The following is a 141,545-nucleotide window of genomic DNA, read 5'->3' as shown; positions in this document are numbered from 1 at the left end:
TCTGAGGCATGGAAGCGCTTGCACGGCTAGGCTGTCCCAGAAAGAATCCTTCCTCCCTCCTCCGTGCCCTTCAGACAAGATTTACTGAAGTCAAGTGAACCTTGGTTCAACCTTGTTCGCAGGTTCTAAGTGGTCGTTTCATTTCAGACATTTAACTAAAAGCCCTTTCCATGGAACCAACTCCTGCAGGCGTGCTGCCAGCAATTAATGAAAGATGATAAAATAATAAAAGAAGTAATACATTAACTATATTATCCTTGCACATTTGGACCGTCCTTTTCATTATATCCTCCTTATGGACATTTTCCAGCCACATTTGAAGAGCTCCTTTATTGCTGTTCTGTGACTGTTTAGCTTTCCAGACATTAACGGGCCACTTAAATGCCTCTGCTCTGTCCTCGCTGGTGGGCTTGGCTGGGACGGCACATCCATACTTCTCCCCTCTTTGCTGGAGAGTGAGCGGAAAGGGAGCTCGCAATGACAGCTTTCATTTGTGGACTCTCAGCCTCTGAAAGAGATTGGTTTGCTAATTAAGAGAAATGATGCAATTGGCCTCCATCTCGAATTTGCTTAAAGAACAATTTGGTCTAGAAGCTAAGCGTCCCCGTGGAGACATAATTTCCAGGTCACAGTCCGTGGTGGGTCTGAGATCTTTCATACCCTGAGCAAAAGCCCTGTGGGGCGACACACTGCATGCTGTGTCCTAATTGTCCCCTACCTCTCACCCAAGGTTTTACCAGACTCATTTTTTTCTTTTCTTTTCAGGGCCGAACCTGATACAGAGGTTCCCAGCCTAGGGGTTGCATCAGAGCTGCAGCTGGCGGCCTACGCCACAGCCACAGCCACGCCAGATCTGAACCGCGTCTGTAACCTACACCACAGCTCACAGCAACCCTGGAGCCCTAACCCACGGAGCGGGGCCAGGGATTGAACCCGCATCCTCATGGATACTAGTCCACAATGGGAACTTCCTTCCCAGCCTCTTTATTACCCATCAGATACTTTCACTTAAGGCCTGGGTCCTTCCTTAAAAAAGAACTGGTTTTGGAGGAGAGGAAATGTGTCCAACTAAAACATACACTCTCAAAACCCTCTCTTGGAGCTACAGTGGCCATGTGACAGTTCTGACCAATGGGATGCAAGTAGAAGAATGGAGGCGACTCCTGGAAAAGTGTGTGTGACCATGTGACAGTTTTGACCAATGGGATGTGAGTATGAGTATGGAGGAGACTCCTGGGAAAGTGTGTGTGACCACGTGACATTGTTCTGACCAATGAGACGCAAGGAGAAGTATGGGCATGATTTCTGGGCAAGTTCAGCCACCCTGACAAAGGAAGCCCTCCTTCGTCCCTTTCCTTCCCTCCCCGTCCCTTCTTCCTGCCTGGCAGGAGAGCAGATGCACTCTGGACAGGCGGCCTGTACTTTGAAACCTCTGGGTGGTATGTCTGAGCCTGGAAGTTCCCATGCTAGACAGGGTGGAGCAGAGAGGCAGAAAGAGTCTGTGTTTCTGGCAGCGTCTTTGAGCTGCTGTCCCTGTGAGCAGGAGGACTACCTCAGGACTTGCTACAATGTGAGATGGGTTCCCCAGGCCTGGGAGCCACTCCTGGGCTGGTTTCCTCACTTGCAGCTGGTTGCCTTCCTGGCTTATGTAAGTGGTCCTCAGGATGAGTTGGGCTGGGTGAGCAGTGCCCACCTCATATGCTTGGATACAGCTGAGTATTAGCCCGGGGCCACTCTGGCCAGCTCCATCCTCCTCTCTGCTATAAACTTGACTCTCACAGCTTCCATTTCTCCTGTCTTGGTTGCCCTTGTTCCCAAACTTGCCTGGCACTCTTTGACCTCTTTTTGGCCACACCCTGCAGGGTGTGGCCGTTCCGGGACCAGGGATCGAACCCAGGTCACAGCAGCAACCAGAGCCGCAGCAGTGACCATGCTAGATCCTAACCTGCTGAGCCACCAAGGAGCTCCAATTACTGACCTCTCGAGTCCCTGACGATGACATCCGGTGGGCCTCCCTCCTCCCCAGCATCTCGTGTCCCCAACCTGAGCCTCAGCTTCCAGTCCTGCCCGTCTTATTAAGGGAGGCGCAACCCTCACCCCCTTCTCAGAGGCTGAAGGGCTGGAGGCCATGGGTGGGATCAGGCAGACAGTGAGAGAGAGAGACCCCAGTGCATTGCCATGGGTGTCCTTATGTCCAAGCTGTGCCCCCTGAATGGGGCAGGGAGGGGTTCCCAGAACAGGTCAAGGTCAAAAACCCAAGAGGTCTGTCCGTCAGTCCTTGCCAGGCAAGCTCGGGAGCAAGATTGGAAAGAGAGCAAGGTCCTTCCAAGCCCCAAGCATGTTCCCTCTGTTCCTCACGTGCCCTTCTGTGATGCCCTCTGTCTGTCTGCTCACAAGCAGGGTGTCGGCTGGGCCCCCCGGCATTCAGAGCCCTGAGCCCTCGCCGGGGCCTCGCTGACTCCCTGGCCAGCCACCAGCCAGGCTGCACTCCACCCCAGAGGGAGCAGCGTGGTGATGGGGTCATCCTGACCTTGGATCTGGCCCGGACTGCAGTGGTCACTGGGTGAAAGTTCAAGGGGTGATCTAAACAGACACAGAGCCCCTGGACAAGTCCTTGTTTGGGGCCGGATGTTGTGGCTTTGACTGCCATTGCGCAGCTGCGAGCTCAGCTCGCAGGCGAGAGGGCTTCCTGCAAAAGCGTGAGAAGGAAAGGGGGCAAACACTTCCAAGTCGCCCATAGAAAAGGTTCTCATTTTCCTAACGTTTAAGCCCAATTCAGCGACAGCAGTTTGCTCGCTGGCCAAACAATGGCATATATGTCTTATGTGAAGCTTTTGTGGATGGTTATTCATCTGCATCCTTTTTCGTTCTTCTGCATTTTGGTCTTAGAAGAATCCTCATAACCTTTCCACTTAAAGATTTCGTATTATTCACTATGGAAATCAAAAAGCGCTGCCAGGTTGGAACTGAAATGTCAATTAATTGTCAATTCGTCACAGAGAGTAATTGATTAATTGGCACACTGTTAATCTCTAAATCAGCGGTAATAAATTACTCGGTTTTTAATCTTGACCTTCAGAGCGCTAAAACTCTTCAAATTACCACTGTTCCTGCAGGAAAATGACGGATGAAGCTCCGTTCCTCCCATAATTTCTGTTGCTCCTAAAATTTCTACCTAATTGAGAATCACAGGAGTGCCTGGAAGCCAGCTTGGATGGAGCCGCCCAGCCTTGCCCAGACATCAGGTGGAACCAGATGGAAACTGGGCCACGGTGCTGGCTGGAGCAGGGAGCACATCTCAGCTGAGGATTTTTTTTTGCAAACCTAATCACTTTAATATCGCACAGAATTAATTTAATAGGTGCCCTATTTACCACAAAATTTATAGCTAAACCCCTGGAAAAGTGTCCTTTCCTACTTTTTTTTTCATGTACGGGGCAAAACACGGTCAGCAGTGACCAGTTCCTGCTTTTTTTTTTAAATCCAGTCTGCCAGTGTTTGGGTTTCACATTCACAAATCCTATATTCTCCTTGAGCAAAAGCAATATGCCTTTATTTATTTATTTTTTATTTATTTTTGTCTTTTCTAGGGCTGCTCCCGAGGCATATGGAGGGTCCCAGGCTAGGGGTTGAATCGGAGCTGTAGCCGCCGGCCTACGCCAGAGCCACAGCAATGCGGCATCCGAGCCACATCTGCAACCTACACCACAGCTCATGGCCACGCTGGATCCTTAACCCACTGAGTAAGGCCAGGGATCGAACCTGCCACCTCATGGTTCCTAGTCAGATTCATTAACCACTGTGCCACAATGGGAACGCTGCAATACGCCTTTAAATAAATGCATTCAGCCTGACCCCAGATGGCTTGTAAAGAAAGGTTAATCTTTTTGTAATCCGGAAGCCTGGGGATGAGTGGCTTCGAATTTTCTTTCTGAATCTGGACTTGGCTATTTGTCCAGAAGCAGGGGTGACGCTCCCAGCCGTGGTCGCATTTCAGCCCCTCTTCCTCCCTCTTACCTGGGAAGACGCAAGGACAACGCAGGTGTGGACCTGCCACCTCTCAGGGCTCCTGGAGCGTTAACGATTCTCCTCAACACCCCAGTGTGGTTCCCTCGACGCCCTGGGCCCCACGGGCAGCCTGGCCCCGGGACGCGGCCTTCTTCTTGGGCCCCTGGGGGCCTCTGCACAGACTGTCTTGGGACGGGAAGCCACTCTGCTCTGAGGGACCATCAGCCCAGTCAGGCCAAGGTCCCATCCAGAAAGTGCATTCCCTTCTGTGCCTGGTGGTCACCGAGGTTGGCCTGGGAAAGCTGCCTGATGGCCACGTGTCTTGGTTCTCACTGGGAGGCCACTTGCATGAGTCAAATGAGATGAACGTGGCCTGCCCCACGGGGCAGCTTTGAAGCTACATAGCATGTGGGGGACATTTAGGAGATGGGTCTTGTGTCTATAAAGGAGGCGGTGCTGATACTTGTCTGCCATTTCTGGGAGTTCGGGCAGAATTCATGGCTTTCTTGGAGTTCCCGTCGTGGCTCAGTGGTTATTGAATCCGACTAGGAACCATGAGGTGGCGGGTTCGATCCCTGCCCTTGCTCAGTGGGTTAAGGATCCGGCGTTGCCGTGAGCTGTGGTGTAGGTTGCAGATGTGGCTCGGATCCTGCGTTGCTATGGCTGTGGTGTAGGCTGGCGTCTACCCCTAGCCTGGGAACCTCCATATGCTGCGGGTGCGGCCCTAGAAAAGGCAAAGAGACAAAAAAAAAAAAAAAAAAAAAAAAAAAAGAATTCATGGCTTTCCTGAGAAGCCCACACCACAGGGCCATCAGGCCTGGGGGCTAGACGCTAGACTTGAGGGTCCCTTGGTCCCCAGAGGGATCATCAGAGGTGGGGACCTGGCTGGGCCCCACCTGTGACGGGATGAACCCTGAGGCTGCTTGCGTGTCCCTTTGCAGGCGGGCCCCCGGTGATATTGATGCAGCCCTCCCCGCCCTGGAAGCAAACATTCCTCTCACACCCGCTCCCCTCTCAAAAGCACACAGCACCAAACACTCCTCAGTGTAGACACCTCCCGTGTCCCCTGCTTCCCTGAGACCCTGGCCCGCATCCCCAGGAGGAAGGAACCGCACTTGCTGCAGCGGGGGGCAACCCCCTGGCTTCTGCCTGCGACTCTGTCCTGAAAAGCCCAGAGGGGGCCCTTCAGGGACCAACCGAGTGGCATCTACATGCCCTGTGTGAACCTTGAGGGCATCAGAGCTTTGACAGCTCAGCCCCGAAAGGTGTTTGAGGGGACGGCTGGCGAAATCTGAACCTTAAGTGAAGTGACGCACCTGTCTATTGCCTGTGGTGTGACAATGACGGTGTGGTGTGTAAGTTACTTTTGGAGATGGAGTATTATTATTATTATTATTATTATTATTAGTCTTTTTGCCTTTTCTAGGGCCACACCCGTGGCATATGGAGGTTCCCAGGCTAAGGGTCAAATTGGAGCTGTAGCCACCAGCCTACGCCAGAGCCACAGCAACGCGGGATCCGAGCTGCATCTGCGACCCACACCACAGTTCACGGCAACGCCGGATCCTTAACCCACTGAGTGAGGCCAGGGATGGAACCTGCAACCTCATGGCTCCTAGTTGGATTTGTTAACCACTGCGCCACGACAGGAACTCCGGAGCTGGAGTATCATTTATTTATCTACTTTCATTTTAGAAAAATCGTATTGACATGTAGTTGATTGACCATGTTAATGTCCTCTGTACAGCAAAGTGCTTCAGTTGCACATCCAGTCTTTTTCAGATTCTTTTCCCAAATAGGTGACCGCGGAATATTGAGTAGTTCCCTGTGCTGTACAACAGGTCCCCGTGGACCCCCCAGAGATGGAACCTTTAGGAGGGAAAAGTCACGTTTGCAATTCATTTTCATGTTTCACCTAGAAGTGTGTCTACACACACCCACGCACACACATACCCACATCTGCACGTGTGGGCACAGCTTGTTTCATCATGCTTTGCTTTCTTGTGCCTTACAGATACGGAGCTTCGTACAAACCGAAGGTCTGGGGCAACCCTGTGTCAAGCAAGTCTGTTGTCATCATTTTGCCATCATTTATTCCATTGGCACGTGTCTCTGTCCGATGTTGGTAATTCTCACAGTATTTGGAAATTTTATTATTAAGTATGTTTGCTATGGTGATCTGGAATCAGTGATCTTTGCTTTCTCTCTTTTTTTTCGGCTGCACCCACGGCATGTGGAAGTTCCCAGGCCAGCGATCAGAGCCAAGCTACAGCTGCAGCAGTGCTGGGTCCTTAACCTGCTGCACCACAGCAGGAACTCCCTGTAATCAGTGATCTTTGATGTAATTTTTGGGGGCCCAGGACCTGCGCCCGTATAAGAGGGCAAACTTACCTATCTATATTATTCGTGTCCTGTCTGCTCCACTAACTGGCTGCTCCCCCCAACTTTCTCCCTCTTTGTGTCTCCTGTCCCCTGAGACACAACAATATTGCCACGAAGCCACCTAAGAGCCCTCCAGTGGCCTCTCAGAGTTCAAATGAAAGGAAGAGTGATAAAACTGTGTCCAGGTCAAAGAAAACCCATTTGTGGGCTGGATTTAACCTACCACCCCCATCTATGACAGGGAATTTTGGAACTAGGAGTTCCTCTAATTTATATTCAAGTTTTCTTGCTTCTTTTAAGCTGCTGTGGCTTAAACACATGCGTCTTTGAGAATAGGTAGAAAAACAATACAAATTACTCTAGTTTCTTCCTTCCTTTTTCAGATTCCAGAAGGACGTCAAATTCCAGGGAGAAGGGACTGGCTGAGCACCTAAGACACTTTCTAAAGTCATGGCATCGAATCGACTGGAAGCCTGAGATCTGAGACCGGAGGTAAGAGCATCCTTCTGGATCCTCATACTGGATCCGAGGCCTGTAGCTTCTCAAGGACAGGATTTGTTCTGCATTCTGCTGGCCTGTTTCATCGACCATGAGGGATTCGTCCCTGGGTCTCGTGACAAAAGGGCAAGCAGGGCTCTTTCTCCCATCACTCCCAGGGGTTGGATGCTGGCTGATGTCAGGGACAGACGGGCAGGGTGTTTGGATCCTAACTTTCATGGGGTTAAGTACTCCCCAGGGCTTTCACCTTTCAAGAGATAGGGTCTGTGTCCAGGATGATGCAAGCCCGAAGAATGTTCCAGAACATGCTAGAACATTCTAGTGTGAGTCTTCCCTTGCTATCTGGGAGGCTCCCCACCATTAGTCACTTCGCATCTTCTGTCTGAGGGATACAAACAATTCCTTTATAATATCAATATTTTCTTTTTTTAGGGCTGCAACCGGGGCATAAGGAAGTTCCCAGGCTAGGGGTGCATTGGACCTGCAGCTGCCGGCCTACACCACAGCCACAGCCACAGCAACACGGGATCCGAGCCACCACTGCGACCTACACCATAGCTCACTGCCGTGCAGGATCCTTGACCCACTGAGCGAGGCCAGGGAGCGAAGCCGAAACCTCATGGTTCCTAGTCGGATTCATTTCCGCTGCGCCACGACGGGAACTCCTGTACCACAGCTTCTAATCACAGGGAGGAACGCCCACCCTGTTTGATATCCTGGTGACCTGGGACCCCCTTCGCTTGTGAGAGGCAGCGTCTTCCTGTGGCAGAGGTCCTAGCATGGATTCCCTCCACCAGAACAGCCATGCTGGTTTCATTTATTTTTTATTTTTTGTATTTTTGCCATTTCTTGGGCCACTCCCTGTGGCATATGGAGGTTCCCAGGCTAGGGGGCCAATCGGAGCTATAGCCACCAGCCTACACCAGAGCCACAACAACGTGGGATCCAAGCCGTGTCTGCAATCTACACCACAGCTCACGGCAACGCTGGATCCTTAACCCACGGAGCAAGGACAGGGATTGAACCCGCAACCTCATGGTTCCTAGTCGGATTCGTTAACCACTGCACCACGATGGGAACTCCCAACTGTGCTGGTTTTCGTTAAAAACCAGGATTGTGATTACACCCTCGTTTGCCAAACCCAACCTTGATCGTGGGGAGCAGATGGCTCTCCAGGCCTCCAGTGTGAGAAATGACCCCACAGATGGATGCATTTGCTTCCACGGACGCCAGATAAGTGGGTAACACCCAGCTCTGCTGCAGGGCAGACGGCGGAGTGGGGGAACTGTCAGACGGAAAGGCAATGCTCCTTTACAGCACGAGGGCTTTGCATTCCGGGCTCTGCTCTGCCCCTGGCTGGGAAATTGATTCACGCCCCCGGAGTCCACTTCTGGACAGAAACCATTGTCCTTGGCTTTGGAGGGGGGTGTTGCAGGGGCCCTTGAAAAGGAGCACAGGAAGACAAATGGCCCATTTGTTTGAAAGGGAAGGGACCACAAATCAATAAGGGGGGGGGAAGGGGGAGCAAAGGTCGGGGTAGGAACGAGGGGGAGACCGGGGAGACCACAGCTGCAGGAATAGGACAGGAAGCATTGAAATCTAAATCCCACGTTTTACACCTCAAAATGTAAAGCTGTCAATTTTCATTAAGGACGAAGCAAATGAAATCTAGACGGTGCCAAATAATGAAGGACGTTTAATAACCCTAATAAATTCGGATTTCATCAAAACCATGTTGCCTATCACGGAGGATCACCCGCAAGGATGGGGGGCTTTGGGGGGGCTAACACCTGTGTGAGAGCGGGCCCTGCTGACATCTTTCCCAGGTACATCAATTACAATTAAAGAGTCGTAAGAATGCCGAAATGGACTCCTTTAGCACTTTGCTGCGGAGGCCTTCGCGTGGAAAATTAAAGCCATTCATTGTAAGTACTGTGCTGTGTGATCCCGGCGGCGGCAAGGCCCAAACTAATTCACTGCTGTGGCAGTCCCGCCCGTCCTGGGTAATTGCGGTCCTGATTTATTCCTGACAGGGAGGGCTGCACGCGTGTGCCCCCAATCGCACTGATAACGGGTCCCTCCATCACTGTGTTCCAGACCGTCTAGGAACGGGTCATGGAAGATGCCTCCAGAACCTGGACCAGGATGGTCTGGAAGCGGATCTGGGTGGGGGGGCACTCAACCCTGTTTCCCCCCCACCGCCCGCCCCTGGTCTGGAGGCCACAAGGATGGAGGGTGCTTTCTCGTATCTGCACAGCGAGATTCTCTTTTAAAATCTCTTTTTAAAAGAAAAAAATTTAAACTTTCTTTAAAATTTTTTTTTTTTTTTTTTTTGCCCTTTCTTGGACCGTTCCCGCAGCAGTTGGAGGTTCCCAGGCTAGGGGTCCAATCGGAGCTATAGCCACCGGCCTACACCACAGCTCATGGCAACGCCGGATCCTTAACCCACTGAGCAAGGACAGGAATCGAACCCGCAACCTCATGGTTCCTAGTCAGATTTGTGAACCACTGTGCCACGACGGGAACTCCCCTAAAGTAGAAGTTTCTTAATGGGGCTGGGCATCTTTTTCTGCCTGTTCCAGGTGGCAGCCTTTTGGATTCATGGGTCTTGACGTTGGCCCAGGGGACGCAGGTGCGCCTCCTCCTCCGGGTGCTGGGATCAGCATCTGGCCCCTCGTGCTGACCCTCTCTCTGGGGAAGCCACATGGCGGGAGCAGCTGGGCCCAGGGCTGACAAGCCCCCCAGCCTAATGAGTACCAGGCACCAGCTCGGGCAGGTGACGAGGGCAGAGGCACCCCGGCACTGATGGCTTTGGCCAAGATGGTGACACAGAGGTGCTGACCTGGGCTCTGCCAAACCTGTTTGGGAAAGTCCTGCGAAGAGGGGGCAGCGAGAACAGCCTGGGAGTGGCCGCGGAGCTGGGGCTGGCACAGCAGCTGGTGGCGAGTGGATGGCTGGGATGTGACAGAGACAGGACTGCTGGGTGGCGGTGGCCGATCAGGGGACAGGAAGAGGAGAGACAAGGAGAGGGGAGTCCAGGGGAGCCGGCCCCTGGCTGGGGGCCCCACAGACAGAGTCAAGAGGGACTCTAGGGCAGGAGAGGGCTTGAGAAGCCAAAGGCACGCATCTTGAGATCTGCAGCCCTGGGCAGGCTGGTGGCAGCTGTGTCCAGAGGTCAGCCAGGAAAGGGGTGGATGACACCCCAGGGCCATGATGGGCGGGGTCGGGGGACCGGAAGCCTGTCTCCCAGTTCTTCCTCCTGGTGCTCCTGCTCACAGCCCCCCTCAGCCCCAGTGCAATCCTTCCCCACCACACCTCCAGGCTGATGGGGCTTCTCTTTCCCCTTGTCCATGGGCCATGTGTCTTGAACAAGACCGTGAGTTTCTTCAGGACGGGCTGCCCCTCGGGTGGAGCACACAGTAGGTGCTCAAAACATGCTCTGCTCAGGGAATCGGGCTGGGTGGCACTGGTCCTGGTCTTGGAGACCCTTCCAGTTCCGCCAGCAAACACTGCTATGAAAGCCAGCTGCGGGGATTCCTGGCCGGGGTCACCACTGGTACTGGCTGTGGTCATGGTGTGTCCTCACGTGTCACCAGGAAGCCCCTGCTCTGCCCCCTGGGTCCTCAAAAAACCACCATCTTCTTCAAGATGACTGTCTCCCAAAGAGTTTGTTGTTTTTTGTTTTTTTTTTTCTTTGTCTTTTTGCCTTTTCTAGGGCCGCTTCCCACAGCATATGGAGGTTCCCAGGCTAGGGGTCGAATCGGAGCTGTAGCCACCGGCCTACGCCAGAGCCACAGCAACGCGGGATCCGAGCTGCGTCTGAAGCCTACACTACAGCTCATGGCAACGCTGGATCCTCAACCCTCAATCCCTGAGCAAGGCCAGGGATCAAACCTGCAAGCTCATGGTTCCTAGTCCGATTCGTTAACCACTGCGCCATGATGGGAACTCCCTGGTTTTGTTTTTTTTTTTTTTTGGCCACCATGTACCATGACATATGGATTTCCCTGGCCAGGGATCAGAGTGAAGCCATAGTTGTGACCTATGCCACAGCCATGGCAACACCACATCCTTAACCCACTGTGCCAGGCCGGGGATTGAACCTGCATCCCAGAGCTCCAGAGACACTGCCAATCCCATTGGGCCAGAACGGGAACTCTCTTTACTTAAGAAACACACTCATGGGCGTTCCCGTGGTGGCTCAGTGGTTAATGAACCCAACTAGTATCCATGAGGACTCAGGTTCAATCCCTGGCCTTGCTCAGTGGGTTAAGGATCTGGTGTTGCTGTGAGCTGTGGTGTAGGTTGAAGACGAGGCTTGGATCTACCATTGCCATGGCTGTGTAGGCGGGTGGCTATAGCTCCTATTTGACCCCTAGCCTGGGAATTTCCATATGCTGCTGGTGCAGCCCTAAAAAAAAGAAAAGAAAGGAAAAGAAAAGAAATTCACTCACGTTTGGTGGCGGAATGGCCCCCAAAGGTGTCCACGTTACAGTCCCCAGCAGCTGTGAGTGTGCCACCTTGCTGGGCAAAGGGAACTTTGGCCAAGGTGATTATGTTAAAAAGAGATTGACACGGGGGGTGCTCCTGGATTGTCTGGGTGGGTCCCAGGGTCGGGGGCGGCAGCAGGGTGCACCAGGAAGGGCCGGGATGGGGACGCAGAGGGCCGATGGACGGGCCAGGCAGAAGGAGCAGCAGCCTCCGGAAGCCAGAAAAGGGAGAGGGCAGAGTCTCCCCTAAGGCTCTCAAGGAGCCGGCCTTGCTGAAAACTGATTTTAGCCCGGAGACCCAGGTTGGATGTCTGAGCTTCAGACCTGAAACCCAACACAAGGCTGTTTTAGGCAACTCAATGGGTGATCACCCCTGACAGCCACGGGGAAAAAACCAGCCCAACACCGCTGTCCTCGACCCCGCCTCCAATTGAAAACAAACGCAGGCAAAGTTAATAGAATCCGGCCAGAATCTCTGGGAAGTGATGTCCTCGCCGCTCAGGAAACAGAGCTCTCAGTTGGGCCCCGTGGCACCTGCAGATACAGGCACCCGACCCTTTGCTCGGGTGTGTTCAGCCTCTTGCCACAGCACCAGTGTTCTGATCCTTAACCCAACTGGCCACTGTGGTTTATTCAGTCATTACCCCAGGACCGTCTGAAGCAACAAGCAGGCCCGTCTGAGGCTGTCTAGTGGTTCATAGCTGACCGCTTCCTCAAAATAATCGAGCCATTTTGGTAGCATAGATGGGATGTTGTCTGCTTTGGGATACTGACATGCTACACCCCTTATTTTCATTTCTTTTTTTTTCTTTTTTTTTTTTTTTTGTCTTTTTGCTATTTCTTTGGGCCGCTCCCGCGGCATATGGAGGTTCCCAGGCTAGGGGTCAAATCGGAGCTGTAGCCACTGGCCTACGCCACAGCCACAGCAACATGGGATCCGAGCCGAGTCTGCAACCTACACCACAGCTCACGGCAACGCCGGATCGTTAACCCACTGAGCAAGGGCAGGGACCGAACCCTCAACCTCATGGTTCCTAGTCGGATTCGTTGACCACTGTGCCACAACGGGAACTCCCTTATTTTCATTTCAAAACACACACTTTACATAATCTGATGTTCAGGAGAGCTAAAAATTGATTTTATTTTATTTTATTTATTTAATTTTTTTTGTCTTTTTGCCATTTCTGAGGCCACTCCAGCGGTATATGGAGGTTCCCAGGCAAGGGGTCGACTCAGAGCTGTAGCCCCCGGCCTATACCACAGCCACAGCAACGCTGGATCCAAGCCACGTCTGCAACCTACACCACAGCTCACGGAAATGCCGGATCCTTAACCCACTGAGCGAGGCCAGGGATCGAACCCTCAACCTCCTGGTTCCTAGTCGGATTCATTAACCACTGAGCCATGACAGGAACTCCTAAAAACTGATTTTAATCCTGAGAATTTCTCCAGCTTTTATTGTAAGACTCAGAATTCCTTGGGAAGATTCCAGGGTTTTGCAAGCTCAGGCTCAGGTGGCCGGACACCTCAGGTACCACCGGTGTATGGCCATCCTACAGCGTGCCTGTCACCGCACGCCTGGTTTATTGGCTGGCCCATGCGGCCACTTCTGGCCTCGAGAGCAGCACCCATACGTGGCTGCGCTCCTTCTGCTCAAGATAATCTGGGGAGGAGTTCCCGTCGTGGCTCAGCAGAAACAAATCCGACTAGGAACCATGAGGTTGTAGGTTCAATCCCTGGCCTCGCTCAGTGGGTTAAGGATCCGGCATTGCCATGAGCTGTGGTGTAGGTCCCAGATGTAGCTCGGATTCTGCATTGCTGTGGCTCTGGCGTAGGCCTGCAGCTGTAGCTCTGATTGGACCCCTCGCCTGGGAACCTCCATATGCTGCGGGTGCAGCTCTAAAAAGACAAAAGACAAAAAAAAAAAAAAAAAAGAGAGAGAGAGAGATAATCTGGGGAAATTTCACACATGTGCTGCTTCCGTGACCAAAACCTCTCCCAGTTGATCTAAGGCGGGTCTGAACAAATTCCTGGCAGCCTTGAAAAGAAGAGACAAACCTTGCCTCAGCCGTGAAATACGTTCTACACCCCAGAGAGCAGAGACGTGTCAAAATGTGCCAGGGATGGCAATTTCTAGAACAAAAGCACCCAAGAGCTTGTTAGTTTGGTTTATGCATCGCTTGCCCAGGGGCAGAGCATTCTGGCCGCGGCCCTCTGCCTCGGCCTGGGCACAGAACTCGTAACAGTAACGCCTGGCTTTGTCTTGATTTCATTTCATTGCATAGGCTGAGTATATTTTATGGGTTTTTGTGAAAGGCGTGATTTATGCTTTGAGACTCCTGGAAAAGCTCGCAGCTTTTAAAAATAATTTCTGAAAATGAATTCCTTTTTAGGGTCAGTGACTTCAGCACGTCGCTCAGGGAGATGTGGGCCTTGCCAGCAACCGCGATTGAGATGTTTTTTCTTCCTTCAAAATGCATTTATTCTTTTGAAATCTTTAGAAATGTGTCAGCTATGTAAAACACGCATCTCTTCTCTTCCTTTATGGGTTTATGCTCCCGTCCCCAGCGTTTATCTCAGCGCCTTGGGGGTGGCAGGCCACCCGCCATGGACACTGGTTGAGTGCATTTCAGGGAGCCTGCACCTGTTTCTGCAGGTGGAAACAGCAAGCCAAGCTGTGGACCCAGGACCCGGGCCTCACAGGTGCTGTGATAAATGTACATGTAGTGAGAAGAGGGATATATCCACCCCGCACAGAGTGACTATTTAGTGGTTAAAAATAGTGATAATGAAGGAGTTCCCTGGTGGCGAAGCAGGTTAAGGAGCCAGCGTTGTCATGGCTGTGGCTCCGGTGTGATCCCTGGCCCAGGAACTTGTGCATGCCTCAGAGGCACTCTCCCCAACCCTGCAAAAAAATTAAAGAGTGAGAAGATTTGATGAACGATCTACTCGCTTGGAAAATGTCCAGTCTACACTAGAGCATCGTTAACCAGTCACATCGCTGTACACGAGGTCTCCAGAACATGCTCTCCTTGCGCAACTGACCAGCCTCGCTCCATTTCCCACCCACCCCCAGCCCCCCGCAACCACCTGCCACTCTCTGTTGCACCCCTGCGATTCCACATCTCGGAGTTCCCGGCATGGTGCAGCAGAAATGAATCTGACTTGCATCTTTGAGAAGGTAGGTTTGATCCCTGGCCTCGCTCAGTGGGTTAAGGATCTGGCATTGCTGTGAGCTGTGGTGTAGGTCACAGGCAAGGCTTGGGTCTGGCGTGGCTGTGTCTGTGGTGTAGACCAGTGGCTGTAGCTCCAGTTCGCCACCTAGCCTGGGAAACTCCCTGTGCCGTGGGTGCGGACCTAAAAAAAGAGAGAAAAAAAAAGGGATTCCACATTTAAGTGAGGTGCACAGAAGGCAAGGTTTTTCCTTCTGTGATTAGATTATTATTTTTCTTTAGCATAATGTCCTCCAGCCCTGTCCATGTTGTCACAAATGGCAAGACTTCCTTCTTTTTTGAGGCTAGATGATGTTCCATTGTGTACATTATTTTTATTTTTTTGTCTTTTTTAGGGCCACACCCGTGGCACATGGAGGTTCCCAGGATAGGGGTCTAATTGGAGCTGTAGCCGCCACAGCCACAGCAACAGCAATGTCAGATCCGAGTCTCGTCTCATGGCAACGCTGGATCCTTAACCCACTGATCGAGGCCAGGGATCGAACCTGAGACCTCATGCTTCCTCGTTGGATTTGTTTCTACTGCATCACAACGAGAACTCCCCCCACCTTTTTTTTTTTTTTTTTTTTTTGGGTCTTTTTAGGGGCTGCAACTGCAGCATATGGAAGTTTCCAGGCTAGGGGCTGAATCAGAGCTACAGCTGCTGGCCATAGCCACAGCCACAGCAGTTCCAGACCTGAGTCACATCTGCGACTGACACCTCAGCTCACAGCAATGCTAGATCCTTAACCCAGTGAGCGAGGCCAGGGATCAAACCTGTGTCCTCGTGGATAATTGTCGGGTTCTTAACCCACTGAGGCACAACTGGAACTCCTGGACCAAGTCTTCTTGATCTGTTCATCCTGAGAAGGACATAGGCTCTTCCCATGGCTTGGCTCTTGTGAATAATGCCGCAGTGGCCGGAAGGTGTACGTATCTCTTCCAAATTCTGATTTTGAGTCCTCTGGATAAATACCCAGAAGCAGGATTCCTGAATCATAAGGCGATTCTATTTTTAATTTTTTGGTTTTTTTGTTTGCTTGGTTTTGTATTTTCTAGGGCCGCACACGGAGGTTCCCGGGCTAGGGGGTCTAATCTGAGCTGTCGCCGCCAGCCTACACCAGAGCCCCAGGAACAAGGGATCTGAGCCATGTCTGTGACCCACACCACAGCTCACAGCAATGCCATGGAGTGAGGCCAGGGATCGAACGTGCAACCTCATGGTTCCTAGTGGGATTCGTTAACCACTGATCCGCGACGGCAACGCCTATTTTAAATTTTTTGAGGAAGCTCCGTACTGTTTTCCATAATGGCTGCATCAATTTACTTCCCCACTAACCGTCCACAAGGGGTCCCTGTTTTTCATCTCCTGGCAAACATTCACCATCTTTTGTGGATTTTTGGGGGGGTCACAGCCCTTCCGACGGGTGTGAGGTAATCCTTCATGGTGGTTTTGATTTGCATTTTCCTGATGAGTGGTGATATGAGGCATCTTCTCATGTCCCTGTGGGCCATTGCTGTGCTTCTTTAGAAAAGTGTCTCTTAGGTCCTTGGTCTGCTTTCAGTCTGGATACCGAGTTTTTGAGTGGTATGCGCTCCTTATACACTGGGGTAGTAACCCTTTATTAGAAACGTGGTTGGCACATATTTTCTCAAGTTGTCGCCCTAAAAAGACCAAAAAAAAAAGACCTGGAACATATCCTTGGATTGGTTTTTCATTGTGTTGACAGTTCCCTTGGCGCTTCAGATGCTGCTTAGATTGAGGCGGTCCCACGTGTCTGGTTCAGCCGGCCAGCCCTTCTCCCCCCGCCCCCACTAATCAGGATTTCCGAGGATCTCTCTTTTTTTTTTTTTTTTTTTTTGTCTTTCTAGGGCTGCACCCACGACATATGGAGGTTCCTACGCTGGGGTCTAATCAGAGCTGTAGCTGCCAGCCTACACCACAGCCACAGCAGGATCCAAGCCGAGTCTGTGACCTACACCACAGCCACAGCAACGTGGGATCCGAGCCGCATCTGCGACCTACATAGCAGCTCCCGGTGACACCGGATCCTCAACCCACTGAGTGAGGCCAGGGATCGAACCCGCAACCTCATGGTTCCTCGTCGGATTCTTAACCACTGAGCCATGATGGGAACTCCTCTGAGGATCTCTTGAGAGCAGTCAGCGGTGGTGTCACTCTGCCCCCGTCTCTCTTTGAAAGGCTCCTTTCCTACCCGCAGTGGGCTTCAGAGGTTCGGGGTCAATGAGCCTTTCAGCTCAGAACGCCGTTGACTCTGCCCTTGCCCAACCCCAGTGTGGACGGAAGGAAGGAAGGGCCAGCAGGGAAGAAAAGGGGAGGGGAGGACGGGGAGCTGTGCCAGGGTCACCGTCTCCAGGCTGAGGGTTAGGGATGGGGGAGGAGGGGAACGTCAGGCAGGTGAGAGCGGAACCCGGGGCTCCCCTCTCCTCCGTACACCACCTCTCTCTCTCTCTCTCTCTCTCTTTTTTTTTTTTTTTTTTTTTTTTTTGCCATTTCTTGGGCCGCTCCCGCAGCATATGGAGGTTCCCAGGGTAGGGGTCGAATCGGAGCTGTAGCCGCCGGCCTACACCACAACCACAGCCACTTGGGATCCGAGCTGCATCTGCGACCTACACCACAGCTCTCAGCAACGCCGGATCCTTAACCCACTGAGTGAGGCCAGGCATCGAACCTGCGTCCTCATGGATGCTAGTTGGGTTCGCTAACCTCTGAGCCACGCTGGGAACTCCTAGACAATTTATTTATTTTTTATTCATTTTATTTTATTTTATTGGCTGTGCCCACGGCATGAGGAAGTTCTCAGGCCAAAGACGGAACCCGAGCCACAGCAGTGACAATGCTGGATCCTTAGCCAGGGAACTCCCTCTTTTTAAATTGTGATAAAATGCACATGTCATAAAAGTCCCCATCTTAAGCATTTTGAAACGAAGCACATCCACACTGTTGTGCAACCGTCACTTCTGTTCATCTCAGAGGTTTTCTCCTGATCCCAGTCACCACTCTGTCCCCAGCAGACCCTGATACCCATGTCCCATCCCAAACCCCTGCACCTGCCACTTTTTTTTCTTTTCTTTTTTCTTTTTTTGTTTTGAGATGCACATGGCTATTTCAATTTTAACAATTAGGATGAAATAAAATTCAGTTTCTCAGCTGCAGAGCCGTATATGTCCAGGACCAGAGAACTTGGATGGAGGACATTTCTGTCATCACAGGAAGGTCTATGGGCCGGTGTCATTGCAGTGACAAAAACACTGAGCGCAGAGGTGACACAAAACTGTGATCGATCGGAGGTCCCATTGTGTCTCAGTGGGCTCTGAATTCAACTAGCATCCAGGGTGTGGATTCACTTCCTGGCCTTTCTCAGTGGGTTAAGGATCTGGAGCGACCGTGAGCTGTGGTGTAGGCTGACAGGTGCAGCTCCGATTTGACCTCAGGCCTGGGAATTTCCATATGCCACAGCTATGGCCATAAAATCAAAAAATTCATAAATAAACAGATAAAAATACAATAAAAATTTTTAAACTGTGATAGATCCACATGGGAAGGTGGGAACAAAGGGCAGGTGGTGTTGGAGAGTTGAAATCCTCATCTGCAACGTGTCATTAAGGTGTAACTGTGGTGTATCCAGTCTCCTGGGATGGAAGACTATATAAGAAGAGGAACGTGTATAAATGTAGGACTGGGTCACTTTGCTGTAGAGCAGAAATTGGCACAACATTGTAAACCTACGCTACCGTAATAAAAAATAAATTAGTTAAAAAGTGGGCATTCCTGTCGTGGCTCAGTGGTTAATGAATCCGACTAGGAACCATGAGCTTGCGGGTTCGGTCCCTGCCCTTGCTCAGTGGGTTAAGGATCCGGCGTTGCCGTGAGCTGTGGTGTATGTAGGTCGCAGACGCGGCTCGGATCCTGCGTTGCTATGGCTGTGGTGTAGGCCGGGGCTACAGCTCTGATTGGACCCCTAGCCTGGGAACCTCCATATGCCGTGGGTGCAGCCCTAGAAAAGGCAAAAAGGAAAAAAAAAAAGTTACAAATCAGAACCAGCCAAAGAGGCCACATGCCAGCTTCCCGGTCTTTGGGGATGCGTGACCTAACATCCAAGCGTGACCTTGCTCACAGGGTGCTGCTGTCTGGATCCCCGGCCCCTCCGCTCCCAAGTCTGTGCCCTCTGAGGACAAGGTGGTCTCTCCTGCTCAGCCCCCATTAGCAGAAATGGTCAGGTGAGGTCCAGGTGAACAACAGGGACCCGCCGTCACTCAGGAGGGTTTAGAATTCCCCTCCAAGGGACAAGGTTCTTGTCACACAGCTGGCAAAGTTTAGAGAGCACTCGGGGATGACTGTGTGAAGTTCCAAGCTGGTGGAAATTAATTAAAAGCCAATCAAGGAGTTCCCGTCGTGGCGCAGTGGTTAACGTATCCGACTGGGAACCATGAGGTTGTGAGTTTGATCCCTGGCCTTGCTCAGTGGGTTAAGGATCCGGTGTTGCTGTGAGCTGTGGTGTAGGTTTCAGACACGGCTCGGATCCCTCACTGCTGTGGCTCTGGTGTAGGCTGAAGACTATAGCTCCGATTTGACCCCTAGCCTGGGAACCTCCATATGCCGCGGGAAAAGGCAAAAAAACAAACAAAAAAAAATGTCCACGGTATCACCTGGGCAAATAAAACAGTAATTCATCACGGCTTTTTTCCAGCTCAGCAGCTAAGGCGAGGGATCTAGGGAATCTGGAAACCGGGCAGGTGCCCTTGACAGAGAGAACTCACCAGCTCTGCGGAAGAGAAGCAGATCCCCGGCCAGGGCGGTCTGGGCGCCGGGCAGGCAGCCTGCTCAGCCACGTCTGGGTGTGCTTTGCTAAATGTCCTCCCATTCCTGCAATGTAAGGAAAAAGCCTCTCTTTAAAACATGATGGCCATAATGGTAGGACAATAAACAAGGCATCGTGATACTAACGAGAAGGAGGAGAATCAGAATTTGCATCCGTTTGGGTAATTTTCTCGACTTGTCTAAGTTCAGATCTTCTAATCTGTAAAATGAGAGGACTGGACAAGGTCCACGGCGATCCATCTTTGTTCTTTTTAATATTGATCTATTTAATATCTGCATGTCAGTCCTTGCCCCTCGGAAATACATAAAATATTTTAAAGTAATCACATTTCCTCAGGAAAAATATCATCATAAACCTACTTACCAAATTTAATTTGAAAGATGAGCCACAGGTGGACTGTGGAGGCCTGCTTTCTAGTGTGATATTTACGGCTCTGCATTCCTTCATTGTTGTACTCCAGTTTGTGTGTGTGTGTAGAAACAACGATAAAAGCCAGATTCCAGGATGTGATGAGGTTGTCCTTTGAAATGTTGAAGTTTCAGTTTCTGCAGCACATCAATTATACACATTTTTCTTTCTTTTTAATTGACTATAGATCAACTTTTTTTTTTTTTGTCTTTTTGCTTTTTCTAGGGCCACTCCCACAGCATATGGAGGTTCCCAGGCTAAGGGTAGAATCAGAGCTACAGCTGCCGGCCTACACCACAGTAACACAGGATCCGAGCCATGTCTGCAACCTACACCACAGCTCACGGCAACACCAGATCCTCAAACCACTGAGCGAGGCCAGGGATCGAACCCGCAACCTCATGGTTCCTAGTCGGATTCGTTCACCGCTGAGCCACGATGGGAACTCCTACACATTTTTCTTAGTATCAAAGTCCCAGACCTCATGCCTTCTCCCCCGAGCCCCTGTTGCAATTATCCTCTGAGAAACTGTCTTGGGTGGAAAAGCACCCTCTGTCTTCTTGTGTGTACTGGATTCCACATTTTCTTTTTCTGCAGCTATGATGTTGCCATAACAGAGAAGCGGCCCTAACACCTTTGCTTCATTCAGCTCCTAGCTGTGCACCCAGAGGAACTGAAACTAGGGACTCAAACACGCTTGTGCCACAGCATTCGCAGTGTCCTCCAACCGACAGGCAAACTCAGTGTGGTCCGTCCATACAAGGGACAGTGATTCAGCCTCAAGAAAGAAGGAAATCCTGGGAGCTCCCTTCGTGGCTCCATAATTAGCGAACCTAACAAGGATCCATGAGGATGGGGGTTCGATCCCTGGCCTCGCTCAGTGGGTTGGGGATCTGGTGTTGCCGTGAGCTGTGGTGTAGATCGCAGATGCGGTTCTGATCTGGTGTTGCTGTGGCTGTGCCACAGGCTGGTGGCTCCAGCTCCGATTCGACCCCTAGCCTGGGAACCTCCACATGCCACCAATGAGGCCCTAAAAAGCAAAAAAAAAAAAAAAGGGGGGGGGGGAATCCTGACACCTGCTCAAGGCGGCTAAACTCTGAGGACATGATACGCCGTGAAATAAGCCAGATGCGGAAGGACATCTACTGTGTGGTTGCACATATATGAGGACCTCAGCGATGGAGAAACATCCAGCTTGACTGTCTCTCATCCATGACCCTGACCTGATCAACGCCTCCAGACCCAGAGTTGTATTAGCAGTGTTTTGCCGCCTAACGAGTTGCCCCAACACTTGGTGGCTTCAAAACTAAACATTCGGGAACTTGGTGCCTGTGGGTCAGGGATTTGGGAGGGTCTCCCGAGCTTGCCGTCAAGATGGGGTCTCTCCTGCTTGTCTCTGCACCTGACTCTCTGACACCTGGGACTTGGAGGACCGTGGAGGGATGGCCTGCCCGAGGGTTAGCCAATTCCTCGAGACAGTGAAACCTTTCCCCGTGTGTGTGAGCACCTGTTCCAAACAGAAGCCCACCCGTGTACAGCCCCCTCCCCAGCATGGCCTCCTTCGTCCAGCTGCCACCCTCTGGGCCCTCTCCACGGGCCTGCATCATCTCAGGGCCAGGTCCCAACAGCCAAGGGCAGCCGCTCTGCCCCAGTGTCCATGGCTTATTCCCCCAGCCAGCCCTGAGGCTGCCCAGGCTCCTTAGCCACCTCTTCCTGCAGGTACCATACTCAAGAGTTCACGCTCTTGTCCCCTCCCCCATGGCCCTGGTGCTTCCCCTGTGGCCCCCCGGGGCTGGGATGCCTCCTCCTCCTGGCCTGTGATGAACAGCCTGGCCCTCTTTGCCCCTCCCAGAAGCTCATGCACCTGCCGATCACAGTGAGGGCAGAGTAGGCAGCTTCACCCCCTCAGATCTTATCTGAGTTCCAGTCGACCGCCGCGTGGCAGGGCTGCCCGAGGCGCTCTCGAACAAGGTCTCACTGTTTCTGGATTTTCTTTCAGGCTCATCACTGCCTAGGACCTTGGCTCTCAAATGAGCTCTTTGTATCAGGAGAGATTTACTACCCTAAGTATATCCGTATCTCAGTTTAATGAAAATGTTAAGGATACTTTGATGGTCTCGCGCCAGTGTAATTTTAAATAAAATGTCTTCATTCTTTGGCAGCGGGCACTGCCCTGATGTTTAACCACTGGGAGGTACTTAAGTGAAGTGCTCTTTACAATATTGTGTCTTTACAACATTGGCTGGTTTTATAGCGCTTCTTGGCCCCAGGGTAAACAACAACAAAAAAATTTATGGAAATCTTTGAGGCGAACCCTCCTTTCTGTTGCTAGAAATTAAACCCGGGCTGACTGCAGGTTCTAAGGTGATGTTTTAGGGGACACACCAGGCTTTGGAGGTCCCCGGGGGCTGGGGTCTTGAATCCCAGCTGTGTGCAGGCCAGCTGTCACTCTTCCTACGCCCGGTCCCTGCATCGATCACACGTGGCGCGTGACCTCTCCCGCACGGGGCTGCCGTGCGGTGCAAATGAGTCAACAAGCCTGTGCGGCTGACCAAGCGGATGCTCCGTACACAGCAGCCGTTCCTGTCCATCCCCCGTGTTTGTATCCTCCAGGACCGAGTTATTCAGGTGGCTTTGAACAGAAGCGTAAGTGTGTCTTTCCAACACGCCATTCGCTTTTTGGAGACTGACTCCTTGAGCTGAGCTTCGGGAAGGGGACCTCTCCTTGGCCATCCTGGCAGCAAGGGGGCCGGCAGGGCCATCTGGAGCTTTTCGCAACTTGGCCTCCCGCTTCCCGCACACTGACCGGCGGCCAAACACCGTCTTAATTGTCTAACCTTTTAAAATGATTAAAATGATGATGATGGTGATCATTTTAATGCATAAAAATCGTCTCGGTAGAATGTTAACAGCATATTAAGACTTAGTCTTTCAATAGTGCTTATTGGTAACCTTTTGTTTTGGCCGGTGAACTTAGCAAAATGCTTCAGACGTCTAGTGCCAGGAACAATCGTCTGAAAGGTCTAGGCTTATGCAGCATGTTTGCATCGTGAAAGGCCTCGAGAGCCACGTGGACCAGGCTTGGGGCTTCAGCCTGGGGACATCTGGCCCACGTGGCAGGTGACGTCTGTGAAGGCAAATGACTCACCCAAAGGCACAGGTTCGAGGGCAGGGGTGCGAGGGCAGAGCCGAGACCCAAACCTGTCTGTGAGTGTGTGTGATCACGAGAAGACCCCTGGAAAGTTCATTTTCCTTTGACCATTGGGAGCAAGCGTGAGTATCTGTGAACACTGTTCACTCTGCCCCCGGGCAGAACGAATAAAGTTTCACTGAATAACATGACATTGGTAATCATATGCCAGGAACTAAGGAGGGCGTGGGCCACTTTGCATCAGTCATAGCCCAGTTTTTTAGTTTTTTAAAAAAAGGCCTCATCCTTCATGGTAAAGCGCTTTATGATAAAAAGAAGAAAGCGTTGGGAGTTTGCGCTGTGGCACAGCGGAAACAAATCCAACTAGTGTCCATGGGGATGTGAGTTCGATCCCTGGCCTCGCTCAGTGGGTTAAGGATCTGGCGTTGCCGTGAACTGTGGTGTAGGTTGAAGATGCAGCTCAGATCCCACGTGGCTGTGGCTGTGGTGCAGGCCAGTGGCCACAGCGCAGATTCGATCCCTAGCCTGGGAATGTCCATGTGCCGCAGGTGTGGCCCTTCCAAAAAAAAAAAAAGATTTAAAAAAAAGAAGAAGAAAGGGTAACCGCTGATGAACCCAAGCCTGTGCGAGCAGAATCAGCTTTTCTGAGCATCTCCCTACCAAGCACCTGCCTCCCGCCTCCCATCTGGCCCCGCCCCACACCTCCCCCCCCATGTCGGCCTGTCCCCCCACCCAGGCTGAAGCCCTCAAAGACCCTCCCTCTCCAGGAGGTCCTGCTTTCTATCCTAAGTTGCAAACGCACCTCTGAGGCCTGGGAACATGGCATAGGCCTCAGGCACAGGGTTCTGCTCAGTGTGGGCACCATGCGGGGGACAGTGTGGCTCATAGCCTGCAAGGCAGCTGCTTCCTGCAGCTGTGCGGCTGGCCTGCTGCCTCAGGGCGAGGATGCTCGCTCGTCATGCTCGTCACCTCCTTGGGTGACTGTCACTGCTGGTGGGCTTGCCCACGTGCTCAGGCCACGTGTGCTCAGCCTGCGCTGGGCCCGCAGCCGGGAGACCCTGCGAAGGGCTGGCCGGGGCCATCTCAGCCTCGCCAAGGTGCCTGGGAGGAGGGCTGTCCCCTGCGCATGGCCTGGACTATAGCTGCTGGCCGGGCTGTGCTGGGGGAAGGACCGACAGAGGGAAGGGTTCCTGATGACCCATGGCAACTCCCACGGAAGCTTCAGCTCAGGAATCTCAGCCGGACCCCATGTGGGAAGGAACTTCCCTCAGAGAGGGGCCGTGACCAAGGGCATCATGGCTGGAAACAGGTCCCCAGCCAGCAGGCAGCTGACGTCCTGGGTAGGCTCACAGTGACACGGGGCTCAGGGGGGAAAGAGATACGGGGTTTGGATACGTGGGATGGGAGAGAAGGGCCTCCAGTGGGTCTGCTCGCTGGGATCCCCCCAGGCAGATTTGTGAAATTTGCAAGACGGAGGCTGCAAGGTCTAGGGTACCTCTTTCTTTCTTTCTTTCTTTCTTTCTTTCTTTCTTTCTTTCTTTCTTGGGGGGTCTTTTTGCCTTTTCTAGGGCCGCTACCTGCAGCATATGGAGGTTCCCAGGCTAGGGGTCTAATCGGAGCTGTAGCCCCCCGGCCTACACCACAGCCACAGCCATACAGGATCCGAGCCGCGTCTGCAACCTACACCACAGCTCACGGCAACGCTGAATCCTTAACCCATGGAGCAAGGCCAGGGATCGAACCTTGCAACCTCCTGGTTCCTAGTCAGATTCATTAACCGTGAGCCACAGTGGGAACTCCTAGGGTACTTTCTGAAAAGGAGAGTCAGCAGAAAAATCTCCCCACCGTCCTGATGGTGTGATTGTACCACTCCTGTAGGAACCAAGGATGCTGGGCAGGGGTTCTGGTCTTCCGTCTTCGTGAAGCTAAAGTCTTCTCTCCCCCTGCTTGAGGGCCATGGAACGCCCGCTGCATCCCCCAAAAGGTGTCCTGATTTTCTCTCACCTCAAAAGCACTTGCTGGTTTCTCTTCTGATTTCTTCTTCCACCCAGCTGCTCTGGAGAAGTCATTTAATTTCCTTACCTGTGAGTTTCCCAAATTTTCCCTATCATGGATTTCAAATTTCATTCCACTGTGGCTGGGGAACATTCTCGGTACGATTTCTGTCTTTTCATTGTATGATTTGGCCTGGGCTCCCGGGAGGAGCAGGTGCTCTGCTGGGAGAGGGGAGCGTGATCCAGCCTGAGAGGTCAAGTTGGCTGAGCGTGGCCTTGACGTCTTCTTTCCTTGTGACTCTTCTGTCCAGACGTCCCAGCCTAGTGTTCAAAGTGGGGAATTGACGTCTACAATGGTTTTTTTTTTTTGTCAAATTGTCCATTTCTCCCTTCATTTCTGTCTGTTTCTGTACATGCTGATCCTTTTGGACTTTTTCACTTTTGGCTTTCGCTTTTGCAAAGCGATTTAATTCTTGTACTCTAACCTCCCCCGGAATGTGAAAGTGGGAGAGTTCAAGTTTACGTTCAAGTTTATGGCATTTAATTGTCACTGTTTTATTAGCGAATGTCATGGACAGCTTCCCCCGCCCCCCCATTCATACGTTGAATGCTGACCCCCAGTGTGATGGTGTTGGGGGGCGGACTTTAGGGAGGTGAGGAGGTCCAGAGGTGGAGCCCTCATGAGTGGGTTTGGGGCTCCCTTGTCCCTTCCCCCAGGTGAGGACACAGAGGGAACGAACCAGCCATGAACCAGGAAGTGGGTTGTCACCTGATTCTGAATCTGCCAGAGCTTTGATCTTGAACTTCCAGCCTCCAGAGCCACAGGGAATACATTTGTGTTGTTTATAAGCCTCCCAGTCCATGGTATTCTGCCACGGCAGCCTGAATTCAGACAATGAAGCTTCTTTTCCTGAAAGGAATTTATCGTTCAATTATTATACACCCAGAGAGTGTATGAGCCATATATCAACATTTTAAAGAATAACACCAAAGCAGACCCCCCTGGAAACACCAGACAGGTTGAGACACAATGATGCCAGCAACCAGGAGTCTCCTTCTAAGGTCTGCTCAGATCAGCAACTACTATCCTCATGTTTGCACACAATTTTCTGTATATTTCTCCTTTTTCTTCCTCTTTTTTTTTTTTCTTTTTATAGCTGCATCTGCAGTATATGGGAATTTCCAGGCTAGGGTCGAATCAGAGCTGCGGCTGCAGGCCTACACCACAGCCATGACAACACTGGATCTGAGCCACATCTGCAAACTACACCACGCCTTAACCCACTGAGTGAGGCCAGGGATAGAACCTGCATCTTCAAGGACACTGTGTTGGGTCCTTAACCCACTGAGCCAAAGTGTGAACTCGAAATATTTCATGGATGAATAATACTTATTTTTTTGGGGGGGGGATCTTTACTATGTGCCAAGCACTGTTCTTTGTTTTTGTTTTTGCTGCACTCACAGCATATGGAAATTCCCAGGCCAGGGATCAAATCGGAGCTGCAGCTGCAGCACTGCCAGATCCTTAACCTGATGCGCCACAGCGGGAACTCTGTATACTTCTTCATAGTTTTATTCATTGGAATGTCCGTGGTATTTTATTGTTGGGGCGTCTAAACATCATCACTTAATCTCATCACATGGGTTCCGGTGAACGGCAGCAGGCGGTATGGTTGGGCATGACGTGGGATGGTAGGTGAAAGGAAAGCATTTCCAGACTTAGATGTACAGTGGCCTTGGTGCTAATTTAATGAATGTTCTCTTTGGACCCGCTCCAAAATCCCTGGAGCCAACACTTCCATGGTTCACGGGTAGCCCCAGAATGATCCCAAAAGAGAGGGGGGGTATCCTCAGGGACAGCAAAGACAGAACCTACCAAATGGAAGGCTGCTGCTCTGCAGCTCAGCCACGACAGCCAAGATGCTCCAGGGCCTTTTCTGCAGAAAGAGCTCTTCCTGTGTGCATGAGTTCCGGCACCAGAATTTGTAACAACAACAAAATGGTGTCAAACCACAGGGACCCCAGAGACATTGAGATAATAAATGACAGCACCTCCTTTAGGAGGGGCATAGCCCCAGAGGTACCCCGATTTTACGCAGGGAGACATCTGACCTTCAGCATGCTAAGGTAATAAATTTGGGTTGTTTAAGCCACGAAGTTTGTGGCAAGTGGTTACAGCAATGACAGGAAACCAAGAGAGATGGACAGACATGTTCGGAGTCAATTTAGAAAATTTGAAAACCACCCAGCAGACAGAGGCAACACACCTTAATTATCAACAAAGCTGGTGGTGGAGAAGGAGGCTTGGTGTTCTGGTTAAATGGGATTTTCTGCTCCTCACTCCTGGCCTAGACCTTGAAAGGGTTTATTTGAGGCAAAAGCTGAGACCTCAGAGCCGACTCACGTACTGAGGGCACATACGGGCTATTGCCAATCTTTTAAATCTTTGCTCATCTAAGAGGTTAAAAAAGGGATATTTTATTTATAAAACCTGTAAAATTTCAAAGTGGATAAAATTTAGATATTTTGGTGAAACAAGGATTTCTTGACATATCAGAGTAGTTTATTAACTGGAAAACTGCACTAATCAGTGGCTTTCAAAGGTTTTTTGATCCTGGCTATTGCCACCTATAACACGTGTATACACAGTTTGAGCATGCGTACGTGTCTGTGTGTGTGTATGGCAGGGTTTTTCAAAATGAAATTGAAACCCACTAGTGGGTTGTGAAATGTACTTAGTGGTTTGCAACTAGTATTTTATGGTTTTTCTTTTTGCTTTTTTTAGGGCCAAATCTGCGGCCTATGGAAGTTCCTGGGCTAGTGGTTGAATCTGAGCTGCAGCCGCCGGCCTACGCCACAGCCATAGCAACGCTGGATCCCAGCTGCCTCTTCGACCCACACTGCAGCTCCAAGCAATGCCAGATCATTTAACTCACTGAGTGAGGCCAGGGATCAAACCCGCATCTTTATGGATACTACTTCTTAATCCACTGAGCCACAATGGGAACTCCCACAACCAGTATTTTTTTTTTTTTAAGGCAACTGATTAAAAAATAGCACATCCTGGAGTTCCCGTTGTGCTTCAGCAGTAATGAACCTGAATAGTGTCCATGAGGATGTGGGTGCGATCCCTGGCCTCGCTCAGTTGGTTAAGGATCTAGCGTTGCGGTGTGGTATAGGTCACAGACTCGGCTGGGATCCTGCATGACTATGGCACAGGCCAGCGGCTGCAGCTCCAATTAAACTCCTAGACTGGGAACTCCCATAGGTAGCACATGTCGTTCTAAAAAGCAAACAAACAAACAAAATAAATAACAAATAGTTCATTTGACACAGTAATGAAAAATAAGCTTTTTTTTTTTTTTTTTTTTTTTTGTCTTTTTAGGGCCTCACCTGCGTCATATGGAGGTTCCCAGGCTAGAGGATGAATCGGCACTGTAGCTGCCAACCTGTGCCACAGCTTACAGCAATGCCTGGACCCTTTAACCCACTGAGCAGGGCCAGGGATTCACCCCGTGTCCTCATGGATACTAGTCGGGTTGGTTACCACTGAGCCACATGGGGGACCTCCGAAAAGTAAGCTTTTGGTTTCAGTTGTGTGTATATGAAATATATGTACATATATATTGATGTATAAGTGTATGCATGTGCTATATATGTATGTGAATTTGATATTTGTGTGCATGTGATTTTATGTGTATGTGTACATGATATACTTTTATGCATGTGTACATATGCATATCTGTATATGTGTGTGTATATGCATGTATGAAGCTCACACATAACTAGGTCGCAATGTTAAATGCATGCACTCTCTACAGGGCATTAAGTAATCACCCTGATCTTTTTCCTCCCGGATGGGTCAAGTTCGGTATCTTATCGGAAGCTACGAGTCCGCTTCCCAGAAAAGGGCACAAACCAGACCGACTTCAGGGTGCACCCGCCGTCGGAGCGCCGCGCGCGCCCCCGCGGTCGCGCCCCCGTCCCCAGGGTACCTGCGCCTCACGAACGCGCCCGGCCCCGCCCCTCCTTCCCACGCTCCGACGCAGGTCGGCGCGGGCGCGCGCACGCGGGAGGTGCGCGGGGAGAAGCGCCGTGGCGTCGGGCGCGCGCACGCCGGCGGGGCGGCGCACGGCAGCGGCGGCGGCGGCCATCTTTCCTCCCGCGGCCGTTCCTGGTGCAAGTGCGGGGTCCGCGGCCCTCCCAGCGCTCGGGCTCGGCCGGAGCAGCGGCCAGGCGTGGATGACGGGGAGGTGGGCGAGGCCGCCCCGCAGCGTCGCTCCTCCCCCCGCCCGAGGTCAGGCCGGGCGGACAGCGCGCCCGGGTGGCTCGGGGTCGCTCCCCGGCGCGGCCTCGTCCCCGCCGCTCCCCTCCCGCCGGGACCCCCCCGGGCCCGCCCCGCCCGCCCGGGCTCAGAGGGTCGGGCTCCTCCCAGATGGGATAGGCTGTAAAGATGTTTAGTTTTGAAGGGGATTTCAAAACGAGGCCCAAGGTGTCTCTCGGAGGCGCGAGCAGGAAGGTAAGAGCGGCCTGCGTGCGGCGGCGTCTCGGGGCCTGGGCGGGGCCGGCCGCGCGGACCCCGGGCGGGGCATCTGTCCCCGCGGCAGGGACGGCTCTGGGTCACCTGCCCCGACGGCGTACAGCGGGTCTGGGAGGAAGGCTGCAGGGGACTCGGGCTTTGTGGACCGGAATCGCCCAGAAGGCCAGGGATGCTGCGGGTGGACGGGCTTTTTTCTATTTGGATGGTGAGACGCACAGGACACAGTGTTTCTTTCCAGAGAGGCGCTTTAGATGCTTTATCACCCTTGACACTGCGTAGTGACTGCATTTAGAACGCTCCCTGGGGTATTTCCTGTTGTAGAAAGTAAGCACACTGTATTTGTTCGTGACAGCCGTCTGAAATTGAGGCAGAACTCCTCATTGGCCGCGTGTTTGAATCCGGGGCTACGGAGATGACCCTTTACCAGCCTCCTGGAAACATTTCTGGAGAGTCTCTAGGACTTTTTTTCTGTTACAGTGGCTCGTGTAATTCTCCTTAGGATAGCAGTTTGGAATAACGGTGGACAAAGTAGTCACTCTGCTGTCCTCTCTACTGACTGGCGTCTGTCGATCCGGTGGAATTGCTAGTAACTCCCTCAGCCTCGATATTGCTTCATCTGCTTGTTTTCCACCCCTTCTCCACTGGCTCCCTTTCCTGCCCGTTTTAGTTTTATCAGACTAACAGTCACACATGGTTCCCTGTGCTTAGCGATTGAAGAGTTTTAAGCGAGTACAGGGGGCTGGTTGTTGAGTACATCCTTTTCTAAAAAATGTCCTTTAAATGCTTTACGTGGCCTTTCTTCTGTATTCGTATGTTCTGGGTGGTACACTTCATGACGGGGGGACCCTAAGAGGATGCTCAAGTCCATGTTAGACTATGTTTTAAATTGTGTGTGATGGTTTCTGAGGGTAGGGGAGTTGGGAGAAAAGTGTGCTGACCGTTTTCAAGCGTTGGGTTTTTGCCTGGTGGTGATGGGTGGGAGGTGGTTGGCTGCAGAACAAGGTAACTTGCCTAGGTATTCGTGGAAACTCCGGAGGAGATCCAAGGATTTCTGACCTCGGAAGAGGCCTTGGAGAACCTCTGGGCCAGATCTAGTTTATAGGTGAGAGCACTTGAGCAATTGCACAGACACACAGCAAGCTAGCGGCAAGTCACCTCCTCAGAATCCCTGTCACCTCCCTATGTAGGACCTTGTGACGCGTTCTGGGACTGCCCCTGCAAGTCCTAGGGCGTTGGTCCTGTTTTCTCACCCTGGTAACACCTCTCTACTTGGAGCAAAATTGTTATCTGGTGATGAGAATCTCAAGGGGAGATGGCACAGCCTGCTTTCCTGCTGTGCAGTACAGTCCCCCTCCCTTTTCAGTGAGGTTCAGACCTAACATACCGTCAAGGTCACAAACATTGTGTGTGTGTGTGTGTGTGTGTGTGTGTGTGTGTGTGTGTGTGTCTTAGGCCTTGTTCCCTAGAAGCCCAAGAAGCAAATCCTTGTGCAAGTGAAGTTGAGGACGGGCGGGGAGAGGGCTGGGGTCCTGAGAGGCTGGGGTCTCGACTGGGGTCCTGAGAGGCTGGGGTCTCGACTGCAGTCCTGATTTAGCCCATCCCACTCTGGGGAACTCTGGGGTGCAGCCGGCCAGCCGGCATCCCAGCGTTGTGTCTTCTTGAGCCAAGGGGGTTGGCGTTTTGTAGTCCCTGTCTGCAGGCTGCCCTTGGGGTGAGGGCCAGTGTGCTGCTCCTGAGAGTGGCAGCCAGTGGCAGTCCCTCAGCAGCAGCTCAGGGCTGGGTGCACGGGCCTGGCGCTGAGTCTGTAGGTTCCGCGAGGCTTTTCACACATGCACACACTCAGGTGAGCACCACTCCCATCCTGTAACATTCCCAGCCTTGCACAGGCTGCCCTCCGCACCCTGCCCGTCTCTGTTGCTCCTAGTTAATGCCGCGGAACTGCTCTTCCCCTTATCCCACAGGTTGGTGTAGCCTGTTGCGCTCCATGTGCGCCGGAGGCCCCGTTTTTGGATCTCAGCATTGTCTGTACCCTTGTCTTACTCTGTTGTATCGTCTGAACAGACCGCAGGTGATCTGTGTCTCTTGGTGGGCACTGGCTGTCACATGCTGGGTCACAGGCGGCACATGGGTTTAGCTCTCGCGCCCTCTGCCTGTTTCCCTAGATGGAGACCTGGCTTCTCTGAGGCTTTCCGTGGCTCCACTTCCTTACCAACACTTAGCATTGTCAGTCCTTTTATTTTTTTAGTTTTTATTTATTTATTTTTTGTCTTCTCTAGGGCCACACTGGCAGCATATGGAGGTTCCCAGGCGAGGGGTCTAATCGGAACTACAGCCGCCAGCCTACACCACAGCCACAGCAACGCAGGATCCGAGCTGCATCTGCGACCTACACCACAGCTCACGGTAATGCCGGATCCTTAACCCCCTGAGCAAGACCAGGGATCGAACCCGCATCCTCATGGATGCTAGTCAGGTTTGTTTCCGCAGAGCCACGATGGGAACTCCTGTCAGTCCTTCTAGCATTGGCACTTCTAGTGGGTGTGTAGTTTGTGGTAGTTTTAATTTGTTTCCTAACAGCTAATGATGTTAAGCACCCACGTATGCTTATTTTCCTTAATTTTCTTTGGCTGCCACACAAGTCCTTTGGCTCATGTGAAAAACAAAACCTTGGGAGTTCCCGTTGTGGCTCAGTGGTAACAAACCCCCCCTAATATCCATGAGGTTGCTCCTTTGTCAAAGATCAGTTGGCTGTATTTTTGTGGGTCTGTTTCTGGGCTCGGTTCTGTTCCATTGATCTATTTGTCTCTTTGGGGTTTTTGTTTGTTTTTGTTTTCTTTTGCATTTGTTTTTGCCAACGCCGTACTGTCTTGGTTTCTGTAGCTTTATAGTAAGTCTTAAAGTGTTCTTTTTCTTCAGCCTTGTGTTGGCTTTTCTGGGCCTTTTACCTTCTTACTTCAGCCTTCGAGCCAGTTTGTTGATATTCACGAAATAACTTACTGGGATTATCTTTGAAGCCACTCTGTTTTAGATATATTTGTTACATCAGGTTTTTTGGTTTTTGTCTTTTTAGAGCCACACCTGTGACATATGGAAATTCCCAGGCTAGGGGTCGAATCAGAGCTGTAGCTGCCAGCCTACACCCCAGCCACAGCAACACAGAATCTGAGCCGCCTCTGTGACCTACACCACAGCTTACAGCAGCACCGGATCCTTCGCCCCCTGAGCAAGGCCAGGGATCAAACCCGAATCCATCATGGATCCTAGTCGGGTTTGTTACCACTGAGCCATGATGGGGACTCCTCAGATCTTTTTATTTTAAATTGGAGTGCAGTTGGTGTATAATATTACATAAGGTACAGGTGTACAAGAGTGATTCCCGAAAGGTTATACTCTGTATTACTCTCTGCTCTGTGGTTATCATAAAGTATTGGCCGTCCCTGTGTTGTATGAGCTTACTAGGATTTTGATTGGGGTTGTGTTGATTCTAGATCAGGCAAGTTAGGAAGAGTTGGTCGTGGCCATAGGAGTCTTCCTAGCCATTGGGGAATATCTCTCTGCTTGTTTAGTGCTTTGGTTTGACTCATTGGCTCTGGCAGTTGACCTGAGATGTGTACTTTTTATGTGTTACGTTAGATGTAGACCTAAGTCAGTCAGTCTGTCTGTCTGTCTGTCTTTCTTGGTGTTAATAGAGACAGTTCTCTGGAATTTCAGATTCCAAATGTTTGTCATTGGTATATAGGAAAGCAATTTCATTTTGCGTTTACCCTTTTACCAGTTTCTCCTCGCCCCCCCAAGCCCTTGGCAGCCACTTTCCACTCTCTTAAGTGTTTGGCTTTTTTCGAAGAGGCCGTGTGTAAGTGACGTCACACAGTATCAGTCCTGCTCAGGCTCGTGTCACTTGGCTTAAGGCCCTCGAGGCCTATCCATGTTTTTACAAAGGGCAGAATTGCCTTCTTTCTCAGGACAGAATACTGTTTCCGTGTGTATTTACACCACATTTGTATCTGTTCGTTTGTTGGTGGACACTTAGATTGTTTCTGTGTTTGGGTTTTTGTGAATAAGGCTGCAGTGACCATAGAGGCGTAGGTATCTTGTTGGTATCTTCTTTTTCGTTGGCCAGCTGTCGAGAAGTGGGGTTGCTGGATCATAAAGTAAGTTCTATTTTTAATTTTTTGAGGAACCTTCATATTGTTTCCATAGTAGTGAAAAATTTTTTTCATCTCAAATTCCAGTTGTCCGTTGCTGGTGTATGGAACAGCAGTTGACTTTTGTGTATTGATCTTATATCCTACGGGAGTGGTATAATCACTTCTTAGTTCCAGGGGTTTTTTTGTGAATTCTTTGGGATTTTTTTGCGGAGCTAATCATGTCATCTGTGACCAAAGACAATTTTATTTCTTCCCACTCTGTATAGCTTTTCTCTTCTTTTCCTGTTTTATTGCATCAGCTAGGGCTTCTAGTATGATGTCAAAAAGGAGCCGTGCGAGCTCCCATCGTGGCTCAGCAGTGAGGAACCCAGCTAGTATCCATGAGGATTCGAGTTCAGTCCCTGGCCTTGCTCAGTGGGCTAAGGATCTGGCGTTGCCACTAGCTGTGGTGTAGGTCACAGACGTGGCTTGGATGCCATGTTGCCGTGGCTGTGGTATAGGCCAGCAGCTGCAGCTTTGGCCCTTAGCCTGGAATTTCCATATGCTGCAGGTGTGGCCCTAAAAAGCAGAATACATAAATAAAGTTTGTTTTCCAAAAAAAAAAAAAAAAAAAAGAGTGGTAAGAGGATATCCTTGCTTTGTTCCTGATCTTAGTGGGAAAGTTTCTATTTTCTCACTGTTAAGTATGATGTCAGCTGTAGGATTTTTTGTGGTGGTGTTTTTTTTTTTTGTTTTTGTTTTTAATCAAAGTTCGGCCGTATTACTAGTTTACTGACAATTTTTATTATGAATGTGGGTGTTGGCTTTTGTTTAATGCTTTTTTTTTTTTTTTTTTGCATCTACTGTATGATCAAAATAGTTTCTTTAAGTTGGTGTGATGGATTATACCAAATGTCTTTTGAATGTGTGTGAGATCTCACTTGGTTGTGATGTGTGATTCTTTTTATACATTGTTGCATTCAATTTGCTGGTGTTTGGTTGAGGGGATTTTGCATCTGTGTTTGGGTATGGCTGTAGTTCTGTTTCACATGATGTCTTTTTCTGGTTTTGGTGTAGGGTACTACTGGCCTCGTAGATTGAGTCATACGCTTGAGCTGACTGAACCAGCTGCTGTAATTTTAATTTCCTTTTTTTTTTTTTTTTTTTTGCCATTTCTCGGGCCGCTCCCATGGCATATGGAGGTTCCCAGGCTAGGGGTCGAATCGGAGCTGTAGCTACCAGCCTACACCAGAGCCACAGCCACGCAGGATCCGAGCCGCGTCTGCAACCTATACCACAGCTCATGGCAACACCGGATCATTAACCCACTGAGCAAGGGCAGGGACCGAACCCTCAACCTCATGGTTCCTAGTCGGATTCGTTAACCACTGCGCCACGACAGGAACTCCTCCCCTTTTGATAAGTCTGGACTACTCTTAAGAGTGTAAGCACTCTCACTGGTTAGCTTTATACAACGCCCCTCTATTGTGTAATTGAAGAACTTACCTAAAATGTTTTAACTTAACACAATCTCCATGCCATTTCATTTTGAATAACTGATACTTGGTATACGTGTTGTCCTAGTCCACTGGGTACGTTGCAGTGGAACATAAAGCTGTTCCTTATAGATCTGGCAGGAAGCAAGGTAGAAATGTTTTCCAAGATGAGATTTTAAAATGGTACTTTACTGTCAGGACTGGTATTATTATCCTACTGTTTTATGTAGCAGCACCACATCTGTTCTGTTGTATATGATTGCCTGTAGCCTCATCTGTAGCCTGGAGGGCTCTTAGGGCACAAAATTTAAGGAGGTGCTCCTTTAGTTCGTAGGTGCACAGCTGAAAGTGGCACTTGGGTTCATGGCCCTGAGCGTGAGTGCCTCCTTCCGTTTTGTGCTCAGGCACCCAGCTCGCCTTCCTGAGTCCTTGTCTGGTTTTGCAATCAGTGTGTGCTGATTTTCTTGAGTAATAGAGTTAGTTGCCAACTAAGTCTGCTGAGGTTATAAATTGGTCATCTGCTAGGATTGTAGAAGAACCCTCAAAAGAGGCTATTGTAAAAGCAGGGACTTCCCCTTTCTTCTTCTTCTTCTTCTTTTTTTTTTTTTTGTCTTTTTTTTTGTCTTTTTTGCCTTTTCTAGGGCCTCTGCCTGCGGCATATGGAGGTTCCCAGGCTAGGGGTCTAACTGGAGCTGTAGCCGCCGGCCTACACCACAGCAACGCAGGATCTGAGCCGAGTCTGCAACCTACACCACAGCTCACGGCAACGCTGAATCCTTAACCCACTGAGCAAGGCCAGGGATCGAACCCGCAGCCTCATGGTTCCTAGTTGGGTTTATTAACCATTGTGCCACGACAGGAACTCCCCCCTTTATTCTTGTAACTTTAACTTCTGTGGCTTTCTCTTTATTCTTATAACTTTAAAGAACACAGGCGCCGAGGAGTTTAGAGTTAAGCACCTTATTCTTTGGTGGTGACCCTTATCTTGTACCTCCGAGTCCTCTTCTCTCGCCATTGCCTGTGTCGTCTGTCATCTGTCAGGGGGAGCAGGGACTCCTGTTGGTGTGTCTCCAGAGTCTGTCACCTTCAGTGGTGGCCACGTTGAAGATGTTACCTGTGGTGTGGGCTGTGAGTGGCAGTGTAAATTGGCACAACCTGCCTGGGGGGCAGTTTAGCAAGAGTCTCAAACAGGTGTGACCCTCCAATCCTGTAACTCTCCTGTTAGAAACTTACTCTAAGAAACTGGTTTGATAGGTGAATGGGAGAGACTCATGGGGAAGAAAGGATGATGTTTGTGGCAAAACTTCTAATGCGGAGACGCTTGAAACACCTAAACGCCCAGCAGTAGCCGCAGCTCATGGCAGCGCCGGCTCCTTAACCCACTGAGTGAGGCCAGGGCTTGAACCTGCGTCCTCATGGATGCTAGTCAGTTTCATGACCCGCTGAGCCACGATGGGAACTCCAAAATGTGTCATTGCTGAATGGAAATGAGTAGATTGCAGAAACAGTGCTGCAGTCTGTATTTAAATTATATTAATTGGAACCATCATGGTCTCGGCTTTACCAATTTTTTACTTTCCACTGAGTTAAGGACTAGTTCTCTATTTCTGCATGTTAGTGGCTCCAAACAGTACGTTTTTGTTATCTCACCCAGTTCTGAGGGGCAGGGACCTGAGAGCAGCTCGCAGGGTGTTTCTGGCTCAGGGTCTTCTGGAGGTGCTGGCATCTGAAGCCTTGCCTGCTCTCCGGGGGATCCACTCTGGGGCTGGCTCGTGCCTGTGCCTGGAAGTTGGTGCTGGGTCGCTGCCACGTGGACATCACCTTAGGGCTGCTTGAGTATCTTCACCACATGGCAGCTGGCTTCCCCAGAACCAGTGAGCCAGGTGAGCAGGGAGAGCACCATAGTGCCTCTTAGGATGTAGGCCCGAGTCACGCACTGTCACTTTTGTCCTGTCCTCTTTGTCATCAAGTCCACATTCAAAGTGAGGGGAACCAGACTCCACCAGTTGGGAAATGTAACGCAGAAAGACGTGTGAACTGGGGACAGCTGAGAAAACTGGTGAGGTGTCCCCTGGTGGCTCAGCCGGTCGAAGATTCAGGGTTGTCACTGCTGTGGCTTGGGTTCCATTCTCTGTCTGTGGAATGTCAGAATACTGTGGCCATGCTCCCCTGCCCCCCCGACCAAAAGAAGAAAACTGTTGAAATAGAGACCTGACTTAAAAGTCCCTTCTCCCAGGCAAGGATTCCTGACTGTGAGATGGCTTTCTTTTCCCTGTGAAGTTGACTTTTGAACATTTAGTTTGTTTCTCTTTTATTGTAAACATCTTTATAGCCAATGATTTATAATTGTATTTTTAGGGTCAGTGGCAGAAGGCTGAGTTGCTTCGTCGAAGTGTGTGCGTCGGATTTTGATATGCTTTGTTCTTTGGAAAAAATGATATTGATTTCCATTCCTTGGTCTCAGCAGTTAAGTGCTTGCCTTGGCCTCCGCGTGTGGTCGCAGAGGCAGTGGCAGGGCGCCTCCAAGGCTCGGGGAGGACGCTTGCTCTCCGGGATGTTTCTGCGTTGCCTCCCTATCTGATACAGTGGCCTGTGCTGCTCGCTCCCGTTTGTCCTGCACAGCCTGGGCTTGTCGTACAGGCTCCTCTCTTCGTGACTCCTGCGCTGTGAGGCTCGGGTGTCGCTGGCCCACGGAGGAAGAAATGAGGGTTCAGCGATGCTGCATCTTTTGATGGCATTGTGTAGCCTGCACGTCTCTGTCTGTCTCCTGCCTCATTTAAACTTTCTCTGCTTTAACTTTAACGGCTTGGCAAGCTGAGGACCGTGTCCGACAGACACTGAGAAGGTGGCTCGAGCTGTTTGGGCCTTTTGGAATGAATTGTCCTTCTAACGCGTCTTTAACGCCGCCGTCTTTACTTTTGAAAGGAGTGTCGGTAAATCCAGTGTGTTGGCCCTCGGCACGGTTCCCGTGTCACCTTTACTGCAGAAGACGAACTTGTGAAAAGTGTGATGGGGACTTGAAAACATGCTCGTCTCCATAACCAGTTGTCTGCAGCTTAGTTATTCATCTTTTCTTGGCTTCTTTTCCCATCTGTAATGGGAGAGTCATAATTCTTGATAATGAGAAAGTTAAATTAGATCAGCTAATCTTCCTCGGTCTAATAATGTTTCCATTTCTAATATCCAGTCAGTGGCCTCTAAAAAAAGTTACCTTTTTTTAATTGAAAAAAATGATAAAAACTGAGGTTCTTCTAAAGGGCATTAATGAAATCTTCCTCACTGAGACACCAAACATCCCCGCTATTACCAGTTGCCTCAGTCTCTTCTCAGGACTAGAGTAAATAGAGATAAACACATTCCACCTAACTTTTTAAATAAAATGAGATGGCATTCTGTTCTCCTGGTACTGAATCGTAGAAATGCCATACCAGCACCTTGAGAGCTGTGTGGTTATTTTTCATACATGTATAATATTCCCCAAATAGTTTGTATCATTTAACTGGTTTCCTATCGATAGATACATTTGCACAGGTTATTTCCAGGGCTTTGCTGTTAAAACAGTTGCCGTAGGAGTTCTCTGGTGGCTCCGCGAGTTAAGGATCTGGCATGGTCACAGTTGTGGCTCTGGTTACTGCTGTGGTGTGTCCTGATCCCTGGCCCAGGAACTTCCACAGGCCGTGGGCTCAGTCAAAAAAATAGGAGTTCCCGTTGTGCTCAGCGGTTAACGAACCCAACTGGCGTCCAAGAGGACTCAGGTTCAATCCCTGGCCTTGCTCAGTGGGTTAAGGATCTGGCATTGCCGAGAGCTGTGGTATAGGTCGCAGATCCCACGTTGCTATAGCTGTGGTGTAGGCCAGCGACTACAGCTCCGATTGGACCCCCTAGTCTGGGAACCTCCATATGCCGTGGGCGCGGCCCTAAAAAGACTAAATAAATAAATAAAATAAAAACTTAAAAAACAGTGCCGTAATTACCAAACAATTCTGGTGTAAGAAATCAAAGTCTTTTGAAATTTATTGTGATGAGATTTAAACTGTTGCATTTTGTTTTAGTACTTTAAGGTGAGCACTTTTCTGGTTATAAAGTAATGTTTTCTATAGAAACATTGAAATATCCTGAAACATATAAAGACAATTCCTTATTTGGAACCCACCTACCACTTAGAAATAAAACACTGTTTTATGTATTTAAATTTTCTTCTAGCCTTTTTTTCTCTACATATTTTTGAATGGAGAATCATATTGCACACTTGTGTTGGTTTTTTGTTTTGGGTTATTTTTTTTTTTTTTTTTTTTGGCTATGTGTGTACCATGAGGAAGTTCCTGGGCCAGGTATCGAACCTGCACCACAGCGGTGACCTGAACAGTGACAATGCCAGATCTTTAACATGCTAGGCCATCAGGGACCACTCTGTCCATTGTTTAAGTAGGATTTTTAGTAATTTATTAATATATTTTGAAGCACTTCAAATGTTTTTTGCACGTATGGGAAGTTGGTTGCTGTTATATTTTCATGAAAGTTCTTATAGGTCTGCAAAAGGACAAACCTATTGATCATAAGTTGTATGTTATTCACAAATAAAACTTCTAACTTTTAACATTTTAATTAACTCAAAGTATTTAACTTGAATATTCTTTGAATTGTGTAAAAATTATTAGTATTGTGTTAGTGCATGAGAAAACTTCAAACAGATGTGAAACTGGTTGTCCTGCTTACATTGGTAAATGGATTAAATTGCTAATGGAAAATAACCTAAACAGATGAAACAAAGGAAAGCTTACAGTTGTTGTTTTTAAATCAAGGTATTAATAAATATGCTAAAATTCTTTCTGTAAGTGGCTAGCAGTCAGTTTGAGCATTTGGTCTTAAGGAAAGCGTGTTGTGTAAATTCACCTTGACCTATACTCCGTTTTTTTACTGTAAATTTTTTTTCTGATGGCTGATGAAATCTAATTTAAACACTACGTGACTTTTTAAAACCTTCGTTTTGTTACCACTAAATTCATTTGCATGAAGAAAGCGTTGCCCCCCTTTAAAAAACATCTGTGTTAACGGTAGTTGTTAAGTTTGGCCGTATTTGATTTTCGGAGAAGATAAGATAATATGCCTGAAGCTCAACGTTCAAACAGAGACGTTTGCTGTAATGTGCTGTTGTTTACATGTTGATGGATGGGTTTAGGGTCACAGCTGTGCAGGTGAGAGATTAGCATTGAAAGCAACATGTATGCTGTAGGAACAATAGGCTTAGTCATTCCAAACAAGCTTGATGAGTGTCTTGGAAGAAACTAGACTGCTTTGACTGCTACTGGGAATCGCTCACTTTCCTAGGCCTCTAGAATCTAAAAGATAAAGGATATTTTCAAGTACCTTAAACTGAAGCCAAAAATTTGTTACAAATCAAAATTTGAGTGTGTTTTCTGCTGGTGCCTTATTGTGCTCTTCCTCCCAGTCACTCGCTTATTCTTGGTTATGTCGCGTTGTTTTTAAAAACTTATGTTCTGAAGCAGCCTCGTTAGTTTCTTCTTCTAAGAAAGTACGAAAGTACCTTACGTGGATAATCAAGCAGCAGAAAATAAGGATTGAAATGAAATCAAAGTCTCCCTGCCTTTCACCTCCACTGCTCGGCCCCTGGCCCCCAATCCTTATGGTCCTTCCCAGTTCGTCCCCGTCTGTGCAGAGCTGCTTTCTGCGTGTAGACTCGTACATACATATGCCTGTCTTGTTTAAACACCCGTCAGAGCATGTTAAACAGACTGCTGTGTTTCTCCTCGCACCATCCCCCTTCTGTGCGGATAGTTCCTGATCTGTACAAATAGATCCACTGCACTTTTTTAGAAGATGTATATAGTGCTCCCTGGGATGAATGTTCTATGAATTATTTAGCTGTCGAGTGTTTTGAAGGCCGTTTAGGTTCTCAGCTTTTTAGCTGATTTAAGCAGCATTGCGGTGCATGTCCTTGTGGATGTGCCAGTGATATTTGGATGTTAAGTGTCTAGAAGGGCTCGATCAGCGCCTGTGTGCATTTTCAGTTTTTATAGCCGTTTCCAGACTGCCCTCCAAGGAGATCCTGCCTGTGAAATGGGAAGGTAGCTGCTGTCTCGCAGTGCGCTGTCTCAGCTTTTAAAATTTGCCAGTTAGATAGGTTTAAAAGCCTATTTCATTGTGTTCCTATTACTTTTTTTTTTCATAAAATGAGTAAAGTTCTTACGTTTAAAAGATATTTTTCGTTTTTTCTTTATGTACCGATTATAGCTTTGCAATTCTTTCTGTGTGTTGGTCTTTTAAAATTGTTATTGAGAGCTTTTTACAAATAGTTGGTTTTACGGTGTTAAAAATATTCATTCCCACTTTGTCACTTTTTTAAAGCTTGGTTCTGTTTTTTTCTGTGTAGAAAATTTTGATCTTTATGGGAGCCAGTTTATCGTTGTTAAATGAGTTAATGACAAACAGTAACAGAGCTAAGGTGTGAGGTGATGTTTCTTTCTTAAACACTGAGGTTTTAAAAACGCTTCCCATGTTATCTTTACATATTTTTATTGTGCTGTATGTGTACGTTATTCTCAGGTCCATGTCAAGACTTATTTCAGCTACTCAGTTGCTGCAGCCCTATTTATTGGCTAATTTTTTCTCTGCAGATTTGAAATGCAAGCTTCATCAAATGCTGAGTCTGTTTTGATTTGAGTCTCCCTGGAGACCTTCTGACCGGGACCCGTCTACTCCTGCCTCAGCCTGGCTGGTATAGGCCAGTGTGTGTTCCAGAGTGTGGAGTGTCCTGACTCTGGGGGTGTATGAAAGAACATTTAAAAATGCAGTAGCGGGAGTTCCCGTTGTGGCGCAGTGGAAACAAATCCGACTAGTATCCATGAGGTTGTGGCTTCTATCCCTGGCCTTGTTCAAAGGATCCAGTGTTGCCGTGGGCTGTGGTGTAGGTCACAGACAGGCTCAGACCCCACATTGCTGTGGCTGTGGTGTAGGCAGGCAGCTGCAGCTACAATTCTACCCCTAGCCTGGGAACTTCCATATGCTGCAGGTGCGGCCCTAAAAAAGCAAAATAAAATAAAATAAAAATGCAGTAGTATTTATTTCAGCCCCTGATAGGAAACTGAACCAGGGAACTGGGACTTCCCTGAAATGCTTGCTCTGAGGAGGAGCGTGGACATGTGGGATGGGCCATGCCCGCCTGCACACCGGGCGGCTGCATACATGCCTGGGATGGGCTGCCCCAACCCTGGCCCACTTGGCTCGCGTGGGTCTGCACACGGATGCGCCTTTGTTCAGTTTTTAGCAGCCTGGTGAGATCTCACCTTCAGACTTCGATTGTTATTTATTCATCTGAGCCGTGTGAGGGCTCAGCTTTGTGGATTGGAATCGGGCCTGGGCCTTTATTCTTTCCCGCCTGACTGCCGGGCGGCCTAGGCTGGGGAGTAAAGAGAAACAGGGTCTTTTTTAAAGCCTAAAGGTGAAGATTGTCCTGTAAATTAAGGCACATTCGATTATGATTTAAGGACCCACTGGAGCCAGTTTTTTCATGCTGTGAACTTACTGGCTGCATGGAGAACACAAACCAAATAGAGCAGGGATTTCTGAAATTGGGTTTTTTATGTACTGGCTGAGAGCGCGAACCTGTCCCATGATAAGCCAGATTCCATCTCTCGAGCTGTATTTTGACACCATGGGCATACTTCCCCAAACCTGTGAGGCTTTGGGGAACAAACAGGAAAGACTTCTACGCAGCCTGCAAGGAAGTGCATGTGTGACAGAATTAAAAAAAAAAGTGTAAAAGCTGAGAACACACGGCAAAGGCTAGAGCTGCGAACTGGCCAAGCACATGAAAAGTTACGATGGAAAGTGATGACTAGTGACAAAGTAGATAACATGCCTGATAAAATTCCTTTGTCTGGTGATCTGGTTCCTTGTCCACCTAGAGATGGGGCCAGGTATGTGGAGCAGCCGTTACAGTGCTAGGAAGGATGGAGTTGGCACTGCTCACTGCAGGCTAGGGAGCCAGCCCCTGAGGTTGGGAGCTCAGCTAATCCTCTCCTGCTTGTTGGCTGGGAGCTGATACACGAGTCCAGGAGGACAGTTGATCTAACTCAGAAATTAGAGGAAAGCTTTTAATACCTTTTGACAACTTTGCGACAGAAAGTAACATACAGTTAGCATGGGCTGTCAGGGGAGAAGCAGAAGATGGTACCACATCCATGGTGGGTCCGCGAGGGTTTGATCCAGTGTCGGGGCACCAGAAACTTGACCTTCCGTTCAAAAGGCAGTCCTCTTCATGTCCTGTGTGCAAGGATGTTTAAGCACAGTACTAAGAGGGTGTCCCGTCATCACTTGTGTCAAAGGCAGGAGACTTTTAGTTCTCTTAGCGCTGGAAGGTGTGGCCCGGGTGTTTGAGCACCACCGCCCCTGTACCAAAAGCGGACCAGCTCTCCTGATGGTCACCAGGAGGAGGGCTTGTCCCCAGCTCCTTGCCGCGCTGGCGCTGGTCTCCGCCGGAGCGGACTTGTGCTTCAGATCACTCTGCTTGCTTAGAGGAGCGGGTGCCATGGGAGTCGTGATTAAAGGCTTCTCTCGAGGCTCTAGCAGGTCAGGCAAGAGCAGCAGTGCGGTTGGAGGGCGCCTGTCCGCCGGGGAGTCTTTCTTCCCAGAAAGAATCGCAGCATGGCAACATTTGTAAGAGCGAGTGCAAGGGTGAAGAATGGTGAGGACATTTATACTGTCACTTGTAGTGTTTCTGAAATTATTTGTTGACCTCCCGCGGGAAGGTAGGACGTTGGAATTGCTGATTGGATTTAGGATTTGTCTGGCCAGTGTTCTGATGTGGGTGGTACTAAACCGTCTTGGTAGGAAGATATGGGTCTTTCTCATGTCAGCGTCAGTGGATAAGGGATTTTTACCTTCTAGACTCTAAATTTATCATGAATTGTTCTCAGCTTTAAAGGTTTTTTTTGTTGTTGTTTTTTAGGGCTGCACCTGTGGCATATGGAGGTTCCCAGGATAGGGGTTGAATCAGAGCTGTAGCTGCCAGCCTACACCACAGCTCCCGGCACTGATCGAGGCCAGGCATTGAACCTGCGTCCTCATGGATGCTAGTCAGAATCGTTTCTGTTGAGCCACGACGGGAACGCCACAACTTTAAAATCTTCAAAGCTTCAGATTTCCAGTTGTACCTTTATTCTTTCTCAACTTAATCCTTCAATCATTAAATTGAGCACAATCCTAAATATCAGGATTTTAAAGAGGAATAGGACAGCTTATTCTTAAGGAACTCAGAATTTATTAAATGAGAAGCAAATAAATGCAGGGGCATTTACTCTCTCCAGGGGCAGTAAGATACAAAAGTCCCTCTTGAAAGAGATACTTTGTTATATCTCTGGGTGATACAGTCCTAGCGCCTTCCATAGGTGCCTAAGTACAGACGCTGCTGAGTATCTCAGGTGAGGGTGGCTTGCAGCTGGACGTCTCCCCCTCTCTGTCTGGGTGTGGGCCCTGCTCCCCCTGGGGCTTCCTCTCACGCACGCAGCGCTCGTGGTCACCCTGCTCTCCTCTAGATTGAGGCCTGCTTGTTTCCTTTTATCCTGCTGTTCTCCGCCCACAGCAGTCACGCCCACACGGGTGCTCTGTTGGCCTCCGCTGCTGCAGAGTGACCTTCCGCAGCATTTGGTGGCCATGCCTCTGGATGTGCCCTGTGGCCTCCGTGATTCTGACCAGGGCAGACACAGCCAATTTCTGCGTGTCGAGTAGCACGCGTCCACGAGCACCTTTTGTGCCCAAGCAGCCTCTCTGCATGGCGAACTCACCAGCTCGCCGTGTGGAGGGTAGGAGTGCGGGGCTGTCCTGGGGGGTGCATCATGGAGGAGATGACATTGCAGGGGCACCGTGCTCGCCCGGTGGCTGTGTTAGTGTCAAGGGTGAAGGACGGACGGGGCACAAGCGGCGGGATGCTGGAGACGTGAAGGTCAGGGGCGGGCAGGATGTGCCTGAGGCAGCATCCAGACGTGGTGCAGGGGACGTGGGGGCAGTGCTTCTTACCCAGATATTCCTGTGCTAAGGCCCTACGTGACCTTGATCCCCGGGGATACACGGCAGTGTATTCTCCAGTTATGGTCTCAGACAGGCTACCGTGAAATAGAAGCAGAAGGGCAGTGTCATAGGTTTTACGCACATCTGGTTAATTTAAACATTTGAGCATTGAGAAGGGATGGTTCTGTTTAGCGGTCATGGATCTTTTAGGAAATGGTCTGTAGGTGGCAGTTACTGTAATTTTTTTGAGGCCGAGGCAGCCGGGAGTGAGGTGACGCAGGCAGAGGGTGGGAAGCCAAGGAAGAAGTTTAAGCTCGGGTGACGGGTGAGCCGAAGTTTCCAGTCCGTACTTCCTCCTAGGTCATTATTACCGGTTACGTACTTGTCAGTCCCAGAGCACCTCAAAGTCAGGGAGCTGTGAATTTGTCATTGCCTCCCTTCCATCCCACGCTGTCCTGACACATGGGTCCCTGTGGCCAGCGATAGAGGTTCCGCCTCAGTTCTGGCCTCCGACTCCAGTACGAGTCAGCAGACTGTAGGTCGGGGCGCCCCCACTCCTGCCTCCCTGCTCCACCGTCCCCTGAGTGCCTCTGAGTCCCTGGGGCAGAGCCCCTCTTCGTTCTCCTCGCTGTCTTACCCCCGTGTCTGCCTGCGCTGAGACCCCCCCCCCCCTCTGCTGATGCAGGCTTCAGAGCTGGTGTCTGAGCGGAGTCCGGCCCACACGAGGCCTCAACAGGGAGCTGCTTCTGCCCCATCAGACCGTGCGCTTTCCTTTAGAGACACCTAGCGCCTGGCGCGACCCATGAGTCAGTGGGAATCTGTGCAGTGACCAAGGTCCTCTCTTGTCGCACTTGACTGTCTTTGGAATGGACGCCTTCTCTGAGGTGGGGAACGGGGGAAGGGGCTGTGGTTCTGATTTGGAATTTGGTTACAAGTTCAGGTGCTACATGTGACAGTGTGCTGTTCACAGATACCGAGTATGTGCTGAAGTGGCTTTTTATGGCAGCCTTCGTGCCCCAGGTCTTTTTGATGGTTTATTTCACTTTTTCTGAACATTCTGTATCCTTTGGTTCTCACCCCTCCTGCTCCCCATGCCTTCTGAACTCAAAGTGTGGTGACACCAGTTTTTTCGGTGGCCTCCCCTTCCCCATCGGCCTCTTTTCTTTTTTTTTTTTGCTTTGTTTTGTTTTGTTTTGTCTTTTGCTATTTCTTGGGCCGCTCCCGTGGCATATGGAGGTTCCCAGGCTAGGGGTCTAATCGGAGCTGTGGCCGCCAGCCTACGCCAGAGCCACAGCAACGCAGGATCCGAGCCGCGTCTGCAACCTACACCACAGCTCACGGCAACGCCGGATCGTTAACCCACTGAGCAAGGGCAGGGACCGAACCCGCAACCTCATGGTTCCTAGTCGGATTCTTTAACCACTGCGCCACGACGGGATATACGTTCCAAATTACGTGCATGTTATGAAGACAAAAGATTTTCTTAATTTCTAAAAATGTGGAACAACATGGCCATACTTAATAGTCTTTGTCAGAGTAAATGGCCCGCTGCTTAATGGCGTAGGCTCTGTTCCCGTCCTGCGCTCAGATCTCCGCTCCACCCTTGAGTCTCACTTTTGTCATCTGTCAACGGGAAAGTGATGACACGTGCTCCTAGGGCGGTTCTGAGGAGCACACGGGTTGTTAAGCAGATCCGGGGATTTGGAAGGTCGCTTCGCAGGAGGAGGGCATTCGTTTTACTGTGCCAGGCACAGTGGGCGGTGTAGACGGACCAGTGCTGGTGGCAGCTGGCGCTGTCCCCAGAGTCTCTTGTCCCGTGTGACTGATGTGACCTGCGGGATGGGGTCGCCTCTCCGTAGACCTTTCTCTTCTCTGCGCAACATTGAGGGACCGTGAGTGTTTGAAAGGCCTGAACATTTTTTATTTTTTTATTTTTTGGAAGTAAAAAATTTTTTTATCGTAGTCGATGTGCATGTTTTAAAATACAACTTTATTGTTGAAATCACTCATCAGGGTTTTTGTGTGTATGTCCAGTACTTTGGATTTGCTTGCTATGTTTTTTTTATTAGTTTTGAAATGAGCTGCCTTAGGTAAGAAATTCTGTAGCCCTTGAGCCCAGGTGAGTGACGTGACCACTATGTTTTAGGTCCCAGCGGCCATCGGAGCTTAAGGGCGTCTGTCTCCAGCCCATCCAGCATCGCCTCCTCTGCTTTCCTAGTCCTCTCAGGTCATGCAGTCCCCTCAGAGTGGATTTCTAAGTATTCACTTAGACTCCAGCTGTGCGTTCTCTCTCTCCCTCTTTTTCTTTTCATGGCCTGTGGCGTATGGAAGTTCCTGGGCCAGGGGTTGAATCAGGGCTGCACCCGAGGCCTACACCACAGCCACAGCAACTGAGGATCCGGGCCGCATCTGCGACCTACACCACAGCTCACGGCCACACCGGTTCCTTAACCCCCTGCGGGAGGCCAGGGATGGAACCCGCAACCTCACGGTTCCCAGTCACATTTGTTTCCGCTGTGCCCCGACGGGACCGCCGTCACTTCTCACTTTAGAGTTTCCGTCCCTCCTCCCTGCGATTAATTAGTAAAAAACTAAATGTTTTTCTGACCTTTGACGTGTGGTGGTAGACGAAGGCTTTTTATTCGAATTCAAGAAATGAAATTTTCCGTAATGGAAAATATCTGGGGGTTTTTTTGGATATAAATGTTGGCAGTGTGAAACTTTTCATTCTGCACATTGTGTGTTCGTTCACATATCAGAGAGTTCTTTTATTTCCTTGAAAAATTAAGGAAAAATGTTTTGGCCATACCTGTGGCATATGGAAATTCCTGGGCCAGAGCCATAGCAGTGACAATGCCGGATCCGTCTGCCACAAGGGAACACCTCAAAACATTATTTTAAATTGGCGTCATTACCTGTTTTCTGATACTATTCTGATGAGTTACAGGTTTTGTTAAGAAATTTAAGTGTATTAATTTTTAAGTGATTCATATGTTGATATCTTTAGTTTTATTTAGGATTAAATTTATGAAAATAAAAGGACGTACAGTATAGACTGAAACTGTTCTGGGGGGAGAGGGTTGTTAGTTTTTTTGTTTTATTTGAAATGTTTTAACTTTCCCCTTTGTTATTACAGCTCCTTCTACATATTAAGTAATTTTCTTCAAAATATAGTTTTACTTACAAAAAGAATTTTTATTTTATTTTATTTTTTTTGGTCTTTTTGCTATTTCTTTGGGCCGCTTCCGCAGCATATGGAGGTTCCCAGGTTAGGGGTCCAATCAGAGCTGTAGCCGCCAGCCTACACCAGAGCCGTAGCAACACGGGATCCAAGCCGAGTCTGCAACCTACACCACGGCTCACTGCAATGCTGGATCCTTCACCCACTGAGCAAGGGCAGGGACCGAACCTGCAACCTCATGGTTCCTAGTCAGATTCGTTAACCACTGAACTACGACGGGAACTCTGAAAAGAATTTTTAAAACTTTAGTAACAATAAAGAAATGTTATATTTTTTTCATTGAAAAAAAATTTTTTTTATATTTTATGGCTGCACCTGAGGGCCAGGCTAGGGGTCAAAAGAGCTGCAGCTGCAGCCCTACACCGCAGCCACGGCCACTCCAGGTCCAAGCTGCATCTGTGACCTATGCTGCAGCTTGTGGCAGTGCTGGATCCTTAACGCCCTGAGCGAGGAGGCCAGGAATCAAACCCACAGCCTCATGGACACCGTGCTGGGCTTTACCCCGCTGAGCTGAGCCACAACGGGAACTCCTTCATTGAGATTTTTCTGGAGATCATTGTGGACTCACACACACCTATCAGCAGCGATGCTGGAGGTCTCTGGTTCTGGTTGTCTGGCCCCCTGCACTTGTGTTTTGCAAAATCCGGTGTGAGTTCACAGCCAGGATACTGGCCTTGATCCCCTGCACCAGTCACGCTCACATCACCCCGGTCTCACCTGAACTAACGTCTGTGCGTGAAGAAATCCGATTGTATCCTTAGAAAACTATGGAAGTAGCAACTTGACTTAGATCTGTGACTTGGGGTGCGGGAGCCTCACATTTCTCACTAAGTCAGAGTGTGGATGATCTTTAGACTCCTTTGGGGTCAAAACACTCTATAATTTTTGAGGGTTGGAATTTGGATTCCCATTGTGGCTCAGTGGAAATGAGTCCAGCTAGTATCCATGAGGACGCAGGTTCGATCCCTGGCTTCGCACAGTGGGCTGGGGATCCGGCGTTGCTGTGAGCTGTGGTGTAGGTCGCAGGTGAGGCTCGGATCCCCAGTTGCTGTGGCTGTGGTATAGGCCGGCTGCTGTAGTTCTGATTCAACCCCTAGCCTGGGAACCTCCATACGTCCCAGGTGTGGCCCTAAAAAGCAGAAGAGAAAAAAAAAAAGGAATTTGAAACTATAACCTCTTTATCTTTTCCTTCTTTTTGTGTTTAGGAAGAAAAGGCTTCTCTTTTACATCGTACTCAGGAAGAGAGAAGGAAGAGAGAGGTAAAAACGGGTAATAGTCTGTAGATAAGCACTTTCCGTAACACTGAAATAAGTCTTGGTTTTACTGTCGTATATGGGAATGTGTATGTTACATGCGACATGTCTTGTGTATTTACATGTGTGTTCAAGTTCAGAAACATTGCTGGACTTGTTGGATTTGATAGTCATTTGTCCTGGGGCCGTTGTAGAGAAGATGGGCTGAGAGGCCGTTTGCAGAACCAAGGGAGAAGTGGGCCGTCGGCTCACTTCCTTGCTTGTGACGGGAAGTCTTGGTATATGATGACCACAGTCTGCCAGGCGACAGGAGGAAACGCCCTCTTAAGGCAAGTGTCTTAACTGTTTGGGAAGAAGCCAAAGAAACGTTGTTTTAGCCTTTATTTTCCGCTTCACCTTTCTGGAGATCATTTCTTAAAATGGCTTTCCTTGGTTGACCAATCAGCCGTTGTGCCCGTGGCCCGTTTTTCTGGGTTGTTTCTGTTCTGCTTTTTAATAATGCATCCCTTCCTGTAGCAAATGTTCATTGGGAGCTTGTCGTGTTCCAGGTACTGAGCTGCCGGCCGGGCACATAGGTAGTGGTAAGACCGTGCTTCTGCTGGGCGATAGATAAGAGCACAGAATTGGTCCAGGCCCTGAGATGGGCGAGGGCCTGCTTTGGGTAGGGGTTTAGGGAAGCCGTCTCTGAGCTCGGGAGAGTGGAGGGAATGCCTGAAGGATGGAAAAGAACAGCTGTGGAAAAGGTCCTGCGGGAGGACGAGCGTTCTTGGTTAAGGGCGGGGCACCTGCAGAGCGTCTCAGGCACGCGTCTCAGCCTCAGTGCTGTGGACACTGGGACCAGGTAACCCCTTGTCGAGGGGGCTCCCTGCACATTGCAAGGTGTTAGCGGCACCCGTGGCCTTTCTCCATGGCCACTGCTCCCCCGTCCCCCAGCTGAGACGCCGAAAACGCCTTCAGAAACCACCGTTCAGATAAGAACAGTGTGTATGGGTTGGTGTGTTTCATCTTTTGGGGAAGCTCGCAGCCAGCCATCCCCCCCCAAGTGCTGCTTCTCCTCCATCTCCCCTCTCCTCCTCCTCTGGGGCTCACATTGCAGATGGACTCGACCTTCGAATTACGTCCTGTTTCCTGGACTCTTTTCTGAAGATTATTCCTCTTGACTTCTGACCTCATTTCTCACTTGCAGATTATCTTAGTAATGTCTGATGGTTAAATACGTCCACACAATTCTGTGGGGGTTGTTTTTGTTTTGTTTTGTTTTCGGCTGCCCCCGCGGCATGTGGAAGTTCCTGGGCTAGGGGGTCACACCTCCGCCACAGCAGTGACAATGCCAGATCCTTAACTGCTAGGCCACCAGGGAACTCCTTCGAGTTCTGCATTTCAGTTTTTATTTCAGCTCTAGAATTTTCTTTTGATTCTTTCCTTTCCCAGTTCTCTTGTCTTAATTTCTTGAATGTAATTGTAGATATATAAAGATAATGTTTAAACTCTAGTGTTTGGAACTCCTGTGGGTTTGTTTCTGTTATTCTCTTGATTTTTCATTCTTCTCTTTTGCCGAGTTTTTTTTTTTTTGGTCGAACACTGGACTTAATATGTTCCAAACAGAAGCGATAGCGTCAGATTCTAGAATGTGGAGAAGGTGATGTTTGCTTCTGGCAGGAAGCAGGGAGAGCGGTTGCCTTTAGCCCGTGGGGGGAGAACTGGGTTGAAGCTGGCTCTCAGTGCTTGTGGGGCTGACCTGTCCCCGTGCCTTTCCAGGAGGCTGAGCGTCACGGAGACTTCCCCAGCGAGCAGCCGAAGGGCTGGAAATAAAGTGTTTTGAAAACGCATGGGGTGGTATATGAGTTTTTAATTAAGTGCTTAGAATCATTTTACTTATGAATACATGGCCAGACTAAATTTAAGCTGGGAGCTCCCTTGTAACCATTTCAAGCCCAGCAGGTGCCCTTTTGTGGCCTGGTGGTGGGTGCTGTAGCCTCAGGGTTTTGTGAGTGTGAGTGTGCCTTTCAGGCCTGGCAGGTGGCATTCGTGGAAGGTGTGAAACCATGCCGTGTGCAAAGACGGAGTGCCGACTCTAGTGTCATACCTGTGTCTGCCTTCCGAATCTTTATGGGAATCTCGGATTTCTCGTCTGTGGGTCGGGAGCCTGCTCCCCTGTGAGGTTGCTGTATGGTTGCATGGGGAGTGTCTATCTCAGGGCTGGCCCAGGATCGGCTCTCACACGGCGGTAGCTGCCGTGCTTGTCGTCATGAGGAGGAAGGCATAGTTTTGCTAGGTCCCTGAAAACTCTAAACACCGTCTCCGGTTGATAAAAATTGGAGGTTTCTGTGTGGAAACAAAGTAGCCTTTAAAATAGATGTATTGTGTTGTCTGTATTTTTTTAATGCTTAAAAACTTTTTTAAAAAGTCTGACTATGCTGATGGAGTCGTAAAGTGGTGTGGCTGTTTGGAAAGCAGCCCAGCCATTCCTCAGACGCCACCTCTGCGCCTTGATTTACACCCAAGAGGAACGAAAGCCTGAGTCCCCACAAAAGCCTCTGCGCGGATGTCCCAGCAGTATTCTTCCTGATGGGCCGAAGTGGGAGGCGCACAGGTGTCAGTCACCTAATAAGTGGATGAACAGGTTGTGAGGCATCCGTGTAGTGGAGCGGCCATAAGAGAGTGAAGTGTCGGTACATGATGCAGTGTCGATGGACCTCGAAAACATCGTGCCGAGTGAGCAGAGTCGGACGCAGAAGGCCGCATCATGAATCCCTTCTGTGGGATGTGCAGTATATGTAGCATCACCAAGGCCATGTTGACAGAAAGTTGATGAGTGGTTGCTCCGGGTGGGGGGTGGGGGAGGGGGAGAGGGAGGGCAGAGAAGGAGGGGTGGCTGCCCGTGGGTCCAGGGGTTCCCGGGGGATGGGTGTGGAGAATGTCCCAGTTAGGTCGCACTAATGATTGCATAACTTTGTATTAGAAATGGGTGAGTCGTATGCTTTAAGAGAGTGAATTTTGTGGTATGTGAATTGTATAGCCTTTTCTTAAAGGCTTAATTCGCATATATCATTTGCACTGATTCTGACCCATTGTTCCCTCCTCCCTACATTATTCAGGAAGAAAGGCGAAGATTGAAAAATGCAATAATTATCCAGTCATTTATTCGAGGCTATAGAGACCGAAAGCAGCAAGTAAGTTTGCTTTTAAACTCAGAGGGAATTAAATTAGAGCTCATTTTAAATATAGCCTTGGATTCTTGGAAGTGGCATTCATTCTGTCGGTATTTTTGTATGTACTTGTTTTAGTGAACGTTAATCTGGGTAATGTTGTTCCCCAACAGTTCATCTGATTAGCTTTCATAAAGATTTATAAACAGGTGAGTTTTTAGGTGATTTTAAATAATAAACTCCAAACATAGGCCGACCCAGGGCTAAGGATGCCCGCAGAAGGAAGTGGCCGAGGACGGCTGCCGGGGCCTTGCCGCTGTCCTCGCGGCCCAGACCTGCGGGGTTTTCTCGGTCACGGCGCCTTAACTGTCGGTTCCCACCACTGCGGTCGGAGCACTCACCGAGCGTGTGGACGCACGACCGAGTGAGGCTGTGTTTGTGTCTCCTTGCAGTGCTCCACCCAGCGGAGTGCGTTTGATCGCTGTGCGAGCTTGTCCCAGGCTGGTGGCGCTCTCTCCATTGCCAGCGGTCCCAACCTTACCCTTTTGGTGAGGCAGCTGCTGTTTTTTTACAGACAGAGTGAAGACTCAAAACGTTTGGTGAGTGTTACCTGCTTTCACTAGCCCTTGTTCCCGTGTCCTCCAGCGTTGTAGTCAGCGTGGTCAGAGAGCCCTCCAGTGTGTGCCTGCTTGGTGCCTTCCTCAGCCACGCCTCTGGGTCACCTTTGTGAGAATGCGTTTCACCCTTAACAGCCGACACTGATTCTCAATAGGCCTTTTCCTTTTTTATTATGGAAATTATCAAATAGAAGAAAGAGTCGACCAAGGCATCCTACTGTCCCCCACGCACGCATCGCACCGTTGGACAGTCGGCACCTTGTTCCGTGCAGAACCGCCCACACCTGCGCCTTCAGGCCTGTGACGTGCATCCTGAATATCGTAGTGCCCTCTCGCTAAGCGCCTCAGTGCAAATCTCTCAAACCTGGGCTTTCTCTCTTAAAACAGCCACGGTACAGTTGTGTGACTTTAGAACTGTCATAGGCTTGAGATGTTAGCAGTGATGAGCAGCAGTGTGTTAGGGGTAGAAACACGTGGATGACTCATCTTTTAAAACGTGGACCTTGTTACTGTGTCCAGTTTCCCAGGAGATGCTAAGAGAGGCATGTGTAATCATTAGGTTAAATGTATATTTATTCTTAGAAACTTCTGCGTACCGATAGTAAAAAATCTAAATGAAAAGATGGGGCTCCAGTGGAAAGTGAGCTTTCCTCGCTCCAGCCGCACGCCCCGAGTGCTCCTCACGTGGAGTGAGTGCAGCCCTCGGAGCCGAGCCGTGTGCGTCACTGCCTGTCTCGTGCTTGCCTCTGACACCCAGCGTTCATTTCTGAGTTGGCTGAGGCTGGAACCTGGGAAGCGCTTGCCATAAATCCCGAGAGGCTGTAAGGGTGGCAGGCGCTTTCTCAGCTGTCCTTCTGGAGCAGTCTGTCCCGTCTCCGGGCTCGCCGTCCTGCCGCTGGACCACTCTCCCCGGAGCACAGGCGTCGGGTCGGGAGGGTCGTCGCGCTTTGTCTCTGCAGAGCGCCGTCCCCGTGGCAGGGCTGCTCCCTCCAGTCGCGCTGCTGCTGCCTTGTCCCAAAGAGCCTGCCTAGAATTAGATGTCATCAGCGCTGGTTAAGCTGACGAGAGTGACCCGAGCGTTTATTCACTTTGCACACAAAAATGCAAGAACAGTAAATCACACACGGCGGGGAGCCTCCTGCCCCCGTCTTCAGGGTCCCTCATTCCCCCCTCAAGAGCAGACATAAGGCCCCTTGAGCTAGTTTTTCTAAGGCGCCCTGTGCCAAACTCAGCTCGGGTGGCCGTCCCTTCCTCACCCGCTCCCTTGATTGTTATTTTATTATCATGACTCTAAATATGGTCTCTGCTAACAGAGTGTGCTGTGATGATATTTTCTTGCGTGTACGATTTTCTTAAATTATCCTGGAGTCAGTCAGTGTGTCATCCTTTTATCTTGCCCTTATGATAAAGTCTTCTGCCACCTCGGGATGATAATAACATCGCAGCGCCATTTTCTGCGTTGAGAGGGTTGGGTCCTTGACGCCCTTTCCCCCTGCACCCCAGGAACGGCTGCCCCGGTTTGCAGCGGTTGCTCTCCAGGCCCCTGGCATCCTGGGAAAAAGCTTTCCTCTGCCTTAGCCGCTCATCTTCTCTCCGGATTCCACATCTTTCTGCCTTCTTGGTCGACTCCCTTGTCTTACGGACACACACCCTTGGTTGACTTCCTGAGCCAGGATGTCTAAGAAGGAACAGTTTTTAAAATGCACCTCAATTTAATAAGTAACAACAACAACAAGTTAAGCAAAGTGGATGTTTCGTGTACTTAGAGGTGCATTGGTCGTCGAGGCTCTGAAAAACAGGATCACCGCATGGTCCACTGCAAGCCTCTGTACAGCACGGGGCACAGAGGCCGCCTTTGATGGGAACCGTGAATGGAGCAGAACCTTTAAAACCCGCGAGTCGTCGTGCTCTGTGTCTGAAACTTGCATACTATTGTACATGAGCTAGACCTCAATTAACCAAGTGCTCTGAGGTTCGTGTTAACGTCACGGACAGCTTCGAACACTACCTGACGTGGCTGTGTTTGCAGCCTTCCTGGAGTTTCAACAGTTGCCCTTTATACTTTCATAATGTTTAGTTCCTTACGTCCTATTTCGATGTGTTCATGGGTATTGCAGATTTTTAGAAAGAACATGTCAGATAGTTCAGGAAGTATTAGTATCCTGCTGGTTCCTGAGCACATGTGGACCTGTAGCTCCCACTACGTCACGAAGAAAGCCTGTGTGTGGCAGACGGACGTCGGAGGCCCTCGGGGTTGTTCCCACCCAGCTTAGGACATACTTGACGTTATCATGCAGAACACCCGTGTTGTTGCTTTGATAACTTTTTTTTTTAAGGACCGCGCCCGTGGCATACGGAGGTTCCCAGGCGAGGGGTCCAATCGGAGCAGTAGCCGCCAGTTTACACCACAGCCACAGCCGTGCAGGGTCTGAGCCTCGTCTGCGACCTACACCACAGCTCATGACAGCACCGGATCCTCAACCCACGGAGCGAGGCCAGGGATCGAGCCCATGTCCTCATGGATACTAGTTGGGTTCGTTCACCGCTGAGCCACAACCTGAACTCCTGATAACAATTTATATCAAAGAAGCATTGCTGTCAAGGGAGCAACGCCATGAAGATGACAGGCGAAGAACCGGTTGTGTGGCACATGCAAGAGGCTATCTTCATTTTAAGTGATTCCGTCTGTTCTCGTGACATGAACAAATGGCGAGAAATTCCTTGTTAGGGATTGCGTTTTCAAAGTCGTTTATGGCAGGTGCATTCACTCTAGACAGGCCTCGTGGAGGCAAGTCAGGCAGAACTCTGACTCAGCATTTGCTGAGCTCCACCACTCGTCGTGTCCAGGACAGTGGGCGGTCTGGCCATCCCACGACACAGCTCTGACCGGTGTCTCCGTGTGCAGCCATCTCGAGGCAGGCTTGATAAATGCGGTTGTTCGATATTTGAAGGGCGCACTCTGATGGCTCCATGTACCTAAACACTGTGATAGGCTTCCTCCCATCGAGTTAGATGCCACGTCTGTCACCTCCTTGCCCACACCCGGCCTTTAATCGGGGCTGGCGGGGCTGGACGATTGTCTTTTCTCCCCAAACCGCTCAGCCTTAGGGAACAGCAGGAGCCCAAGGGAGAGGGTGCCGGAGAAAGGTAAGAGGAGGAACGGTGGTCCTTTGTGATGTGTGGTTAGGACTGTGATGCTCGTCTGTTTTCGTCACGCGTTTGTTGATTCTGCAGGTAAATTGCTTGTGTTTCACGTGTAAAACTTTTAAGTACTTTCGGTAATAAATTTAGTAGTTCAGCTTAATGCTGATCCGCTGTTTTAAGATGGAAAATTCTGGATGTGTGTAAACTGCTAACTAAAACCTGACGTAGAAGATTTACTTCTTACCGTGTTTTGAGTATGCGAAGTATCTATTTATCAATTAAGGAGATTTGGGATGTTATGTAATTAGTAAACAGCTAACTTTTTTGTGGGCTGAGAGTTGTAATTGTGTGTTTTGCTCTTTCAGATATGGATGTATCAGAACCTAATCAAACACAGCTCTCTGTTCGTCCAGCAGCTGGATGGATCTGAGAGACTGACGTGCTTGTTTCAGATAAAGAGGCTGATGAGCCTCTGTTGCAGGTAAACGCACCGTTGGCACTCGTGTTGCATGGAGATCCCTTGTCGAGAGGAATACCGTCGGGTTCTCATCCTCTGAGACAGTGGCTTTTCCTTTGTCCTTTTCTGAGACTGGGATATTCTCTGTGTTACAGTTTTCACACCTGTCATTCCCCCTGTCGAACACGTGGCCTTAAATACCTTCCAGATGGTGTTTTCTTTCCAGTAGGGTCTGGAATCTTGTGAAATATCGGGTGTTCTGCTTGCCGGTGTGGGGGTCGGCCAACGCAAAGGCCCTCCCCTGGCCGATGCTTCCGTTCTCCGAGGGTCTCCACTGAAACACGGTCTTTCCTCAGGCTCGCGGGGTTGACGGGTGAACTTAAAGCAGCCGCTTGCACAGCTTTCCCGCACTGGGTCTACGAAAGAGCACACTCGAGTGATGTGACATCACTTTCAAATGATTCCGAGCCTTTAGTGTAATTTCCGCGGCCTGGCTGGAAGCCGCTTGTAGGAGGTTTACCTAGGACGGCGCTCGGAACAGTCTCGCTGCCGGACCTCTGGAACACTGAGCTGGGCCGTCGTGAGAGCCTTTATGAAGAGAGGCTCTGCAAGGTCGCAGACCCCCAGATCTCGTCTTTGACAGCCCTTTTCTTTCCTGAGAAAACCGTACTTTGGAAAACACAGCGAAGGCTTTCTCCTCCAGAGCAGGAGTCTGCAAACCTTTGCTTTAAACGCCCAGGTGGCGGGTGTCTTGGGGCTGTGGCTGCTGTGCTCGCTCTTACGTGCACTTTGCTTTCTCGTACGGCCTCTAGAGCTGGAAGGGGCGCTCTTCCCTCAGGAGCCACACGGTCTGTGGCTGGTGTGGTCCACGGGTTGTAGCTTGTGGACACTTGAGGTACGTTGGAAGGTATTCATTTAGCAAGTTATTTCTTTATGGCCACACCCACGGCCTCTGGAGGTTCCTGGGCCAGGAGCTGAAGCCGAGCCACAGCAGTGACCTGTGCTGTAGCTGCAGCAACGCCGGATCCCTTAACCCGCTTTGCAGGGCCAGGGAATGAACCCGTAACTCTGCGGCGCCCGGAGCCGCTGCGGTCAGGTTCTTAACCCACTGCGCCACAGCAGGAGCTCCTGGCAGGTAATTTTAATAGATGATGACTCAAAGTGTACTTTCTCCTTCTTCCTGCCGACTCTGGGTTTTGGAAAATTTCTACACCAGAAAAGTCGAGAGAATGCCTCGTGCCCTCCTCCGCTCACTCTTCAGCAGTTACCATCGTGCGCCATCATGTCCCCCTCTGCACGGGTAGAGCGCATGGTTCTTCTGAAGCACGTCAGACATCGTGGCACCTCACCCAGGTCACCACCAGGCCCTGGGCACAGCGCACTCTCTGCCCGCTGTCATGCTGTCCTCCCACCTCAGAAAACTGAGAGGAATCCTCCCAGACGGAGGGACATACGCACCCCATATTCACATCTCATCTCTTAGCTCAGAAGTACCTTTCGTGCTTGTTTTGATGACCCTGGCGTCCGTTTGTTTCACCTCTTCCTCTGTCTCCTCTGCTTCCTGTGAATTGGACGTCAGGTCTAGAGGAAGGTTTTTCAGCGGTGTCCTGTGGATGTTTTGGGCCGACCCGTGCGCTGTGGTTCTGTGCGGCGTGGTCCAGTGTGTCGTCGGGCCCGTCGCAGTGCCCTTGCCCTCCTCCGCCGGGCGCGGGAGGTGCCCCCTCGACCACCCCGTGGGAGCCCCTGACGTCGGGCCCAACTTGATTCAGTCCCAGCACGTCTACGGAGAGTGCTTCAGAGCAGGTGTGTGCGGGCGCATCCCGAGGCCTCTCCCTTCTTAGTGGGGCCAAGAGAAGACGGGGCCTCCGCTCTCCTGTAGGGGGACGTTGCCGACTGTCATCCGAATCCCACCTTTCACCCCGTGGTTTTCACGCACCATCGTCTCCGCCTAAACCAGCTGTGAGAGCCATGGTTTAGGAAATACCACTTTTCCTAATTCTCCGTCCTTCGGTGTTTGTTCGTTGGTGTTTTGTGAAGAGGTCCTGCCTCCTTTTCCCTTTGGCCTCAGTCGTGCCTTTTTAGTACGAGGGGACAGAGCCCCGAGTCTTCTGGAGCATCTTTGCTTTCTGGGCCCTCAGGGTGGGGGCGCAGCCGCCTCCTCTGGGAGGCCTGGGTGGGGCTCTTCTCTCCACGGAAGCTGGTTCAAGCGTGTGATGATGGTACCTGCCCCGTGCAGGACGTTGGATTGTAGGTGCTTTGGCAAGTGACGGCAGAAGGGGTGTGTGCTTGCTGCTGCTCTTTTAGGCTCCCTGGGAATTCACGGTGACGTTTCAAAGCTAGGGAGGCGGTGTCACGTGACACAGCGGACGTACCCCGGGGTGTGTAAGATACATGAACTAACGGGACAGGGACAGCGATGCCACCTAGCTGGAGTGTGGGTGGGACCCTGGTCCCACAGTGCAGTATTGCAGTCGAGGTCACCAGGCCTGGTCTCACGCTGCGTGTCTTGCCAGCCTCGCGGCCTGATGCAAGTTGCCGGATCGGACTTTCAGCATCCTTCTAAGGTGGGCATAGTGGCCGAGACCAGTCCTGCCAGGCCAGTACTTCGGTTCTCCCCTGGGTGATCGCTGCCGTCTTTCAGGTCATCTCCTTTCCTTGGACCCTCAAGGCATCTGCGTGGGCTCCTGGGACCTCAGGGTACAGGGATTGTTGTTGGCCTTTAGCACAGCTTTTCTTCAAGTGCGCACTTTCTGTGTCATTGTTATTCTGTGCCAACATTGAAGCCAGCTGCAGAGTGGAGTTCCCGTTGTGGCTCAGTGGAAGTGAATCTGACTGGTGTCCATGAGGATGTGGGTTCGATCCCTGGCCTTGATGAGTGGGTTAAGGATCCGGGATCCCCATGGCCATGCGCTGTGGTGTAGGTTGCACATGCAGCTCGGATCTAGTGTGGCTGTGGCTGTGATGTAGGCCGGCAGCTGCAGCTCTGATTCGACCCCTCGCCTGGGAACCTCCCTATGCCTCAGGTACAGCCCTGAAAAGACAAAACAAAAAGAAAAAAAAACAGCTATTTGTCAACTTAAGTAAATTGATTTTGAAAATAAAGGTAATTTTTTTTATAACGTTTGAGAACCTTTAGTTTATTTATTTATTTATTTATTGTTTTTTTGCTATGTCTTTGGGCCGCTCCCACGGCATATGGAAGTTCCCGGGCTAGGGGTCGAATCGGAGCTGTAGTCACCAGCCTATGCCAGAGACACAGCAACGCTGGATCCGAGCCACGTCTGCAACCTACACCACAGCTCACGGCAACGCCGGATCGTTAACCCACTGAGCGAGGCCAGGGATCGAACCCGCAACCTCATGGTTCCTAGTCGGATTCGTTAACCACTGCGCCATGACGGGAACTCCTAAAGGTAATTTTTTAAAAAGCTAACAAGGATGGACATTCCTTGCACCTCGTCTTAGGCCAGCATGCGTATTGGCTCATCAGTTCTTTGCTGTTTAAACGCGTTTCTGGGGTTCCTCCCGAGTGCTTGGCTCACCTCTCGTCACTGCGCATGGCTGTGCCGGGGTCCTGCTCTTCTAGGACTCTTCTGGGAGATGGAGAATCAACACGTAAGCTGGAGATGCCTTGCTGTGATAGAGAGAAAGGTTAAATGATGACAGGCGTTGGGGAGATCACAGGAGGAAAGCGGGGAGTGAGGTCTGGGGGGCGGTGGGCTGGCGGGAGGGCGACCCTGAGGAGGTGCCTTGGAGGGGGCGGGGGCCTGCAGGGCAGATCCCGGAATCTGGAAGGCTCTTTCTGTAGGACTTCGGCTTCCATGCTGAGAGAGGAGGGAAGCCAGAGGAGAGCTTTGAGCAAAGAGTGACATGGCCTGAATTTTCTTTCTTCGGCGACTCTCACAGTGTTTTTATTGTAAAATTTTCAAACTGAAGTGTAGACAAGCAGCCCGTAAGAGGTCCTTGCCTGCCGTCTGGAGTCAACGGTTTTTAACATTGTTGACCACTGTTCGGGTTTTGCTGGATCCTTTTACAGCAACGTAGTGACATTCCAGTCACAAAATGCTTTGGTTTTATTGCTGCGTCTGTGAAAGTGGCGGAGAGTAGCGTTAACCCACACGCGGGTGGCCCGGCATTCTGGCCTGACACTCCCAGCAAGGGCCACCCTCACGCGCCGAAATGGCTCTGTCGTTCATGTTTCCAAAATATGTTTTGTAGCTCTTTTTCTCTTTCTTCTTTTGTAAAAAAAGGATTGTGTACACATTACCTTGGATGTTTCCTAATCCTTTTCATCTCGAGTGGCTCCTGCTGCCCTACATCTGCAATTTATAATTTTCTGGAACTGCTCTCGCTCTTGTGCTGCAGAGACAGGGGTCCCTGAGAGTCCGCAGGGGTCCAGCCCAGAAGGGATGGTGTTTGGGCCTTGGTGATGGCAGTGGGAGGAACATGCAGTTGGTGGGTTCTGGTAGAGTCCACAGGATTTACTGACAGTCTGGATGTCGGGTTTCAGATACTAAAGTCAGGGATGCGGACCAGCTTTGGGTTTGAGCGTTTAGAAGGATGAAGTAGTTTTAAACCCTAGGAAGCATAAGCATGGGTGAGGTGAAGTGACTTGTGTAGTGAGAGAATCAGGCTGGTGCCTGGGTGGGTGCGCCCCCCCCCATTAGGGTGCTGTGCAGAAGAGGGAGGGGTCCAGGCTCTGGCCTCAAGGGGTGGGGAGTTAGCATAGATGAAGTCGGAGAATTGGTCACGGCGTTGGCGACGCTCAGTATTATTTTCTTATTTTCTAGAAAAGGTGCAATCAGGACTCCTGCACGAATGTGTTTCAGTGATTTTATTTGACTGGTTAATTCATGAGGGAACCAGTGAGATGTTACAGCTGATTCAGATGAGAATTTGCCTTAGGGAATTTATATTCTCTCTCTGACAGAAGCTGTTTGCATTGCCAGGAACAGGAATCATTTGTATAGTCCTCTGTGGCAACCATGTGCATTGCTGTGGGTTTTCCACCGGGGAACGGGCTCCCTGCAGAGGTGCAGAGCAGCTGGGGCGAAGGCAGGACGGGTACTGCAGTGAGTGAGCTGGACGGCCCATGACTGATTGATTGATTGATTGATTGATTTTTTTGCCTATTTCTCAATCTGAGAGTTTTCCAACCAGTAATACCACGGGTCATCTTGATGAGAACAGTGATGGGGGAAGGCCCAGGTGGCTCATGTTTAAGAGTAACTGATCATTTACAGGGAGGGAGCAGAGACGGGGGTTAGGAGTTGGCGAGGGCAGCGGGAACTAGAGGTGAACTTGAGAAAGTTAATAACGTGCTTGTCGAGGATCTGGGGCGGGGCAACACGGGGCGGTGCAGGAGCAGGGGTGCTGGGCTCGGCCTGGCCAGGGGGAGGCAGGGCGCCGTTGGCCTGGGGACAGGCAAGGGCAGTGCACTCAGGTCTTCAGGAAACGAGCAGCCCGTGGCACAGAGTGGGTGCGTAGAAGTGGAGACGTGTGACTGCCCAGCAAGCACTTGCGGTGCTACTCAGCCTCTTCGTGATGATGGAAGTGCAGGCTCGGATCATAGTCGGGTACGGTTGGACAGCCAGCGGAAGAGCTCCCACTTGAGAGTGTTGGCCGTGGAGTCGGGGCTCTCAGAGGCTGCCCCGCACACGGACGGGTTCCTGCCAACCTGAACCCTGTAGCTTCCACACTCCCCAAGGGTTCCTCACCTCGGAACTTAGCAGAGGAAGGAAGCAGCTCCGTTCAGGGCTGTCCTTGAGTGTCCGCACAGCTTATGCACAGCAGGAAGAGCCCAGAAATGGTGGCGACGTTTATCTCCCTGCTTGGGCACTGCCAGCCGTGAAAGGAGCACGTTCTGAACACGTCGGGTGACTCTCAGAAAGAGGCTGCGTGGAGAATCTAGATCTCAGTGTGCAAACTGAAGGACTCCTTGCGTGTGGAACGGAAGAAAATGCAAGCTCGTCTCTCGATGGAAAACTGGGCTGGGGGCCTGGGAGACTGGGGGGCGTGAGCGGAAACTGGGAGCGAGGGGCCGGTCTGGCGTCTCCCTTGCTGTGTGGTATGTGGCGTCAGAGCTCGCTGGGTCGCCTGCCTTGGATGAGTGCAGATTGCTGCCTGTGCATCGTGTCTCCATAGAATTGGTTTTAAGAAAAGATGTTCTTTCTTTCTTTTTTTTTTTTTTTTTTTTTTTTTTTTTGTCTTTTTGTTGTTGCTGTTATTTCTTGGGCCGCTCCCGCGGCATATGGAGGTTCCCAGGCTAGGGGTTGAATCGGAGCTGTAGCCACCGGCCTACGCCAGAGCCACAGCAACGCGGGATCCGAGCTGGGTCTGCAACCTACACCACAGCTCACGGCAACGCCGGATCCTTCACCCACTGAGCGAGGTCAGGGATCGAACCCGCAACCTCATGGTTCCTAGTCGGATTCGTTAACCACTGCGCCACGACGGGAACTCCAGATGTTCTTTCTTTTTAAACGACGCTTAAGTTTGGGACGCTAAGCCTTCTTTTCTGTAAGTCTCAGAGTGAGAAGGGAGTCTCTCGTCAAAATACTAGGTCACGTAGGGCCAGATGTATATTATTAACTGTTCTCCTTAGGGGGTGTTGGGTTGTGGGCACGGGAAGTCCTGAAGGCGTTGTTGAAGGGAAGGCGAGAATAAGACACTTTTAAGGAGCTCGTTATCTGGGTGGCATTCGATGTCGCTTAGGTGAATTAGGCAGCACCCCGTGGATCACGTGCCTCTCACTGCAGTGTGGTCTTTAGTTCTTGTCTCTCTCACCCTCTGTGGTTGTGCATTTTTCACCTCTGGAAACCCAGTGCCAGCGCTGTGTTTGACACGGAATAAGGAGTCCGGAGCAAAGAGTGAATGGCACGCCCTTCGATTATTGTCCTTGCGGCCTGTCTCTTTGCAGAATTTTTGCGGTGTTAAAGCGCAATGGCTAGACGCTTAGCGCGGTGAAGAGGCTGCTTGGAGGAAACGCTTGGTGACCTCTTCCGCCTAGTGAGTGCAGGTGCTCTTCTTTTTGCTTTTTCCAGGTTACTGCAGAGCTGTAACGATGACAGTTTGAATGTTGCACTTCCAATGAGAATGCTGGAGGTGTTCTCCTCCGAGAATACTTACCTGCCTGTTTTGCGAGATGCTAGCTATGTGGTGTCAGTCGTTGAACAGATTTTGCACTACATGATTCAGAATGGTAAGTCTGGGTCGGCCTCCCTGTGGGACGGGGCCGCGGCCGGGAGCCCCCTGAGGACGTGCTGTGCCACAGCTCTCCTCGTCTCACGCGCCCTGAACACCCCGGAACGTGTTTAGCTTTGCCTAACCTGTCCTGTTGCTCTCAAGCAAAGCAAGTTCACGTCTGCGTCCAGGAGCTGTGCTGGTGCTCTCACCAGGATCCGGGCCTGCCCTGAGCGCCGCGCCAGACTGGGTGGGCGCAGTGACGCCACAGGCCCAGCAGTAGCGGGCCTTGGCCCCTAGAGGAGAGCGAGGGCGCAGTTTAGCTGACTCTCCTGCTGCCTCGGTGGCACCCTTCTTAAAGGACTGCGTGACCTGGACATGGTACCCCCAGCAGAAGTTCCTTACTGCTGAGCCACAGCGGGAGCTCCTTGGCTTAGTTAATTTATTTTGTTTTTAAGATTTTTATTTTTTCTTATTACAGTTGATTTACAGTGTTCTGCTGTACAGCAAAGGGACCCAGACATACATATATATGTACCTGGGAGTTCCCTTTGTGGCTCAGCAGGTTAAGAATTGACTAGTATCCATAAGGATGTGGGTTCCATCCCTGGCTCCTCTTCAGTGGGTTAAGGATCCGGCACTGCCATGAGCTGCAGTGTAGGTTGCAGATGTGGCTTGGATCCCGTGTCGCTGGGGCTGTGGTGTGGGCTGGCAGCTGCAGCTCCAATTCCTTCGCTAGCTTGGGACCTTCCATGTGCCACGTGTGCAGCCCTTAAAAGGGGAAAAAAAAAAATTGGAGAAGCCCTACTCAGTTTGTTGAAAAATTAGAGAAACTACTGAGCTAATTAAAAGTAAATTGAAATTTGTGGAATTTGCTCTTTTAAAAAACAAATTAATGGTAATTATAAATTGTCTGCTATATTAATTGATGTATTATATGTGGTGACTTAATGCTAAGCACTGGATGAGGGTTTTTACTTTTTTTTTGTTTGAAAGTGTAAAGAAGACACCTACGAAATAGGCATTATTTTGAAATGTGTCTGCAACTAGGAAATGTTCAGGATCTTACGTAGAAAGTGCTGCCTGCTTCCAGCCATTTTTCATCCGTTTTGATAAATTACTCCCCGATGTTAGTCACCTGTAACATTTCAGCATTCTGTTTATCAATTGGTTCTTGTTCTTGTACACTGTGCTGTGACTTAACATGAAGCTTTTTAACGATTGCAACCGAACCTAATATTCCTTTCATGCTGTGAAGGTAATCTGTACACACATATATTGATGTTAATATATTAATGGTGTGATTCTTAAAAAAATTTTGCTTGATGTATTGAAGAACTTGGGGGGTATGTATGGCTTTTCAGTTTTGTGGCAAAAGAGCTTCCGCACTTTCTTGCAGAGGTTCACTGGTAGTCAGTGTGTGAGGTTAGAGTTGGGCGTTCACAAAGCATGTAGTGATGGCATGCAGAGATTTGTTTAGTTACCGAAGCTCAGCTGCAGAGCCTGGAGGACTCTTTTCCAGGATGAAGTGTGTCTTTTGATGTGTGCGGACAGTAATGAGATGCCTACGAGCGCCACCTGAAGGCCATCCTGATACCGTTCAAGAAAGGGGCAAATGTTTCGAAAAGGTCGCCTGACCTGATGCGCAGGTGATAGCCGGGGTTTTGGCCACACCCTCAGGCCATCGGCAATGCAGAAAGGCCGTGCAAGTTGTTTCTGCTTCCAGAGCGTGCATTCCTCGGTGCCCACGTTGGGGTCTTCAGAGAGAACCTTTCCTTTAAGGGGTTCGAGGTTCCCACAGGAGAGGGGGGCTGCAGGTCCTGATGGGCGGTGGGGGCGGGGCCGGGAGTCCTGGCCCCTCGGGAAGCGGAGGTGCTCACGTGGGTTCGCCCCGTGGGCCGGTCAGGACAGCTGAGTGTCGCTGAGGACCGCAGCCGCGGTGGAGCAGAGGGCATCCCAGGTGGTGAAGGCTGTGAGTTCAACACAGTAGTGTTTTAAAAACGACACACTACTTAATTACTTGGAGGGTGCGCAAGAGACAGATTTTTAAAACTCACATTGTATGGGCCTTGCTTGGATCCTGGTTCAAGCAAACTAGGTAAATAAAATTTATTTATTTATTTATGTTTTAGAAATAAGGCTATTATTATTTATTTATTTATTTTTGATCTTGGGGTTTTTTTAGGGCTGCACTCGTGGCACATGGAGGTTCCCGGGCTAGGGCTCAAATTGGAGCTGCAGCCGCCGGCCTACGCCACAGCCACAGCAATGCCAGATCCGAGCTGCGCCTGCAACCTACACCACAGCTCACAGCAACACTGGATCCTTAACCACTGAGTAAGGCCAGAGATCGAACCCACATCCTCATGGTTCCTGGTCGGGTTTGTTGTCACTGAGCCGCAAAGGCAACTCCTTAAATGAAATTTATAACATGAAACAATTGGAGACTTGAACACTGACTGGGTACTTGTGATGATACTATACGTATAGTATATCATCAGAATACTTATATCTTGGATTGGCTTCCAGATGCGTGGAGGACAGGTGATTGACTGTAGTTGGTGATCATTGATACAGAGTAATGGATACTTGGAGTTTATGCAGCATTTAAGGTGACACGGGTGCTTAACGTGTTTCGTAAAGAGTTGAAGTATTAACTTGAATTAGGACCTGTAGAAATTTATAAAAAGCATTTAAAAACTGACAAGTTTTTTTTCCCTTGTTATAAGAAGAGGTACCAAATTATAAATCTGTTTTTCTTTTCTTTTAGGGTATTATAGATCTCTCTATTTGTTAATTAACAGCAAGCTTCCATCAAGTATTGAGTATTCTGATATATCTCGAGTTCCTATAGCAAAAATTTTGCTAGAGAATGTTTTAAAACCATTGCACTTTACTTACAACTCCTGTCCAGAAGGTGCAAGGTGAGAATGGAATCAATTTACTGATTTTGAAATTTCACAAGATGTGTATCTAACGGTAACGTTGACGTAGGATGCTCTTTTAAACACTGACTTGAAAGTCAAATCTTGGTATATTGGTGTAACTCATTTTAGAGAAAGATGTCCTTTTTCTGTCTGGCCTGCACCCTACTGTAAATTCATGTAATTCTTTTTTTTTTTTTTTGGTCTTTTTGTCTTTTCTAGGGCCGCACATGTGGTACATGGAGGTTCCCAGGCCAGGGGTTCAGTCGGAGCTGCAGCCACCAGCCTACACCACAGCCACAGCCATGCGGGATCCGAGCTGCGTCTGCGACCTACACCACACAGCTCTCGGCACCGCCGGATCCTTAACCCACTGAGTGAGGCCAGGGATCGAACCCACAACCCCATGGTTCCTAGTCGGATTCGTTAACCACTGAGCCATGACGGGAACTCCTAAATTCGTAATCCTGATGACCTGACTGTATTCTCGCTTTCTATTAGCTATCAAAAGATATAAAAACACAACAGAGTTTTTTTTTAAGTAGGAAAGACACAAACTTAAGTTCAGGGTGGTCCAGTTGACATTGAATGCTAAACTTTGATTTAGAAGGCTGTTTTATGAGCCGTTCTCTTAATCAGTGATTTTATGTTTTGATTTTAGTGAAAGTTCCTTTTTCTTTTTTTTTTTTTTTTAAGGCAACAAGTCTTTACAGCCTTCACCAAGGAGGTCTTGGCAGCGCCTTTCACGGAGCAGGTGTTCCGCTTTGTCATTCCCGCGTTAGCCGATGCCCAGACCCTCTTCCCTTATGAGCCCTTTCTGAACGCCCTCGTGTCCGCGGAGAGGAGAGGCCCGGAGGCCAGCGCGGGAGCGCCGTGGCTCTTCTACTTTGTCTTAACTGTCGGTGAAAATTATCTGGGTATGAAATACAAGATGCGCTGTATTCACATCAAGGCGGTGTTAGCAGATAAGTCAGGAGAGGGGGTGCGGGGTGGGTGTCGTCGTCCAGGTGGCCTCTGGGGAGGCATTCTTGCAAGGGCACAGTTGCTGAGGGACTGGGACGTGGCCGCGCGCGTCCCTGGGGAAAGGTTCCAGGCACGGTGACAAGGCCTGAAGTGGATGCGTGGTGTAAGTCCACACAGATTGAAAAGAATCGGGGTTAGGGTTAGGGTTCGGGCTGGCAAGTGCAAGGATGTTGTCCCCATTTACGCTAAACTGATGTCCGTGTTGTAGACTTGAGGCTCCTCCTCGGGAGGGTGGGAGTACGCACATCTGTAGATGAATCGGCACCACTGTAGCTGTAAGTCCTGGTCCCTTTCACTCGGCGTGGTCGATGCTTGGTTTACAGGGACCCTCTCTGAGGACGGACTGCTGGTGTATTTGAGAGTCCTCCAGGCCTTCCTTGCCCAGTTACCCGTCTCAGCTGCTGGTACAAGCTGTCAGGACTCAGCCAGTGACTCTGAAGACGAGAGTGAAGAGACAGACAAACAGCCGAGCACGCCGGTAAGCTCCGGCCCGTGTCAGGGCTCGGATTCACTGTGGGCACCCTCAGCTGACGTTGGAAGTCCTTTTAACTTTGTGTCCTTCCTGGTTTGGTTGTTTGTTTGCTTTTTCGGGCCATACCCACAGCATATGGAGGCTCCCGGCTAGGAACCTACGCCTAAGCCTACGCCACAGCCACAGCAACGGCAGATCCCACCCGCGTCTGCGACCTACACCGCAGCTCATCGCAACGCCGGATCCTTAACCTGCTGAGTGAGGACAGGGATCGAACCCATATCCTCATGGATATCAGTCGGGTTTGTTAGTGCTGAGTCACAGTGGGAACTCCCCAAATTCACCCTTTTAAAATGACATACAATGCAGTGATTTTTCAGTATCTTAGCATAACTGTGCAATCATCACCACTATCTAATTTTAGAACATTTTCATCACGTCACAAAGAAACCCTGTATCCATTAGTCTTTCCTCCCCCCAGCCCCTAAAATAAAAAAAGTGCATTTCTTCTTACCCTGTCTTCTGAACACCTTGTAAAATCTTCTGTCAGTTTTCAAGATGATAAATACTATGGTTTCCTTAAAAATTAATTGTAACCGCATTATCCCGTGTTAGCTCCACGTCCCCTTCTCCCATTTCTTACCTAGCGTTGTTTGCTTGGTATTTTCAAGGAGCAAAGAGCTTTAGGTCACATGCGCACACGTTGTCTGTCTTACAGAGGTGATGCTTTGCCACTGACTTTTTCTCTTATTCACACAATTGAGGTGGCTTGAGGAATGGCTGTCCTGAGTTTTAAGTACTTTTTCGTTGGTTACGAAATTTCGCTTGATTAATGCCAAGTCTAGTCCCGTGAGGAACACACTCGTGTGTGGCTCGAGCTGTGCAGGGTGGGGCGGCGTGTGGAGGTTCCCAGGCTCGGGGTCCAGTCGGAGCTGCAGCTGTCGGCCTACACCACAGCCCCAGCAATGCCAGATCCGAGCCACATCTGCGACCTACTCCACAGGTCATGGCAGTGCCGGATCTTTAACCCACTGAGCAAGGCCAGGGATCGAACTCACAACCTCATGGATACTAGTTGGGTTTGTTACCACTGAACTACAACGGGAACTCCCTAGTATGGTTTTTGTTGTTATGAGGCTGCAGCTGTGGTCGACACTACAGCCATGGCAACACTGCGCATGAGCCACACCATGCTGAGAGTAAACATAACTTTCACATGCACTAGAAAACCAAGAAATTGGCGAGACTTGCTTTATTTTGATAGGTGCTTTATTGTGATCTGGAACCAAACCCTCAGCATCTACAAGGTGTATCTGTACACAGTGTGATGTGTTGTTTTATTTTATTATTTTTTAGGGCTGCTGGTGCAGCATATGGAAGCTCCCAGGCCAGAGGTCCAGTCGGAGCTGCAGTTGCAGGCCCACACCACAGCCGCAGCAGTGCCGGATCCGAACCGTGTCTGACCTACGCCACGGCTCGCAGCAATGCCGGATCTTTAACCCACTGAGTGAGGCCAGGGATCGAACCCGCATCCTCATGGCTACCAGTTGGATTCATTTCCGCTGAGCTGCAGTGGGAACTCTGTGGACGCGGTATAGTTTGTATTCGGGTGAAGATATATGTATGTCTCTCTTGTATTTGGTAGATATTATAAATTCCATAAATTACATTCATCCAGGTTATGACAGTCCAGTCAGCAGGGCTCAGTGTCGTGTATAGCCACATTTTTCTATGTGCACGTCTCTGCACACCTGTACGAAGAAGGTATACGTCTTCGGTTCTCATCCCGAGGTAGACTGCGTAGAGCGTTAGCGCGGATGAGATCAGTGAATCAGATCTTCTGGAGAAGTTAGGATGTGAAATAACAAATATTTTCAAAAAATTCTTTCATCTGTTTTTCTTAAACCATAATGTCTCAGATAATGTAAAATGGAAGTTTATCAGATGATGTTACATTTTCACACGTGTGATTAGTGCAGTGCAGTCTAAAAAGTAGGAAATGAACTTTTCCTAACTTGTAAGGACTGAGAATCTTGTCACATCAGGAGGCCAACGGAGCAGTCACCGTTGTGGTGTCACGTGCTGGGCAGAATTGGTACCTGCTGTGGGTAATGACTGTGCGTCTCAGGATTTCACGTGACTGTCACGGATGTCTTTGCAGAGATAGCGACTTGCTCCTTGTGAGGTGGATGCTTTTTATTTTTTTTTTAATTTTTATTTATTTATTTTTTTTGTCTTTTTGCTATTTCTTGGGCCGCTCCCGCGGCCTATGGAGGTTCCCAGGCTAGGGGTCAAATTACGGCTGTAGCCGCCGGCCTACACCAGGGCCACAATAACGCGGGATCTGAGCCATGTCTGCGACCTACACCACAGCTCATAGCAACGCCGGATCCTTAACCCACTGAGCAAGGCCAGGAATCGAACCCGCAACCTCATGGTTCCTAGTTGGATTCGTTTCCACTGCGCCACGACAGGAACTCCGTGGATGCTTTTTAGATGAGGCTTCTTGTCCTCTTTTCACCCAAAGGAAAATTAGAGCCTCTCTGTCTTTGTCGTGCGGAGCCAGATTGTCCTGGCACGTGGCTAACCTCGCCTCCTCTGCCTGCTGTGCTTTAGGAGGGCGGCCGACTCTCCGTCCCGTACATCACCGAGGAGTGCCTGAAAAAGCTGGATACCAAGCAGCAGACCAACACCCTGCTCAACCTGGTCTGGAGGGATTCGGCCAGCGAGGAGGCCTTCACGCTGATGGCGGCCGTCTGCCACACGCTGATGGTGCAGCACCGGGTCATGGTGCCCAAAGCCAGGCGAGTCTCCGCCCGGGCCCTGCTCAGCCGTGCCCCTCACGGGGCCCCGGTCCGCCGGGGCCGTGGAACAGGAGCGTTTGTGGCTTTGCGCTTCTTTGTTTCCAAACCCGGCCCGACGGTCTGGCCCTTTCCCGGCCTGTACCGTGTTCGCAGCCAAAGAGCTCGTTGTCGTCTGTTTCTGGGACGCGGGGAGCTGGGTCCTGGCCACCCCTTTAGAAAGCAGTCCGCCAAGTGCCTGGGTGATGGAACGAATGTCCCACGTATCTTTTTAGGGTTTTTTCGTTGCTCTCTTTCTGCCAGATGGCCCTTGACAGTGTAGTCTGGTTCTTGAAAACCATTTGTTTTTCGTAACCTCGAAGGACAAAAGGAAATGTCACCGTTTCAAGTGTGGCCGAGGAATGTGTCGGTGACCTTCAGGTATTTTCTCCCCCCTCCCGTTTTGGGTGATAGTCGAGCAGCGCCTTGAAAACCACACAGAACAGTGTTGGAGCGCAGTGGGGCCGCACGTGGTGGTCCCACCGGGAAGTCGGTCCTGTCTCAGCACAGGACTGGTGGGACCCTCAGGTGGGAGCCTCAGGGGTCCCCGTCGCTTTTTAGCGACGCTGTCTGGTAACAGGAAAAGAGCTGCTGCTTTCGCTAGGAGCGCATTCTTTGAAATGAACTGTAAGCGGGGACCACGCTGGCCACAAGCCTCGGAAAGTAAATGCTAATGCAGCAGCTAATTGGCGCCTGAGCTCAGGGGTGTTTATGACTGAGGAGGAAGTCAGATGTCCCTGCGGCCCTGAGGTGAGGTGATTAGCTCTCTGTGGGCTGATTGCATCGGAGCAGGATGTGAGTTCTGAGGCTCTGGCGGCTCAGCGGGGCCACTCGCTTTGTTGGGGCACAAAGTCCGTTGCTTTGGGCGGTAGTGACTGAGTTTAATGCATCAGTGCCCTGGTCTAGATTTCCTTGCGAGCCGCTTCCAGAAGGTGTTTCACGGTAAAGGAGCTTTATATGGAGCCTCGCTTTTATGAGCACAGCACCTGTTTCCTCTAAGAAAGTACTCCAGGAATTTTATTTATGGTTTAAATATATTAGGCTTTGAGTACTTAGAATGTCTTTCATAGCTCATGAAAGAGTGAATCGGCTTCTTTTAACTGCTGCAGCTTGGAGCTGCTTGGGCTTTTGTAAGGTGCTTCGAGATGATGAGCCGCTCGCGGGCCCAGGCGCGCGCCCACGCCGGGCCCTCTTCTCTTCAGGGTTGGGGTTGCAGCTTTCGTCTCCCTTGAACGTTGATTGTCAGGAGGCATAGAGGAATTTGGAAGCCCCTTCTGCATTGACATGGAAAGATTTCTAAGCTGTATAGGGGGCAGGGGGGGTCAGCCACACCTCAGCATGTGGAAGTTCCTGGCTTGGGGTCACACCCGTGCCACAGGTGCGGCAACGCCGGATCCTAAAGCCGCTGCACCACAAGGGACCTTCATCCAAGATACAGGCTTAAGGGATAAAAGGAAGCCGTAGAGCAGTGCGAATGAAAATCCCTTTGTGTCTCTAAAGGTGGCAAGAGTAAGACCGTGTTTTGTATCGTCAGCGCTCGTAGGAAATTGGTAGGAGTGATCACTCGTGTGTCTGGTTTTGCTGGTGCTGAGGGAGGAGGAGAGCGTGGGCTTGGCTCATGTGCTTTTAAATGTGGGTTTGAGTTTGGGGTCGTGTGATTTTTTTTTTTTTTTTTTTTTTTTTTGTGGCAACTGCAGCATGCAGATGTTGCCGGACCAGGGAGTGAATCTGGGCCACATTAATTTTACATATTAAGTAATAAATGAACCGCCGGCTCCTCTTATGAGAAAATTTAGAAACCTGTACACATTTTTGAATTTAAAATTCATTTTTCTTTAAGAAAACCTATTCACTCATTTTAAATACAAATGAACATGAACTGGTTTATGGTGAGCGGGGAAAAAATGGCAACCGAGAGAAGGAAACCTAGACGGCGGGGCATTTGAGGAGATGGCTGAGGACAGCCTGCTGCCAAGCGCTCCAGCTGTACCCCGGCCAGCCTAGAATCAGCGGGCAGTGGCCCAGTGTTTAACTGAGCGGAGTTGTGCTGCTGCGGCCTGGCTCTGGCACCCCCGCTGCTGTGCGGAGGCCTCCCCCCAGCTCCCGAGCCCCTCTGATCGTTCTGCTCGGAGCTGGGCAGCCTGTTCCCTGCTCCTCCTCCTGGGCCTGCCCTCTCAGTGCCCTCCGTGGCTGCTGCAGTGTCTCCTGACCCTTCGACTGCTTTCTCCTGTTCAGCTGCCTCCTTCTTTATCCCCGTGGGTGCTTCCATTCAGGCAGCCGCCCTGCTTTCTAGAGCTCCAGGCTCCCACTCGGCCGCTTGACCTCCTGCTCCTTGCGCACTGATGGAGCTCAGCATCGTTCCCCAAAACCTGGGGGAGGTCACGCTGGGGTGGCAGTGCCCTGTGGCTGCTTCCCCTTAATTAGAGTGAAGTACCCACCCACTTCCTCGGTCATCCCAGCCACACTGCAGGTGCTCAGTCATCCCGGGTGGCCGGCAGCTGCCATGTGGACGGCACTGCTCGGACGTTTCCATCACCACAGAAGGTTCTGTTGGACGGCGCGGCCCGAAAATCCAGGCTGGGAGTCCTGCCTTTCTCCGCCGTTCCCCGTCTGCATTCGTCAGCACGATAGGTGACTCCTGCATCCTCTGGGTCATGTGTTGCCACACTGAATTGTCAAAGATACAACCCTCAGTGTTTCATTCTTTTGCTTAGACATCTACCCAGGAACCCTTCCGGTTCAGAAGAAAGTTCACACGCCTTAACTTACTGATGTGTAGCGTGTCCCTTCCTCATCACCGAGTTTTTGTCACTTGTCCCCTCTCTAGCCTGTTTCTAGCCGTAAAAGACGTCCTGCCCCAACCAACCGTGCCGCTTGCACTTCCTTGATCCCACTGGGCTGGTTTTTATGCCCCAGGGCGTTTCATGCCTCTGCTTTTCCCGGGGCTGGTGTCTGCCCAGAACCAGAAGGCGTCTGCCGTTCTTGGCTGTTAGAGTCGTGCGGAGGTGGTCGTCCTTCAGAAGTCTCCTGGGTTGGTGTCCCGAGCTTTCGCTGTAATTACAGCTGCCGGTGAAATTTTCATTTTACGGTGGGTACTTCCTTTTAGACGACTGATTGCAGGAGTTTGGGTTTATACTTAAGGTGGATAGATGAGCATGTTCTTTGGGGCTTGGCTCTTTTGTTGCTTTAGTATCTAAAAACTTTGAAATGGAATTTTTTGTCTTTTTTGGACCGCACCCATGGCATATTGGAGGTTCCCAGGCTAGGGGTCTAGTCGGAGCTACAGCTGCCGGCCTGCACCACAGCCACAGCAACACCAGATCCGAGCCGCATCTGCGACCTACACCACAGCTCATGGCAACACTGGATCCTTAACCCAGTGAGCAAGGCCAGGGATCGAACCTGTGTCCTCATGGATGCTAGTCAGATTTATTTCCACTGGGCCATGCCGGGAACTCCTGAAATGGAGTTTTCGCGGTAGTGTTTTAGGGATCAGAAAGGTTGGTGTTCCAGTTTACCTGTAGTTTTCTTATACGTGCGTCAGATCATAAGCCATCAGAATCATTTTATTGTATCACATGCCTGATTTTTCTACCGAAAACCAGTAAAACAAGCCAGGTTAGCGGTGTGTTGTGTTATTAATCATTGTGATTTAGACAAGTCGTGTGCCCGGGAAGTGATGGTGGATACTCCTTTAGCTCTTGGTTTGTAAATGCATATCTTTAATGATTTGAGATAGAATGACTGTGCAGATGACTTCAGTGCAGGAAAAATACTGAGGATGCACCTGTAGAGAAACAGATTTGGTTTTTTTGCCAATGACTTCATGCTTGCTTTTATTATCAGTGATACTTTTGGTGTAAACAGTAGGCACACACAGCTATTGGTTCTTGTTATAATTTGCATTCTGCTATAAAGGTCAGAAAATGGAGATTTTAACATTTCATTCAACACAATGGCTTTATTACGATCTGTTTTGAGATCATGTAGATTATAAACGGAACTGGCAGTAGTTCCTATTAAGAGACATCAGGTGAATAAAGTAGGCCAGCTTTAATCAAGTTTAGGACTTAATTTGTAGTGAGTTTTGAACCTTCTCAGAAACATTTGAGAATGACAAGTCACAGGAGTACAAGTAAGTAAACTTGGAAAAAGCATCACAGGCTGTTCTGAGGTTTTACAGAAGTTTTCTGTAAGAACTGTAAGGGGAGCGACTATCAGGGCAGGCGTCAAAGGTCCAGAGTGCTGCCTTCTCCCGTTTTAATTGAAACCGCAGTAGATGGGTGAGTAGAGGTTGGAATCTGTTCATCTTCAAATTAATTGTCAGGGGAAAGGGAACTGTGTTTAAACTGATGATGGTTTTAGCGCTGGGCTGTTAGTTTTAACACAGCTGTGTGTCTAAGCTTTTCTTCTTCTTCTTTTTTTTTTTTTTTTTTGTCTTTTTTGGAGCCACTCCCACGGCATATGGAAGTTCCCAGGCTAGGGGTCGAATCCTAGCTGAAACTGCTGGCCTACGTCACAGCCACAGCCCACAACATGGGATCCAAGGTGTCTGAAACCTATAGCACAGCCCATGGCAGCACCGGATCCTTAACCCACTGTGCAAGGCCAAGGATTGAACTTTTGTCTTCATGGATACTAGTTGGGTTGGTTAACTGCTGAGCTACAGCGGGAACTCCTAAAGCTTATCTTCTAATCTCAGTTCCTAGTTTGTGAAGAAAAAATGTTTTGACAGGTGCACTTAAACTGAAATACATCTTAAAATGTTTGTTATCATTAAGGAAATTTGGAGCTTATTTTTAATTTTGCGTTATCTCAGAGGTGCAATTTGTATATGTATTTAATTTTTTTATTGAAGTATAGTTGATTTACAGTGTGTTAATTTCTGCTGCACAACAGGACAGTTCCGTTTTTATGTATTTCTTTTAATATTGCTCTTGGCAGTGAAGTGACCCTTGGAGCAGGAAAGCACGTGGTCTCCCACCTGCGCTCGCTGGGGCAGGAGTGGGCGGTGCTGCGGGCGGCTGGCTTGTCGTATTTCTCCTGCGTGTGACGCCTTTCCGTTCAGAGGACATCTCTGGGAATACCTTGCTGCCGTGACCTTTAGTGCCTGCGGACGAGCTGCTGTGCGCTGTTGTGTTCTCTTTAATACCTTGGCCAGTCTGTGCAGACGCCTACCCCGGATTTATGCCCTTTACTGCTTAACTCAGAGGGTTGTCTCCTCTAAATAAAGCTTCCTGGATGATTTTAAATATATCCCCGATATATGCTAAAAAATACATCACGTCCTTACCTTTTAGCACTAAAGCCGCAAATAACCTTTGTTAAATGTATAAAAAGTTTTATTCATTTGCCTTATGATCGCATCACGATTGATTTAGGAGCTGTGGTTGTCTCAAAGTTAACTTTGGATGTGTGTAGCCATGACAGTGGTGTTTCAGAAATGTGTGTACCCCTGCAGAAAGACGGCCGTTACAGTCTTGGGTGAAGAGTTGGGTTATGAGAGGAGGCGCAGTAGGGGAACCCACTTCTCCGGAGGTCTGTTGGCAGAGTACCTGGAGGCTGCATCCGGGGCATTGACTCTTGTTCCCGGGGGTGGGATGAAAGGTTGCTGTGATCTTTGGCCTTTTGTGTTGTTTAGAAAAAAGAGCAAACACACTTGCTTAAAATACGTACTTCAGATTTTTGAGGTGCTGAATTTTATGTTTAAGATGAATTTAAGTAAAAATCTTTGTAAAATGATACTTGATAGTACCTTATTTTAAAAAGAGCTTAATTTCTTAAGTTTCTTAGGAGAAATAAAGCAAGGACATACTACCTTCTAGAATTTCTATGTTGAGAGTTCATGTTTTTTATAGTTTTTTTGTTGTTCTTACTCTCTTTTCCATAGTTTATTTAATTGATCTCCTATGATTTATTGCATTACCATTTTTGAGTATTCTAGTAACTTTAAATTTCTCAGCCTCATGCATTAGTGTGTTGTTGTTATCGTGTGGGTTTACGTGTGACCAGCAGAACTCACTTTTATAGAATCATCATCCTTTTCGGCTGGAAAAAGACCTTAGAGCTGATGTAGCACAGTCCCCTCTTTTTCCGATAGAAACAGGCTGCTTTTGGCCTGTGTGACATTTGAGGAGCGGTTGGGCTAAACGACCAAATGGATTTTTTCCTAACCCAGGAGTCACAATCCTGGGTAAATGTCACGTATTTTATGCTTTCACTGTTTTTAAATGATCATGCTCTTAATGCCATTTGGATATCTCAGAAGCACCACAGTGAAATAAGATTGAATTTTTAAAAACCGAAACTCCATAATCCCTGCTATATACTCCGAAAATCCTAATCCTGGAGCACGTATCTGATACTTTGATTGAATGCGGGAACGCAAACAGTTAAATTTGAGATGTTTCTATTGAAAAGTGACTTATTTATCTAAACCCTGTTCCTTTCTCTTCCACTGTGGGCATTAAATTTATATGCCCCTTGCAGAGTTCAATCTATTAGAACATTATGCGCAGGAGAATATTCGCAGAAACGACGGTAATGAACTGTATTGTGGAGACACACGGGGCGATGCTTTCACTTAGATCACCCATCACCCTTACTGGGAGGGGTCTGAGAGACCCCGGTGGCAGCCCTGACCTTGAGGAGGCAGAGGTGCTGGCCCTCAGGCGCCTTGGGGGCTGCGACTCGGGCTCCAGCAAACCTGACAACCTGGAGGTAGGACGCAGCCTCACAGGTCTCCCACTGCGGAAATCCGCTGATTCACAAAATGCGTGCAAGACCAGATGGTGTAATCAGTCCCGGCCCCTCGGGGGCTGGATCTCGTCGCACTGCCCAGGGCGGGCTTAGGCCTAAAGCCGTGGACACAGCGACGTCCAGCAAAGCTCCTAGTTGTAGGAAGCAGGCTCTTTGTGGTGGTAACACAGATACTTTCAGATTGGAGTTTGAAAGCTTTTTCAGTTCGGCGCATCTTCAGTTCAGAGCTTTTTTCTTTTGGGAATACGTTGAATGAATATTTGCTAACTCTTATTTTACCCCATTCCTTTTTAGGCTGCTCTACAGTTTAGCCTTCAATGCCAGGTTTCTGAGGCATCTTTGGTTTCTCATATCTTCTATGACAACACGGATGATCACAGGGTATGTTGTTACACAGACTTGTAAATTGAACTTAAGGACACGGAAAGTGGCAGTCTAATCAAAAGCACTGTATACAGGTATTTTTAAGTAATACTTCTATTTAGCTTATGTCGCATAAGAACAAAAATTCTAGATAGTTTTAATTTTACAAAATGAAAAAATTGTCATTTTAAAGTTTGTTGTGTGTATATATTAAGAGTATGGGTTTATATGAGAGTCATTTTGTTTTAAAAATCCTAGTCCTCTTTGGAAAACCAGAAACTTGACATTTCTTTGCTCCATGTGCTTCTCAGTTTTCTGTGCTTTTGATGGTGAAACTATAGATTTGAAGCAAATGTGAAACCATTATGAACGTTAAAACATAAAAATATTATAGAAGTTGGTTTTTAAAACCATTTTGTTGAAATAAGTTGGTTTTTTATTTTGAGTCATGATGGAACTTGAAGGCTAGAATCTCTGATACACCTCATTTCACTGAATGTGTCATTTGTAGAGAATTTAACATGCAAAAATCTTTCATGGTGAACGGGCTTTTTAGCCCAAGCTGGACCCCTCTGTCGGAGACCCGAGCTCACCCTTCTGTCCGTGGAAGGAAGCGTGTGCCTCCGTCCCTCGGGGACCAGCCTCCGAAGTGCTGTTGCACGTGTGCTGTCCGTGCCCTGAGTGGACACCGGCACCACGTTGCCCGCGGGCCGTGCGCCAGCCTGTCCCCGAAGGAGGGCACCTTTCAGTCTGAGGGCGAGCATCTGGAAGGAAGACTGTTTCCTTTAAAAAAAAAAAAAAAAAAAAAAGCCTTTATTCTTTTGTGACCAAGAAATCAAGAGGCTTACTGGTGGTGAGTTTGGGGCATCCGCAGTTTAAATAGGGCCCCATCTCCAGGCTTTCTTGGTCCGTGACCCGCTGTGTGAGTTGGGTGCTCTGGACCTGGAGCCTGTGGGTGTGGTGTGTGGAGAGAAAGGCGGTGCCCTGGGGGACAGGAGTGCCCGTAACCGCAATGGCTGAGTGTCCTCGGCACTCCTGGGAGTTACCTTCCTGACTTTTTCATCTGGTTTTTTGTTTTTGTTTTTTTTTTTTTGGTCTTTTTGCCTTTTCTAGGGCCGCACCTGTGGCATATGGAGGTTCCCAGGCTAGGGGTCGAATCGGAGCTGTAGCCACCGGCCTACGCCAGAGCCACAGCAACATGGGATCCGAGCCACATCTGCGACCTACACCATAGCTCACGGCAACACCGGAACCTTAACCCACTGAGCAAGGGCAGGGATCAAACGTGCAACCTCATGGTTCCTAGTCGGATTCGTTAACCACTGCGCCACGACGGGAACTCCTTTTTCATCTGATTTTAATGCATCTTAAGTAACTGAAGGGAATTTGGGGGTTTAGTTTTTTCGTTTTTGGAGGCATTCGCCATGTGGACGTTCCCAGGCCGGGGAGTTTGAATCCCAGCTGCAGCTGTGACCTGCACCACGGCTGCGGTTATGCCCGACCCATAGTTCCACAGTGGGAACTCCCTGAAGGGAGGGGGTTTTTTGTATTTTATTTTATTTTTAAAAATTTTTTATTCGGATTGATTTGTACTGTGCTGTCAATTTCTGTTGTACAGCAGAGTGACCTAGTCGTACGTGTGTGTGCGTTGTCTTTCTCTCGTTGTCCTCCGTCATGTTCCATCACAAGTGACAGCTACACACTTGCCTGTGCTCTGTGGCAGGGCCTCACTGCCCGTCCACTCCAGACGCCAGCGTCTGCATCTACCAACCCCAGACGCCCAGTCCATCCCCCCTCTCCCGGCAAACACAGGCCTGTCCTGTGTGTCCATGGTGTTTGCGGTTTTGTAGCTAGAGCATTGGTGCCCTGTCTTAGGCTCCACTATGTGTGATGATTCTCTCTGACTTGGGAAGGGAGTTTTTCACGACAGCACTGCAGCCGACGAAACTCCTAAAGGCTAAATGGTTTATTTGTCTAACCACCAGTAGCAGAAGTACAGACATGAGAGAAACCCGGAATAACTTAACATCTAGAAAGTTTTCTTCATGTCCTTTACTTTTCAAGTTAAAATGTGAGGTTTGTCTGTGTGCGCTTGTGTGTTTCAGCCTCTTACGACGGTGCCAGCCTTGGTGTTGCTGAATGACAGGTTCCTTTAGGGCAAAAGGATACTGGGGGGATCACTGGGACGGGAAGTTACCATTGGCCTACACGTGTCTCAGCTCAGCGGCCACAGTCCTGTCCCAGCTGCCTGCCGGACTGCTTATTCGTTTATGGCCTTTGTCTCCTGGTGAAGAAGTGGGTCGTGCTGTGTGAAGAGAGAGTATCGAGTCTACTGAAGTATTAGTAATACATTGGTAACAGTAGACAGCCTTTTAAAAACTCATTTTTTTTGCTTTTCTTTTTTTTTTTTTGCTTTTTAGGGCCACGCCTGCACCATATGGAGGTTCCCAGGCTAGGGGTCAAATTAGAGCTACAGCCGCCGGCCTACACCACAGCCACAGCCGCACAGGATCCGAGCCGCTTCTGCAACCTACACCACAGCTCACGGCAACGCCGGATCCTTAACCCACGGAGCAAGGCCAGGGATGGAACCCACATCCTCATGGATACTAGTCACTTAGCTACAGTGGAAACTGCCCTAAAAACTCATTTCTTAAAAGAGCATTTGAGAATGCATTGCTTTTTACTTATTTTATTAAAATAAAGCTCCTCAAGAACTTACAGTGTATTAACACATTCCTAATGTGTATATCTCATCACACGTATTATCAGATAAACTTAGGATGAGATGCCTGGTTTTTCTGTAAATGGCATTAGGTTTAACTTGAAAATCTTTTCACAGCAGGACTTGTAGAGCAGGGGCGCATCAGAGGAGCACGTTGGAGTGTAGACTTCCTTGTCTGATCCCTGAGCCTTGGGTTGGGAGCCTGGGTTAGAAGCTGGGGTGTGTGACCTCACAGGCTCCTCGGTGATGGGGGCGAGGGGATGGCAAAGGAACAGGAGCGCTGGTCTCTCTTTTCTCTTAGGCGTCTCTGTGCAGCCCGACCTGAGGGGCTCTTGCCCAGTCTCAGGCTCGCACAGTGAGCTGGCCTGGCTCCTTACTGCCTTCAACTCAGCAGGGACTGTGTAGATTATACATCAGCTCCAGTGTGGTCCCTGGTGGTAAGGGGCGCTCAGGGCGGTCCTTACAGCTTTTCAAGGCAGGAGTGCATCCCCAGAGCCCCTCGAGAGGAAGAGAAGTCTTTGACTCGGGGCAGGAGATGTGCTGCCAGGCTGGGCTGGGAGGCTGAGGCTGGGCTGGGGGCCCCTGAGGCTCCACCTCCATCCAGCCCCTCTCCTTGTGCAGGGGGCTGTCTTTTCCTCCCACGCCAGTAAATGACGGGCGTCTTACTTGCACAGAAGTCTTTGAGGTTGTCCTGTTGTCAGGGGAGCATTTGAGTGGGTGTTTACAGCAGGGTGAGTGGTCAGTGGAGAAAGAGGAGGTGCGTTCCGTCTGCGTCCTGGCTGATGAGACCCAGGCACACGCTGACCCTTCTCGCCCAGCGCTCTCCCGTCCTTGAAGTGACAGAGCCTAAGTCCTTTGGCCTACCTTCCCGGGGTCAAAGGGAGCAGCGGGCTCCTGTTGAATTATCGCCCTAACCTCGTTGTAGGGACCCAGAGTTGTGTGAGAAGTGTGCACCCTGGCATGCAGGTGCGTGACGGGCGGGGGAAGGTGTCCAGTGTGGGGGCTGCTGACAGGGCGCACAGTGGTTAACTCGACCTGGACGTGTTCCCCCAAGTACTGTGTATCCGCTCCGTTGCTCTTGCCCTCTGCCGCTGATGGCTAGGGAGCTGCAAGATACAAACCACTGCTTTTACTAACAGCAGCAAAATATTTAAAAACCTGACATTTCATCTCTTCTTCACGTCGTGGAACTTGTGGTGGGGGCGCTTGGCAGAGGAGGGGCCCCCATCCCCACATCCCCCCCGCAGCTTTTGCTGTCATCCTTGCCTTGTCTGGAGAGGGCCGGGGAGCTGCATCCCCCCCGTGTGCGCCCTCTGTTCCTTTTGGGCCACCGTCTCCTTCACTCAGCCCTTCAGCGCTTTGCTCCACGAGCACACAGGACGGTGGCCAGAGTGGGGACGGTGCAGGCTGCCCTTCCCGGCCCTGGCGGTGGCGGCGGTGGCAGGGCTGTCCCCTGACCTGTGCCCCGGGGAAGCCCTGAAGCTCCGGATAGTGCAGCCAGGCTTCCCTGGTGCCACGGGAGAAAGGCATCTTTGCCAGGCCCCCTCCTGCCGCGCTCTCCTGTGGCTTCTGGCGGTGGTCAGCAGCCCGCCGGGACTCCGGTCACGGGGCACCTCCTGGATGACTGTCCTGAGGGGGAGGCCTCTGAGCTCTAGATGGTTCGAGGGAAAGCAGAGAGTGTCCTGCCCCCAGGGTCTGCCCCCCTGCAGAGGTGGCAGCTGGCCAGCTGCTGGGAAGAGCAGGCCGGGTGGGGACGGGCCCTGGCTCACAGCCCAGGCAGGGGCGGCAGGGGGACGCTGCTGGGGGCAGGCGGGGGGCACCTCGCAGGCCGGGAAGTAGACTGAGGCCCAGAGCCCCACGGGAAGGCTGTCTGCCTGGGGGTCCTGGGCGGGTTCAGTGTTCAGCTGCCTCGACTGTGGTGACTGTTCCTAAGTGTCCGTAGCTGGATATGCTTTTCCTGAGACACGAAGCCTCAGCCTCTGTTTAACCTGTGAGTGAGTGGGAAAGGGTTTTCCACGTGGTGGCGAGGTGCGCGTGTGAGAGTCCTTGCGACGGGCCCCAGCTGCTCCTCTCGCGAGCCTGGCCCGGCTCCTCGTGTGGCTGAGCTCATGCCGTCGAGAGAGTGGGGCGGGCGGCTTGCTTCTTCGGGGTGTTTGTTACCCGCGTCGTCAGGGTGACTCCGAGCCGTGCGAGTCCTCCTGTCGTCGTCGCTCCCAGGCTGTGTCTGAGGTCACGTCTCCATTTGTCCCCAGACCGAACCCCTTTTCTCTCCTTTGCCCAATTCCAGGTCTGTGGTGCCATTGCTTCAGGTGATGTCCAGGGGCTCTCCCATGTCTTTCGAAGATTCCAGCCGAATCATCCCCCTCTTCTACCTCTTTAGCTCCTTGTTCAGCCACTCCCTCATCTCCATACACGATAACGAATTCTTCGGTGATCCCATAGAAGGTAAGAACTCGCAGGGGTCCGGTTGTTGGGGCCTCACGGCCTGTCCATTTCACCAGTGACAGACAAGTTGGAAGCCTTTTAGGTCTTCTGTGGGTGTCGAGAAGGGAAAAGAAACCAAATGTGATAGGCAGTTGGATTGTGTTTTTCAGTTGCCGGTCAGAGACCGTCATCAATGATGCCCTTTACTTTGGAGGAGCTGGTGATGCTTTCTCGGTGCCTCCGAGACGCCTGCTTAGGGATCATCAAGTTGGCTTATCCGGAAACAAAACCGGAAGTTCGGGAAGAGTACGTCACAGCCTTTCAGAGCGTTGGAGTTACGACGAATTCTGAAATGCAGCAGTGTATACAGATGGAACAGAAACGATGGATTCAGTTGTTTAAGGTACAGACTCTCTGAATTCCTTGGTTCACTCGACTCATTTTAGAAGAAAAAGGAAAAGCCATTGTTGTTTTTACTGTCGCCTCCGCAGGAGCCTTGTCTGCCCGTTGGTACTTGTGTCTTTTGCAAGTTCCCCCGAGTATGTTGCGTCACAAGGCGACACAGAAACAAAAGTTTTTTCATGTTTTCGTTTTTATTTTTCACGGAGAGATGGCCTGTGGATTTTATTTTTTAATCTTTGAAGAAATTGATTAGCAGAGGTAGCATGAGGTCATTAATTTAATGCCCGTTGGACATAAATTATTTTAAAGTATCTTCATCTTTAACCACACAGAAGGAGAAGTTATGAGTTCCCGTGGCTGGAATGTTGGCAGGAAACCACCGCCACTGAGGCCATAACTATTGGGGTAGAAAAAAAGAGAAAGGGTGCTTGACTTCCCATGAAATTTCTGCAGCAAACACATCCAGTCAGCTAAAATCGCTCATTAAAGGAGGGAGAGCAGAAGAAATGCATTTTCCAAATTGAATGCTGGATTTACAGTCCGTTTAGCACGAGCGACCGAGCGACCTCTCGCACGCTAATGTTCGGCGGAGTCATCAGCTGTCCCTGCCGGTCTTTTATCACTGCTTTTGTCAAGCTATCTATTTAATTGAAAGAAGTTAATTGAATGAAAATGATCAACTAAGCTTGTATTAATATTGCTAATGGAACTTTCTTCTTGGCCATGTTTGGAGAAAGATGTCAAGCTAGACTTTAGGAAAGGCCCATTAATGCTTGCACTTAACCCGATGGGCTAATTAAGGACTGCTTATTCCTCCTCCGAGCCCGGGGGAGCCTCCGCCCCGCGCATTCGGCCTGATTTTACAGCGCATTTCACTTCTGAGCACAAGCATTAGTAGCCCTGAGAGTAACGGATAATGTTGTGGTGGCCCCGAATGCCGTAGTAATGCATCCCTGAATTCATAATTTGTGCAGCTCAGTGTGATATGTGTTTGCACAATTTATTTTAATTACCTATCTCCCTATTTCTGAGTAAACTTTTAAGGTCACATGTGGAGCCCTTACTGTATCCTGGCCGAAAGACTGACCCTTTGGCAACTTTTCTAAGTTAAAAATAAGCTGTGTAGCCCATTGGCAACTTGGAATTACACAGAATTCTGTGACCTTTTCCTGGTGTGGGTATTCATGGTAGCGTATGTGTTTTCCTTTCGTGTGTTTAATTAAACTCCAGGATCTCTGTTAATAGAACTTTCCATTAGGTGCGGTAGCAGGTTTGTGTACAGTATCGAGAGTCATTTCATGGTTTTATGGCACTGACGGGGAATGTCATCTTATCTTTAGGACCCAGAAATCTCGGAATTTAATAATGCTCTGTAAAGTGTGTTTCCCCTGGTCCTGTTTCATTTTCCCGAAGCATTAAATGAACATTTTGTACTGAGTTTTTTCTTATACCTCAGAATTACTCGTTACTACTTTGTTAAGGAATGAGGGTTTTTTTTTGGTTTTGTTTTTTTTAAGAATTAGGGTGAACGTTTGCTTTCTTGGGACCCGGATTATTTGAGGTTTAAAGTCGGGGTGTTACAGAGATCCTCTGAGTCCAGAATTGTCTGAAGACAGTGTTCAGAACTGCATTCCTGTTCTTGGAAAAAAACATTTTGTACGGCCCGTTATGGAGCTGTGTGGAAAACAAAACATCAAGAGTCAGGGTTCGGTCTTTGAAGTGATGCGGCTGCTGGGCGTTTTGCAGCAGAAACTGTCTCCGCCGGGAAGGGATGGGGAGTTTTGCCTCCGTGGCTGCGAGTGGCGGGCGCGCTCGGAGCGCCTTGCGTGTGTTAGTTCCCTGAACGCACTGAGTTCTCGTCATCCCCCATCTCCCCTCGCTGGTGGGTGGCAGCGCTGCGGCTCCTGCCTTTGTCCCTCTAACGAGCCCTGCCGTGGAGTGCGAGCCTCTCCTCTGGGTTCGGGTGTCAGACCCGAGTGGAGGAATTCTAGGCGGAATCGACCAACGGCGGTAGCGCATCTTGCTGTGATTTCCTGCCTCCGGTTGAGTCAGACTGCGCCGCACACGCGGGCCCTGCCTCCTGCAACCACTGACCGTTTTCATTTTTCAGCCTCAAGATGGTCCTCTCGGACTAATTTCTGAGAGAGGTTTGGGGGGGCTGGTCGCAAAACAGAGACTTTTAAGTGGATGCAGTCATCTTTCTTTGTCACTGTAAGAATCGAGGTCAGTTTCCAAGCCCTGCGTTGACACTGCTAAAACAGTTGATGCATTTATCACATTGAGAAACTCCTCTTGAAGTGTAATTTATAGATCTAATTGCTTTAGCCCCGAGAGGAGAGGGAGCTCCGGTTTGATTTGCCTTCGTGTGCAGAGGAGTTACCCAGAGGAGGGGCCCGGGCCGGGAGGAGGCACCTGTGCCCTCCCTGTCGGCACACCTCCCTGGGACCTGGGAGCGCACGCTCCTGCCGCTGGGCTTGCATACAGTTCTGGAAGGACCCTAAAGACGTGAAAGAGGAAAACAGCGGCAGGGCCCTGCTTCTAGCCGTGGTGGCCCCCACGAGCCAGCTGTCCATGCTGCCCGAGAGGCAGTCCGGGCTCCCTTTGGAAGCGGCCGAGCTGCGTCAGGCCCTTTTTCGTCCTTGAAGGGCTCTGTTAGTTTGGTTTGGGCTGCTGAATAGACAGAGTCCTTTAAGAAAAAATGGTGTCGTGTTTTGGATGTGCTGGAGAATACTGCTGACTTTTAAAATCAACCCGTTTTAACAAGTAGTAACCGAGGGCTCTGTAAAACTAGGGTGACCCGTTGACAGCAGCAATCCATGTCAGATACTCGATGACTTTTACATGCTAGGGTGTTGTTCCTGTCAATTCTTGAGACACCCGCAGTGTTTCTCCCAGGAACACCGGCTCCACCCTGTGCTGGGGAGTCGTAAATGAGGTCCTTGTTCTGGGAGTATCACAGCATAGGGAAAAAAACAAACTTTGAACCGATTACATTGGACGAGAACAAAGCTGAGGGCAAACAGGATGGAAAAAACAACTGCTAAATTATGGTGAGCTTTGGAATTATGCTAGGAAAACTGTCGTTCTGGTCGTTGATGACATGTTCAATTAGAGCTGGTGCTTTACTGGTTTGTCTGGGTTGGTTTTTTTTTTTTCCCCCTCTTTTTAGGGCCACACCCGTGGCATATGGAGGTTCCCAGGCTAGGGGTCAAATCAGAGCTGCAGCTGCTGGCCTACACCACAGCCACAGCAATGCCAGATCCGAGCTGCGTCTGTGATCTACACCACAGCTCGTGGCAACGCCGGATCCCTAACCTGCTGAGCAAGGCCAGGCATCAAACCCGCAACCTCATGGTTCCTAGTCGGATTCGTTAACGACTGCGCCATGACAGGAGCTCATTTTTATATATTCTTCATTTTGAAATCAAAATATAAGAAATTCTTGTTTTATATGTATTTACCACATCACACATTTACCACACTTAGGTACCTGTAAATTATGTGCTGTGTCCTATGCTTCGTTTTGAAGTTTTTAAATAATTACCTAAGAGGTCTGGTTTTACCTACCAGGTTTTACATATCCGATTTAAGATAAAAGGAGATTATTATTTTATATTGTAGTGTAATTTAGTCTTAGCTTCTCAAAATTTGGACTGTATGTGTTTGGGGGGTTACAATAATATAACTAAATATCAATGATCTCCATTCAGAAATGTTAGTTGAACATCAGTATCTTCAAGTCATCATCAAATATATCAGTAGTAATAATATATATAAATGTATTATATGAGGTAATATATGTAATGCTTAAGAATATTTCCCTAAGGCCATTAATCAAGGTTTTCTTGTGATCATCCTAGCCAGGGGAGACAGACGGTGATCTTAGGAGATGGTGTGTTAATTTGAAATCTTTAGACGTTCCCGTCGTGGCTCAATGGTAACCAACCCGACTAGTATCCGTGAGGACACGGGTTCCATCCCTAGCCTCACTCAGTGGGTTAAGGATCTGGCGTTGCTGTGGTGCAGGCCGGCAGCTGTAGTTCCAATTAGACCCCTGGCCTGGGAACGTCCATATGCCGTGGGTGTGGTCCTAAAAAAAAGGCCCCCCAAAAAATATATTTTAATTAAAAAAAAAAATCTTTACCTTGGACGGTTGTCAGGTGTGATTTTTAGGAGGAGTCTCTGTGTTTCCGATCAGTCATCTGCTTGATGTTTTTAACATTGGGGTTAAGGGAGACGTGCTTGTAGGTTTCCGTGGTAAATGATGGCGCATGCGTGACAGTTTTGCCCATTTCTGCGTAGTTGCGCAAGTAACTTCATTCATTTTTGAGTATTTATGTAACCTAAGGTTTGGGTCCTCGCGGAGGCCACGTCCTCACGTGATGCCTTTAACTTCAGTCCCACGGCATCCGGGCCTGCGCGTCCGCCAGTCACGTCGTTTTCCCAGCTCACTGGTTCTCGCGTCCCGCAGCATCTCAGGTGGATCTCGCAGCGTTGCCCGTGGCGGTGCAGAGTGGGTGCGTGTCGGCAGGAGGCCCTGCTGAGCAGCCGGCTGGACCCCCAGCCTGGCCTGCTCTGCCCCGCGTTCCTGTAGCCTCTGTTCTGAGTTGGCAGCCCGGCAGCGCCCGGGACACGAGTCCTGTTGGAATCCTGTGCGTCTCTGAGTGTTGGCGCTGTCATCTGAGGTGGGGTCACACGCCAGGGAAGCGACGACGTTGGCCGAGAGGAAGACTGTCCTTTGCTCTTAACTGGGTATCTGTTGACCCCGTTTTAAAATTAAAAACGCCAGTTTTGCCTAACCTCTGACCATCATTTGTCGATTTATGGTTACCACTGTAAGCTTCGCGTTTTTATTTATTTTTTTATTTTTATTTTTAATTTTTTTGTCTTTTTGCCATTTCTAGGGCCGCTCCCGCGGCATATGGAGGCTCCCAGGCTAGGGGTCGAATCGGAGCTGTAGCCGCCGGCCTACACCAGAGCCACAGCAACACGGGATCCGAGCTGCATCTCTGACCTACACCACAGCTCGTGGCACCGGATCCGTAACCCACTGAGCGAGGCCAGGGATTGAACCTGCGTCCCCATGGATGCTAGTCTAGTCAGATTCGTTTCCACTGAGCCATGCCGGGAGCTCCCCGAGACTCCCTCTTTTCCTCTGAAGAGCACAACTGAGAGACTTCCACGAATGAAGCGCATCAGGCCATTGACCCACCTCGTGTATGACCAGCATTGAACCAGACAGAACCGGACCAGGCTTCTCTCCGTCTCCCTCAGCTGCACTCAGAGCCAGTCCGCAGCAGCGTCGGCTGTGAAACCGCACCCTGGGCAGCCACAGCCAAGTCCCGAGTCAGGAGGGCACACCTGGGCCTCACCTGGCTCTTCGCTGTGCTGATGTCTGCTGATTCCAGAAGGACGTCTCAGAGTATCAGGGCACCGGAGGCTCTAAAATGCCCCAGGCAGCTGCGTTGGCAGGACATGGTTTTGACCATCACAGTTTTGTGGTGTCCCGACTCTCTGGGTGCCCCCCTTCCTCCGTCCATGAGCCTGTCGTCCGGGTGGCCGGAGGGATCATCCGGGGACCTTCCTCACCCGCTTGCGATGGACACACAGTGAAATTCCCTAATTCTTTGTCCACGGTGTATTTTACCTAACTAGAGGCAGTGTGTACACAAGCCTGGCTGGCTTTTTCAGAAAACCCCGTCAGAGGCATTCACTCGATGGTAGTTGTCGGGTCGGACCCTGGCTGTCAAGGTGTAAAACTCTGGATTTACAGATTTTAAAATAAATATCTTGATTTATTGCAAAGTACATTTCCATTTAACGTGTCACTTAAGGCCTTTTTGAAATGGACAGTGCTGTTAGGTCTCTTTAGATGACCCAGAATTGACAGTCAGTTGCTGACTCCGCGTGGGTCGTCAGGTACCGGGTAGGTTTCCAGGTGGGTGGTGGGGTCCTGTGCACAGTCAGGGAGACGAGGGCCGAGCTCTGGTGACATGGGCGCTCTGGGGTGGGGCAGAGCATCTGGGGAGGCGTCCGCAGCTGGCACGGAGTGTGTGCGGAGTAGACCTGACTCCCAGGGCTCCTGTTGAGGGAAGCGCGGGAATTGGGAGAGATGTTCTCTAGGACACTGCTTTCTCCCACAGGCACCCCGATGGAGTGTTTTTCAGAAATTTACCTTCGGAAAATTGCTTTATTTGGCGATGTCTTTGATTATAGCTCCGGCGAGCTAGTCCATTTCCAGATTGTGTCTTAAAACTTAATTACTACCTACCTTGTAGTTTTTTAAAAGTCAGCCTTTGCACGTATTTGTGTTGATTTTTTTTCCTCTTTGTTGGTAGCTAACTAACCGCTTTGTATGTAAAACTTACTGTTAGGGTCACAGGATGAGACGCGTTTCTGCCAGCTGCTCTGGTGGTGGCCTTGCCCGTGCGTGGCCGCCAAAGCCCACTTCCTTGGGCGTTGCACTTGAAGAAGCCATCACCCTGAACGTGTGGCGCGTGGCATCGCTGCTTGTGTGCACTGGTAGCTCCTGAGCTTGTGTGTGTGACTTGGTCCTGTTCTTCCTCCTCAGGTTATCACCAACCTGGTGAAAATGCTGAAGTCCAGAGACACAAGGAGAAACTTTTGTCCGCCCAATCACTGGCTGTCAGAACAAGAAGACATTAAAGCAGATAAGGTGTTACTGAAAGATCTTTTAAATAGTTTTTATTAAACATTTTTTCAGCTTTTTCGTTGTGGGGAGAAGAATCTATCCTTTAAAGCTATTTAATGTATTATTTATAAAACTAAATGTTCGTAGTAAACTTTTTTTTTTTTTGTCTTTTTGCCATTTCTAGAGCTGCTCCCGCAGCATATGGAGGTTCCCAGGCTAGGGGTCTAATTGGAGCTACAGCTGCCGGCCTACACTGTAGCCACAGCAATTCGGGATCCAAGCCGCGGTCTGTGACCTACACCACAGCTCACGGCAACATCAGATCCTTAACCCACTTTGCGAGACCAGGGATGGAACCCACAACCTCATGGTTCCTAGTGGGATTCATTTCCGCTTCGCCATGACGGTAGCTCCCCAAGAATTTTTTTAAAAATTAGGAGAAAGTGGAATATTCGGTAATAGTAAGAAATTGGTAATTTTGCAAGGTGATACGGTTTGTCTCATAAAGCAGTCATATTGTGCTGATTTACACATGCAACAGGTAGGGATTTCCTTGCACTGTATTCAGAAAATAGAGTTAGAGGGTAACAGGACAGCCAGCATCGGGGAGAGGGTCGGAAGAGGGCGTGAGGTCACAGAGGAGCCTGGCTGCTCAGCGCAAACACCGATTCACTTTGAACAAGGCAGGTGGGAAGTTTGTGCTGGGACACAGGGCTGGGCTAATCAGGGGTGTCCGGTCCCCACAGGTCACCCAGCTCTACGTGCCGGCGTCGCGAAACGCGTGGAGGTCCCGGCGAATGGGGAGAATTGGGCCGCTGCGCTCCACCCTGGACGGTGAGTCCCCAGGGCCGACTCCCTCCGCGCTTGGGGGCTCTGGCCCAGGGCCAGCCAGCCGGCGCCTGGCCCCACGGCTCTGGGTTCGGTCCCTGTGTGTAGCTGGGCCTCTTGCAGAACGTCTAGGTGGAGCCTCCCCGGGGTGGCCAGGGGCGCTGGGGGACACGTGCCGGGACGCAGCTTCCGCTCTGTTGCAGTGGGCGTCGAGTCCCCGCCGCTGTCCGTGTCCGAGGAGAGGCAGCTCGCCGTCCTCACAGAGCTGCCCTTCGTGGTCCCGTTTGAGGAGCGAGTCAAGGTAGGCACGCACTGTCCTTGCGGGTTGACGGCGTGTTTCGTGGGCTTTCTGGTAGCTCAGCGATAAAAATGAACAGCCGTGAGAGCAATCTCGAAGGTGCCCAGTGCCACAGATGACTTGTGTTTTCCTCATTAGCTTGAATAGCCGACAATGACTTATCAAAACGTAATGCAACCAGATGCCTCAGTGTACAAACCTGAAACATGTTGTCCTTAGTTATAACCAGTTAAAAGCCTGTTAAACTATCCTTTCACATGACATCCTCTCTGTAAATTTTGTGTTCTTGAAAATGCAGGAGTTCCTGTCGTGGCGCTGTGGTTCACGAATCTGATTAGGAACCATGAGGTTGCGGGTTCGATCCCTGGCCTTGCTCTTGCTCAGTGGGTTAAGGATTCCGCATTGCCGTGAGCTGTGGTGTAGGTCGCAGACATGGCTTGGATCCTGCATTGCTGTGGCTCTGGCGGAGCCTGGCAGCTACAGCTCCGATTCGACCCCTAGCCTGGGAACCTCCATGTGCCACGGGAACGGCCCTAGAAATGGCAAAAAAAAAAAAGAAAAGAAAATGCAGATTTTTGAGAAGATATTATTACTAAGTTGTTTTATCGCAAAAGGTGCTTTATAAAAATGGATGGCTGTCATCATTTTTTGTGTCATGATTTTCGACTGATGTACAAAAAGCTTTTGTTTACATGTATCTGTTTCCAGATTTAATTGAAAATGTTTTGTCTGTGTTCACCGGCTTTTTAGCAAATTTCTAAAAACTCTGCCCTTTTATACTTAGGTGATGGCTTTGAGAGGGTGTTTTTTAGGCCTCACCACTCTTTTCCCAGGATGAACATAAGAATGAATTCCTTTCAAGGCCATTGATGTTTCTTCATTAAAACACACGCGCACACGCGCACACACTCACACACAGGCACGGTATAGCATAATTCCTGAGTGCCCTCTACTGGATTTTTAGCACCAAAAAACTTACTTGGATTATATCACACAGAGATGGTCCTACCGTTATTAACATACAGCTTTACACAGCTCTTCCCTCCACCACCTGGGTGCTTATAAAAGATTTACAAAAGAAAACGCTGAAAATATGCCATAGCATGAGATTTTTAAAATTTGTGTGAAGTGGGGAAAAGGAGCAGTATTACCAATACATTAGGAGTTCCCAGGTGGCTCAGCAGGTTAAGGAGCCATTGTCGTCACTGCTGTGGCGCAGGGTCAATCCCTGGCCCAGGAGCTTCCACTCACCACAGGTGCGGCCAAAAAACAAACAAAAAATAATAAATACTACACATTTATTGACGAGACATAAAATCAGTATTTGATACGTTGACTTTTAAAATTTGCTTCAGAATTTATAGAGACAAAAAGTTTAGATTTATTTAGCAGCTTTTTTCCTTTTGGTTGCTTATGTTTATAACAAAAAGTCTGTTTCAGGTAACCTTATGACTTCCCCTCTGTTAGATCTTTCAGAGGTTGATTTATGCAGATAAGCAAGAAGTTCAAGGAGACGGTCCGTTTCTGGATGGAATTAATGTCACGATAAGAAGAAATTATATTTATGAAGATGCTTATGACAAACTTTCCCCAGAAAATGGTGTGTAGCATTCTCTCTGTGTGTATGTATGGGGGCGGCGGGGGGAGGCGGGCACGATCTCTGTGTGTACGTGTGAGGGGAGCGCTAGGGTTGTAGAAAAGGGTAGTTATGAAAAAGTGAAGTGTTTGTCCTCTTGTTCTGTAGTGACTTTTTTTTTTTTTTTTTTTTTTTGGTCTTTTTGCTATTTCTTGGGCTTCTCCCGCGGCATATGGAGGTTCTCAGGCTAAGGGTCGAATCGGAGCTATAGCCACTGGCCTGCACCAGAGCCACAGCAACGTGGGATCCGAGCCACGTCTGCAACCTACACCACAGCTCACAGCAACGCCGGATCCTTAACCCACTGAGCAAGGGCAGGGACCGAACCCGCAACCTCATGCTTCCTAGTCGGATTCGTTAACCCCTGCGCCACGACGGGAACTCCTGTAGTGACTTTTTAAAACAAATGGAGTAGGTCAGATTTAGTGGGTGTATATTATCAATTTTTTTTTTTCTTTTTTTTTTTGGCTCTTGTCTTTTCAGGGCCGCACCTGCGGCATATGGAGGTTCCCAGGTTGGGGGTCGAATCGGAGCCTCAGCTGCCAGTCTACACCACAGCTCACAGCAATGCCATATCTTTAACCCACTGAGCGAGGCCAGGGATCAAACCTGCACCCTCATGGTTCCTGGTCAGATTCGTTTCCCCTGTGCCGCAGCGGGAACTCCCCAAATAATATTTCTAAGATTGACAAATAATTATTGCAATAGAAGCCTTTCAAATATGATTTTTTTTTTTTTTTAGGGTAAGAAACTCTTGCTCCCAAATGTCTGTCTATAAAATGTAGTTGACAGCCTACGATTCTAAAAATGCTGATGTTCAGCCAGACTGTTTCGTATGTGACAATCTATGCAAACATCATAAGTTGAAAGCCAGGTTAAATATACTAAAATAGACGCCCTTGCAATCCACATTTCTTTATAAGAAAGTCAGTGTGCTTCAGTGATAGAACTCTTAGATAAAAGGGGATTATATTGCAACAGTAATTTGGACGGCGTTTCGCGGTCTGTGACACGTTTTTGTCTTACTTCACTGTTTGATACCCAGTGTTCAAAAGTTTTGGTCATATTAATTTATATGTTAATAATTTTAACTTCAGAATATAATATCCATGATATCACATTAAATCAGTGTGAAATCAATGCAGGTATGAAAAACGAGAGCCTGGCAGGCTCTGGATCACGCCTTTGGGAGGGGGCGGGACGTTGTCAGATAGGAGGTAACAGTTGCCTTTTCTTCTAAGGGGCAAAACCTCTCATTTCAGACCCTCTTTTTCTCGGACAAAGAACTAGTGAAGGGCTGACACCTCTTGTTCCCTTGCTGTGCTCCGGGTTTGGTTTCTAACAGAGCTTGGTTTGGTCCTTCCACCTCTGCCCTGGCCCCCTGGAGCCGCTCGCTCTCAGAGACAGAGCTTTACGTGGCTCCCCCTTGCCTGGGATGTGAGGTTTGCAGGGTGTGTGTACGAGGGAGGTGGAATTGCACGCCTCGTAGCGCACCGTGCTTGTGGGGAGACAGGTCCCCCCGCCTTTGGGGTCTGCAGGTCCTCCTAACTCAGGTACAGTGGCGGTGGCTCTGGGCTCTGTGTGACAGCGGCGGCTGCGGCTGGCCCTTCCCTGAGGTCCTCGCCATCTGGGACGGCATCCTTAGTCTTTGTTCAGCCCACGTGGCTGGCGCTCGGTAGATGTTTGTTGAATTTGTGGCTGACTCTGGGGGAAGACTGAGATAGAATGGAGGGGTAAACTGGCACATGCTTGGCGTGGTGCCAAGAGAAGAGCTGCGATGTGCTTGACGCTGGAGGCTCCGTGAGGGGAAGGACTTGAGCCAGGACTTGGGCACGAGGGCAGGAGTCCTCCAGGTGGGTTCATCTGTGCAGAGGCAGAGTTTTCGCGGCAGACCCAGCTCTGTGCCCGGTGGGCTTGGGGTTCCTGCAGGGGCCAGAGTATGTCTGTGAGCTCTTCTGCCAGAATGGAAATGTGTGCTTAGCGGTGGTTTTCAGCTGACTTTAATAAAACCCTTCTGTTGGAGTTCCTGATGTGGTGCAGTGGAAACAATCCGACTAGCGTCCATGAGGATGTGGCTTCCGTCCCTGGCCTCGCTCCATGGGTTAAGGATCTGATGTTGCCATGAGCTGTGGTGTAGGTCGTGGACGTGGCTCAGATCCGGAGTTGCTGTGGCTGTGATATCAGAATCGACCTCTCGCCTGGGACCCTCCATATGCCATGTGTGCAGCCCTAAAAAGATAAAGGAAAAAAAAACCAAAAACCTCTTTTGTGTAGATTAAGACATTACTGCTCACTTATAACCAGCCCCAAACTTCCTAATGAATCCTTAAGCCTAAAATTATTCGGACGTTGACACACCCCATTCCCTAGCTGTGCATACTGATAATTGCATTGCATTTAAAGAATTTGGACAAATCTCATACTATTTATGTTGTAATGCCTTAAATTTTTAGTGTTCTCTCATTTAGGCCTTATTATTAAGAATTTTTAAACCATATGTTAAAATTGTTTGATACTTTGCTATGCAAATCATAAAATTAAATGCCATCTCAAAAAATGTGTAATTTACAGAAAATTGGCCTGACGCGCCTTGTCAACTGATCATTTACATGTAATCAATTAGCAGGTTTATTCCGTATGTCATCTGGTCGTTGGAGCAAGGCCCTTCTTTTTGGGTTCTCGTTGTCTCGTGCGGTCTGGGAACACTTTTCTGAAGTGTGAGTTGGGCCCATTTGACAAGTGAGCTGACCCTCGGGGCTCCAGGAGGTTGAGCGGCTTCCCTTTGGGAGCTCAGCAGCCAGCGTGCTGGGGGCCCTGGCGCGGTGACACCCTGCTCGGCCCACTGTCCACCACGTGGCCGTCGTTACTTGGCTGAGAGCGTGGTCTGGAGTCCGTGTCTCCTGGTGGAGGAAACGGAGAAGCAGCGTTTGCACACAGGAGCGCTGTCGGGGCTGTAGAGGTGGCGCGTCCTTGGCCGCCCGGCTGTCCCTCCTCGTGCCAGATGGGGTCTGCCGGGGCCACGCGAAGCCGCGCTTAGTCCCGAGGGCCTCGCTTGTGCCTGTGTGTCGCTTGGCTTGGTTTAATGGGCAGGGTTTATCACATCGTTTTTCTGAAGGAGAAGTGATTATAATTATAAGGTAAAATCAAAGTACGGTTGACCCTTGAACAACACGGGTTTGGGCTGTGCAGGTCCCTCATGCAGCTGTTTTCCATAAATACATTAGCAAAACGTTGGAGATTTGTGACAGTGTGAAAAAACTTGCAGATAAAGCGCGTAGCCTAGAACTACTGAAGAAATTAAGAAGGTATGAATGCATGAAATACATGTAGCTACTTGTCTGTTTTATCATTTATTGCCAAAAGTATACACAGCTCTATCATGAGAAGTTAATAAAATGTATCAGGACCCACAGAAAAACTCGGAGACTGTGTGTGGCGCGTTCACAGTGGCGGGCAGTGGAAACCAGGGGCAGGTGCGATGCTAAACCGTGGCTGTGGGACTGACGGTCGCGCACTGTCCCACTTCAGTCATTTCGGAGCCCCTCCTGTTGAGCCCAAATGTTGTGAGGTTCGCTCGAAATCCCTCTTCCTGGGCCCTCCGTCGCTCCACTGATGCCCATGACACGTGACCTCTCGAGGCTCTTGCGTAGCGGTCCTCCTGGCCGGTGCGGCCCCCGAGCCTTGAGTCAGACCAGGGACCCACCTGAGGTGCCTCTAGTGATGCTGGTCACGCTCCCAGGAGGAGGGGAAGCTGGGTCGCTTGTTACATACCTGCAGCTGTGGGCGCCTCTGTTTCAAGACAGATGAAGCCAGCGTAAGCTCGTTGTCAAAAAGAAAAAAAAAGAAATGTGTGAAGTGGCTGCAGCTGTGCCAACAGGCGCACAAACCTTGACTTCCTCTGCAGTGCCTTCTATTGCATTGAAAGGACATCTGTGCAGTACCTTCAGGATCGCGTATGGAAAACGCATCATTCGTGCGGGTGTAGAACCACCATGAGAAAGGTGTTCCTACAGCCGCCAGTACGAGTTGAGGAAAAGTAAAGTCCTTACAGAGAGAGCTGTTTTTCTCTTATGCACGCTTTTATTCTCTAAATGTTTAATTGCCAATGATAATTGATGTAATTGAAAATATATTAAGAAACTGCGAGGTATTGTTTTCATACGTAATTTTTTTCCCCCACTTTTTAGAGCCGTACCCATAGCATATGGAGGTTCTCAGGCTAAGGATCTAATCAGAGCTACAGCTGCCTGCCTACATACACCAGAGCCACAGCAACGCCAGATCCAAGCTGTGTCTGCAACCTACACCACTGCTCTCGGCAACGCCAGATCCTTAACCCACTGATGGAGGCCGGGGATTGAACCTGCAACCTTATGGTTCCTACTCGGATTCGTTTCTGCTGCCCCACGATGGGAACTCTCATATGTAGTATTTTAAGTTTACCTTTTTTATATATATAAAAGCCAGAAATATTTCTAATTGATTTACTTTTTCTAAAAAATTTTCAAACTCACAAGGTATATCATATGTTTTGTTATTAAAAGTTTAAATTTATTTAACATACTTTCTCTCCTTCGTTGGTCATAGAAAAGAATAAACTGTCTCATAACCATGTTGCTTTAAAAATTGTCAAGAATTTTCAGAAGAGCCTTAAAATTGTCAAGAGGGCCCTAAAATTTATTTCTAGTTTGTTCAGAATACCGTTAATGCTGCTGCTCTGGAGCAGAAAGAAGGTGAGGATATAAAACTGGAGATTTGATGCCAGCAAAGGCTGTTTGGATAATTTTAGAAAGAAGTTTGGCTTTTAAATTGTGGCAGGAACAGGAGAAGCGGACAGGTTCCCAGCCATTCCAGAATCCTTGAGGAGAATGGCCATCTGCCTAGACAGGCTTTATGCAGACAGAAGTGCCCTGCTCTGGAGGTCCTGGTGTAGCTGAGTGGGCAAAGGACTCCGTATGGTCTCTGCGAGGACGCGGGTTCAACCCCTGGCCTTGCTTGGTGGGTTAAGGATCCCGAGTGGCTGTGGCTGTGGCTCTCATTCAACCCCTAGCCTGGGAACTTCATATCCCGTGTGGCTGTGGCTGTGGCTCTCATTCAACCCCTAGCCTGGGAACTTCATATGCCGCTGTGAAAAGAAAAACAAAAAAGTGCCCTCTCTGGGAAAAAAACGCCACAGAGGACATTGATGAGTAAGGAAGAGAATGGAGCACCAGTGTTGGAGGCAGGAAAGGCTGAGCAGCCACTGTTCTGTGCAAATGCAGTCGAGTTCATGGTCAGGACTGCCCTCGTCTCTAAAGCTGCTGACCCCTGAACCTTGAAAGGGAAAGAAAAATAAACGCCAGGTGTCAACAAGAAGGCCTGGGAAACGCGGGCATCACCCCCGCGTCACCCGTTCTCTTGATTGGTTCCCTCGATGCCTCGCCCCATACCCGCAAGGGGCTGGCTTGTGGGGCTGGACAAAGCCCCTGGCCTCCTCCCAGAACCACCCCCCCCCCCCGAGGGCAGCCCTGAAACACGTCTCTCCTTCCACCTCGGGATGGGGAGCTCGTGGGGCCTCGTCGCACGGGGTGCCCTCGGGCAAGGGTGGTCAGTGAGGTGCACGAGAACCCGACAGAACGTCACGTGCGGCCGGGAGGCTCGCACCACCGAGGTGCCATCATTATCACGGGAAAGCTGGGAAAGCCGTCAAGCCACCAACGGCGTGTTCCTGCCGGAGCAAACACCAGGCGCTCCGCGCGGCTTCAAGGATGCCCAAGGAACCAGAAGATGACCCTGTGGAGATGGGCTCCTGGTCCAGCCGGCCGGTGGGGGCGGCGCAGACCGTCGGGCAGAAGGGCCCGCTTCTTCCAGGTTTGCTCTGACCTGCATGACACAGACTGTGTAGGATGCGGGCCCTGAAACCCAAGCAGCAGTGGAAGGGTTGCTACTGCAGAGAAGCGTTTCTAGAGAAGGGAAGCGGCAGGGCGGGCGGTCAGGCAGGCAGGACAATGGTTTTTTCCATACAGTTAGACCCAGGGCACCTGCCTCCCTGTCCGCACCCTCTGCCGCCCAAGAACAGCCCTGCTCCTGCCCAGCCTGCCCCACGTGAGGCGGGAAGACGAAGGCCCTGGGGATGGCCCACTTCCACCTGGTCGAGAATAATCCTGGTGCAAACAGCCGAAGCCTAACCTGCTGTGTGCGCGCGCGTGGCTCCCCGCGGGCATCGCCCCCGCGTCACCTAGGCTCTCGCGGAGGCCGTCATGCCGGGCCGCGTGTGCGCATGGACGCCGCGCTGTAACCAGTACCGCGTTGGGAGCACGACTGGTGTCTGGTGACTGTCCTCCCTCGGGGACGGGCGAGGTGGCCGTGAGGCTTCCTGCTGGCAACGCTAGGCCGCGGTCCCGCAGCCCCGTGCCCGATGCTGCGTTACCCATGCCCGTGTCGTCATTCCTGTCAACGAACATGAATTTCTTCCACGTGGTACCTTGTCGTGTCTGATGTCTTGAGTCGTAACACGTGTGACTCCATCAGTGTTGTGTGTCACACGAGGCGCGCCTGATGAAGGAACTGACAGCACAGCCGTTCCGTCTTGGAAAGAGATGATGTCGACTTGGGGCGTCACCGACTACGTGCAGAACAGTATCGTGCGTGTGTTTGATGATTTTCCTAAGGTTTTCCTTCTTGTAGCTTACCGTGTTAGAAGACCAGAGTGTGTCATAGATACACCATGCCCTATACGTGGTAATTGACGGTGTGTGTTAGCGGGACGACTTCTGGTCGGCAGTAGGTTATTGGAAGTAAAGTTTTGGGGGGGGCGGTCAAAAGCTATACCTGGACTTTCAACCAGGTGTGGGCCCCTACCCACTGAATTTCCTCGGGATCCCCCTCCCCACTGCTGCGTGAGCGGGTACTTTTCACACGTCTTCTGAATCAAGGAGTGCCAAGATACCTAGACAGCAAGATCGAGTTTACAGATATCGTGCTGTTGTGTGTTGTCGTTTGCAGAAGTGAGTTCCAGGGAACCACAGTCTCAGTGCCAGCCATACCTGAGGGGGGACTTTTGTGAATGGCCATGGAGTCACCCCCATGATAGAGAGACATCCTGCCTAGGATATTAGTGCTACAGCTTGAAGGAGGCTTAAGAGGTGGGCCTTGGTTGAGCATTTCCCACTTAAAAATGTTTTCAAAATCCGCTGCTAACCACTGACATTCAGTTTCAGAACTATTATATATGACAAGTAAATGCGTATGGTTTATTCTTGTTTACTGTCTGTATTTTGGTTTTGTTGTTTGTTTTTTCTTTTTGGCCACTCCTGAGGCATATGGAAGTTCCTAGGCCAGGGAACCAACCCGCATCACAGCAGCAACTCACACCATAGCATGAACAAATAATGGTAATTGCATTGATCAAAATAGATGCAGGAGTTCCCGTCGTGGCTCAGCGGTTAACAAACCTGACTAGGAACCATGAGGTTGCAGGTTCGATCCCTGGCCTTGCTCAGTGGCTTAAGGGTCTGGTGTTACCGTGAGCTGTGGTGTAGGTCGCAGATGTGGCTGGGATCTGGCATTGCTGTGGCTCTGGCATAGGCCGGTGGCTATAGCTCTGATTGGACCCCTAGCCTGGGAACCTCCATATGCCGCAGGTGCAGCCAATATTAGCTATTTATCTTTGGATAAATAAGCTTCCTTAGCCTTGGTTTCCTCACTGACCAATGGGGATATTCTTAACCCCGAGGTGGTTAAAGGAATGAAGTAATTGACGTATGTGCGATTCTGGCCCAAGCTGTCGTGGCTCAGGGTGGAAGTCAGTGGCGGGGGCTCCTTTACGGAGCCCAGAGCAGGCTGGTTTCCTCCCGGGGGAGGTGGTCACCTTGCTGGAGAGCTCCCTTCTGTCCCTGCGGGCGGGATGGGTGGCCTCTCCCGTGCCGGCCGGGAAAAGACCGAGTCAGCCCTGCTGTGCAGGGCGGCCCAGGCTTCAGTCCAAACAGCAGACCGTCGACCCTGTTGAAAGACAGACGTTCACTCCCAGATCTGTGGCCTCAGTGCCAGCACTCGCGCAGCACACACTGGGCTCTGCTGAACGTGCTTGCTTTTTCCTTTTTCTTTTCTTTTCCTCTCCTTTCTTTTTTGGCCACCCCGAGGCATATGGAGTTCCCAGGCTAGGGATCGGATCCCAGCTGCAGCTGCGACCTGGGCCACAGCTGTGTCGTGGCGCTGCAGAGACACTGCCAATCCCGTTGCACCACAGCAGGAACGCCTGATCATGCTCTGCTAAACCCCTTGCTGGGATGTTTTCTGGAGGCCACCTGTCCACTGCGATGCTTTGGGTCAGGGGCATTTGGACAGCTGCACGCTGCCTGAAAGACAGCTGCAGCGCAGACCTGGGTTCTGAACCTGCAGCCCCCCCCCCCCCTTCTTATTTGCAAGTACCTGGAGGACCGTGGTGGGAAGTGACAAGGGACATGTCACTTCCTTTGTCAGATCTGCGCACCTGGTTTGGCGTGCGGCGGAGGCCCCTTTATTGGCCTGCGTTTGGAGCCTGTATCCTGAGCCCGTTGTCCGCATGGCAGGGAGTCGGGGGCCTGGCTGCTCCCGCTGCCGCGTGCTGTCCGTGGGGGCGCCCGTACAGGGATGTCTCACGGAGCAGGCCGACCTCAGCAGCTCTGCAGCTTTGAAAAATGTTCGTCTTTGTGGCACATCATACCGCCAAAAGGGCTCCGTTTTTCAGCCAGATGTTGTGATGACGCAGGTTGTGGTGCTTCTTTCCGTGGGTCTTTGTAGCGCCGCCTTCCCTGGCGTCTTCTTTATCCGCTTCCCTTCTGCCTTTCTTGGTATTAATTTCTGTCCGGTGTTACCCTTGGGTCTTCCCTCCGCTGCCCTGCTCTCCCGGTGTTTTAGTTTCCTGTGTCCCTTAGAGGATGTGGGTTGATTTTATTCTCTGAAACACGCACCTCCTACCTCCGCTCCCCTCGTGAGGTGTTAATGTGGAGGCATGACCCGTGGCAGCACCTGAGGGAAATCCTGGTCCGTCTACCTCTTGCCTCTTTTTAATTAAAGCTGTTGGTTTTTTGGAGTTCCCGTCGTGGCTCAGTGAGTGGTTAATGAATCCAGCAAGGAGCCATGAGGTTGCGGGTTCGATCCCTGGCCTTGCTCCGTGGGTTAAGGATCCAGCGTTGCCGTGAACTGTGGTGTAGGTTGCAGATGCGGCTCAGATCCTGCGTGGCTGTGGCTCTGGTGTAGGCCGGCGGCTGCAGCTCCAATTCGACCCCTAGCCTGGGAACCTCCGTATGCCTCGGAAGCGGCCCTGGAAAAGACAAAAAGACCAAAAAAAAGAAAAGCTGTTGGTTTTTTAAGTCTTGCATTAACGTGTTTTTAATGTTCTCACTCCCCTTCCCTAACCTCCTGAAATACCAGCTTATTTTACTGCTGTTTAAACGGATCTCTTTTCCTTGCCCGCCCCCTTTGAACAGAGCCCGACCTGAAAAAGCGGATCCGGGTGCACCTGCTCAACGCCCACGGCCTGGACGAAGCCGGCATTGACGGCGGCGGTATTTTCAGAGAGTTTCTCAATGAGCTACTGAAGTCGGGGTTCAACCCCAACCAGGGGTTCTTTAAGACCACTAACGAGGGGCTTCTGTACCCCAACCCAGCTGCTCACATGCTCGTGGGCGACTCCTTCGCCAGACATTACTACTTCCTGGGCAGGATGCTCGGCAAGGTAAGCGGACCCTCTGCAGACACGCAGCGCAGGCCGCGGGATGTGCAAGCTTGGTGTGTCTGTTGGGTACCGGCTGTTTCCTGGAGACTCTTTGTGCAGAACTGCTTGAGTGATTTCGAAAAACCCTGGACAGTATGTATGTTATGCACACTGGTCCCCACGCTGAAACTTCTTGGTGTGTTCCAGAAAACACGGGAGACGTGACACGAAGGTCGGTGTGTACAGGTCTTAGAGCGGTGCGTCTGCTCGCGTAGATGGGAGTCTGTGCATAGTTTGTCTTTTCACAGTTGCTTTGGTTGGCAGTTAGCGTTAGAAGTGACTCTCTCTGCAGCTTCTCCGCAGCCTCCCGGTGCTGCGGGATGGACCGTCGTCACTCAGTGCAGTGTGTGTCTCTACCGAGGGCGAGGCCTGGGCGATTGGCCACTGAAGGACGAGGCCGTGGTCACCAGAATGGCGCACCTGGTGCGTATAGCGCCTCGGCGGACACAGCTCACCCTTCATCGAAAATGAAGGGGCACTTCCGCTCTGAGCTGGCAGGCGCGTCTGTGTCACCGTGCCCCTTTGAGAGCACATGGGCCCCTTAGGGTCAGGAACGAGACAGCCCCCGTCAGTGCGGCCTCCGTCGGGGCCAGCCGGCCTTTGTCCCCTTAGGCCGCGGTCACAGAGCACCAGCAGGTGTTCCTTGCTCACGGTTCTGGAGACGCGGCGGTCTGAGAGAGGGCCCTGCAGGGTCTTACTGGCTGGAGGCCCGCCCCCGGCTCATGGCAGGTGCCCCGCTGTGTCCTCACATGGGAGAAGGGGTGCAGGAGCGTGGGTTCAAGGGCCCACCTTGGGCGGGGGCGTCTTCCTCCCCCCCTGCATCAGCTTCTGCCGGGCACCTGGGTCCGGCCCTCAAGGAGTTCTGTCCTGGGCTGAAGGAGGAGGTCTCTTCTCTCTGGTTCTGTAGAGTGTGGTTGTGCCCTGCACACACCGTGGCCCCGGGGGGACTATTCCCAAGTGAGGCTCATGCTTTTCGGCGTGTCGTTATGCAGACAGGTGAGCATTTCGTGTGTCTTTTGGAGGGTGTCTCCTGTAAATGGAGCCATGTGGCAGGTGGCCCTTGGTGGCCTCTTGCGCTCGGCCTGTTTGCAGGGGTCATTCGGGTTGTGCCGTGTGTCAGTGCTCCATTCCTTTTTCCTGCGGAGTAATATTCTGTTCTGCGATAACCACGTCTGTGGGAGCTGTCCTCGGTTGCTGGGCGGGAGGCTTGTCCTTGGAAGTGTTAGCGGGGCGGCATGAAAAAAAAGGAGCTGCCTGGGGTGCGCAAAGGCAGTGCGGTGGGGAGCGGGCCGGTGGCCTTGCGAGCAGGCTGGGCTCCGGAGGGAAGGCCGGGCTCTGCAGAAAGAGCCGTTCGGAGGAGGTGTGCAGGGCTGGCGCTTTCAGAGGAGGGAGGCTGCCTGGGAAAAGTGTCCAGGGATGAAGAGCCAGACCAGGGGGCGGCCTGGGCTCCTGGAGAGAGCGCAGGGAACGGGTGTGCAGGGGAGCCCAGAGCTGCACCCTCCAGGGCGAGGGGTGGCTGATGTGGGCTGGTGGCGGCTGTGCTGAGCGGCACCGGGGCATGGGTGGCGGGCCCTGTGGTCCTCATTAGATGGGGAAGGGGGACCAGGGAAGGGGAAGGTCAGCGGCCAGGCGCCCTCCCGCTGCAGGGATGTGCTTTGGCATCTGGGGAGGCTGGGGAGTGGCCTCCTGGGGAGGCCAGGGATGGAACGCATGTCCTCATGGGTGCTAGTTCATTTCCGCTGTACCCCAGCAGGAACTCTGCATGTTATATTAAACAGACCGGCGTTCTTTGCCTTGAAGCTCCATGTGTCAGAGGTAGCATAAGTAAAAATCAGTGCTGCAGATCATAATCTTGTGACTTATTCTGAAATAACAGGTTTTTTGAAGTATAATTCACATTCCATAAAATCAGCTCCCCCTCCCCTTTTTTTTGCTTTTTAGGGCTGCACCTGCGGCATATGGAGGTTCCCAGGCTACGGGTCAAATTGGAGCTACATCCACCAGCCTCCGCCAGAGCCAGAGCAACGCAGGATCAGAGCTTCGTCTACAACCTACACCACAGCTCGAGGCAACGCCAGATCCTTTAACCCACGGAGCAAGGCCAGGGATCGAACCCACATCCTCCTGGATCCGAGTCAGGTTCATTAACCACTGAGCTACGAAGGGAACTCCACATCAGCCTTTTTAAAGAGTAAAATTCAGGGAGTTCCCATTGTGGCTCCATGGGTTATGAACTTGACTAGAATCCATCAAGATGTGGGTTCAATCCCTGGCCCCGCTCCGTGGGTTAAGGATCTGGTGTTGCCATAAGCTGTGGTGTAGTCCGCAAATGCACTTCTGATCTGGTGTTGCTGTGGCTATGGTGTAGGCCTCAGCTGCAGCTCCAATTTGTCCCCAGCCCAAAAACCTCCATGTGCCACAGACTCGGCCTTAAAAAGGAAAAAACAAAGTACAGTTCAGTGGTTTCTAATATATCCACTGAGTTAGGTAACCACCTCCCTGATTTCAGAACAAATCCTAGAACAGGGAAGCACATTCTCATTAGCAGCTATTCCACCTTCTGCTCCAACCCTACCGGCCCTGGGCCTGCTAACCCACTCTCTGTCTCTGTGGCTGTGCCTGTTCTGGACATTTCACAGAGATGGAATCTACAACGTGTGGCCTTTTGGGCTTGATTTCTTTGCCTTGGCATCATGTTTTCAAGGTTCCTCCGTGTTGTAGCCCGTGTCAGTACTTCCTGCCCACCCCCTTTTTTTGGCTGTGCCAGGGCACAAGTTTCAGGGCCAGGGATTGAACCCACACAGCAGCAGTGGCCTGAGCCACAGCAGTGACAGCGCCGGAAACTTAACCTGCCACGCCACCAGGGCACTTCAGTGCTTCACTTCTTTTTAGAGCTGAATAATGGTCCCTTGTGTGGGTACTCCTCGCTCTGCTTTCCTCTCTTCCATCGCAGGGCGTTCGGATGGTCCCGGCTTTAGGCTGTGCGGACAGTGCGGAATTTCTGTGGATGGCGTTTTCATGTCTGTTACCCAAGAGAAATACCTGTCTAGGACTCATAGGGTGACACTGTATCAGGGTGTCTGCAGGAGTTCCTGTTGTGGCTCCCTGGGTTGGGAACCTGACCCGTGACCATGAGGATGTGGGTTCGATCCCTGGCTTCACTCTGTGGGTTAAGGATCCAGTGTTGCCGTGAGCTGTGGTGTAGGTCACAGGTGCAGCTCAGCTCCTGTGTGGCTGTGGTGTAGGCCGGCAGCTGCAGCTCCGATTCGACCCCTAGCCTGGGAACCTCCATATGCCGTGGGTATAACCCTAAAACAAGTCAAGTGTCTGCAGCCTCTCACGGTCCCACCAACAGCGTGTGAGAATAAGAGGTCCATTTTCTCTGCATCCTGTCAGCACGTAGGATGTTCTGACCTTTTTGTTCTGACCATCCCCGTGGGTGTGAAGTGGCGTCTCGTGGTTTTGATTTGCGTTGCCCCGATGACTAGCGATGGTGTCTTTTGTGCGCTTCCTGTCTTCTGTGGAGAAGGGTCTGTTAACGTCCCTTGCCCGTTTCTTAAATCGAGTTGTTTATCTGTCTCGAGGTCCTGGGTGTGTTCTGGGTTGAAGTCCCTTGTCAGGTGTATGGTCGGCAAATGTCTCCTTTTCTATGGGTTGTCTTTCTTTTTTGATGTTGTCCTTGGAAGCACGCAAGTTTTACATTTTGTCTTTCCTTGATTGCCTTAGCGAGGAAACCATTGCCTAATCCAAGGTCAGAAACACACCTGAATGTGCTTCCAAGAGTTCGGTAGTGTGGGCTTACATTCAGGTCTTGGATTCATTTCAAGTGAATTTCTGTGGATGGTGTGAGCTGGGGCCCCATCCATTTTCCTTGTGGGTGTCCAGCGGTCCAGCACCATTTGTGGCACTCTTGTTGGCAGTCAGTTGATGCCATGCAGATAGAAGGCTTTATTTCTGAACTCTTGACTCCACTCCATTGACCTCTGTGTCTAGCCTAACGCTGGCGTGGCACTGTGTGGGTTGCTGGAGTGCTGTAGGAGGTTTTGTGTTGGGGGCAGTTAATGATAGATGGTGCTGGAACACCAGGCCTAAGGAAGCCGAGGGGCCCTGGGAGTCAGTATGTCCTGGATATAAGAGTCGTGGTGCATCCTCGTAGGCCCAGCTACTGTTACTTGTTCAGATTCCAAATGGTGCCATTTTAATCACGTGGATTCTGAGTGTTGCTCGGTGTTAGTAATGGGCCTCAACTTGACCTCATCATTTTAATTTTAACAGCATGCTTCTTCAGGCTCACCCCATTTCAATGACAAATTTCGGGCATTGACCCGATGTTGGATTCCTTAGCATAAATTTCAAACAGATCATTTTCTCACCTTAATTCGTGTGAAGACATCCTGTGTCTCTCCCGTCTGGCGCTGCACCGGGCTTTGGTGTCTGTCCTCAGTGAGGCAGCCTCTCTCCCCATCAGGTGTTCCGTCCACTCAGCCCCGCTCCCTCCCAGGGCCGGAGGTTTCCTCTCACTGCACGAAGATCTTTGAATGCCGCGCCGTCCTTCTTTCCGTGAAGGTGAGCCTTCATTTGGTGAGACGAACCCGAAATCCGCCCTGAGTCCAGTGGTTCTTATGCAGCACAGTGACAGGCAGCAGAGTGGTTTTATTTGCATTAATTAAATCTTGCAAAAATCGTATGCTGTTTTTCCTCTGTGAAATGTCCAGTGCTGACTGATGGAGACGTCCTGGGTGACCGAGCTTTCTGGGTCCCTGCTCACTCCGAGTCTGTGTCTGTTGACGTGGGCTCACGTCTGCAGCTGTCCTGGCAACCCGGTCTTGGTGTGAAGGGCTGTGGATTCAGGAGGTGACAGGTGGTTCTTACTCCTCTACCCTGGAGTAGGCCGTCTCTTTAGACCAGGTTCCAGGGAGGGGGACTGGGCATCGAAACCTTTCTCCCACAAAGGACGTGCATGTAAATTCTGCCGCAGTAAGGCTCTGTAAAATGATGACGTTTAGACAAAACCAATAACAAAACTATAGTTATGTGAGGATAGTACTTAATTTAGTGGCTGATTTTTAAGATTTCACTCACGGAATTTTCTGCATGGAAATCCCTAAGGGAACACTAGTTTCTAGAACACAGAAGTGGTTGCAAATGGTTAAACTTTGTGCCCACGTGTTAAAAATTGTCCAGGTCCCAGAGAGTGTAACAGTGTAGCACTAGTAGTGTGGCATCTGATCGTTAAATCTCAAGAGAAGAAAATTGGGTATTGATTGATTATGATATTTATTGGGTCATAATGTATTTAAATTTTCTTTAATGCATATGTTAGTGATTGTTTACTGTGATGAAGTGCAAAGAGGTCCTGGAGAGCAAGCCCAGATAGGAAGAATTACCTCATGTCACTGGTCACTTCCCAGTTAAAAGTTCCATTAGCAGATGATTCCTGCTTCTGGTGGGGCTGTGATTGCATTTTATCGCCGGTAAATCAGGCTCTAGACAAGGAATAAATAAACAGCTCAAGGATGTGGTAATGTCATCGTGAACTGGTCTTTTTTTTTTTAAAACACATAGAAACACCTAGGTCCATTTAAGCCAATTAAGTTCAGAATATTTATTGAAGGAACTCTTTTATCATATTTGAATTATATTTGGAAGTGGCCTTTTTTTCCCGTGCTTCAGAATATTGATTTAATTGGAACAGAATGCCTATAAATCAGATTGTTTGATAATATCTTGGTCATATATTTCAAATTTTTAATTAGCAGATTGTGTGGCTTCAGTGCAGTTTGCAATTTTGCATTTCAGTAGATACTTAAGGTATCATAGAGTGTCATATTGGCGGTTGACAGTTGATGGTGAGAATTTTGAGAGTTGGGAAAGTTTATTTTTCTATTCATTAGAGTCCTTGTATAAAATGCTCACTGGGAGTTCCCACTGTGGCACAGCAGGTGAAGAATCGAGGGTTGTCTCTGAGGCAGCTCAGGTTCGGTCCCCAGCCCAACACGGTGGGCCAAGGACCTGGCGTTCCTGCAGTCCTACCTGTGGCGTAGGTCGCAGCTGCGGCTCACATTTGATCCCTGACTTGGGAACTGTCATGTGCCACCAGTGCAGCCAAAAAGGGAAACATTTTTAAATAAAAGTCTTTAAAGTGCTCACAGAATTTGTTGAGGCTTAAAAAACATCAATTGAGGTGTTCATGGCTCAGTGGTTAGCGAATCTGACCAGGAACCATGAGGTCGCAGGTTCGATCCCTGGCCTCGCTCCGTGGGTTAAGGATCCAGCATTGCCGGGAGCTGTGGTGTAGGTCACAGACGCAGCTCGGATCCCACGTTGCTGTGGCTCTGGTGTAGGCCGGTGGCTACAGCTCCAACTAGACGCCTAGCCTGGGAACCTCCCTATGCCGCGGGTGCGACCCTAGAAAAGACCAAAAAAAAAAAAAGAAAATGTCGATCGAGGCGAATGCCAGTCATTTAAGTCTCTGTGGTCTTGGAATGGTCAAAGCTGCTCCGTTCTCCCATCTGGCTTTGAACCTTCATCCTCCCTCAGGGTCGGCCTCGTTGAGCGTCTTCATCCGGGCGTCTGCAGACCGCGGGCCCTGAGCTCCGCAGTTAACGTGCCCTCCCCTTAGTCGTTGGCAACGGAGCGTTCAGCCAGCAGGCCACCGGTCCGTACTTAGCACGCGTCGTCCGTCAGCGCGCAGCCTTTTTGGCTTGGGTGGTGGCACATTTCAGAAGCGGGCTTTCTCTGAGCCTCGCTGGGACCCCGTTGGGGGGCGGGGCCGGGGGCGGGGGAGCAGCGCGTTTGCCGTGCTGACCTGTGGCTTTGTTTGGAAACGGAGAAATCAAAGACCCTGACTTTCAAGTGTGTAGTACGTCAGATTTATAAATGTGCAGACAGTTGCTTTTTTGAATCTTACCCTTCTGAGAATTGTACCTGCTTTTAGAGCAGTCTAAGGACCACACTTGATATTCTTTTCCATCACAAACAAAGTATTCACAGATCTGGAGGTTTTTCTTCTTGCCAGTTAAGGCCAATTTTCTATGTAAATTTATTTCTTCAAAATTAAACACAAATTAAAACGGTTTCCTGTACAGTAAAAAAATGGCAAGTGCCTTCCAGAATCCAGTTGATCCTGGACCTCGAAGTGTGACTGGGATGGGAGTTCCCTGGCGGTGCGGAGGGTTAAAGAACAGGCGTTGTCTCTGCTGTGGGGCAGGAATTTCCACGTGCTGTGGGCATGGTTTCAGCCGCTCTGAGACATTCACCACAGTTCCTTCGGCTCCTGCGTTGCTGCCAGACAACCCTCCTCACGCTCGTCAGGCGCTCCCAACAGCAGCTTAACCCACTGACCCTGGGACCGCTTTCCCTTCCCTAAGAACCACGTTCCGTTCCCCCAGAAGAATCAGGAGCACAGAGGCGCGCTGGTCCTGCCTGGAGTCCACTGCTTGTCCTTCCTTGGCCTTTATTTGTGCAGGAAGGACAATAAACATTTGAAAGCAAAAATTAAAAATAAAATCGACCCATTTACATCCTTCTAAACTTTTAAACAATCACTTAGAATTAGTACATTGAGGGAGTTCCCGTCGTGGCCCAGTGGTTAACAAATCCGACGAGGAACCATGAGGACGCGGGTTCAATCCCTGGCCTCGCTCCGTGGGTTAAGGATCCGGCGTTGCCATAAGCTGTGGTGTAGGTCGCAGATGCAGATGCAGCTCGGATCCCGCGTTGCTGTGGCTGTGGTGCAGGCCGGCGGCTACGACTCCAATTCGACCCCTAGCCTGGGAACCTCCGTACGCTGCAAACCAAGTGAAGATGCGTATTGTTGCTCTTGCTCCTGAAATTGAAAACTTCGGGGAACAGCAGTGGGTGGGTCGTTGAGCCCGAGGCCGTGGGTTAGGCAGCCAAGCCAGGGCTCCTGCTTCCAGCACCAGGGGTCTGAGCACGGACCTCCTCCTCTGCTGGTGGAAATGCCCCAGTGGCACGGGAGCCCAGCGGGAGCCCAGTGGGAGCCCAGCGGGACGTGCCCTGGCCCCCCCCTCGGGTAACCGCTGGGCCTGTGCCCTGGACCGAGGCTGGGGGGCGGGGCGGGGGGGGACACCGGGCAGATGTTCCCAGAACTGGAAGGCTGGAGGCGACGTTGTGGAGATGAGGGTTTGGGCAGAAGCAGATCTGGGGCGGGGGGTGGAGGTGGGTTCTCCTTCAGCTGGGGCTGCCCGGTCGGACGTTTCGAAGAGGCGTTGAGGAGCCGCTCGGGTCTCTGGGCCTGGGGTTGAGGGGTCAGGCCTGGGCGCACCTCAGGTCACGGCACTGTGGCATCGCCCAGGAGCGGGTGTGGCGACAGAAAAGGCCCTTCCGAGCTTTAGAGCTGAGAGACCCAAGGAGACCTGAGCAGCCCTTGAGGAGAAGCAGCTGGAAAGACAGGGAGGAAACCAGCCGAGGGTCGTTTTGGAAATGTTCGCTCAGGAGCCCCGGGAAGTGCGTGTCTGAAGCCACAGCTGTCACGCCCTGGTGCGGAGCGTGACTCGCAGTGGACAGGGTGAGCCTCTGCCTGTGAAAACCTTCTCTTCCAGGGCTGGCGGGACCCGCAGCACCCGAGCCGTGTCGCCGAGGGGGGAGCGGCGGCAGGCGGTGTAGAAGGATCAGGGATTTGAAGTGAATCTGGACACTTAGGTGGTTGTGCGTAACCTGCTCTGTGTCCAAGGCGAGCGGGTGGAGTTCGGCCGACAGATTCAGATGCGGAGTTCCCGCCTGTGGTCGTGGGCCCCTGGCACACAGTTGGCGCTTAATAAATGTGCTGAACGTGGGCTCAGCGTGTCGAGAAGGTGGTGTTTGCTGCCCCACGGGAGCCTGGCATTGTAAAACCAGCGGTGGAGCCAGTCAGGGACTGTGGTTTTCACCTCTCAGCTGCTAATTCTGAAGCGCCACCACCACCGAAGGAAACAGCCTGTCGCTGTCAGCTTCATCCGTACCTGACATATCTTTTTATTTTTTTAAGCTCCCAAGGTTAGCATGATCTGAAATAATTAAAATTATCATCTTGCTCAATTAGAATGGCTTTAAAACAAGACATCTCTGATATAGTTTTTAGATTAAGTTATCAATGTTCGCTTTGGAACTACCTGAAGATTGATAGAGATGCATTTGAAAAGCATTATTTTTTTATTGATTCTTAATGTAGTAAATTACTGAAGTTACTTGGCAGCAAACAGAAGTGGCCTGTGGCGCGGCGCACATCCGTCCTCCTGAATGCGCTGCAATTTGCATTAATCGCGTCACGACTGCACTCACTTATATTAAAAGGCTTCTACCATAATTAATCCTTTTTATTTCAAATCATTTTGGCACAATTTCTAGCTATAAACACTCATAAAAGACAGACAGTTGAAAAATACGGTACAGGTTTTTTCCATATACCTATTGCTGTTTTTTCGTGACAAGTCGTTATTGATATGCTTCTAGGAACAAGTGTGGTGGAGCTGACTGAGAATTAACCAGTATGAAAAATGCTAAGTGGATTATTTTGCATAAAGAATTGGCAGTTTTGGAAGTTGTATAATTAACCTGTGTTTAGAAAATACCTTGATTTATGCCTGCATTCGTGTCTCGGTTGCATACATTATGGAAATTTAATTTATAATCCATTTAGCTGATGCAATCATAGTTTTTAGTGCTATCATTTATTAGTGCTTGTATATTAAATGCTCTGAAGGTTTAAACCTGCCTCATGTAACAAATGACACCTATGCATTTACATTTTATGAGTCACAGTGGGGTTTCTGCTTAAAATTCAGGTAGCTCTGATAGATGTAAAGAACCTCGCGGGTTTGTTGTCACTCACGCAGAAATGGCCCGCGGTGGCCTGCCGTGGTGAGAGGAGATGACTTGGGAGCCCGTGGACAGATGAGGCTTTGCTTCAGCACCCGGAGCCAGTCACGTCGTCGGACGCAGGAGGCTCCCCTTGGCTTCGAGGCCATCCCTCATCTGGAGGTGACGGGGGTTCGAAGAGCCTCGGGCTGAGCGTCGAGGCCGTTCCTCACGGGGCGCACACTGGCTTCTCCGAGTAGCTCTTCCTTTACATTATCAGGAGGTGACTTAAGTGCTGGTTGCCATTTTATTCGTTCTCATTAAGAAGGCCTTTTTTGCCGTCTTTTCAAAATTAATTGGGCCGTCATTTGTCCTCACATCAGAAATGAAAGCCCCGGGCTCCCTGGCAGAGCAGAGCGGCTGTGGTCCCAGCTGGAAGGGACGATGGGGAGCCTGACCGGGAGGCAGAGTTCAGGGTGCCTGGCTGTGGCTTTCTGGGGCGCGTGCCCGTCCGTGCCTCTGGGTGCTTGCTCCTCGCGGGTGGCCCAGCTGCCTTCTAGCTTCCTCCAGGCCTGTGCGTGGGTGAGACTAAAATGTGGCTCTTGGCGGGTATCCGAGCTCTCTGGGGTGGTTGAGGGGGAAGGGGAAACGCGGCTGGTGTGGAAGGTGGGTGGGTTATAACCTGCCACCCGTGTGCGAGGTGGGGGATTCAGAAGCTGTGGCCAAGGCGGGGTCCCTCCCCAGGTGAACAGCGGTTCGAGCTCATGCTGGTTGATGCAGCCACATGTGTCTCCTTAAACCCTCGGGGTCAGCACTTGGTGTGCGTGGATGGGGTCAGGGGATTGGCGTTTCGTGGCTGAGTGATTATCCCGTAGGTTAAATTTTGCTTTTATTTTGGTTCTATGCACAGCAAAATAGCGCCCGAACCCTAAGGTGGCTGTTTAGAGAAGGTCGGAGTTTCGCACCACACGTGGTAGTGGTTCCTACGATGGAGCCAGCCCAGCGCTCCCCGCTCCCTCTGTCTGCCCTCGGGGTCCCCTCCTGTCCGGCTGGGGTGACAGACCACCCTTCACACAAAGAGGTTGCTAACCGCCGTCTCGAGGTGACACATCCAGCCCCGCATTTCCCACGGAAAGGCCGACACCTCCTCTCCCCGGACGTCATACGGCGCCCACGTGTCCCTGCAGACCAGGCGTGCTCTGCACAAACGGCCTGATCCACGCCAGAGTCACTCTTACCTGGCGGTCGTTAGACTGTCCCCGGGCCCTGGTGGCGGCTCTGCCCAGCGCCGGGGCGGAGCAGGCAGGTGGTGGGAGCTGTTGTTTTCATTAGAACATTTTGGATGAGAAAGATGTGTTAAGGCTTCTAAACCAGTCGTCAGAATGAAATCAGAAGGCTTCTGATGCTTTTACATCCGTTTCTGGTTCCTTGTTGCATCTTACAGCCTCAGGCCATGGGGTTATGTACCACGCCAGGCGAGCCCTGATAATTTCGTTGGAAAATTCACATAGTTTTATTTCCTACCCTCTCTTGCTGGAGGATGCCTGGAGATTAATATAGTGATACTAACGCGGGCTGTAACCCAGGACACGGGTCGTCGGGAAGTGTCAGTTGCAGCCACAGTGTGGCCCCGCGTCGCAGCATCCAGAACACCCAACATGTAGAAGGCCGGCCATGCTGATGGTTAGAACCTCCTGCATTGCTGGCGATGGTGGAAAAGAATCGTATTTTGGAAAACAGCGTGTCCGTATCTAACATGGTTAAACCTACCTTACGCCCCAATACTTGCGCTGTCGCCAGACCTTGTCAGGCATTTATTCAAGGGGAGTCACTGAAAGGCTCAGCGGGGCTGCTCGTGGCAGCTTTATGGTCATGGCAGCCCCAGAGGCGGCTCACACGTGACCCTCACCAGGACCAGGACCGAGTAGGCAGCTGCCCAGCGGGAAGTCACAGGTGATTCCCAGGAGTATTACACGGTGAGAAGACGCACAGACCGCGGACTCTGTGCGGTGCAGGAGCCCGGGTCAGCAGGGAAGCAGAGGTCATGGCTGAGGTTGCAGAACTGGAAGCCCTCGGCTGGGCTGGTGGGGGAAGGGGGCTCCCGGTTGGCGGGGGGTGGTACGTGCTCTCTGCCTGGCCCTGAGGGGTCATCCCCCAGGTCCGGGCCAGTGCTCGTGCGTCTCGTTACCTGGCAGTGATGCTTGAACTGGCAGTCACAGTCCTTGGACACAAAGGTTAACACTTGGTGTGACCACCCTGCTCTGGGCCTCGGGATCTGGGTCTGGACGCCCACTTTGCTGCCTGCTAACTCGGTGTCTGGACACATCTCTGTGCTCGAAGGCCCCGTTTCTAGAACCACACACATAACGTCTGTGGCACCGAGGACCAGTCTGCAGCGCCTGGTCTGACTGCCTTCTCACAGAGTGTTGCTCCGGAGACTCCTCCGTGTTCCCGTGGGTCCTTTTATGTATCGTCATAGTGCAGCTGCCGTGCATTTTACGATATGCGTGGGCGGGCTGCCGCCTGCGGGCCAAATCCCGCCTGCCACCTGTTTTGGTATGGCCACCGAGCTAAGAATGCCTCCCCCTCCCCTGCCCCATTTGATGTTTATTTAAAAAAAAAAAAAAAAAAAAAACATAGAGAAGACTATTTCTTGACGTTACATGAAGCCCACCTTTGGTGCTCAGCTGCGCTCGCATGTTCACACTGTGCTCCTTGGTCGGGGGTGGCCGCCGAGGCGGTCTGGGCTGCTGTCCTGGAGAGAATCATGCTACACTCCAGGCCCAGTGTCCCGTACCTGTGGACGCGGCCTTGTTGGGAAGTGAGTGTCTTTGCACGTGTCGTCGAGCTAAGTTGAGGTTGTACTGAAACTGACAGTATTGATGGCCTGAACGCAGCCAGAACACAGATTGGGCCTTGGACCCACGTGCCAGGACTCGAACCCGGCCTAAACCCAGACTGGGACTTGAACCCACGGTTTTAAATGAGAATCACTCACCCTGTGTCTGGACTCCCTGAGGTTGGGGTTCTTCATGTCTCTGCGCAGAAGGAATTCAGCGAGAGACAAAGTGATGGGCACGAGGCAGATTTATTAGGATAGGACGTTTGTGAGAGGCGCCAGCGGGCAGGCGAGGAGGCTCTGCCCCGGAGGGTCCGGTGGGCCGCAGTTTTATCCTCCAGGGGAGTGGGGGTCGGAAAGGGCCGCCTCTTCCTTTCTGGGAGTCGCAGCGCCTCCTTAGCATCGGGTCAGGTGTGTATTCAGGTCAGCTGAGGGGCGGTCCTCAGGCTCCTGCCCTGGGTCTGAATCTGAATGCAGCCCTCATCCCAGCCCCCACCCAGTGACTGGGGCCATTCTCAAGGCTCCGCTAATGAAGCAGAGCTTCCTCGTTCTGATGGCTTTTCTGAGGAATTTCTTTACTTACAGGGATCTCCCAGTGTCCCCTGAATTTCTCTCTTTAAAAATGGTCCTTTATTGGGACTTGTACAACACTCCCTGTGTCTGCTCCGCCCCCATCAGTACTGGGGTCCGGAGGACCTGGAGTCCTGGGACGGGCAACTCGCTAAGAGAGGAGACCCACCTGGCAGACCCACGCGAGGCCCCTGTGTGCAGAGGCAGAGTCTGGGAGGGTCCTGCCAGCAGCCAGGGCCCAAGGACGGCCACCCCAGAGCTGGACTTGGCAGCAGGACCTCCCCTTGAGCCTTCAGGGAGCGTGGCCCCCCGACACCTCACGTTTCTGGGACCTGCTTCCAGCAGCTCTCGGAGACAGATACACTTGCAAAGCGCTTCACAGAAAATGCTTGGCAGCGTCTGGGTAGCACGAAGGATGTGGCTCCTAAGACCCCCACTGGGGAGTCCCCTTGTGGCTCAGTGGAAACAAACCGGACTAGGATTGTTTCCTAGTTGGGGTCAATCCCTGGCCTCGCTCAGTGAGTTCAGGGTCAGTGGGTTGCTGTGAGTGCGGTGCAGCTTGCAGACACGGCTTGGATCCGGCATGGCTGTGGCTGTGGTGTAGGCCAGCAGCTGTAGCTCTGATTTGATCCCTAGCCTGGAAACTTCCATATGCCTCAGGTATGGTCCTAAAAAAAAAGCAAAAAGTAAAAAATGGTCTTTAAGCGCTCAAATTCCTGAATAGGCTGTCCTAGCATTTTCTGCATAATGAATTGAACGCCTACACTGTAGCCTGGCGCGTGGTAAGTGCTCACCAAATGTGAGCTTCCACGTCCCCGTCATTGTTACAGAGGATGCTGGTGAAGAGTGCATTGGACTGTGCTTTCTTACTTGTAGGAAGCTGTTTAGAAAGACTTCCACGAAGTGCTGTGCTGACCGGTGTTCCTTGTTGTCCTTTGAAGGCGCTCTATGAAAACATGCTGGTGGAGCTGCCCTTTGCCGGCTTCTTCCTGTCCAAGCTGCTGGGGACCAGCGCGGACGTGGACATCCACCACCTGGCCTCCTTGGACCCGGAGGTGTACAGGAACTTGCTCTTTCTCAAGAGCTACGAAGGCGACGTGGAGGAGCTCGGGCTGAACTTCACCGTGGTGAACAACGACCTGGGAGAGGCACAGGTGAGCGGGGCCCCCCTGCAGGCGGAGGCGCGTGCCGTCTGTGGGCGTGCTTCTGCACACCCCAGTTAGAGCGGTTCCGGGCCAAGAGCTAGAAATAGGGGGCAGACGGGAGCCCCCATGCAGCAGCCCGGCCGCGGGCAGCCCCTCGTCTCCCTGGCAGGGCTGGATTCTTCCTGAGGCTGCGCTCTCCTGGCTGTGCATCAACCGTGCTCCTTGCCTCGTTCTCAGGTGCCTTCATTCCTCCACCCCCAGAGTGGACCACAGCTGTCCTCGTGAGGGTCACTGGAGGATTGACTCACAGCTGCTGCAACCACAACGCTGGACCAGGGATCGAACCCGCACCCCCACAGCAACCTGAGCCACTGCACCTCCTGGGCACCCACCCCTCTGACGGGCGCATCTCCCTGAGTGTGACATCTCAGGTTCACCCACGTTGTGCAGAGATGTCAGAATTTCTTTGTTTTGGAGTTCCCGTCATGGCGCAGTGGTTCACGAATCCGACTAGGAACCATGAGGTCGCGGGTTTGATCCCTGGCCTGGCTCAGTGGGTTAAGGATCTGGCATTGCTGTGAGCTCTGGTGTGGGTCGCAGACACGGCTCAGATCCTGCATTGCTGTGGCTCTGGTGTAGGCCTGTGGCTACAGCTCCGATTGGACGCCTAGCCTGGGAACCACCATATGCCGCGGGAGTGGCCGTAGAAAAGACAAAAAAAAAAAAAAAAAAAAAGAACTTCTTTGTTTTAAGGCAGATTAACATTTCACTGCAAAGCATTGAAACAAACGTTTCACTTGTTCATCCGATGTCATTGGACCTTACAGTTACTTCAGCTGTCGTGGATAACGTGCCACGCACATTGCTAAGTCTCTTTTGGGTCCCTACTTTCAGTTATTCTGAGTGCATCCCCAGAAGTGGGGTCGTTGGGTCGTGTGGTAGCTCTTCGTCTAACTTCTTGAGGAGGCTCCGTACTGTTTCCGCAGTGGCCGCTCCAGGTTGCATGTCTCCGAGCCACGCGCTACGGCTCCAGTTTCTCCGCATCCTCGTCTGCCCTTGGCATGTTCTGCTTGGTGCTCTCTGTTGTGTGAAGTGTGGGTGCGAAGCGCTCGATGGCTGTGTGGTGTGCTGCGCAGCGCTGTGCCAGGAAGCCCAGGGTCCCCGCTTTTCGTTGCGCCCCCGTCAGAGCTCTTCCGTGGCTCGCACACCATAGTCGTGTCTTCCGAAGCCACACAAAGTGTGCACGAGAGATGTGTCCATCCCATGGGTTCCCAGCGTGGCTCAGCGGAAACCGACCCCGGTGGGTGAGGGATCCGGCGTTGCCGTGAGCTGTGGTGTAGGTCGCAGACGCGGCTCGGATCCTGCGTGGCTGTGGCAGTGGCGTAGGCCGGTGGCTGCAGCTCCGATTCCACCCCTCGCCTGGGAACCTCCATATGCCGCAGGCGTGGCCCTAAAAAGAAAAAAGGAAAAGGATTTATACATCCCAGAGTCTGAACTTTCTGGACCGTCTTTGGGTTTGGGGGTTTTCGGTCTATTTCTTAGCCTTTCAAGCTGCATGTTTCAGGCGCGGGTGTGGCTCAGGTCCTAACCAAGAGTGACGGAGGTAATAGATCCGAGGCCTTGGACTTCTCCCCCTGCTCGGTCATGTCTGGGCCCCTCTGAGAACCGGTGTCAGTGTCGTAAGATAAAATAAAGATGAGGGGTTGTCAGAACCCCGTTTCATTCTGTTGTTTTGGTCTCAACCTTTTCTTCCGTCCCGTGGAGCTGAGGTTTCAACCCTGCAAAGGTCAGATGTTTGCTGCAGATGAGGTTTGCCGCTGTCGCAGGGAAATCCCAGCGTGCAGAGGGCCCTGCTGTGTCCCTCACGCCACCTAGTGGCCTGACGTAGAAACGAAACCAAAGCCCTGGGGCCGGCCGGTTTATCAGGGCCTGTGGAGAAGCCTTTGCTAATGGGGGTGTTTCCCATTTTCCTTCTGAAATAGATGGTAATAGTGAAATGTCACATAGGTAAGAGTTCCATTAAAGCGCCTCTGACAATATTGGGATCTGTTAAAAGCAAAAATGTGACGTTAAGATGTTCCAATTATTCATAGAAATTCCCACTAAGAGGAGAGATTATAGATGGTAATGCGTAAGAATAATTACACCAAAGAGTAATTGCGAAAATTAAAGTCGCCCGTAAGGTACCTAACTTAGGGAGAGATCTTAGGCTTTCAGTAAACATAGATATAAAGACCTAGTTCTCTATCCAGGTTTAGGTTTATAAAATAGGATGTAAAGATTTGTAATATGCAAATGCTTCATTATGTGGGCAGCTTATGTTAATGAATTTTCCCTTTTAAAATAATGGTGTTGCTCTCAAATTGGTTTTCTTTACTGTGATCAGTATGGCTGCTCACTAGGCTGCTTAAAAACAACATGAAATTTTAGATTATGAATTTATTTGCCGCGGGGCGGAGGGGGGGTTCCTTTTTAGGGCCACACATGAGGCACGTGGGCGTTCCCAAGCTAGGGGTGGAACTGGAGCTGCAGTTGCCGGCCTACACTAGAGCCACAGCAACGCGGGATCTGAGCCGCATCTGTGACCTACGCCACAGCTCACAGCAATGCCAGACCCTTAACCCACTGAGTGATGCCAGAGATTGAACCTGCGTCCTCGTGGTTACTAGTCGGATTCGTTACCGCTGAGCCACGACGGAACTCCTGACTGCTGAAGTGCACACGTATCTCCCTCGAGCGAGATGCTCGGGTTTGAGTTGGCTGCAGAAGTAATCATCTGTTCCATAAATAAGCGTAAAACTCACTCCAGGAGACCTTGGCTAAGGCCCTGGGTTGGCTGTGCTGGCCCGTGACCTTGGGCCCGTCCTCGAGCCCGTGTGTATCTTCAGAAGGGGATGGATGAGCTGCTGCGAGGAGGAAAGGGGCCGCGTGCATGGGTGACGGGGGCAGGGGGACTGCATCCTGAGGGGTCATGGGGTGTCACCATGCAGGCGGAGGGACGGAGAAGGGTGCCCTCACCCCTAGGACTGCTGCACGTCCTCAGCCGGGACACGTGAGACAGGGCTTCTTAGCATGGCCGAGAGAGGAGTGTAATCCCCAGGGCATAGGGTTGGTGCCACCCGATGAGGGGCTCGGGGGCTTTGGAAGTTCAGAGCCGGTACCTCCACAGCCCTGTGTCTTCCAGATCACACAGCGAGTCGCCGTTGGTTACCCGCCTTTAATCCGCTGAGATGTTGAAACAGCAGCCAGCCCTGTGGCTCGGGTAACAGATGGCCTGTCCCCAGAGCCCTTCCTTAGCCCCGGAGGTTCCAGCCCTGAGACCACGAGCCTGTGAGCAGGAAAGTGCCCCCTGATGAGGCTGCACGGTGTCTGTACCACTAGGTGGTTGTGTCACCTGCAGACCTAGGAGAGCTCAAGTGAGGCCTTCACAGATTTGCAAGTAGTCTCTCTGTAAAGTGATCTTTTTTTAATTGAGATAAAATGCCATCACCCAGAAGGAGTGGGGGTCCTTGCTGCACTTGGAACGTAACTACCAAGAGAGCTGCAGATTTGGGGGAATCACAGGGTACCGAACTCTGGGCACCTCCCGCTTTTACCCCCAAGAGTCCCCTTACGGTTGCACTGAGCCCATTTTGTGTGTGTCAGCATTTGCACTGGGAGCAGGCCCTCTGCTCCCTCCGGCTGGAACGGTTTCTCTGTCCTTGCATCAGTTACCTCATCCCCAGCATCAAGGATGCAGTTCTTTGGGTGAAACACGCGGAGACAAGCAGTCTTAACCTCTGGAAGTGAGGCTGATGTGTCTGCACCCTGTCTGTGTGGCTTGCTCGTCACGGTTCTGAGACAGACGAGCCCCGGCACCGGTCCGTTCATGGGGCGGGTGGGGCTTCTTCGTGGCCCGCGCTCCTGCCTCCGCTGCAGCCTCCCCCAAAGGGGCTTCCGGGGCTGTTTCCTGCCCCTGCCCTGGACCCGCAGTTCTGTGCGCGTCCTTCGGCACTGAGGGAACATTCTTCCAAAGGCTCTCGGATGCATCAGACATGGCCTGGTCAGTTATTTGTAATTATTACCACCACCCTTTAAATCATACTGAAAGCTCATTCCAGTAGTGATACAGAAATACAGAGACCGGGAGTTCCCGTCGTGGCACAGTGGTTAACGAATCCAACTAGGAACCATGAGGTTTTGGGTTCGATCCCTGGCCTCGCTCAGTGGGTTAAGGATCTGGCGTTGCCATGAGCTATGGTGTAGGTTGCAGATGCGGCTCGGATCCCGCATTGCTGTGGCTGTGGTGTAGGCCGGTGGCTACAGCTCCGATTCGACCCCTAGCCTGGGAAGCTCCATATGCCATGGGAGCGGCCCAAGAAAAGACAGAAAGCCCAAAAAAGAAAAAAGAAAAGAAATACAGAGACGGGCATGCTGCTTATACACACAAGGGCGAGCGCGCTTTTACGACCACCTCAGATCCTTAGGCCGGGCCTTCTCCAGAGCAGATCCTCTGACGTGGTGATCGTTCAGTTCGTGTCTCTGCCCGTTGTGCTTTCTAACGGCTGGGTTTGTTTGTTTGTTTAAATGATGATGCCACTTCTATGTTGTTGCTTTGTCCCTGGTACTTTGCAGAAAGCAGAGGTGGTTTGTGATCTTGGCAGGGGAAGATGCCAGGCTTTGGAGCGTCCCGCCAGAGCCACGTCTGGTGGCCCTCTTGTCACTAGGCTTCTCGTTTACAGACGACACGGTCCAGTTGTTTCTTGCTTTTGTTTTACTGTGTGCTTGGAGGATTCAGGGTACGGTTAATTTGACTCTCAGGTTGATACTCACAGGTCGTGGAACTCAAATACGGTGGAAAAGATATCCCCGTGACCAGCGCCAACCGGATCGCCTACATCCACCTTGTCGCCGACTACAGGCTCAACAGGCAGATCCGCCAGCACTGCCTGGCCTTCCGCCAGGGCCTGGCCAACGTGCTGAATCTGGAGTGGCTCCGGATGTTCGACCAGCAGGAGATTCAGGTCTGCTCCTTACGCCTGGGGACACGGAGAGCTGTCTTAAGATCTGCCTCAGATGTTACAACTTGGACTTTTTCCCTCAGGTATTAATTTCTGGTGCCCAAGTTCCCATAAGTCTGGAGGACCTCAAATCCTTTACGAACTATTCAGGTACGTTATCACTCCTGGTGGCTTATTCCTGGGAATGTCACAGGCGGTCGTGTTCCCCCACATGCTTTTTTTTCTTTCTTTTTCCCCCTTCTTTTTGTCCTTTTAGGGCTGCACCTGCAGCATATGGAGGTTCCCAGGCTAGGGGTCCAATCGGAGCTGTAGCTGCCGGCCTACACCAGAGCCACAGCCACGCGGGATCCGAGCCGTGTCTGCAACTTACACCACAGCTCACGGCAACGCCGGATCCTTAACCCACAGAGCAAGGCCAGGTATCGAACCCACATCCTCATGGTTCCTAGTTGGATTCGTTAACCACTGCGCCACGACGGGAACTCCGCCACATGCTTTTTATACGGGCAGTTCATCCACACGGTTGAACACGCCGACTGTGACGCGGGAGAGACAGCGCCAGCGCTCTCTGTCTCACTTCTCCCCATCCCGCTGTAAAACTGCTGTTCTGGCTTCTTTACAGACTCACACAGATTTAATGCTAGTTCTCCTTGTTTGTACACTACTCTGCATCGTGCTTTTTTCTCTTCACAACTTAACTTCTTGAGCCTCTGCTGACGGGCAGTGGGGCTGCAGCCAGTCTTCTGCTTTGAAAATCGGTGCTGGCCCAAAACCCTACTAGCAAAAGAAAACACTGGGAGTTCCCGTCGTGGCTCAGTGGTTAGCAAATGGCAAAAAAAAGAAAAGAAAACACTGAGCACTGAGCCTCATCCAAGTATTTGCTTTTGATTGCATTAACCTTAAAAGTTTCTGCTCTGTAAAAAAACGAAAGACCAAAAAGCAGACATAGAAATGGCCGCTTAGCACCTAGAGCAATGTCCAACAGAGGTCGTTGGAGAGGCAGCGACAGCAGCATACAGTGCACAGCTGAAAAGGGCCTACCTTTGGGGGATGTGTGCATGATTATATATATATAAACCTCATATTACACACTTGGGAACAGTGAAAAGGAAAAAAAAAATCATCTTTCAGACAACCTCTAGGAGTTCCCGTTGTTCCCACAGCTCACGCGACACCAGATCCTTAACCCACTTAGCAATGGGATCAGCAGTGTCTCTGTAGCAGCAGGAGGCAGGTTCGATCCCAGCCCAGCACAGCAGGTTAAGGATCCAGTGTTGCCGTTGCCACAGCTTAGGTCACATCTGCAGCTCAGATCTGATCCCTGGCCCAGGAGCTTCATGTGCACGAGATGGCCAAAAAAAACACCCAGTTATTTTGGTGTGTTTTCCTTAATCATAATCTGTTATTCTAGTGTTTTCATGTAGTTTATGGGTGATATATAATTTATGGTGTATATTGTTTGTTTAGCATCCGAAATAAAAAGTATTTCCAGGCTGTTACTCTTCTTACAATTCCTTTTCGAGATTAAATATATGTAACGTGTCACTGTAATAAACGATTTAGTGTACATGTATATTTTTTATCTATGTGTGTTGCCTGTATTTTTGGATGAGAGAAGCCCAGAAGTTCAATGAGTTATTAAAGGATATAAACACTTTGGGGAACGGAATTAGAATGAATATGGCTCACAGAAAAAAAAATTTGTCAAGCAGTCCTACCATTTAGGAAGCAGTGTAAATCTTGAGGGTTTCCATTTTACTCTTTCAGCCCTTTTTCTCATCTGTAGAAACTACAGAGTCTTTAATGTGTATAATAGTAAAAGTGATTTGCAGTTGGGAGTCATTGATTCCTATCTCTATTATGTGTGTGCATATTTTAAAGTATTTTATGTATTGAAATTTTTTTTTTTTTTTGGTCTTTTTTTGTCTTTGTTGTTGTTGTTGTTGTTGCTATTTCTTGGGCTGCTCCCGAGGCATATGGAGGTTCCCAGGCTACGGGTCGAACCGGAGCCATAGCCACCGGCCTACGCCAGAGCCACAGCAACGCGGGATCCGAGCCGCGTCTGCAACCTACACCACAGCTCACGGCAACGCCGGATCGTTAACCCACTGAGCAAGGGCAGGGACCGAACCTGCAACCTCACGGTTCCTAATCGGATTCGTTAACCACTGCGCCACAACAGGAACTCACTGCGCCACAACAGGAACTCCTGTATTGAAATATTTTAAAGTATCTTTTCTCTCTTAGAAGCTGTGAAATATACACAAGATGAAACGGTGTGATTCATATCATTCCATGTCTGTGAAAGGAGAGTAAGATAATAAGCAGAAGTGTACAGGGGTCATGAGATGATAAGTCATTTTTACTTCTTTGCAAGTTTGTTTCCTCTTTTCCTTTGTTAGTTTGAAGGGCCTCTGCTGGCGGCCGTGGTATATGGAAGTTCCCAGGCTAGGGGTCCAGTTGGAGTTGCAACAATGCCAGATCCTTAACCCACTGAGTGAGGCCAGGGATCGAACCTGCATTCCTCATGGATGCTAGGGGGGTTCTTAGCCCACTGAGCCACAATGGGGACTCCCTCCCTTTCTTAACTATATGATTATTATACACTATGCAATAATTTATTTATTTATTTAATTATTTTGTCTTTTTGTCTTTTCTAGGGCCGCACCCACGGCATATGGAGGTTCCCAGGCTAGGGGTCGAATCGGAGCTGTAGCCGCCGGCCAACACCACAGCCACAGCCATGCCAGATCGGAGCCGCGTCTGCGACCTACACCACAGCTCACGCAACACCGGATCTTTGACCCGCTGAGCAAAGCCAGGGATCGAATCCTCAGCCTCGTGGTTCCTAGACGGATTCGTGAACCACTGCGCCACAGTGGAAACTCCAGTAATTTATTTTTTAAAACCAAGAGAACTTTAAGCCACTTCGGAAAGAGATGATAATGATCATTTATAATGAATGAAATGACGGGTGATGTTTTTCGTTGTTCTTTCTTTTTTCCCCCTAAGTATTTTGAAATGCATATTTATTTTAGAATAATTTTTAAGTCCTAGGAACATACCCTTTGCAGGACTTACAGTCAGGAGAGGATTTCTCTCCTCCAAGATCTGTGTTAGCCCGATGTCTACAGCAGACAAAAAATAACACAAGGAGATGAAATCTGGGTTACTCTCCCTCATGAAAACAGATGCAGAAAGCCTCAAAATGTTAGCAAGCTGAATCCAGCAGCACATAAAAGTGATTTAGTCCAGTGGTGTTTATCACGGTATCGGTCGCCTGAGGGAAAACCCGTGTGATCTTCTCAATAGACGGGGAAAGGGAGAGAGGAGAGTAGTTGGCAGCTTTTCAGCATTTAAACATCGCCGCCCATTCAAGATTCAAACTCTCAAGAAACTCTGACTAGACGGGAACGTCCTACCTAAATAGACATTTCTCCAAAGAAGACGTACAGATGGCCAGCAGGCTCACAAAGGATGCTCATTATTGCTAATCAGAGAGAGAGAGAGGTGTAGGTCAAACCACTATGAGGTACCACCTCGCACCCATCTGAATGGCCATCCTCAGAAAGTCTGCAGATAACACACGCTGGAGAGGGTGTGGAGAAAAGGGAACCCTCCTCCCCTGTTGGTGGGAACATACACTGGTACAACCACTGTGGAAAACAGGGTGGAGAGTCCTTATAGGACGAAAAATAGACCTACCTCGTGTTACCCAGCAACCCCACTTCTGGGCATCTATCCAGAGAAAACTGTCATTTGAGAAGATCCAGGCACCCCAGGGTGCACAGCAGCACTGTTTACACGGTGGCCAAGACGTGGAAGCCACCTCAGTGTCCACGGGCAGAGGAGTAGCTGAAGATGGGTACATACACACGATGGCATGGGAGAAGGGGCTGGGGAAGGGATGAATTAGGAGTTTGGGATTCGCAGGTACAGACTGCCGTGTGCAGAATCGGTACCGCACGGGCTATCCTCCAGATCCTGCAATAAGTGGAATTTCCTGCCATGGAAAGGAAAGGAACACGTGTAGCCGAACCGCGTTGCTGTACGTGAGAGGCACTGTTGTAAATCACTATACTTTAATTAAAAAAAGTCCAAAATGTTTTAAAAAGAGAACTTCCTCAACCTGATGCGGGGCATCTGTGAAAAATTCACAGCTCGCCTCACACTGAATGGTTAGAGCCTAAACGCTGGAGGCGTTTGCTCTTGCCGTGTCCTGTTCCGCGCCAGGCTGCGGTTTCTGACTAGTGTGATGGGGGGGGAGCAAGGAGATCCGAGGCGGAAAAGCAGAGGCGCAGGGGAAAAGCTGTTGTCATAGATGACACGACAGGTGCTAGAAACAATAAACACGTGTGGCAGCTTGCAGCGTAATTAGTCTCCTGCTTCAGTTCTCTTTCTGTTTATAGTCCGGGAATGGAACTAATTAAACAATTCCATTTCTAGCAGCATCAGAAGTAATACAATAGAAATTTAGCAAAGTCAGTACAGGGCTCGTTCACTAAAAACTGTGAAGTGTTACTGACAGAAATTAAAGAAGACAAAAGTGGAGAGAAAGTCATAAGTTCTTTTTTTTTTTTTTTTTTTTTTATTATCTTTTTGTCTTTTTAGGGCCGCACCCGTGGCACATGGAGGTTCCCAGGCTAGGGGTCCAATCGGAGCTGTAGCTGCCGGCCTCCACCACAGCCACCGCAGCGCAGGATCTGAACCGTTTCTGTGACCTGTACCACAGCTCACGGCAACGCCGGATCCTTAACCCACTGAGCGAGACCAGGGATCGAACCCACAACTTCATGGTTCCTAGTCGGATTCGTTAATCACTGCGCCACGACGGGGAACAAGTAAGTTCATCTTTATGGATCAGAAGATTCAGTATTAAAAAAAAAAAAGAGTGTTGTCAAGATTGTAATTCTCGGAGTTCCCGTCGTGGCGCAGTGGTTAACGAATCCGACTAGGAACCATGAAGTGGCGGGTTCGGTCCCTGCCCTTGCTCAGTGGGTTAATGATCCGGCGTTGCCGTGAGCTGTGGTGTAGATTGCAGACGCGGCTCGGATCCTGCGTTGCTGTGGCTCTGGCGTAGGCCGGTGGCTACAGCTCCGATTCGACCCCTAGCCTGGGAACCTCCATATGCCGCGGGAGCGGCCCAAGAAATAGCAACAACAACAACAAAAAAAGACAAAAAAAAAAAAAAAAAAAAAAAAAAAAAAGATTGTAATTCTCTCCAAATTAATCTACAAATTCAGTGCAATCCTTCTCAAAATCTTGAGTTTTTGTTAAAAATCAACAAGCTGGAGTTCCTTGGTGGCCTAGTGGTTAAGGATTTGGTGTTGTCACAGCTGTGGCTCAGGTTCCAGCCTGTCCTGGGAACTTCTGTATGCCACAAGTGTGGCAAAAAAAAAATATATATATATATATATGAGGGGGAAAATTGTTCCCCTTAAGAAGATACACAAGAATGTCTGGTTAGCAAATCAGCACGTGGGGCGTTCCTGTTGTGGCTCAGTGGTAACAAACCTGACTTGTATCCATGAGGACACACGTTCGATCCCTGGCCTCGCTCTGTGGCTTGAGGATCTGGTGTGGCTGTGGCTCGTGTGTAGGCCGGCAGCTGCCACTCACCTCCACCCTCTAGCCTGGGAACTTCCACATGCAGAGGGTGGGGCCCTAGAAAGACAAAAACAAAAAGCAAATAAAAGCAGATAAGCACATGAATAGGCGTTTTAACACCATGACTCCACTGCATACCCCCTGGGATGCCAGTCCTCAGAAGGATAGACGGTACCTCGGTACCTCGCTTTGGTCTGTGGGAATCAGAACCCTCACACTGCAGGCGGTGGGACGTGGTAGAACCTCTTCGGAAAACCTTACAGTTACTTGAAAAGGTAATTGGGGAACAACTGGATTTTGGCAGAAGAATGAGGCTGTACCCCCACCCCATGGCACATACGGAAGTTAACTCAGTATGGATCAAGAACCCTTCATACCCAAAGACGTAAAACCCTTAGGAGAACGTAGGAGTGAATCTTCATGACCTTGGGTTTGGCAGCGGTTTCTCAGGTGGCATCACAAGCAGAAGCAGCAAAAGAAAAAGTAAACTGGATTTCATCAGAAGTACAGGCTTTGTGCATCAAACACGTTATCAAGAAAGTGGGCCCACTCCTGGGCCGTGTTGATGGCAGCACTCTTTGCAGCAGCCAGGACATGGAAGCAACCCAGATGTCCGTCGACAGAGGAGTGGATCCAGAAGATACGGTCCATATACACAGTGGAATATTCCTCAGCCATTAAAAGGAACGAGATAATGGCATTTTTAGCAACATGGATGCACCTAGAAATTATCATGCTAAGTGAAGTCAGACAATGAGACACCAACATCAAATGCTTTCACTGGCATGTGGACTCTGAAAAAGGACACAGTGAACTTCTCTGCAGAACAGATTCTGACTCACAGACTTTGAAAAACTTAGGGTTTCCAAAGGGGAGAGGCTGGGGGGGTGGAGGAGATACACTGGGGGTGTGGGATGGAAATCCTATAAAACTGGATTGTGATGATCACTGTATAACTATAAATATAAATTCATTGAGTAATTAAAAAAAGAAGAAGAAAGAGGAAGGACAACATCCAGGAAGGGGAAATAATCGGATGAGGTCTGCTCTCGCCTCACAGCTCAGCAGCGGGAGGACATGCTGACAGCACGTGGGCACAGGACCTGAACAGACATTTCTCCAAAGACAACGCAAATGGCCAGTATATTCAAAAGATGCTCAACGGGAGTTGCAGCCATAGCTCAGCGGAAACGAATCAGACTAGCATCCATGAGGACGCAGGTTTGATCGCTGGCCTTGCTCAGTGGGTTAAGAATCCAGCATTGCTGTGAGCTATGGTGTAGGTCACAGATGTGGCTTGGATCCTGCGTTGCTGTGGCTCTGGGGTAGGCCAGCGGCTGTGCTCCTTTTCAGCTCCTAGACTGGGAACTTCCATATGACATAGGTGCAGCCCTAAAAAAAAAAAAGACGCCCTCAAAAAAAAGATGCTCAACATCATAGCCACTGGGAAACCACAAAGCACAGGGAGACACATCCTTGTCTGTTAGATGGCAGTTATTACACACCACACACACTCACAAGCAGAAAATGACAGCTGTTGGCAGGGATATGGAGACGTTGGCTCATTGCTGGTGGAAAAGGAATATAGCCTCTGTGGAAATACAGGGGACTGTCACAGTAGCCATGTGTCACCGGTGTATACAGTGGACTGTCACAGTAGCCATGTGTCACCGGTGTATACAGTGGACTGTCACAGTAGCCATGTGTCACCGGTGTATACAGTGGACTGTCACAGTAGCCATGTGTCACCGGTGTATACAGTGGACTGTTGCCAAGTCTTAAAAAGGAGTGAGGTTTAGATACAGGCTGCAGCGTGGAGGAATCTCTAATCCATTGTGCTAAGTGAAATGAGCCTGACGTGGAAGGACATACACTGTATGGTTCAGCTTATGTGAAATACCTGGAATAGGCAGATTCCCGGCCACCGAAGGTAGATTAGAGGGCACAGGGGCTGGGGGCAGCGAGCGCTCAGTGGTTCTACAAGTTTGTCTTGGAGATGAAGGTGTTCGGGTTGGAGACCTCAGTAACAGCAGTGCAACAGTGCGAAGCTAATTAATGTTGCTGGATTGTACACCTGAAAATGGTTTAAATGGTCGATTTAATGTTGCATATTTTCACCACAGCTTTAAAGAGAAACCTGTCCAGATTCCTCTGTTCTGCTGAGTGCTGTTTCCCAGCCTTTCCTTCCAGGGTGTCTTTTTGAGAGGATTTTGGAACTTGTTCATAGCGGTGAAAGTGGCACAGTGTGGTAAATGTAACTTCATTTTGTTGAAACATCTTTCAGAGCCTACTTTTAGAGCAGATCGTGGTTGTCTATGAGGTGGACATGGGGTTTTTTTAAGGAAATGGATTTATTTTTTTTTTTTTTTTTTTTTGCTGCACTAGCAGCAAATGAAAGTTCCCAGGCTGGGGGTCTAATTGGAGCTGCAGCCGCTGGCCACAGCCACAGCCACAGCCACACCAGATCCAAGCCACGTCTGTGACCTGCACCACAGCTCATGGCCATGCCAGATCCTTAACCCACAGAGTGAGGCCAGGGATCGAAGCTGCTTCCTCATGGATCCTAGTTGGATTCGTTTCCACTGAGCAACAGCAGGAACTCCGAAAATGGAACTAGGTTAAAACTGGATTGTGGTCATGGTTTCAGAACTATAAGTTTGCTGAAGTAACTTACACATAGACATCGGTGTGTGTTTATATGTACGTGGACGTGCGTTGTCTCCCCTTTCTGTACATTCGTATTGCTCTAAATTCGAGCTCTCATGTTTATGTAAAGGTCACAGTGTCCTCACTGTCCAGTCTTATGTTTAAAACAAGGAAATCAATCCAGCCTTTCCTTTGCCAAGAAGTCGTCTTGGGTTGTTTGCATTATCCTGACTGTGCTGAAAGTGTATATACCTTTAATGATCTTAGCCGTTCCAGTAAATAGGTTTAAAACATTACCGTATTCATTCTGGTGCCGATGAATGCACTTAGGATATTTTATCGATGTTATTTCTGAAGGATATTAACAATGAGGGGACGATATGTAGCAATTATTTCAGTTTTAGGAAGCACTTAACTAGATTAAAAGCTGTAAGGAGGAGGAATTCCTCTTCGGAGCAGTGGTCTGGTCGGTGCTGGGCTTGGTGGTTGGCCGTGTTCTCTACCCTCCTGTCAGAAGGATGGGTGATAAAACAGATGTAGAGACTAAGATGGGTTGGCGGCATAACTAAGCCTGTTAGAAATAAAAGTCTCGGGAGTTCCTGCTGCGGCACAGTGGGTTAAGAATCCAGCTGCAGTGGCTTGGATCGCTGCAGAGGCAGAAGTTCGATCCGCAGCCTGGTGCAGTGGGTTAAAGGATCCAGTGTTGGCCCCAGCTGGGCCTCGTGTTCAGTCCCTGTCTTGGGAACTTCCATAGGCTGCGTGCGTCCATAAAATAATAATAATGATGATGATGACATTATTGTGGTGGTTGTTTGTCTTTTAGGGCTGCACTCGAGGCACATGGAGGTTCCCAGACTAGGGGTCAAATCAGAGCCACAGCTGCCAGCCTGCACCACAGTCACAGCAACTCCAGATCCAGGTTGCGTCTGCGACCTACACCACAGCTCATGGCAACGCCGGATCCTTAACCCACGGAGCGAGGCCAGGGATTGAACCTGCAACTTCATGGATACTAGTCAGATTCATTGCCACTGAGTCACGACGAGAACTCCCATAAAATTATTAAAAAAAAAAAAAAAAGCCCCTTTAGATGTGCGAGCCTCATGTGAATCCTTTGTTTAGGGTTTGTTACTCAACAGAGGCTGAGTTTTAACTCCCAGCAGAGTTGTTAAAGCTCAGACCCCTTGGCAGCATCATCTGCTGCCAGGGTCCCTCTCGTCGCCATGGGGTGTTGTTGCCCCTCCTGGCCTTTGGCACGTTACCTCCGGGGGTTTCTCTCCCTGGCACTTGCCCTTCATCTCCCTGGACGTGGTAACCGTGTCTCTCCCGAGCTGGCCTTCTGCCCGGCCAGGCACCATGCAAGCCATTCACTGCTGTAAGCACGTTGCTCTCGGGCCTTCAGGAGACCCTTGCTTTTGCAGTTCTCTGGTTGCTAATGAAACGTCTGTTCCTTTTGTCTTAGGGGGCTATTCTGCTGACCACCCCGTGATCAGGGCCTTCTGGAGAGTGGTGGAAGGGTTCACGGATGAAGAGAAGCGCAAACTGCTCAAGTTTGTGACCAGCTGCTCCCGGCCCCCGCTCCTGGGGTTTAAGGTACTCCAGCTCCTTCGATTGGCTTTAAACCCAGCTGGCAACCCAGAGAGGCAGCGGGTATCGGGCTGAGTGAGGCAGGGTGTACGTTTTGTTTTCAGAGAAGGGTATTTACAATGGGTGGCAACACCCAGCTTAACTATCGTTGACCAAGGCTTTGGCTCCATCAACGACACGTGGAAGCTCCCAGGCCAGTTGCAGCCTGTGCCACGACTATGGCAACGCCGGATCCTTAACCTGCCGTGCCCCAAGGGAACTTCCTGCAATTATTTTAAATGTACATAAAAGCTGTAAGAATTGGGCAGAGACCGTATGTGCCCACATTATGCAGTTCTTAACATTTGCTCCACTTGTTTTCTCACTCTCTCTCTCTCTCTATATATATATATATATTTATATTTCTTTTCTGAATCACATGGAAGTTGAAGACATCCTGTTTCCTATATATTTTTCCTACAACACCAGTATCTCTAAATTGACCACAATCAAAGTATCAAAAATAAGGAATGTGCAGTGAAATATTGATACCATCTCTGGCTCATGCTGTGTGGTCCTGAGATGAGCGGCTTCAGCATCACCTGAGACCTTGTCACAAAGAGACACTGGCTGGCCCCACCCCAACCTCTAGCATCACTTCAAGGAGAGGTGCCCAGCCATCCTGTTGTCACCTGCCCTTCAGGTACATGGAGCACGTGGACGCGACTCCTGCTCCCAAGGGTCCTTTATGGAACCTGAGTTCCTGGTCAGGTTCCGTCCAGGGCTGTAGGCTGTGTGTGCTGCCTGCCTCCTGTGGGCTTTCTCTGATGGTTTCTGGAGAAAGCCCCTCAATGTAAGGGAGCAGCTCTACTCCTGGGCACGGACACACTGGGGCAGATGGTGACACGTTCACACAGAGCTCACATGAAACTGCAGAGCAGCCTCGTTTATCGTGGCCACCCCGACACGGTGCAGACGTCCCTGCCGGGCCCCGGGCAAGCAGGCGGGAGTTCCTTGCATCCATACAGCGCGATGCGTTCAGAAGCTGCGGGGAGTGGGTCGTGATGCAGACGACCACCCGCGTGGCGTAGAAACGCTGTGCTGCGTAAAAGTGAGGCACGAGGTTGTAGGTCCTGGGATTCCTTTTCCGTGAGGTGTCTTTAAACGGATAGAACCGGGGGTTTATGTCGTGGCACAGAGGAAATCAGTCCGACTAGGAACCATGAGATTGCAGGTTCGATCCCTGGCCTCGCTCCATGGGTTAAGGATCTGGCGTTGCCGTGAGCTGTGGTGTAGGTGGCAGACGCGGCTCAGATCCTGAGTTGCTGTGGCTCTGGCGTAGGCCGGCAGCTGTAGCTCTGATTGGACCCCTAGCCTGGGAACCTCCATGTGACGCAGGTTCGGCCCTAAAAAGCAAAAAAAGGAGGTGGGGGCAGGGTAGAACTGGCAACATTCTGAAATTCACATAGGACACTTAAATGGACAAATCTTGTAGTATGTAAATTACACCTCAATTAAGTTTTGTTGTTTTTGTTTGTTTTTTTGTCTTTTTGCCATTTCTTGGCCCGCTCCTGTGGCATATGGAGGTTCCCAGGCTAGGGGTCAAATCGGAGCTGTAGCCACCGAACCTACAACCTCATGGTTCCCAGTCGGATTCATTAACCACTGCACCACGACGGGAACTCCTCAGTTAAGGTTTTTTTGGTTTTATTTTTCTTTTTAGGGCTGCATCTGTGGCATATGGAGGTTCTCAGGCTAAGGGTCAAATCAGAGCTGCTGGCCTACAGCACAGCCACAGCAACATGGGATCTGAGCCACATCTGCCTACACCACAGCTCACGGCAATGCCAGATCCTTAACCCACTGAGCGAGCCCAGGGATCAAACCCATGTCCTCATGGATACGAATCAGGTTTGTTACCACTGAGCCATGACGAGAACTCCCAAGATTTTATTTTATTTTATTTTTTTATTTTTATTTTTTTTTTATTTTCCCACTGTACAGCAAGGGGGTCAGATTATCCTTACATGTATACATTACAATTACATTTTTTCCCCCACAAGATTTTATTTTAAATTAACATCAATAGCTTAATACAACATCCCACAAAGTGCCCTGAGAACTAGAGCAATAGAGAAGTGGGGCAGAGGCGGGGCCTGAGGGCCACGCGTCTGCTTTCACAGCGGTGGAAGCACTGACATCTTTATATTTTAGGAGCGATGAGTAATAAAGACACGGGTGTGAACAGTCAGGGAATAAAACCCATCAGTGACATTAGCAGAACTCAAATCACTTCTCCATCTTAAAAACTCTCAAAACAGGACGACCAGAGCCAACCATGTTTCCAGACATAGATGAGTCAATACGAACAATCACAGAGGGAAAACATAGACATGAGAACAGGCGGAACTGTCAAAACAGTGACGGTGGTTGGCATCAACTCTTTTATTAGAAGAAAAAGACTCAGACTGAGTCAGAAAAACCGCTGTGTAAGCCACACACCCAAACAAAGTGATTCAGAAAGATTTAGTGATGCGTCCAGCTTACCCCCCAAAGAAATCAGTGGATCTTGAGTTCCCACTGTGGCACAGCAGGCTAAGGATCTGGCACTGCCTCTGCAGCGGCTCAGGTTGCTGCCGAGGCGCGGGTTAGATCCCTGGCCTGGGAACTTCCCGTGCTATGGGTGCAGCTAAGAAACAATAGATGGATGGGCCTCCTTGTTTTAAATACTGGCTCTTAGAACCAGATGGGAAAATTGGCCTCTGATAGGAATGAAAATTGAAAGGAACAGTCTCAGCTCTTTGGTTGTTGTTGTTGTTGTTTAGTGTGGGGTTTTTTTTTGTCTATTCTAAGGCCGCGCCCACAGCACATGGAGGTCCCCAGGCTAGGGGTCAATCAGAGCTGTAGCCGCCGGCCTACGCCAGAGCCACAGCAACACGGGATCCGAGCCTCGTCTGCAAGCTACACCACAGCTCACGGCCACGCCGGATCCTTAACCCATGGAGCAAGCCCAGGGATCGAACCTGCAACCTCATGGTTCCTAGTCGGATTCGTGAACCACTGCGCCATGACGGGAACTCCCAGTCTCTGCTCTTTGATTCACGTCAGCATGCAGTGAAGGCCAGAGCACCTGCCTGGTGGGGCCTGGAGAGCGGGAGGAGTGCGGTGGTGTGAACAGTCCCACAGATGCAGTTCTCATTGATTCGGATTTTAGTGTGATGAGGTAACTTTATCAGTCATGTTGATTAGGCGAGACGGAGCTTATGGCGTCTCCCACCTTGAAAACCACAGCCAAGCCTCCGGTTTCGGGAGGGAAGCTGGCGGACCTACTGCCTCAGGAAGCAGAGTGCCAGCTCCTGGTTGAGTAGAAAGCCAGTGTGACACGGCTCTAGGAAAAACTAGAGCCTTGCTGGCAGGTTCTAGACCTTCTGGCAGAGTCAGTGAAGAGCCAGTGGGGGCCTTACAGGTTTGGAGGGTGGAAACGCTGAGGCACTTGTGTTACCTTAAAACCCCAAGTAGAGGAGTTCCCGTCGTGGCGCAGTGGAAGCGAACCGACTAGGAGCCATGAAGTTTCGGGTTCGATCCCTGGCCTCGCTCAGTGGGTTAAGGATCTGGTGTTGCCATGAGCTGTGGTGTAGGTTGCAGACGCAGCTCAGATCCCACATTGCTGTGGCTGTGGCATAGGCCGGTGGCTCCAGCTACGATTCGACCCCTAGCCTGGAAACCTCTATGTGCTGCAGGTACGGCCCTAAAAAGCAAAAAAAAGCAAAAAACAAAAACCCAAGTAGAATTACGGTGACATCTCTCTGGGCCCCTGTTGATGGTCGCTGAGTTGTCGGCGTACCATGGAAAATATATTTTTGGAAGCTGCAGCATAGTCTTCCTGTTTCAGATATTTTTCAATGATCGTCAAACACAGTAAATGTGGAAATTCAGTACGGGTTTTCAAATGCTTTGACTCCAGCTGGGGGGAAATCATCATCAGGCTTTCCCGTCGCCCAGTGGGCCTGCTGAAGGGCCGCCGGGATGCAGGTTTGAAGAAGGAGAAGCGCAGTGACTTGAAGCGGCAGTGCCGGCACATGCATAATTCAGCAGTGAGGAAAGTGCTTAGTGCCAGAGCGCTGGGGAAGAGTTACATCTGCTAGAGCTGATTAAACTTTCATATGTGTAACGAATGTGATTGTTACAGACAAAAAAAATCTTTAAAGTGCTGTAGAAAATTGTTAAGTTACCATTAGACCACATAATAAATTGATGATGTTTCTCTGCATTAATGCAAATTCCCCTTGTAGTCCATTTAATATACACGAAATGGGGCCCAACTCATTTCAGTGAAGAACCTTTTTTTTTTTTTGTCTTTTTGTCTTTTCTAGGGCTGCTCCCGCGGCATATGGAGGTTCCCAGGCGAGGGGTCTAATCAGGGCTGTAGCTGCCAGCCTACACCACAGCCACAGCAACGCGGGATCCGAGCCGCATCTATGACCTACACCACAGCTCACGGCAACGCCGGATCCTTAATCCACTGAGCAAGGCCAGGGATCGAACCCAAAACCTCATGGTTCCTAATTGGATTTGTTAACCACTGAGCCACGATGGGAACTCCCAAGAACCTTATTTATTTATTTATTTATTTATTTATTTATTTTGGTCTTTTTGCCATTTCTTGGGCTGCTCCTGCAGCATATGGAGGTTCCCAGGCTAGGGGTCTAATAGGAGCTACAGCTGCCAGCTTACAACACAGCCACAGCAACTCGGGATCGGAGCCGCGTCTGCAACCTACACCACAGCTCACGGCAACGCCGGATCCTTAATCCACTGAGCAAGGCCAGGGATCAAACCCGCCACCTCATGGTTCCTAGTCGGATTCATTAACCACTGAGCCATGACGGGAACTCCCCAAAACCTTCATTTTTTTTTAACTTTTGAGTCTGCAAGTTGGAAATTCAATAAGCATTACGAAAGAAACACTAAAGCGTGGCCTCTAACTGCAAACTGTATTTCACACTTTCCATTTACCTGTTGTCTGTCCATTTACCCAGCGCTCCCTGCCTTCTTCCAGATCCTTTTCTGTTTCAAAAATGCAGTGTTTTTATTTTAGGCTATTTAAGCACTGGAGGAAACCGTGGCCCTGCAGGTAGTCGGAAGCTAAATAAAAACGCGGTCAGTGTTCTTTCTGTTTCTCTTCTGGCTCCTGTTTGGACATTTTTATGAAACATTGAGCGTGGCATATAAACTACCATGTATCGTGGTGCCTGATGCTAACTGAACAGTTTTCGAGCTTGTAGCACCTGGGCATCCGCCAGCCACACAGGTTGTGTAGATGGCAGGTTGTTTGTTTGACGGCAGAGAAGCCCCCGGCAGGGTGAGGAAGCACGAGAGTCGGCCTCTCGGCGGCCTCCCGTGGGCCTCCCATGGGCTGCGCTCTCTCTCTCAGTTTTGCCACATCATCCCGTTGGTGCTAAATTCCACCTGCACATGGGACCAAGTCGAGCTGGGAAGCCATTTGAGCCAGTGGGGAGCCTCGCATCCGCTGCCTCGGTTTTCCTCTGCAGTGGTTGATAGGTCATTATGGTTACGTTTGATTGTGTTCCTTGTAACACAATTAATGTCTTCATTATAGAACACTAAAAATTGGAAGGTGTGGCTGAGTCTCAGGAAGACAAAAATACCTGTCGTCTCCCGCGTCCTAACCATTATCACGTTTGCACGTGAGTGCGCTGGTATCTGTGTACACGGGTGTGTGTTTACACACGTGGACCTGATCGTTAACTTCAGCTTAGGCTCTGTTGGTTCAGTTTACCCTTCACCCCCTCTCTCGGGGCCACCGATACCGTTTTGTCCCCTGGCTCTCATTGTGGACTCCCGCGCTCGAGCATTTGATGTCTTCCTGTCGCCAGCAGTTGCCCTCGGATGGGCAGGGCCGCATCTTGGGGCGGCGGGGCCCTTGGGCAGGCGCTTGGGCCTTTTGAATGTATCCCAGGTGGCCTGGGGCGGGGCGGGGTGGGGCACTTTCTTTCTTTCTGGGGTGACAGTCGCCCTTGCCACGTCCGTTTCCTGGCCCGCATCTGGGACCAGGTGTTTTCCCACGAAGACCTGGTGCCTTTCGTTGACAACAGGTTTGTGAGACTAAAACCTGAGCACCTGAGCTGCCCGTAGTCACAGGTGGTCATTGGGACAGGCCTTGTCAGTGGACAGGGCTAGGAAATGGGGCCCTCTTTTCCCCAAGAGAAAAATTCATCCCAAGTTCAATTGACATGGAGGCTCATAAGGTTTTTACTTTGATTTTGTATTGGCGCCTCTCTTTACCAGTTCCTTCCTTTGCTTGCTCTCCTAAGTTCTAGCATCATGCCGTAAGTTACAGTTTTATGTAACACTTCTACAATATTGTACTATATAACTTACAATATCTATATTATATAGTGTGTATAAATATAGTACATAAATACAGTAGGAGGTTTACAAAGGTACCGTGACATTTCGGAAAACCGTTTTGACTTCTTTGCAGTTCTAAAACACTAGGAATATTTCTCTATGATTAAGCCACCAATAAATAGGTCTGTCTGTTCCATTTCGCTTTCCATGTTTAAAGACTGCCTTCTGCTCTCCTCTTGATCACAGTGCTGGACGTCTCTTGCTGCCCCACCCACGTGGCCCTGAGTCTGTCCCCACACTGCGTGCCGTCTGCAGAAAACAGACTTCTGCCTCCCCATGTTGTAATATAAGCCAAGAGGTTTATATATTCAACTCTTCACCCTTGTACCCTTTAGAATTTCATTTCATTTATTTCTTTTGGCCGCTCCCACAGCATACAGAAGTTCCTAGGCCTGAGCCATAGCAGTGCTACCAGATCTTTTTTTTTTTTTTTTTTTCTTTTCTTTTTCAGCTGTAGCCATGACTGTGGAGTTCCTGGGCCAGGGATGGATTCTGAGCTGGAGCTTCAACCTCTGCCACAGCTGCAGCAGCGCTAGATCCTTAACCCACTGCACCACAGCAGAAGCTCCAGTGCTGTTTTTTTATTATCCTTTCTTATGCAGCAAGCCCTGTGTACAATATTTGGTAAAAATTTAGAGCTAAGTCTTGAGTGCAGTTAACAAAAAAAACCCCAAAAAGCTTTTGAGGAAATGTTAACTGCAGTGGCAGGTTCTTTGTCTTAAAAACTCATTTGGGGGAGTTCCCATTGTGGCTCAGCCGGAACCACACTAGTGTATCCATGAGGACGCAGGTTCGATCCCTGGCCTTGCGCAGTGGGTTAGGGATCCTGCCGTGGCTGTGACCTAGGCCTCAGCTCCTGCTCGGATCGGACCCCTAGCCCTGCAACTTCCATGTGCTGTGGGTTTGGCCCTAAAAAGAAAAGGAAAACCTCATTTGGGGCTGTGCCTGTTAACGGAGCGCTGCCGCCCGCTGTCTTGCAGGAGCTGTACCCCGCGTTCTGCATCCACAACGGCGGCTCCGACCTGGAGCGGCTGCCCACGGCCAGCACCTGCATGAACCTGCTCAAGCTGCCCGAGTTCCACGACGAGGCGCTGCTGCGGAGCAAGCTGCTCTATGCCATCGAGTGCGCGGCAGGCTTCGAGCTGAGCTGAGCCAACCGCGCCGCGTCGCCCGGCCCCGGCCCCGGGCCCCGACGGAGAGGGCGCAGGGCCTCCGCGCTGCCCGGGCCGAGGAGGGCGCCCGGGCCGACGCCCGGAGCTGCCGCGGGCCTGTCTCCCCGCCACCCCCTCCCGGCATTTTTTTAGTGATTCCTTAAGTTGTGCTCACGTAGAGGGTGAAGTAAGTTAAAAACAGATGTATGTGCCGCGGGGCTCACGTAGTCGTTTTGCCAAGAAGAGCACAGTTTGCAGACGAGTGGCGACTCAGTGAAACTAACCAAAGACGAAGCTTTGGCTCAGCGGAGCCCCGGGGCCCCTTGGAGCCGCCCCTGCTCCCGCTCCCGCTCCGCTGCGGGGCGCCGTCCGGAGGGGGGAGGCGCTCCCTCCCAGCGCCACTGCTTCTCGTGTGGTTGAATTGTTTACAAGCCGAATTGTTAGACGAAAGGCATTTTCTTTTCCTGCTGCCTTTTCCCAAAGTGGTTAGGTTTGGAAAATAGGTAACAATGGTGATCTTTTATTTGTGTTTTTAAGCCATCTCCCCACCATGGGACTAGCATGCTTGTTCCCGGTGTGCCCCCGACCTGCATCATGATGGTTTGGACATTACTGTGCGTGGGTGTGTGTGTGAGGTGGGCCCTTCCTTCCTTTTCCATTTCCGCCTCCACTTTGTGCCTGGAGAGCTTTCAGGGGAGGGGGGTCTCCGTCCAGTCCCTGCGGCGTGTGTGAGACCCGCGTGAGCGATGGCTCGGGGAGAGGCCACCCGCAGCACCGTCTCGAGTCACTTGAACCAAAGTGGCGCTGCGCCTTTGCACTGCGGCCGGCCCGCCAGCCCGCCCCGCCCCGCCCCCGCCCCCGCCCCCGCCCCCGCCCCCGCCCGGCCGCTGCGCGGGGAAGAGGGCGGGGCTGCGCGGGAAGAGGGCGGGGCCCCACGCGCGGCGCGGGGCGGGGCGGGGCGGGGCGGGTTGGTGACTCTCTGGGATTCGGCACTTTATCAGGAGCTGGGTGGTTTCAGACTCTCCAAGCGGAGGGTGTTTGAACGCGTCATCTGCGAGTGCAGGGACCCTTTGCTGACGCTGGGGGCGCCAAGAAAGCAGACCACGGCTCTTCTGCGGCTGGGGTTTGGCTGTCCCTGGAGCTCTGGGCTGTCCCGTGGAAGTGACCAGAATTAGCAATATGCTTTTAAATGTGGGGAAAGCGAATGACACTTTTAAGACAATGACCATTATCAAAACAAAATGTATAATTTCTTAATTTGAACAATAAATTAAGTGTTTAAATGCTATTTGTAGTCTTGATATACAAAAATAAAATAATTAGGGTTTTGTCCTTGGTTTTATTTTCATTTTAGGTTTTCTGTTGAATGTTCTAGGTCTTCTCTGCTTAGTAGTTGATCTGTATATTTTATTATCAGTCTTTTGGAAATGAAATATCTGGGACTGAAAAGAAATGGGCAGTTACACTTTGGGGGTTTTTCCTCAGTCATC

The 141,545-nt window shown here is 50.4% G+C and overlaps 1 protein-coding gene and 1 long non-coding RNA gene across 12 annotated transcripts; one reads left to right on the top strand and one right to left on the bottom strand.

Annotated features, from left to right (window-relative positions):
• The first annotated feature begins 29,113 nt into the window (after nucleotides 1-29,113).
• On the top strand, nucleotides 29,114-141,343 carry UBE3C (ubiquitin protein ligase E3C). Of its 11 annotated transcripts, none has more exons than XM_021079032.2 (23): nucleotides 29,114-29,506; nucleotides 49,623-49,676; nucleotides 52,769-52,843; nucleotides 53,272-53,418; nucleotides 56,946-57,061; nucleotides 64,081-64,238; nucleotides 66,990-67,143; nucleotides 67,840-68,060; nucleotides 68,490-68,644; nucleotides 71,255-71,442; nucleotides 78,532-78,618; nucleotides 83,613-83,770; nucleotides 83,920-84,152; nucleotides 90,723-90,827; nucleotides 91,550-91,637; nucleotides 91,835-91,932; nucleotides 93,397-93,529; nucleotides 103,015-103,262; nucleotides 117,450-117,662; nucleotides 122,468-122,656; nucleotides 122,737-122,803; nucleotides 132,369-132,499; nucleotides 139,885-141,343. In XM_021079032.2, the coding sequence occupies exons 1-23, from the start codon at nucleotides 29,441-29,443 to the stop codon at nucleotides 140,053-140,055; spliced, it is 3,255 nt and encodes a 1,084-aa protein (XP_020934691.2). In that variant the 5' UTR covers nucleotides 29,114-29,440; the 3' UTR covers nucleotides 140,056-141,343. The 11 variants fall into 11 exon arrangements, with proteins under 11 accessions (XP_020934691.2, XP_084861157.1, XP_084861159.1 ...); XM_085005031.1 differs by having other exon boundaries at nucleotides 49,623-49,686; XM_085005032.1 differs by having other exon boundaries at nucleotides 29,406-29,506; nucleotides 49,623-49,686; nucleotides 53,628-57,061.
• LOC146394854 (uncharacterized) lies at nucleotides 29,818-34,289 on the bottom strand. The gene is made up of 2 exons (XR_014833413.1): nucleotides 32,808-34,289; nucleotides 29,818-31,952 (listed from the first exon to the last, which is right to left on the bottom strand). It is a non-coding gene; the product is annotated as an uncharacterized LOC146394854 (long non-coding RNA).
• Nucleotides 141,344-141,545: the final 202 nt, after the last annotated feature.

The sequence above is a fragment of the Sus scrofa genome, chromosome 18 (genome assembly GCF_054392235.1).
Source record: "Sus scrofa isolate SSC_HxYL_T2T_F1_AM1 chromosome 18, Sscrofa_HxYL_maternal_Yorkshire_Landrace_v2.0, whole genome shotgun sequence".
NCBI lineage: Eukaryota > Metazoa > Chordata > Mammalia > Artiodactyla > Suidae > Sus > Sus scrofa.
This window is presented reverse-complemented; position numbering and strand designations above follow the sequence as displayed.

What these genes read in the sequence shown, in the direction of transcription:
- UBE3C (XM_021079032.2), top strand. Translation starts at nt 29,441, where the DNA reads ATGTTTAGTTTTGAAGGGGATTTCAAAACGAGGCCCAAGGTGTCTCTC. An exon ending in GATGGATTCAGTTGTTTAAG is followed by an intron (nt 84,153 to 90,722) that starts GTACAGACTCTC and finishes CTTCCTCCTCAG; the next exon opens with GTTATCACCAACCTGGTGAA. An exon ending in TGGGCAGGATGCTCGGCAAG is followed by an intron (nt 103,263 to 117,449) that starts GTAAGCGGACCC and finishes TGTCCTTTGAAG; the next exon opens with GCGCTCTATGAAAACATGCT.